The sequence below is a fragment of the Dendrobates tinctorius genome, unplaced genomic scaffold (assembly GCF_039654945.1).
Source record: "Dendrobates tinctorius isolate UK_male_01 unplaced genomic scaffold, ASM3965494v1 ptg000064l, whole genome shotgun sequence".
Classification (NCBI taxonomy): Eukaryota; Metazoa; Chordata; class Amphibia; order Anura; family Dendrobatidae; genus Dendrobates; species Dendrobates tinctorius.
In genome coordinates, this window is record NW_027361732.1 from 5,750,517 (window position 1) to 5,872,412 (window position 121,896).

Below are 121,896 nucleotides of genomic sequence, written 5' to 3' on the forward strand. Positions count from 1 at the left end.
GACAGAGCAACAGGCAAAAGGAGATTCAGCTAACCCCAGCAGGGAATGGCAGAATCCAGAAAAGCAAGGAAAACAAAACACTAATGCAAAAAGGCAAAGCAGAAATCTTAGCTTTAGATGAGCAGGAATCAGACTGGTTTCCTAGAAGTCCACAGAGAAATCACCCGCAGGCCAGAAGGGCGTCGGCAGCCTTATATCCAGTCATTAACTCCACTCAGCCAGTCATCATCATCAGCCCCAGGTGTTTGACAATCAGGCTCACTACCTTTCTTCAGCAGAAGAGGGAGTTCCTCGGGCCTCAGTAGTGAAGGGGAAAATGAACTCACAACAGTACCTCCCCCTTGAGGAGGGGTCACCGAACCCTCAACCACGCCACCAGGGCGATCAGGGTGAGCCCGATGAAAGGCACGCACCAATCTTTTGGCATGAATATCAGAGGCAGAGACCCAGGAATTATCCTCCTGACCATAACCCTTCCACTGAACCAAATACTGGAGTCTCCGTCTAGCCAGACTGGAATCCTGTACTTTCTCTACCTCATATTCCATGTTACCTTCAACCAATACAGGGTCTGGAGGTGCAACCCCCGGAACAACAGGTTTAACAAACCTCTTCAACAAAGATTTATGGATTTTAAATGTGACAGGAAGAGCCAAACGAAAAGAGACCGGATTAATAATCTCCAAAATCTTGTAAGGTCCAATAAATCTAGGCTTAAACTTAGGAGAAGCCACCTTCATAGCAATATTTTTTGATGATAACCACACCATATCACCAACCTTAAATTGGGGACCAATGGTCCTATGTCGGTTGGAAAACCGCTGGGCCTTTTCCTGGGAGAGAGAGAACTTATCCACCACTTGGTCCCAGATCTGGTGCATTCTCTCCACCACAGTGTCAACCCCTGGGCAGGCAGAGGGCTCCACCTGAACTGAAGAAAATCGAGGATGAAACCCAAAGTTACAAAAAAAGGAGACCTCAAAGTGGCAGAACTAGCTCTATTATTTAAAGCAAATTCGGCCAAGGGCAAAAATGAAACCCAATCATCCTGATCAGCAGAAATAAAACATCTCAAATATGACTCCAAGGTCTGGTTTATTCTCTCTGTCTGCCCATTGGTCTGAGGGTGAAAAGCAGAGGAGAAGGACAACTGAATTCCCAGCTGGAACAGAAAGTTCTCCAAAATCTAGACACAAACTGGACTCCTCTGTCAGATACAATGTTCTCAGGAATCCCGTGCAAGCGAACCACCTGTTGTAAAAACAGGGGCACCAATTCAGAGGAAGACGGCAACTTAGGGAGTGGTACAAGATGAACCATCTTAGAGAACCTATCACAAATCACCCAAATAACAGTCATCCTTTGAGAGACAGGCATATCAGAGATGAAATCCATTGAAATATGGGTCCATGGCCTCTTGGGGACAGGCAAAGGCATCAACAACCCACTAGAGCGAGAACACGATTTAGACCGGGAGCACGTCCCACAGGACTGCACAAAATTCCTGACATCACGAGACAAGGAGGGCCACCAAAAAGACCGACTCACCAGATCTCTAGTACCAAAAATACCTGGATGACCAGCCAAAGCAGAGCAATGAACTTCAGACATCACTCTCTTCTTCCACTGGTCAGGAACATACAACTTTCCACTGGGACAATGCTCAGGTTTGTCCTCCTGGAACTCTTCCAGAGCACGTCTCAAATCGGGCGAGATGGCAGAAAGAACTACCCCTTCGAATAAGATGGTAGCAGGCTTGGTCACCACAGGAGAATCAGCAAAGAAGCTCCTAGAGAGGGCGTCAGCCTTGACATTCTTAGTTCCAGGAAGAAAAGAAACCACAAAATCAAAACGTGTAAAAAACAAGGCCCATCTAGCCTGTCTAGGGTTCAAGCGCTTAGCCGACTCTAGGTAAATCAAATTCTTGTGGTCAGTGAGGACCACGACTTGATGCTTAGCTCCCTCCAACCAATGTCTCCACTCCTCAAATGCCCATTTCATGGCTAACAGTTCCCGATTCCCCACATCATAGTTACGTTCAGATGGAGAGAACTTTCGGGAAAAGAAAGCACAGGGATTCATTTTAGATGTTACAGGATCCTTTTGGGACAAAACAGCTCCTGCACCAATCTCAGAAGCATCCACCTCTACCTGGAACGGAAGTGAGACATCAGGTTGCCGCAAAACCGGGGCGGAGGTGAATCTTTGCTTCAGCTCCTGAAAGGAAGAAACAGCCTCCGGAGACCAATTTAACACATCAGCACCCTTCTTAGTCAAATCAGTCAATGGCTTGGCAATACTAGAAAATTTTGCTATAAATTTCCGATAAAAATTAGCAAAACCCAAAAACTTCAGGAGGGCCTTCAAAGAAGTGGGCTGAACCCAATCGTAAATGGCCTGTACCTTGGCCGGGTCCATTTCAATAGTTGACGGGTACAAAATAAATCCCAAAAAAGAAATCCTCTGTACTCCAAAAAGGCATTTCGATCCTTTGACATACAGGGAATTCTCCCTCAAGATCCAGAACACAGTCCGAATATGTTCCACATGAGAATCCCAATCCTTGGAGAAGATCAAAATATCATCCAGATAGATAATCAAAAATTTATCGACAAAATCTCGGAAAATATCGTTCATGAAGCACTGGAAGACAGATGGGGCATTAGTGAGCCCAAAAGGCATCACCAGGTACTCAAAATGTCCCTCCGGAGTATTAAACACCGTCTTCCATTCATCCCCATGCTTAATGCGAATAAGATTATACGCCCCCCTGAGGTCAAGCTTGGTAAACCAGCAAGCACCTTTAACTCTGGAGAATAGATTAGAAATCAGGGGTAACGGATACTGATATTTAACAGTAATTTTGTTGAGAGCACGATAATCAATACAAGGTCTTAATGATCCATCCTTTTTGGCTACAAAAAAAAAAACGGCACCTAAGGGTGACGAGGATGGTCTAATATGACCCTTCTCCAACGCCTCCTTAATATAGGATCGCATAGCCTCGTGCTCGGGTACAGATAAATTGAAGAGCCGACCCTTGGGAAAGTTACACCCCGGGCTCAGTTCAATAGCTCAGCCATAACTCCTATGAGGAGGCAGAGACGCAGACTCATTCTCACTAAATACATCATAAAAGTCCGCCAAATAATCAGGAACATCATGCGACTGAGGAGAGGTGGAAAACACCGGAGCCTCACTAAAGGCACACCAACAACCCCAACTCACCACAGACACAGATTTCCAATCCAAAACTGGATTATGAATTTGTAACCAGGGAAACTCCAAAACAATAGTATCATGCAGATTATGTAACACCAAAAACCTGCAATTTTCTTGATGGTCTGGGGCGACCCGCATTACCACCTGGGTCCAAAACTGAGGTTTATTTTTAGCCAAAGGAGTAGCATCAATCCCCCTCAAAGGGATAGGCGTCTGCAGAGGTGTGATCGGAAATCCACAACGTTTAGCAAAATCCAAGTCCATTAGGTTTAGAGCTGCTCCCGAATCCACAAAAGCCTTGGCGGAAAATGTGGACAGGGAGCAGATCAGAGTAATAGCCAGAAGAAACTTAGGTTGAACACCACCAACAGAAAACGTGTGTGCAAAGCATTTCTCGCGTTTAGGACAGACAGCAATAATATGCGAGGCATCTCCACAGAAAAAACACAACTTATTACGCCTTCTGAACTCCTGACGCTGCTCTCTGGAAAAAACTCTATCACATTGCATAGGTTCAGACATAGGTTCAACAGGTGGCGACACCTCTCGTGCAGCTCTGCGTTCGCGTAAACGCCGATCAACCTGAATGGCTAAAGACATAGAATCGTCAAGACCAGAGGGAACAGGAAATCCCACCATAGTATCTTTTACGGCTTCTGACAACCCCTTACGAAAGAGAGCAGCCAAGGCACTATCATTCCAGGTAGTAAGTACCGCCCACTTTCGGAACTTTTGACAGTACAACTCTGCAGAATCACGACCCTGGTTCAATGCCAGCAGGGTCTTTTCAGCCTGATCAATGGCATTAGGTTCGTCATACAACAACCCCAAGGCCTGAAAAAATGCGTTCACACTAGTCAGAATAGGATCATCTGGTTTCAAAGAAAACGCCCAATCCTGGGGATCGCCACACAGCAAAGAGATGACAATTTTAACCTGCTGCGCGGAGCTCCCTGACGAGTTAGGCTTCAAGGCAAAAAATAATTTACAATTATTTTTGAAATTCAAAAATTTAGACCGATCCCCAAAAAATACACCAGGTGTAGGAATCTTTGGTTCAGCAGCATGTGAATGAGCAAGGTAGGCGGAAATTCCCCGCACTTCCGCAGCGAGCTGCTCCACACGATCAGACAATTGCTTTATCTCCATTGAGAGAAAAAAAAGAAATTCCCCCTATGGCCTCAGAGATATAGAGGAAAAAATATACACACTTTTTTTTTTTTTATACAATTCTTTCCTGCTATTGAGTACCCTAGAATCTGCGGTATGGCGGGTGATTCTGTTATGATTGAGTCACCGTAGGAGGCAAAAATAGTAATGCTAGCTAAGTCCAGAAAACCAGAGAAGTTGGCAGCTATGGGATTGCAGACCCCTGAACCTATCAACACAACTAGCAGTAGCCGTGGGGGGCTCCTACGATGCCCTAGGCCCCTCGATCACAGCCGGAGGACTACATAGCCTAAAGACAGAAAGGGAAATCTAAACTGCCCCAGAGCAGACCCCAAAGTAAAAGGCAGCCCCCCACATATAATGACAGTGAAGCAAGAAGAAAGAACAAAACACAGACAGAAAGATAGACTGAGCAAAGATGGGGCCCACGCTAGCTTAGATAGGAAAGGACAGGAAGGCTGCTGTCTGCAATCCGTGAAAAACCCTATGAAAATAAGAGCCAACAACTGACAGTAAAAAAGGCCCTGAAGACGCTAGGCTTCAAAAAAGCTATGTCAGGACTCAGGAATATTCTGAAGACAGAGCAACAGGCAAAAGGAGATTCAGCTAACCCCAGCAGGGAATGGCAGAATCCAGAAAAGCAAGGAAAACAAAACACTAATGCAAAAAGGCAAAGCAGAAATCTTAGCTTTAGATGAGCAGGAATCAGACTGGTTTCCTAGAAGTCCACAGAGAAATCACCCGCAGGCCAGAAGGGCGTCGGCAGCCTTATATCCAGTCATTAACTCCACTCAGCCAGTCATCATCATCAGCCCCAGGTGTTTGACAATCAGGCTCACTACCTTTCTTCACCAGAAGAGGGAGTTCCTCGGGCCTCAGTAGTGAAGGGGAAAATGAACTCACAACACATACAGCTTAGTATGGGCGTTTTTAGACACACGCCCCTGGGTGGGTTTGTAGGTAGCTTGTTCCGCCCATCTCACCAGCTACCTGGAAAGCTCTCCCTGACAGAGTGTAACAACAGCTCAGCAGTGCCTCTGCTGATCAACACACATATTCAAGCTTCCATCCCAAGGCCACCTACCTTGGGATACATAATGGTCATTCAGCATCCTATACCCATTACCAAATGGATATGCCTGTAGGCCCATCCTGGGATGGCACTCACTGTACGGAAGAAGTGAATTTATTTTCAAATAAAAAGCATAGGCTTCGGAGAGATGTGTGAACTGTGGACACGGCCGTTTCACGCCAACTGCACTTCAACGGGTCCTGGAGTCAGGTAACAGGAAGGTTGAACTAAATACACTCACAGATGTGAACACACCTCCTAGTTACTGAGACCTACTCCCATTTAATAGAGTGAACAAAAATGTGAACATACATGAGTTTCAGCTCCTTAACATGTGCCACCCTGTTTTTAAAGGACCAAAAGTAATTGGACAACTGACTCCAAGGCTATTTCATGGACAGATGTGGGCAATCATTTTGTTATGTCATTCTCAATTAAGCAGATAAAAGGCTTGGAGTTGATTTGAGGTGTGGTGCTTGCATCTGGAAGGTTTTGCTGCGAAGGAAACATGCGGTCAAAGGATCTCTCCATGCAGGTGAAACAAGCCATCCTTAAGCTGCAAAAACAGAAAAAACCCATCCGAGAAATTGCTACAACATTAGGAGTGGCAAAATCTACAGTTTGGTACATCCTGAGAAAGAAAGAAAGCACTGGTGAACTCATCAATGCAAAAAGACCTGGGCGCCCACGGAAGACAACAGTGGTGGATGATCGCAGAATAATCTCCATGGTGAAAAGAAACCCCTTCACAACAGCCAACCAAGTGAACAACACTCTCCAGGAGGTAGGCGTATCAATATCCAAATCTACCATAAAGAGAAGACTGCATGAAAGTAAATACAGAGGGTTCAATGCACGGTGCAAGCCACTCATAAGCATTAAGAATAAAAAGGCTAGACTGGACTTTGCTAAAAAACATCTAAAAAAAGCCAACACAGTTCTGGAAGAACATTCTTTGGACAGATGAAACCAAGATCAACTTCTACCAGAATGATGGAAAGAGCAAAGTATGGCGAAGGCGTGGTACAGCTCATGATCCAAAGCATACCACATCATCTGTAAAACACGGCAGAGGCAGTGTGATGGCTTGGGCATGCATGGCTGCCAGTGGCACTGGGTCACTAGTGTTTATTGATGATGTGACACAGGACAGAAGCAGCTGAATGAATTCTGAGGTATTCAGAGCCATACTGTGTGTGCAGCCAAACTGATTGGTCATCATTTCATACTACAGATGGACAATGACCCAAAACATAAAACCAAAGCAACCCAGGAGTTTATTAAAGCAAAGAAGTGGAATATTCTTGAATGGCCATGTCAGTCACCTGATCTCAACCAAATTGAGCATGCATTTCACATGTTAAAGACTAAACTTCAGACTGCAAGGCCCACAAACAAACAGAAACTGAAAACCACCGCAGTGAAGGCCTGGCAGAGCATCAAAAAGGAGGAAACACAGCGTCTGGTGATGTCCATGAGTTCAAGACTTCAGGCAGTCATTGCCAACAAAGGGTTTTCAACCAAGTAGTAGAAATGAAAATTTTATTTACAATTATTTAATCTGTCCAATTACTTTTGGTCCCTTTAAAAACAGGGTGGCACATGTTAAGGAGCTGAAACTCCTAAACCTTTCATCCAATTTTAATGTGGATACTCTCAAATGAAAGCTGAAAGTCTGAACTTCAACTGCATCTGAATTGTTTTGTTTAAAATTCATTGTGGTAATGTCTAGAACCAAAATTAGAAAAATGTTGTCTCTGTCCAAATATATATGGACCTAACTGTACATATAATGCAATTAAAACACAGTAGCTAAATACAGAAAAACACCTAAACACTGTTGATATATTATAATTTTTACAAGAAAACAGACATATCAATTTTTTCATTTAGTCCTAGTGGTCCTGTGGCATTAGACCGCAGAATCCATCTGGCTTCTCTCTGTAAGAGAAGTCTGCGATGGTTCCCTCCTTGCTGCGGTAAAAAAACCTCTCTATTCCTGCAAACCGGATAGATTCTGGGTTGCCCCCATGCACTTCTTTTATGTGATCAATCAAGCGAGGAACCCCTTTTCCAGAGGATATGGAGTAAAAATGCTCCTTAAATCGAACATATAATGGACGAATAGTTTTTCCTATATAAAAAAAAGCCACATGGGCAAAAAATGACATTTACAACAAATGATGTTTTACATGAAACGAAATTCAGAATCTCATGGTGAACAGGTAACAGACAGGAGTCTGTGGTATGGTGACCGGGGTCAGGGAAAGACTATTTGAGAAGTCGCTATAGGGTGCCTCTGTGGATGAGAGGTACCCAAGAACCTGTGTGGCTGACACCAGCAGGTAATGGAAAGGAATCCGTGTTGTACTGACCAGGGTCAGAGAGAGACTGTGCATGTGTTTCTTTTTCTCTCTACAAGAGCTGAAGGTGTTGCTGTGACTCGGCGGGGTCACAAAGTTTTTCAAGGTAGCTTGCTGTGGCTCAGTGGGGTCACGAAGGTGACAAGCGGCTAGCGGTAACTCGGCGGGGTTACGAAGATTGTGGTGGATCGGCGGGTCCACGAATACGGCGCAGCAGGAGCTGCAGTGACGCCGGCAGCTGCTTGTGAGCGACAGCCGGAGGTGCCGGTGATTTGTGACAACAGGAGCTGTGGCAGCGCCAGAAGGAACTGGTGTGGTGTCGTGCTTAAAGGGCCACTACCAGCCCAAAAAGACAAACTGTACTGTGTGAACTGTGGCATAAGTTCTGCAAAACGGACATGGGGAAATCCCGAAAGGGGGCGGTGGCCCAAATCGGGGTGGTGGCCCAAAAAAGGGGTGGAGTCCCAGAGGGGGGAGGTGACCCAAATTGAAATGGTAACCCAACTGTGGCATAAGAAGTTCTGCAGAACGGACATGGGGAAATCCCGAAAGGGGGCGGTGGCCCAAATTGGGGTGGTGGCCCAAAAAGGGGTGGAGTCCCAGAGGGAGGCGGTGGCCCAAATTGGGATGGCGGTCTAGAAAGGGGACGAGTTTTCAAAAGGGGCAGCACTAGGTACCTCAGTGGACATGTCTGGGGAACCGCAGTGTGTGTGTATGTCTTTTGAGGAGTGCGGCACGTATTTTCCAGATAACAACGGGCCACAGAGGTGTACCGTGATGCTGCACCGGGAAGGAGTCTCTGGTAGGCTGGACTCAAACAGTCAGGTGACTGACAGTAATTCCTCTCGTTTTATCTCTGACCGAGAAAAACGTCAGGGTTCGCTGCGACCATGGGGTCATTGTGAACTATACGGTGGACAGAGTCATGATTGAGATGACAAAGGGGGTTGAGTGCCAAGGTGGTAGTATGCCACCAAACTTAGTGCATCCCTTTGAGAGGGGCCTGGACTTTTTCTTGTTTGATGATGTGTGGGGTGGGTCAAAGGATGAGGTAGTACCACCCAAGGTCGATCGTCCAGAGCTCGGGCTGAGCGAGAGAAAGTGTGGGTCTGACCAACTCGGGGATTTGGCTGGGGTGACCAAACTTGTGACCGTGGGAGACGGGGTACCTCCAGAAAAGGGGTCCGACACCTGTGTGAATGGGGGCTTGCTGTTCTTTGATGACAGGATGAGTAGTGACACCAGTTTGACCGCTATCACCCAACAGCTAGAGGGTCAAGTTGACAACCTGACCAAGGAGGTATACATGTGGAAAGAGCGGATTGAACGTTGTCACCAGGGAGAAGCGCACCTAAGAGACTTGGAGCAAGGGCGCGAAGAGATGCATCAACAGCTGGCGAGGGAGTGTCTGAAGGTGGCGAGTATGGAAGTCGCCAACTCCGCGCAGGTGGAGCGGCTGCGCCACCTAGAGTCCGAGCTCTCAGTAGTCAAGGCCCTGAGACAAACGGCCAAGCACAGAGTGGAGGAGCTCGAGAAAGAAGTCTTGAAGCTCAGCGGTCACCTGTCAACGTGGCACAGCGTGAATAACACCTTAAGAGGAGACGTGGAAGTGCTCAAAGAAACTGTAAGAGGTCTTCTGCGCGAGAAGAAGTTGATGGGCGAAGACTTACAGCGGCCATGCCCAACTTATAGCAAGGCAGAACTGCCAAAGCCCATCTTGGAAAAGGGTCCTAAAGACTGTAAATCTCAGGAAGATTGTGAGCCAAGAGCTGAACAAGACAGTCATGGCAGATATCTTGAGTCATGGCATGGCCGGACGTGGCAGATATCTTGAGGGAAGTGTTTGTGGTAAACCAGGAACCGTCTGTCCATGAAGAGAGTGAGGCTTCGCTCTTCAAGTATGTGAAGGAGGTACCCGAAGACATACGAGAAGCGTGTGCCAGTGAGGGTGCGCATGAGGCCTTTAAAAAGGCAATTAAAGCCTATACTGTGAACTAGGCCCCGGAGACAAACCAGTTGGTGATACTTGCAGAAAGGGAAGTCACATAGAAGCAGGTGACTGTCCTGAGGGAGATGCACCTACAATGTCTCTGCACGAAACAGATGGTCGTGTTAAGGAATAAGAAAGCCGCTCGACGGCTGGAGCTTGCGAGGGAGGCTGAAAGTCAGCTGGGCTTTGTGGAAGGCATAATTCCGGTACCCAGAAATTTGGTGGGGAAAGTCGTTGGCAGACTTGGAGAGGTGATGCAGGAGATGGTAAATCGATCCAGTGTGAAGAGAGTGAGGATCCCACCTGCTGGGGAAATCCAAGTTGCTGTTGAAGATGACATGGTTCCAGTCATTGTGGTTGGCTCGGTGGAAAGCATTGGGAACCTCCGCATGCTCCTGGAATATCGAGCAGCGTAATTGAAGGAGATAGAGCAGCTAAGACAGGACCGACTGCAGATAAATAAGCAGATACAGAACGTCAGCTGGCATCCACCTCCAACCCAAGGTGTAAGGACCCGAAGGGATCCTCCAAATAATGAAAGGACAGGTAGTCGAAGACAAGAACGTCGAGAGTCCGCAAGTGGTAGTTCTAATCTTAGTAGCATAGGCAGGAGACCCGTTGGTGAACGTAGCGACAAAGGGTCAGACTCAGACCAGCCAGTTAGCCCAACTGGACGTGGGACTCATGACCGTACAAACTGGGAGAGCCGGCCAGTGAGAGAAAGGTCGGGTGACGGAGCGCACTGCAGACAGGTGGAGACAAGACTGTCTGGTCACGCTGACGGACTTTGACGGGAAGGCCAAAGCTCAAGGCTGAGATAGTGACCGCTGGGGGAGGGGGAGGCCTAACGTAAATGTGATGCAGTGTGACTACCGAGACAGACGGTCCTCTCGACTTGTAGGGCAAGGTGACATGGGTGCCCGGTCTCGAGATTCCTGGGTGATATCATGTGTTAAACCCCACAAGTTTGAACAGAGGGGGGAGGTATGTGGTGTAGTGACCACTATGTCCACTAGGGGGCGCTGTGTGGGTGTCCCAGGATGCACCTACAGGCATATCAATTGTGGTAATGGGTATAGGATGCTGAATGACCGTTATGCATCCCAAGGTAGGTGGCCTTGGGATGGAAGCTTGAATATGTGTTGATCAGCAGAAGCACTGCTGAGCTGTTGTTACACTGTGTCAGCGAGAGCTTTCCAGGTAGCTGGTGAGACGTGCGGTACAAGCTACCTACAAACTCAACCAGGGGCTTGTGTCTAAAAACGCCCATACTAAGCTGCACACCATGCGAAAAGTAAGCAGAACATTTGCGGATGGTACCCACGGTCCGGAGGAGAGGAGACTGTCCTCCGGGCACCATATCCCTGTAAAAAATAGAATTTAAAATAAAAAATATTGTTATTCTTACCTTCCGATGAAGTCGGAGCGCGACGTCATCGCGAATGACCGCGAGACGCCGCGATCCCGCGAGAACGGACGCCATCGTGGTCATTCTCGCAAAGGATTAGTGGGACCGGGAGTGTGGAGAGAGGCGAGAAGGCTGCACGGGACACCGGAAGGTAAGAATAACAATATTTTTTATTATTTTTAACATCCTATCTTTTACTACTGATGCCGCATAGGCAGCATCAGTAGTAAAAAGTTGGTCACGCTCGTCAAACACTATGTTTGATGAGTGTGACCAATGTCATGATCTCAGTGCGGGTTTGACTCGCACATGTGGGGTTAATGTCTGGAACCAGTGCTGATAACTGGCATTTCTGGGGTTAAAGGTTGTGATCCCAGTGCAGGCTTACCTGCACACCTGGGGCTTATGATTATGGCCTCTCCCTGGTTCTGGGAAAGGCTTCTTATAGCCTCAGGAAGCTCCTATCGCCGTCAGTTATACTTTTGCCCTTGGCATAGTGTGGTGACCCCTGAGTGTGTTTGTGCTGTGTTCTTGTTTATCTGATACTCTGTGTACGACTCGGTCTGTTCTCTGGATACTGCTTGTTAGATTCTGCTTGGTACCTTCTATGTCTGTTTGGCTTTGACCACTGCCTGGCCCCGACTCTCCGTTCTGTCTCATCCCTGGTACTTTACTGTTATCTCTGTGTATGACCCGATTTGTCTGACTTTGAGAATTCCTGTATTAGTGTTCTGCCTATCTCTGACAGCAGGACGCTAAGCCACGCCCCCTTGCGGTCACATGACCGTAGGTCCTTCACTGCTCACTGACTTTAGCTTCTCCAGGTCCTGTTTGCCTGAACTATCCGGCCGTGTCTGACCCCGGGACCCTCTGCAGTGTGGGGGAGTCCTTGCTCAGCGGTGGCTGCACGCCGACCTTAACAGGACCGTGACAACCAACCTGTCAATCATTGTGATACCTATGTGATATGTATGGTGTGTGCATGAAGAAGATAGGTATCCAGATTCTAGATTAGATGATCACGAGTCTTATTGTTCACTTTTTGCATTTAATTCAGCACAAGTAGAGAAGAGCTGAACTTGACCGATACATGACCTGTTAGGAACACGGTGGTTTCAGTAAAAAACAACCACAATGCGCCTGCGTAACACGAGCTGGCCACGAGCTCAAAGATTAACCACGCAGGCGCCAAGCATGAACGTGTTATATAAGCATTACTTGCAGAAAGTACTGCGCATGGTTGAACTGATATCTGATTATAAACAATATAAAACAAAGGGGACTTTCATTGAGGGGGAGGGACTTTTCCAGGAGGCTTTATGGACGCATAACTTCTGCGATGTTGTGTTAACTGGATGTTTCCTCTTTAACCCGCCGAAGTCCCCCGAGGGAAGAGTGATGCTACAATATCCGGTAAAAAAAACGAATTGATGCTTACTTTTCTCTATTTTATAGATGATGATAATGATCAATGTAATGTTAGACTAGGGCTGCTATAATTCATGTGCCTATAACACACATATCAAAGTGTTACCTAAGTCATTAATTACTTAAATGTTTTCTCATTACTAATAAAATATAAATTGTTTTACCGAAATAAAGACCTAGTAGTCTTTTTGCCTAATTAGTATATTAGTGAGCGCTACGTAAGTAAGGGGTTTGCCCCTCTCAAAGTGAAAATTCGGTAAGACATAAATTGGCGTAGTCAGCAGGATCTTTTTCAATATGTTTAAGAAACAAAAGGAAAAGCATGGGGATGTAGTGGATGTGCCCGGTTGGACTGAGGCACCGTAAAATATATTGGCACATGAGTTGAGCAGTTCTGGACTGGCGGAACAGTGGTCTAGTAAGCTTAAAGGTAGTGAACCCACTGATGTTGTTAAAGTACTTAGGGGTGATGTAGAGTCTTTAGGACGGCGTATGTGGATTTGTTTTCCCTGCGAAGGCAGGTGATGCAGTTAACCCATGATGTTGTTGGTTTACTCATGGGGATCCCTGCAAAGGCAGGTGATGCAGATAACCCCTCAATGTTGTTTAGTTACTCGAGGTTTTCCCTGCAAAGGCAGGTGATGCAGTCAACCCGGGATGTTGTTAATGTACTCAGGGGGGTCCCCGCCAAGGCGGGTGATGTTGTGTCGCTTGGGCGACGAACTTGGATTCTGATCAGTGCATATCGCGCGATGCATGAGCGGAATCAACAAATGCAGAGGAAGTGCTCTCAATTGGAACAAAAAGTTGCAGAGCTAGGAGGGCAGAAAGTGGTGCTGGATTGCAATACCCGTCTGCTCAAAGATAAGTTGGAACATTACTAGAGTGTAGCAGAGAAAGCTGCTATCATAGTTGCTCAAAATAAATATCGCAAGAGAAGAGGAAAAATTGATAAAGAAAAAGTATTCCCACAAAATTCAAAGGTCCAAAAATTAAAATTGCCGGACTAGGAGGACAGGTAATCACCGGAGTACAAACACAAGTTGCTTTGAAAATAGGAAATCTACAGATAAGAAATTACCGTGTTTTAGTAGTACCCATTCCGGAATATATATTGGGAATTGATGTTTTAAAAGGAATGACTTTAAATTTATCGGCTGGCAAATTCTCCTTTGGAGTAAAAAGGGGTAGAAATACAAATGAGACCTGTAACGGTAGGAAAAGTAAAAATGCCCCCTGTACATATCCCTCCTGCTACTAAAATGGTGGCAATGAAACAGTATCGAATACCAGGGGGACACAAAGAGATTACTGAAACAATTAAAAATCTGGTGGACGCAGGAGTCATGCGTACCACTACTACTGCATGGAATAATCCAGTCTGGCCAGTTAAAAAGAGTGATGGCTCCTGGCGTATGACAGTGGATTACAGGGAATTGAACAAATGTACCCCTCCATTAACAGCTGCAGTGCCAGATACTATCACTATAATAGAAAATATACAGAGTCATAATGGAACTTGGTATGCAGTGATTGATTTGGCTAATGCCTTCTTTACAATTCCAATAGAGGAAAAGGCGCAGGATCAATTTGCTTTTACCTGGTTAGGTCGACAGTATACCATGACCAGATTGCCTCAAGGATGGCTTCATAGCCCTACTATTTGTCAGCGGACGGTGGCAGAACATCTAGATCAGTTCTCCTTGCCCTCAGATATGCAAATTTCACACTATATTGATGATATACATCAATACAAGGAAATGAGGAGCAGGCAGTGAAATCACAATTGGAAAAACTTTTGGTGCATATGAGGAGCAAAGGATGGGAAATAAATGAAGCAAAAGGTCCAAGGACCGGCTCAAGTTGTAAAATTTCTTGGAATACAATGGAATAAAGGACATAGGGAAATTTTACCAAAAGTAAAACAGAAGATTATTAATTTCCCTACTCCCAAGTCTAAGCAAGAGACTCAATCTTATATTGGGCTATTTGGATTTTGGAGACAGCATATACCTCATTTAGGACAAATGCTGTCTCCTTTGTATAAAGTGATGAGGAAGAAATATGAATTCCATTGGGGGGAAGAACAACAAATTGCTTTTGAGATGGTGAAAGAGGCCATACAACAAGCTGTAGATTTATGGCCAATGGCAGCGGGGAGTGTAGAATTGCATGTATCAGTACAAAATATGTATGCAAATTGGTCATTATGGCAAAAACAAGGGGGAAAAAGAGTCCCCTTAGGATTTTGGAATCGAAAACTCCCTGATGCTGGAGAAAAGTATACTCCATTAGAACAACAATTGCTAGCTTGTTATTGGGCATTGGTAGAAACAGAACAGCTAACTTTAGGACATGAAGTCTTATTAAGACCAGCAATACCTATAATGCAATGGGTATTGTCTAACCCTAAAACCAATAGGGTAGGACATGCATAGGAACAAAGTATCATAAAATGGAAATGGTACATTTCTGAAAGAGCAAAGAAAGGAGAAGGCGGGATCGCCTCCCTCCATGAGAAAATAGCTAAAATAGGGGAAGAAATCAAATCCCCTGTGAAACCAACTGTCCTGAAAGAGTCCCCTGTAAAATGGGGAAAATCTTATGAAGATTTAACAGAACAACAACAGCAACATGCTTGGTTCACTGATGGGTCAGCTCGATATGTCAATGGAAAGAGACACTGGAAGAGTGTGGCTTATAACCCGAAACTAGAAAAACATTTGGTTATGGAAGGTCACGGTAAAAGTAGCCAATATGCAGAATTATATGCTATCTTTCTGGCATTGAGTTTTGAACAAGGGAAGGAGTGTCACCTTTTCACAGACTCGTGGTCTGTGGCTAATGGTCTTGCAACTTGGATGATGGGATGGAAGAAATATGGTTGGTTAATACATGGTAAGGAAGTGTGGGGAAAAGAGGTGTGGGAATTTATAGAAGAAATGGTTCGAATCACACTTACTACTGTTTTTCATGTTGATGCACATATGCCTGCTGACTCACTTGATCGTCTGTTTAATTCTGAAGCAGATAAAGCCGCCGCCATTAGACAAACTTCTGAGGTTGATCAAGAAAAAGAAAAATGGCTGCAAGGTACAGCTGTTTGGGCGCACAACAAGAGTGGACACCTTGGAGAAAAAGCCACTTACAGGTGGGCCCAAGAAAGAGGTGTTCCACTAACCATGGACATTATAAAACAAGTCATTGCACAGTGTCCAGTATGTCGGCATTCACAAAAAAAGGAAGTTCCACACACAGTAATGGGACACATAGCTCGAGGACAATTACCAGCTCAAATTTGGCAGATGGATTTCATTGGTCCACTCACTGAGAGTAGGGGATGTAAATACGTCTGCACAGCAGTAGATAACTACTCAGGACTTATGATAGGATTCCCTTGTAAAGCAGCCACACAATGGAGCACATTACGTACATTAGAGATTATCACACAATACTATGGTGTTCCACTGTGGATACAGACTGACAATGGGTCACACTTCACTGGTCAACAGATAAAGGATTATGCTAATGAGCATAATGTCCAATGGGTATATCATATGCCCTACTATCCCCAAGCTGCAGGGTTGGTGGAAAGGATGAATGGACTCTTGAAGTCTACTCTGAAAAAGATACACAATATGGAAGGAGGATATGGCCAGTGGAGAGATACTCTAAGTGAGGCTTTACAAATTATCAACAATAGGCCAATTACTGATTCCATGACACCATTGATGAGAATGCTGACACCCAACCTTACCATACACGAAACTCATATTGTACATACAATTACTTGGTGGAAGATGAATCAAGAGGCTAAAATTCCTGAAAGAGCAACTCCCCTATCTGCAGGATTGGATCTCAGTGCAATAGAAGTGACTATTGTACCTCCAGGTAAGATCGTTCCTATACTAACAGGATTAGGATGTCAAATGCCTAAAGGACATTATGGTCAGTTGGCAACTCGGTCTAGTTTTGCTTTAAGAAGGGCCATAGTGGTGGGAGGAGTAATTGATGCTGATTATCAAGGAGAAATCAAAGTTATTATGTCCAATTTAGGACAAGAGCCGCTAGTTATCTCTAAATGACAGAAGATGGCTCAAATGTTGGTAATACCTATTAGTTTAGATCAAGCCATCGAAGGAAAAGCTCCACTAGAACTCTCCTTATGGGGGGATAAAGCATTTGGGTCATCAGATGTGACCAATGTAGGCGCTAGAATTTGGGTACAGAGTCCTCAAGGACCGCCATCGGCGGCTGAAGTCATTGCTGTGGGCAAGGATCGTACTTTGCTAATCATGAGACCAGGAGTGGAGAAATGGGAATATGTTCCCCAGGAAAAAATGTTATTTGCGTGAATAAAATCATGCTTTGTTTTTTTTCCCTAACAGATATTTCTGGGAATATGTGGAATTATTGGAATCCTTGGAAGCGAGTGTTTGGTGAAAGTTGAAGGATGAACACCGGGTACTCAAATCCAAAGTCAAAACACCAGTCGGATAAGGTGGTTGTGGAAGGAAAGCGCAAAAGAACGAAAACAAGATGACTTTATTTGCCCAGAAGGACAGAGCTGTAACATAGCTAATGTAACAGTGGAAGGATATGTATGGATAGGCCCCCGTGGGACCACCTCATTTCAAGTAGCATATATGTTACACAATATGCACGGAACTGCGAATATTACCGCTAAGGTGAATTTAACATGTTGTAGCGCCGGTGAGGGTTTTGAGTCTTTGTCTCCAACTCAACAAATACGGATCTATAAGAATTGCACCCCCACCATTGGAAGTGGAACAGAATTAGTATTCAGTATTAATGTCCTACAGACTTTACTTTGTCATAATGCTACTAGTATAACGAATAGAAGTACTTGGGCACAAAGTATAACGTTTGTTAATATGAATTCGTCAAAAACGGATCCGGGACATATGAAGAGGATCCCCTCGTCCTGTGTAAAGACTGGAACTCAATCACAAAAGAATGTAGTAACAGCTATAGTGATATTTCCGTCTAACGTTCTCTGCCCTATAAGACAAAAAAGGGCATGGTATGATACGTTGCTGGGGGGAGTGGGAACTGTTACTGGGACTTTGAATTCTTTTGATATTGAAACTCTAGCAAATCGCATGAGTAAAGCAGGTGCAGGAATACAAGATGTTTTAACTTTACAAGGTAAATGGATGCCTACAATATGGCACCCACTGACACAAGCTTGGCAAGCAGATACATTTTTACTAGATATGCAGAATATTTCAAATTCTTTTGTATTGAAGGAAGGATCAAATATTAGTGCGATTCTTAATTGGACTATGTGTACAATGCAGGCTATTTATCAGATGCAGCAGAAGGCAACAATGCAGACTCGTCTTATGACAGGAAATGAATGGGTATGGAGGACTATGTTTAATAACACAATCCCTGGAGTTTCATGGCTTAAAATTGAAGCTCCCAAAATGGTTTGCAATGACACAGTATGTCAAGGGATATTGAATATATATAATGTAACCAACCAGCAAGTAATGTGTAGATATGTAGTTTTACCACTATTATTGGGACCCCTAGGGGATCAATGGTTGTGGATGCCTAAAATGAATGGCTCATATATTGATGACAATAATCGCATGCATGATTTAAGCTTATGTGAAGACACATTAGAAGGTAAAATTTGTAGGTTGCATTCTGCTGTATATGAACCATGTTTGCTACAAGAGACTGTGAATATTTGTGAATTTACCATTCTACCAGTATCCTACAAGATGTTGGTGGAGATAGGTTCACAAGAAATTTGTGTAATAACTGATGTCCCTATTATTCCTGGGATGAAAGTTCCTTATGTGGGGTGTTTACAGACTATTTCCGCTTTACAGTGGGAGGGCCAAACCTTCCTTCTCACTCATGACCGGGAGGTGCAGAAAACAATGCGGTGGCAACCGACCAAGTTGCAGGTAAACAACTGGGAATTGAATATGACCCGGCTCAGGAATATTATGGAGACATCTGAAGAAGGGAATAGAATAATTCAAATGTTAAATAAAACAATACAATATCATGTTGTTAGTACCACCATAGTGGCAGGGAAAATTATTAAAATGGGTTCGGCAATTGCTGATGCAACTTCTCATCATTGGTATGATATTTTCATGGGTCATTCTCCTTCGGCTCAAAGGATGTTAAATTGGATCATTCACCCAGTGTTGGTGCTTGTCCTTGTAGTAATAATTCTATCCATATGGAATTGCTACATGGCATACAAAGTCTTCTGTAGGAAACCAAAAGTGCTGATGGTGACCTATAGAAGTGGAGAATAATTCCCGTGATCAAGGACCGATTGTGATACCTATGTGATATGTATGGTGTGTGCATGAAGAAGAGAGGTATCCAGATTCCAGATTAGATGATCACGAGTCTTATTGTTCACTTTTTGCATTTAATTCAGCACAAGTAGAGAAGAGCTGAACTTGACCGATACATGACCTGTTAGGAACACGGTGGTTTCAGTAAAAAACAACCACAATGCGCCTGCGTAACACGAGCTGGCCACGAGCTCAAAGATTAACCACGCAGGCGCCAAGCATGAACGTGTTATATAAGCATTACTTGCAGAAAGTACTGCGCATGGTTGAACTGATATCTGATTATAAACAATATAAAACAAAGGGGACTTTCATTGAGGGGGAGGGACGATTCCAGGAGGCTTTATGGACGCATAACTTCTGTGATGTTGTGTTAATTGGATGTTTCCTCTTTAACCCGTCGAAGTCCCCTGAGGGAAGAGTGATGCTACAATATCCGGTAAAAAAAACGAATTGATGCTTACTTTTCTCTATTTTATAGATGATGATAATGATCAATGTAATGTTAGACTAGGGCTGCTATAATTCATGTGCCTATAACACACATATCAAAGTGTTACCTAAGTCATTAATTACTTAAATGTTTTCTCATTACTAATAAAATATAAATTGTTTTACCGAAATAAAGACCTAGTAGTCTTTTTGCCTAATTAGTATATTAGTGAGCGCTACGTAAGTAAGGGGTTTGCCCCTCTCAAAGTGAAAATTCGGTAAGACACCAAGCGATGCTCCAGATAGCTTGGAAAACGCTAGCATTCTGCAAGCTAATTACGTTTGCAAAATGCTAGTTTTTCCGCGGGAAAATCGCGGGAATTTAAAATGCGATTTTCCCACGGAATGGAATCCAGAATGCTCGCAGTAATTTCCCCGAGAGTTCCGCTACGTAGACTAAAATAAAAAAATGCAATAAAAGAAATACAGAGCTGGTCAGATGTCATTGTCCGTCCAGCGGATAAAGGAGGCAACGTGGTCCTCCTCACAAGATAATTTTATTTAACTGAGGCAAAAAGACAGTTATCGGACACTCAAACCTACACTGCACTGAAATTTGATCCCACCAATAGGTTCAAAGAAAACTTACGGTCCCTTTTATGTAAATATGTTGAGAATAATATCTTGTCTAAATAAAAAGCCAAGAAATTGTTACCTGACTTCCCAAGGAAGCCCCACTTGTACCATATTCCGAAGGTACATAAATGTTTAGCTTGCCCTCCTGGTCGCCCCATCGTTTCTGGGATAGGGTCGCTCACAGACCCCTTGTCTCAGTATATCGATTGGCTATTACGTCCCCTACTTAGAGAAGTTCCTTCATATGGTAAAGATTCGAAAGATTTCATAAAAATTATAAAGGATTTTGATTGGCATGATAATTTCTATATGGCCTCAATTGACGTTGAGAGTCTGTATACTAGGATTAAACATAGTATGGGAGTTGAATCGATGAGGCAGATTGTCAGCAGCACGGGAAAGGACGCAGGCACTGTGAACTTCATTTGTGAAGGATTAATGTTTATTCTAACCCATAATGTGTTTAAATTTTGTGATTCTTGGTTTAAACAAATAGAGGGTACAGCAATGGGGACACCAGTCGCATGTACATTTGCAAATCTGTTTCTAGCAGTCTTTGAAGAGAAGTACGTATATTCCACCCAAAATCCTTTCTTGAAAACTCATAAAATTGTTCATTCGCTATGTGGATGATATTTTCATAGTCTGGGATAGGGAAGAAATGGTTTTTCAATCATTTGTTGATTTCTTAAATAGAGAAAATCTCATGAATATGAAATTTACATCAAAGTTTGGAGGTTTACAGTTAGAATTTTTGGATATTAATTTATGGATACAAGAAGGTTCGATTCACACTGAAATTTACCGTAAACCTTCATCTGCAAACAGTTTATTGCATTTTGAGAGTGCACATCCCTATTATGTAAAAAATTCCCTACCTTGTGGGCAGTTCCTTAGAATAAACAGGTTCAACAGTAAAAAAGAGGGCTTTTACAGGCAAGCGCATGATTTGCGTAAACGGTTTATTGAAAGAGGCTATCCTGGTCCAGTACTTGATACCGCAATGGCACGTGTTAAAAAGCAGAGTTCCACCCAGGTTAATTCTAATAAAAAAAAGTAGGGAAAAAAGGTTCACATTTTGCTTCACATTCAGTCCCATGGACAATTATATCAGAACTGTGATCAGGAAGAATTGGCATTTACTTGAGAAAGATAAAGACTTAACGGAAATTGTCGAGAGGTCCTTTGTCAGTCGCCGCAGTACTAATCTCAAGGACCTATTGGTCCATAACCGTTTTATTAGTGGGAGTGAGAATGGTTACACTCAAATAGCCCTGTAGGTAACTATAAATGCAAGAATTGCCCCTTTTGTCCTTTTAAATTAAAAGGCAAATCCCTTAAAATCGGAACCATTCACCATGAGATTCGGAATTTCGTTTCATGTAAAACATAATTTGTTGTAGATGTCATTTTTTTGTCCATGTGGCTTTTTTGATATAGGAAAAACTATTCGCCCATTATATGTTCGATTTAGGGAGCATTTTTACACCATATCCTCTGGAAAAGGGGTTCCTCGCTTGATTGATCACATAAAAGAAGTGCATGGGGGCAACCCAGAATCTATGCGGTTTGCAGGAATAGAGAGTTTTTTTTACCGCAGCAAGGAGGGAATCATCGCAGACTTCTCTTACAGAGAGAAGCCAGATGGATTCTGCAGTCTAATGCTACAGGACCACTAGGACTAAATGAAAAAATTGATATGTCTGTTTTCTTGTAAAAATTATAATGATATCAACAGTGTTTAGGTGTTTTTCTGTATTCAGTTATTGTGTTTTAATTGTATTATATGTATGTTCACATTTTTGTTCGCGCTATTAAGTGGGAGTAGGTGTCAGTAACTAGGAGGTGTGTTCACACCTGTGAGTGTATTTAGTTCGACCTTCCTGTTACCTGACTCCAGGACCCGTTGAAGCGCAGTTGGCGTGAAACGGCCGTTGTCCACAGGTCACACATCTCTCCGAGCCTATGCTTTCATCTGAAAATAAATTCACTTCTTCAGAACGGTGAGTGCCATCCCTTTTGTTCTTTTTCACACAACGTAACCATGCATGTTTTTCTTTGGATTGAGCACCCGTTCTGTGGGTAGCTGGCGTGCAGCCCTGGTGTGTGAGTTTGTACTGCACTATAGTGCACATCAAGGTGGCGGCAGTGATGCCGAATTTTCTTCTTTCTTCTTCAAAATCATCACTATACCTGTATATAAATTTTCAGAGGGGTGTAATTTCCAAAATGGGGTCACTTGAGGGAGAATTCTATCCTTCTGGTGCTTAGGGGCTCTTTATATGGTGTACACAATCTATTCTAAGATAATTTGTGCTCCAAGAGTCAAATAGCGCCCCGTCCCTCCTGAGTCTCACTGAGTGGCTAGGCAAAACTGTACAGTCATATATGGGGTATTGCCATGTTCAGCAAAAATTGTGTGACAAATTTTGGTGCCATTTTTACCCTTTACCCAATGTGAAAAAGTAAAATCTGGGGTTAAAACTAAATTTTGGTGGTAAAAATGTAATTATTTTTCCTTCACTGCCCAATGGTATAAAATTCTGTGTCAATATGATCACCACAACCCTTAGATGAATTCATTGAGAGGTGTAATTTGTAAAATGGGGTCACTTATGTTGGGGGTTTCTTTGGTTCTGGCACCTCTAGAGCTCTATCAGTGGGCCATGGCACCTGCAAACCATAACAGCAAAATTTGAACTACAATATGATGTTCCTTCTCTTCTGAGCTTTCCACTGTACCTGAAAAGTAGTTCACCATTACATGTAGGGTATTGGCGAACTCAGGAGAAATTGCATAAAACTATGCAGTCCATATTTTCCTATTATCCTTTACAAAAATTAAAAACTTTGAGCTAAAACAACATTTTAGTGGTAAAAATGTAATTATTCTTTTTTCACTGCCCAATGGTATAAAATTATGTGAGGTACAGGCGGGTTCAAGGTGCTCACCACACTTCTAGATAAGCTACTTGAAGGGTCTAGTTTCAAAAATGCAGTCACTTGTGGGGGGTTTCCACTTTTTAGTAACATCAGGGGCTCTCCAAACACGACATGGCGTCCGCTATCTATTTTAGCCAATTTTGCGCCTTCCCTTTCAGGCCCTGCCTTGTGCCCAAACAGTAGTTTTCCACCACATATGGGGTATCTGTGTACTAAGTAGAAATTGTACAACAAATTGTATGGACCATTTTCTCCTGTTACCCTTACGAAAATGAAAACTTTGGGGCTAAAGCAACATTTTTGTGGGAAAAATGTGATTGTTTTATTTTCACAGCTCAATGTAGTAAAATTCTGTGAAGTACCTGCAGGTTCAAGGTGCTCATTACACATCCACATAAATTCTTTGTGAGGTGTAATTTCCAAAATGTGGTCACTTGTGGAGGGTTTCCACTATTTAGGCACTTCAAGTGCGCTGCAAACACATAATGGCATCACCAATGTATTGTAGCCAATTTTGTGCTACAAAGCTTGAACAGTGCTCCTTCCCTTCTAAGCCCTGCCGTATGCCTAAACAGTAGTGTTCTACCACATATGGGGTGTATTCACAAGAAAATGTCCCCAAAAAATTGTATGGTCCATTTTCTCCTGTTACCCTTTTGAAAATGATAAATTTGGGGCTTAAGCAATATTTTTGTGGGAAAAAGTAAAGTTTTAATTTTTTCCTTCCACATTGTTTTAATTCTGGTGAAGCCGCTAAAAATTTAATAAACTTCTTGAATGTGGTTTTGAGCACTTTGAGAGGTTTAGTTTTTAAAATGGTGTTTTTTTTGGCATTTTATGTCACATAGGCCCCTCAGTGACTTCAAATGTGACATGGTCCCTAACAAAAAGGTTTTATACATTTTGATGGAAAAATGAGATGTTGCTGCTCCATTTTTAACCTTTCTTAACAACAAAAATATATATTTCAAAAATTATGCTGATGTGAAGTAGACATATGGTAAATGGTTTTTATTAACTATTTTGTCTGGTTTAACTCTCTGGCATAAGGACAAAAAAAATTCAAAGTTTGAAAATTGCTAAATTATTTTCAAACTGTTTGTCAAATTTTCAATATTTTCATAAAGAAATGCAAATCAAATCACCCAAAAGTTAGCACTAACATGAAGTACAACATGTCATGAAAAAACTTCTTAGAATCACTGGGATACATTCATTTGTTCCAGAGATATTATCTCATGAAGTGACACTGGTCAGAATTGAAAAAAATGGCCTGACCAAGAAGGTGAAGACAAGCTGGGTCAGCATCACAACTGGGAAACTGGGCAAGTGCTGGGGCCCACTCGCCATCAGGGACACTGGCACGCTATGAGTCAGCACCTTAAACTGTTTCAAATTCTCCCCATTCTCGACTGCTCTTTTCTCCGCTGCGTCTTCTGACTCTCTGACATCTCAGTTCAGAGGGCGAGCTGACGTTATTACAGCACACCGAGTCAAAAAAAAATGAGGAGACTCAGTTTATGAATAGAGTATTATATGGGGCCCATTATACTATATGGAGCCCTATGTGGGTCCATTATACTGTATGAAGCAATATATGGGGCTCATTATACTGCATGGACCAATATATGGGGCCATTATATTGTATGGAGTAATAAATAGGGGATACATTATATGGTATGTAGCAATATATGGGGCCTATTATACGGTATGTAGCACTATATGGGGCAATTATACTGTATGGAGTAATATGGGGTCATTATTCTGTACGGAGTAATATATAGGGCCCATTATACTGTACTTTATGGAGCACTATGTGGGGCCCATTATACTGTATGGTGCAATATGGAGGGCCCCATAATAATGTATGTAGCACTATGTTGGGCCCATTATACTGTTTGGAGCAATATATGGGGCCTGTTATACTGTACGGAGCACTATATGGGGATAATTTTACTGTTTGGAGCACTATATGCGGCCCATTATACTGGATGTAGCCCTATGTGGGGCCATTATACTGTATGTGGCAATATATGGGACCCATTATACTGTATGTGTTACCACGGCTGGTCAGGTGAGGAAAATCTCCAGGAGTGGACCCTCTGGATCGTCGCACCGAGGGGCCCGGGGCGAGCTGCCAGGTGGAGCCGACCCCTATACAGGGATCATTAGGAGCAGGCCCAGGGGCTCGGGTACCACGATAGCCGGTACCGAGAGGGGCGGCTCAGAATGGACTGGAGTAGGAGCACGAGATTGTAGGAGGTAGGACCAGAGAAGGATTGCAGGGCCGGACCAGGGATAGCAGGACGAAGCGGGATCACTGGAGACAGGACCGGAGTAGGACTGCGGGACTGGAGTATAGACAGCAGGACAGAGCAGGATCTCTGGAGACAGGACCGGAGTAGGACTGAGGGACTGAAGCATAGACAGGACGGAGCAGGAACATGGGAGGCAGGACTGGAGGACTGCAAGACAGGATCATAGACAGCAGTACAGAGCAGGATCACTGGAGACAGGACCAGAGTAGGACTGTGGGACTGGAGCAAAGACAGCAGAACAGAGCAGGAACACGGGAGGCAGGACTGGAGTAGGACTGCAGCATAGACAGCAGGAACACGGGAGGCAGGACTGGAGTAGGAATCACGGAAGACAGGACTGCGGAACTGCAGAGAGTACACGAGGAAGCAGGGCCCAGTGTGCTAGCAAACAACAATCAGGTGCCTCCCTCAAAGGAGGACGGCCTGATATACCCCTGCCTGGTCTGCCATTGGTCCGACGGTGCTTCCGGGTCAGGGCACCGCCGGAGCACAAGTGACAGGAGGGAGGCACGGCCTACGGCGCATGCGCATTGCATGCAGAGATGCCGTCGGCCGCGGACCTGTCAGAAGGGGCCGCCGCGGCTGCCGAACGGCGGGGGTCTGCGGCGTGGGAGCGGAGGCTGGGTGAGTATACAGCGGCGGCATGACAGTATGTTGCACTATTTGGGGCCATTACATTGTATGGAGTAATATATGAAGCCCATAATAATGTCTGTAAAGCGCTGTGGAATTAATGGCGTTATATGAGTCAAATAAATAAATTTTACTGTATGGAACAATATAGGGCCCATTGTACTGTTTTTAGCACTATGTGGGGCTACTATACTGATGGAGCAATTATGGGACACATTATACTGTATGTAGCAATATATGAGGCCATTATACTGTATGGAGCAATATATGGGGCCAATTATACTGTATCGAGCAATATATGGAATCCATTATAAAGTATGTAGCAATATGTGGCGCTATTATACTATATGGCGTAATATAAAAAACAAATCTGAACTGAGAAAAGTAAGTTAATGTGTATGCACAATGTAAGTGCATATTAACCACTTACATTGTGCATACACATTAACTTACTTTTCTCAGTTCAGATTTGTTTTTTATTCATTTCATTGTGCATTCAGTGCATATATGGGTGTGACCGCCCCCTTTCTGAGCTGGGAAAGCCATCCAGTCTGGCCTAAGCTGTTACTAGTGGTTCAGCCGCTCGACCCTTATTCACATTCACGCCACTTGGCAAGTGAAAAGGTTTTAAATACTAGAGTAGGGACTGTCCCACAAGGGTTGCCGTGACGTGGCGGGATGGCTTGTACACTATTTTGATCAAAATTATGTTTACTAAATACCCTTTTTATTATCATTACCTTTATGCATTATTTGCAGTATATTTTTTACTTTTTAGTTATATTTGTGTTTTTTGCTTTTTGTTTTATATGGCGTAATATATGGGGCCCATTTTACTTTAGAGTGGAATATATGGGGCCCATTATACTGTATGGAGCACTATGTGGTGTTCATAATACTGTGTAAAGGATTATGTGGTGCTCATAATACTGTGTGGAGGACTAAGCTGTCCATTCTAAAATACTAAGCCTGCAGTCACTATGGTATTGTAGAACTTACATTACATGAGTGATATCCATTGTAAGAAGTATGGTAAGTGAAATCTTTGCCACTCTACTATTCCTATATTATCTGTACATTATAATTATAATCATTTAACTGTTTTTTTTTTTCTATTTCAACCAACAAAATTAAAAAGATTACATTTTAACCCCTTGATGACCAGTGCCATTCTCCTCGGAGAGACAGGAGTCCTTGAAGGACTTATGCTGCACTATTACAGCGCTCTAAAAAACTGAAATACCTAAGTAAATGCTAGATCATTAAAGACCAAAATAGATATTTAAAGGGTTAAAGGTTGGAAAGGAAAAAATAGTTTTACAGTGGATGACAAAGTACACACCTAGGACTACTCCCTTCTGTGTTCCAGAATAGTTCACAGTAAGCTTTTGTATACGGTTTCTGCTCCATTAACAGCTGACTGGTGTGTAATATGTGGTTGGCCGCCCAAAACTAGCAGATTGAGTGATAGGAAAAGGCACAGCCAAGAGCAGTGAGGCTAGTAATGCAAATGTTATTGGACTGAGCACCTGGAAATCCCACATCACAATGCAATTGTGTGTTATTCTAGTATTCCAATTAATTACAGTAATTTTCCCTAATATAAGATTTCCTTAGAATTGTTGCTTTTTGGTCTAGAATGTTCTAATTCTGCCCTAAGATCTCATACACAGGACTATATTTTTGCTCTGTATTGTACAAAGCCGTATTAGGGCTGCTATACAGGTAGATGTAGCCTATGCTTTACGTCCATATCTCGTCTGCTACAAAAATCATGGGAAATTTATAAAACCGTGCATCATGGATTCCATACAAAGTGGACAATATCTTTATATGCCCAGATCCCAGCAGAGCTTCCATGGCAGAGTACGGAGGCCCGATGGTTTTGCGCTATGAAGATGTATAGGCCCGCTGCCTGTGTAAACCTTTCACTTCTTCATCTGTTTTATTGGTCAGGCAATAGAAGAATATAAAGGGCATACAGTCAATCTGGATCTGGAAACCTAACCTTTTTCCATTACACAAATCGGCAAGAGAAAGTATACAATCTAACATCAGACTTTGATCCTGAAGGTCAGGAAAGAACAGATGCCGAGAAAAATGCGCAATTGTTTAGTGTTCAAACAAAGACACAAAGTTGTAAAAAACAAATAAACCACCCAATAAAGATTAACTTCTGTTCATCTCCTTTAGTCTTCCTGTTAAGAGGCTTATGTCAGGGCTATAAAGGTGCATCTACACTGCACAATTATCTGGAAATGAATATTCCTGCCCTGGGAGCGCTCATTTCCCAATAATCCAGCAGTGCAAACAGGCTGCCGATCACCCGACGCACAAGCGAAGCGTTCTTTTGGGTTGCTTAAAAGATCATCATACAAGGACCTGTGAAATCACGACCTGAGCTGCCGAGAACAATGGCAACCTATGTACACAGAACGATCTGTTACTGATCCTTCTGTGCGCATATTAAATACGATCTGCTTTTTTAAGTAATTAGTAATCTTTTTTTTTTTCTGCAGCCAAAATCTAATCCCTTGGTAGTAAAAACGCTAAGTATAAAATTCAGCTATTTACTTTGATTTTGCTGTATTTTTTATGGAAACAGCAGAATTCCGCCAGGCTCGGCGGTTCACATAGTTCAGACAGCTCAAGCTCGGCTTACATAATGTCCGTCGTAATGTCAGGATTAAACAGGCAATTTAACATTATACATCATCTTCCACGGTTCCAAGAGATCGATTTTCTTAATGTAGACAGTATGTATTTTGAAATCTGGTGATAGATCTGCTTTAATGTGTCTGTATTTGAAAACCCATATTAAAGGGAATCTGTCACCTCATTTCCGTGATGTATGTAAATTAGTTGGGTCCGGTCCTATGGGCGGTGTTTTTGCTCCTTCCCTCCACCCCTCCTTGGCCGCTGTACGCAATATTTCAGGTAATTTCCGTAGTTCTCATCCATATTTCGAGCATGCGCACTGCAATCTCCACTTGTGTGTGCGCAGTATGCTTTGCCCAACTGCGGGAAAAGCATTAGTGCGCATGCGCTGATGAACTATGTCCCGGAACACAGAAATGGCAGTGAAATACTTCCGGGACATAGTACTTCCAGCACATGTGAACTACTTTTTTCTGGCTTTGCCCGCAGTTGGGCATAGCATACTGCGCATGCACGAGTGGCGATTGCAATGCGCATGCGCAAAATATGGACGAGAACTATGGAAATTACCTGAAATATTGCATACAGTGGCCAAGGAGGGGTGGAGGGAGGGTGCAAAAACACCGCTCATCGGATCAGACCCAACTAATTTACATACAGCGTGAAAATGAGGTGATAGAGTCCCTTTAAGGTAGAAAGTCCTAACTCTACTGCATGTCTCAGGGATCTATGGTGCGGTTAGTCCAGGTCTTGACAACAAATTCCATTTAAGTTTTTGGTATGTAATCTGAGAACAGCATGATTTAGGGGCTGAGACCCTGATTCCAGTGATATGTCACTTGCTGGTCCACATGCTGCCATTTTGATAAAATCATTGTTTTCTTTGCTGCAGCTGTAGCAATGCTCAGAATGCTGAGCTGTGAATAACCCCGCCTACACCACTGAACGTACATTGACACATCTGCTAATCAGTGAAATGGGGCGGAGTTACACAGAGCAGTTGACTAGGAAGCACAAGACACCTTGTCCTGCAATGATAATTTCTTGCTGATAAAACACTGATTTTATTGAAACTTAAACACACAAGCTAGTAAGTGACAAATACCTGTAATTAGGCCTTCAGTCCCTACATCATGATGCTCTCAGATCACATAGCAAAAACTTGCTGACAGATTCCCTTTAAGGCCCTTAGGCTAGTTTCACACTAGCGTATGGAGGAGCTGTGGAGGGATGCGGACTTCCTCCGTGAAGCTCTGCCCCAGTCACGCCTCCTCCGTTCAGCTCCGCCTACATCGGCCTGCGTACCCTATATTTAGCATTGTTTACACAGGCCATGCCGATTTATGCGGATGCCTCCACATGCATCAATTTGACGGTGCGGCGACTGCAACAAAATCCAACACGTTGCATTCGGCGCAGGTCGCCGCACCGTCAAAATGCCGCATGCGGAGGCATCTGCATACATCGGCATGGCCTGCGTACCCAACGCTAAAGATAGGGTACGCATGCCGACGTAGGTGGAGCTTCACGGAGGACGCACGGCAGGGGGCGGAGCTTCACAGAGGAAGTCCGCATCTCTCCTTAGCTCCTCCATACACTAGTGTGAAACTAGCCTTACTCAGTTGATACTGCACTAGACTGTATTCTGGAGGTAACATTTCAACCCTGGCAGTCAGACTGAACCAAAGAGATAGAACTATGGACTTCTACGGTACTGTAAGTTTGGCTCATTGATACCGTTGAGAGGCTCAGAGTGTAACATCTAGAATTACAGACAAATTTATTCAGCTAAAAGACTTGTGCTAGCTAAAAATATTAAGATCAATGTTACTCATCTCCTGCTATAGCGCCAGTTCTCCAATGCTGCTCCTGGTGATTTTTACAGGCTGCACTAGTGACGTCACAACTACAGTGCATGTGGTTGCTGCAACCAATCACTGGGTTCAGCAACTTAGGCCATTTAAAGTGGAGAACTTGTTGATAAATTCATGCCTCCCAAACCACAAGCAGCATAAATCAGTCTGGATGCATCATTAAGGCAGACTGGAGACTATGCATCTTGAATGACCAGTCCAATGCAGGTCCCCCTCTTTCCACCCCAAACCACTAGAATAGGCCTGCACAACATACAGCCCGCCGAAGGATGTTGTGTGGCCCATTGAGCTGTCCTACATCATATAGTCAAATATATTCGCATCTAAAAGACTCAAATAGATTTGAATACTGTGTTGCATGAGGACTAGAGCAGGGCAGAGTGACTTTCATCCCTAGCCCCGATGTGCAGCGGTGTGATGACATCAGCACGCTACTGAACACATCAAACTGCTGCCGGGGCTGAGGCCACTGAACTGGTGAAGATGCGGCGGGCACTGGTAAGCGCTCAAGGACAAGCAATGATGAAATATGTTTTCATTTTAGATCAGAGTGCCAGGGGAGGGAAGTTAAGGGTTGCCGTTACTTTGAGGATGTAGTGCCAATGTCCTGCATGTTGAATCTCTCCCGGTAGGGACACCAACTCACCACTGCGGTCCCTGTCTCGCACTTTCGGCTTCCTTTCCAGCTGCTGTCCGAGGTCAGCGTACTGCGCGCAGATCCCTGGGCACTGTGCTTAGTGCACACACGCTTCGTCCTCTTAAGGGGGCCGCACAGACCATTCAAAGAGTCCCCAGCCAATATCAGGGAGAAACTTATTATTTAAGGCACCTCCACCTGCATGGAGATGCCTGTGCAACGTTGTTCGTTTGCTCCCGACACGCTTACTAGTTCTGCTTCCTGTCCACTAGTACCCGAGAGTTCTGCTAGTTTCTGTCCATCCGTCCCTAACCTCCTTGCTAGTATCTGCCTTGCCAGTCTGTATTTCAATCGGAACCTGCCTGCACCTGCCGTGCCAATCTGTATATCAGCCGGACCCATCTGCACCTACTGTGCCAATCCGAGTATCAGCTGGGCCCATCTTCACCTGCCGTGCTAGGCTGTACATCAGCTGTACTCTCCGATTGAGCCACTCTAGCTACCTTTGAGGTGAGCTATCATGAGTCTGTGGTCTGTCCAAGAGTAGCACCTGGTATCCATTGGGAGCCAAGCCTAACCCCTTCATTAGGGTGATTCTAGTAAAGAGTCAGGTGCTCACCTAGTCATGCCCCTTCAGGCTCTCCTCTGATCGCAGCACAGTAGAACCACCACTCCCATTACAGAGGGTTCATTACGGAACAATGGATCACATTATGGAGCAATCGGAAGATTGTGAAAGGGGGCATAGTATAGCAAGGGGCAGTAGGGACATTATGCAGAGGCATTGTGGCTGAGATATGGAAAGGGGTAGTTTGGGGTGATATTATGGAGAGGGCATTGTAGTTGAGATATGGAAAGAGGCAGTTTGTAGTGTTGTTTTGGAGACGGGAAGTGTGTGATGGGGTGATATTTTGAGCATGAAGCACAGTGAGGGGCAATTATTTATTCACGGGCAGAGCATTTGAGATTTTGATTTTTGTGGCAGTATAATGATGTTTTTATTTTTAAGGTCATCATGTTGGGAAGTGATGCTGAAGTTGAAGAGGGAAATCTGCAGAGATGAGATTTGAGCATGGAATTTCATCACGGCGTCTGTAGTCTGTACAAAATAGAGAAGAAAAGGAGAATGACTCCAATAAGAGAAGATGTTGTCTATAAGGTATCTGGATGTAAATGTTTACTTGCAATATGGACTTTGTCTCATCAGTACTGTGGTTCCTGTGTGGTCGGCAGTCTGATGATAACTGAAAACAACAACTCTTAGTATCTCCTTACCATTGTGAAGGACACACTTGGAATTATAGGTTAATGTGATACAATTGTATATGAGGTGACCTGACATTGTAATCAATCGCTGTCCTAAGCTTGGTGCTATATACAAATACTGATGGTGGTTCTGGCACTGCAATCATGTACTGATGGTGGTTCTGGTGCCGCATTTGTGTACTGATGGTTGTTCTGGTGCCGCATTTGTGTACTGATGGTGGTTTCTGGTGCCGCATTCATGTACTGACAGTGGTTTATGAATCCGCATTCATGTACTGATGGTGGTTCTGGTGCAGCATTCTTGTACTGACAGTGGTTCTGATGCTGCATTCATGTACTGATGGTGGTTATGGAGCCGCATTCATGTGCTGATGAAGGTTCTGGCACCACAAGCAGGTGCTGGCAGTGGTTCTGATTTTGTACACATGTAGCAATCCATAAAGTGCTTCATGATTATGTAAAAAAACAATTGAAAAAAAACTTGGTCCTGGTGATGTATATGTACTGATGGTGGTTCTGGTGATGTATTCATGTCAGTACCCCTTTAAATTATTTTGTGGCCAGTGGGAATGGTTCAGTATGTCAGTGTGGCCCTTGGATCAAAAAAATGTTGTGCACCACTGCCATAGACTTAGAGGTTTGAATTTATATGTGAATACCTGTCATTCTGAGAGAGTGGCGAGGGGAAAAGCTACCAGGGACCTGCCTTGGACTAGCCATCCAGATATGTTGGAAAACAAGAAAATCAAAACAGGACATATCACATAACAGCATATAGAAAAAAGTCCTCTGCCTCAATTATAAGGACTTTGGAAATACCCATATGGACACTCCTCAATACTACTGAATAAAAAAAAAACATGGAGTACGGTCCAATAATTTATGTAAACATATTACAGTAATTTTATTAAATATAAAGGTACATTAACATGAATTTGAAAAAGTTGTGTCAAAACAAGCAGCATAGAGAGGGTTGGGAAAACAGAAAAATGGATCTCTTTGTCAATATCATGTAAATGGGTGGGGAAGAGCAATCATAAGATCTATGTATTCAAATACTCTCAAAAGTGCTAGTGCTTATAATAACATGCGGGCATTTATAGATTCAGATTAAGCCATGTAACACCTGCCAATATAAGTCAATACATTATGTGATAATAAAAATGCACCACATGCCATACATATCCATAGGTCAAAAAATGCCCTTACCCATAGTTCCCCAGAGAGACACCACGATAGCAGATGGGGGTCATTTCCTCCTATGTCATATCTGTATTTTTTAATACAGTTATTAGTGATTATCATTTATGCATCTACTGAAAATAGTGATGAGCGAACATGCTGGGATAAGGTGTTATCTGAGCATGCTCGGGTTCTCAATGAGTGACTTTGGCGTGCTCCAAAACTTTCTGTTAGACAGCCACAACACATGCAGTGATTCTCTATTTGCCAGTCAATCCCTGCATGTCTCGCGGCTGTCTAACAGCCGCGAGACATGCAGGCCCGCTGACTCAAACAGATTTTTCAAGCACGCCAAAGTCACTCGTTTAGAACACAAGCATGCTCAGATAACACCTTGTCCCAGCATGTTCACTCATCACTAACTACACACTCATGACTAGACAACCCATTACTAACTGCATAAATAAAAAAATATTCATTTTTATCTCCTCAACCTACTCAACTCCTATGACCCATGTGTCCCCTGCTGGTCATATGGCACAAAATGTCAACTGACCTCGGTTTATGTAGCAGACTGGAAAAATTAATGAGGGATTGCCAATTAGTAGACAACCTGCAGCTAATCAGCGTCCACTTGACTTTTACTTCCTTAGGCCACATGCACACATTCAGTATTTGGTCAATTTTTTACCCCAGTATTTGTAGGCCAAAACTAGGAGTGGGTGATAAATGCAGAAGTGGTGCAAATGTTTCTGTTATGCTTTTCCTATGACCGTTCCACTCCTGGTTTTGGCTTACAAATACTGGGGTGAAAAACTCCCCAAATACTGAATGTGTGCAGTGGTTTAAGGCCAGGATCACACCTGCGAGAAACTCGGACGAGTCTCACATCTTAATATCCGGCACTGCCGCCGGCACTTGGGAGCGGAGTGTGCAGCTACATGTATTTCTATGCAGCCGCACGTTCCGATCTGAGTGCCGGGTATTAAGATATGAGACTCGTCCGAGTTTCTTGCAGGTGTGATCCTGGCCTTAAAACGTAACTGACATTTGGAGGAAATGAGAGAGCAGCAGTTCTCACTTCTTCTGGGTGTCAGTTTCATCTGAAGGAAATGAGAGTGATGGGCGTCAGTGCTCACGTGGCATAATAACATTATGTGAATTCTGGGAAACCCAGCACTGACATTGATGGAATGGTGCTGTTATTGTTGGAACTGGGCCAGCACCAGCAGTAAGTATAGACTGTTTTTTTTTACATATGGGGGAATATAGCAATTGAGAAGGGGCTGTCTGAGTAGTGGACAACCCATTTAAGGTCAGATTAGTTTTTTATAATACCCTCTATTTCTTCCATGTTCCAATTCACATTACAGTTGTATAATACTTTTTTTCTAGTTTTTTTCTCATTATTTTATTCTTATTCTTCATATTGCATTACAGATACATATATTTATTAACATACTAGCTGAAGAGCCCGGCGTTGCCTGGGCATAGTAACCAACTGTGGTTAGTTATAACAAATTATAATGATTATATTGCACATAAAAACATTTCACATTATATATTCAACACTACAGATTTGCAACACAAATTAACTAAACGATTACCCAAGTATTGATAGTATTTTATTTTCAACTCATTCAAGAGCCTTTTAATAAACATGTGTATCTGTGTATCTAACCCTATCCTGTGTGATAATGTCTGCTGAGCTGTGTATCTAATCCTCTCCTGTGTGATACTTTCTGCTGAGCTGTGTATCTAATCCTATTGTGTGTTACTTACTGCTCAGCCGTGTATCTAATCCTATCCTGTGTGATACTGACTGCTGAGCCATGTATCTAATACTATCCTGTGTGATACTGACTGCTGAGCCGTGTACCTAATCCTAACCAGTTTGATACTGCCTGCTGAGCTGTGCATCTAATACTATTCTGTGTGATACTGACTGCTCAGCCGTGTATCTAATACTATTCTTTGTGATACTGACTGCTCAGCCGTGTATCTAATACTATTCTGTGTGATACTGACTGCTGAGCTGTGTATCTAATCCTATCCTGTTTGATACTGCCTGCTGAGCCGTGTATCTAATCCTATCCTGTGTGATACTGACCGCTGAGCTGTGTATCTAATACTATCTTGTGTGATTCTGCCTACTAAGCCGTGTATCTAATCCTATTCTGTGTGATAGTGACTGCTGAGCTGTGTATCTAATCCTATCCTGTGTGATACTGACTGCTGAGCTGTGTATCTAATCCTATCCTGTGTGATACTGACTGCTGAGCTGTGTATCTAATCCTATCCTGTGTAATACTGACTGTTGAGCCGTGTATCTAATCCTATCCTGTGTGATACTGACTGTTGAGCCGTGTATCTAATCCTCTCCTGTGATACTGACTGCTGAGCTATGTATCTAATCCTATTGTGTGTTACTGACTGCTGAGCCATGTATCTAATACTATTCTGTGTGATACTGACTGCTGAGCCATGTATCTAATCCTATCCTGTGTGATACTGACTGTTGAGCCGTGTATCTAATCCTATCCTGTGTGATACTGACTGCTGAGCCGTGTATCTAATCCTATCCTGTGTGATACTGACTGCTGAGCTGTGTATCTAATCCTATCCCGTGTGATGCTGACTGCTGAGCCGTGTATCTAATACTATTCTGTGTGATACTGTCTGCTGAGCTGTGTATCTAATCCTATCCTGTGAGATACTGACTGCTGAGCTGTGTATCTAATCCTCTCCTGTGATACTGACTGCTGAGCTGTGTATCTAATCCTATCCCGTGTGATGCTGACTGCTGAGCCGTGTATCTAATACTATTCTGTGTGATACTGTCTGCTGAGCTGTGTATCTAATCCTATCCTGTGAGATACTGACTGCTGAGCTGTGTACCTAATCCTCTCCTGTGATACTGACTGCTGAGCTGTGTATCTAATCCTATTGTGTGTTACTGACTGCTCAGCCGTGTATCTAATACTATTCTGTGTGATACTGACTGCTGAGCCATGTATCTAATCCTATCCTGTGTGATACTGACTGTTGAGCCGTGTATCTAATCCTATCCTGTGTGATACTGACTGCTGAGCCGTGTATCTAATCCTATCCTGTGTGATACTGACTGCTGAGCTGTGTATCTAATCCTATCCCGTGTGATGCTGACTGCTGAGCCGTGTATCTAATACTATTCTGTGTGATACTGTCTGCTGAGCTGTGTATCTAATCCTATCCTGTGAGATACTGACTGCTGAGCTGTGTATCTAATCCTATCCTGTGTGATACTGTCTGCTGAGCCGTGTATCTAAACCTATCCTGTGTGATACTGACTGCTGAGCTGTGTATCTAATCCTCTCCTGTGTGATACTGACTGCTGAGCCGTGTACCTAATCCTATTCTGTGTGATAGTGACTGCTGAGCTGTGTATCTAATCCTATCCTGTGAGATACTGACTGCTGAGCCGTGTATCTAATCCTATTGTGTGTTACTGACTGCTGAGCTGTGTATCTAATCCTATTCTGTGTGATACTGACTGCTGAGCCATGTATCTAATCCTATCCTGTGTGATGCTGACTGCTGAGCTGTGTATCTAATCCTATCCTGTGTGATACTGTCTGCTGAGCCGTGTATCTAAACCTATCCTGTGTGATACTGACTGCTGAGCTGTGTATCTAATCCTCTCCTGTGTGATACTGACTGCTGAGCCGTGTACCTAATCCTATTCTGTGTGATAGTGACTGCTGAGCTGTGTATCTAATCCTATCCTGTGAGATACTGACTGCTGAGCCGTGTATCTAATCCTATTGTGTGTTACTGACTGCTGAGCTGTGTATCTAATCCTATTCTGTGTGATACTGACTGCTGAGCCATGTATCTAATCCTATCCTGTGTGATGCTGACTGCTGAGCCGTGTATCTAATACTATTCTGTGTGATACTGTGTGCTGAGCTGTGTATCTAATCCTCTCCTGTGTGATACTGACTGCTGAGCCGTGTACCTAATCCTATCCTGTGTGATACTGACTGTTGAGCCGTGTATCTAATCCTATTGTGTGTTACTGACTGCTCAGCCATGATAGGCAAAATTGTTTGGTGATTTGGAATGCGCGGGGTTAAAATTTCGCCTCACAACATAGCCTATGACGCTCTTGGGGTCCAGACGTGTGACTGTGCCAAATTTTGTGGCTGTAGCTGCGACGGTGCAGATGCCAATCCCGGACATACACTCATACATACATACACATCCACATTGAGCTTTATATATTAGATAACAAATATATTCAGACTATGATCGTAAGAAAGTCCTTACTGAGAACTGGAAGAACCGGGAAGGCACCGTAGACAATTCTTCTTTAAGCCGAGGCTGAAGTTTATTCAGAGATAGATATGCAATAAAAAAGTTCACAAAAGTCAGTGAGACAAAGCACGCAGGCACGCACAGGTGACCAGATAAGCAAAGTAACGCTGGCATACAGTTAGGTCCATATATATTTGGATAGAGACAACATTTTTCTAATTTTGGTTCTAGACATTACCACACCTCAAACTCCAGGCCTTTTATCTGCTTAATTGAGAATGACATAACGAAGGGATTGCCCACACCTGTCCATGAAATAGCCTTGGAGTCAATTGTCCAATTACTTTTGGTCCCTTTAAAAACAGGGTGGCACATGTTAAGGAGCTGAAATCCTAAACCCTTCATCCAATTTTAATGTGGATACCCTCAAATGAAAGGTGAAAGTCTGAACTTCAACTGCATCTGAATTGTTTTGTTTAAAATTCATTGTGGTAATGTCTAGAACCAAAATTAGAAAAATGTTGTCTCTGTCCAAATATATATGGACCTAACTGTATCTGGCCATAGTCTGGCAATGGTGTGGCCTGGCGGCAGACTGGCGATGTCGTGTCCCCGAACAGTAGCAGGGGTTTTTTCAAACATGACTTAGACAAAGAAAGCACATTGCTGCAAAAGGGCATATACATGATAACCTCATACTGCAGAGAAAAACGTGTTTTAGAACAAAGCATACAATGGCACAATATAACAACAATAATGCATATTACCCCAAACTCATTAAAACCCAGACATTTCCATGCCCTCTTAGCTACTGACATTAATCAGACCACTGCTCTTAGCTTAGTCACATGACTCTTGACATATTGACAACTCTTGATTCTGGTTTCTATCTTAATTCAATTTATATACTATTCGCCACCATATCATACCACATATTAACTATCACAGTGCCCTACATCTGTTCCAGTTAGTCTCCCTGGACTCCTTCCATACTTACTGATGGCACGGAGGTCATTTTATACCTCCATTCTGGGGAGAACCTCAGTTCTTTTAGCAAAGTTAGTTGACTAGAGCTTGTCCAAGATGGCTGCTGGCCACAACATGGCTGGTCAGTATATTACTGCTGACCATTCTCTTACAGTGCTATGATAGAATTATGTGCAGTGCTGCGGCAGTGGTCAATGAAATGCAGTTTTTCTAGGATGCTTAGACCTAAGGTTCCACACACAAGGGAGAAACCAATATTGGGTGAAACAGATATCTGGTATTACATGTTATGGTAAAATGCTTTACATTTTTCTGAATATGTATATATTGTGTGCGGTGACATCACAGGGTATATTTTATATGTGATTATTTTATAACAAGAGTCAACGTGTCAGTACTGTAATTTGTAAATCTAAGCAGGGCTCTGACTTAATGTTGGGCTCCATAATTCCATTATTAGACAACCACATTTGGAGTTAATCAGTTAACACTTGGATCTATTTTTTGTGGGATGATTAATATGTATTATATGTACACTGCTCCAAAAAATAAAGGGAACACTTAAACAGAATATAACTCCAAGTAAACTTCTGTGAAATCAAACTGTCCACTTAGGAAGCAACACTGATTGACAATCAATTTCACATGCTGTTGTGCAAATGGAATAGACAACAGATGGAAATTATTGGCAATTATCAAGACACCCTCAATAAAGGAGTGGTTCTGCAGGTGGGGACCACAGACCACATCTCAGTACCAATGCTTCTGGCTGATGTTTTGGTCACTTTTGAATGTTGGTTGTGCTTTCACACTCGTGGTAGCATGAGACGGACTTCTACAACCCACACAAGTGGCTCAGGTAGTGCAGCTCATCCAGGATGGTACATCAATGTGAGCTGTGGAAAGAAGGTTTGCCGTGTCTGTCAGCGTAGTGTCCAGAGGCTGGAGGCGCTACCAGGAGACACCGTGCAGGACGCTTGGCATTTGCCACAGAACATCAGGATTGGCAAATTTGCCACTGGCGCCCTGTGCTCTTCACAGATGAAAGCAGGTTCACACTGAGCACACGTGACAGAGTCTGGAGAAGCCGTGGAGAGCGATATGCTGCCTGCAACATCCTTCAGCATGACCGGTTTGGCAGTGGGTCAGTAATGGTGTGGGGTGGCATTTCTTTGGAGGGCCGCACGGTATTGGGCTGTGAGCACAACCCCCATCTGTGGATGTCGGGCACTCAGACCATCCTCATGGAGTCGGTTTCTAACCGCTTGTGCAGACAAATGCACATTTGTGGCCTTGATGGTGCCTTGATAATTGCCAATAATTTCCATCTGTTGTCTATTCCATTTGCACAACAGCATGTGAAATTGATTGTCAATCAGTGCTGCTTCCTAAGTGGACAGTTTGATTTCAGAGAAGTTTGATTTACTTGGAGTTATATTCTCTTGTTTGAGTGTTCCCTTTATTTTTTTGAGCAGTGTATATCCTCTGAGCAGATGGATGGGGCCCTCAGAGTCATCTCTTCTGTTGGATCCAGTTATGTCCAGTTTGACAATAACCCTAACCCTAGGCTTTGACTCAGACAACCCCTGCTGAATCCCTATGCTTTCCCCCAGCAAAATAATAACACTGATACTTACCTACGCTGCCTGAGCTGTTACAGCGGTGATGGCACTGACTCCCCAGGACTCCCGTAACGTTTTATGTCACACAAGCTCTGCGGCCAATCAGCATTCGTTTCACTTTCTTCTTCTACAAACGTAATTGGAAGTGACAGCTGCGGCTTGTCTCTCACTGCCTCCAGACTTGTCCAATGAAGTGGAGAGTGAAGCCACCACTGATTGGCGGCAGGGATTGCATGACATAATGTGGCAGTGACATAGCAAAAGCTATGAGATTTCAGAAATCTAGCCCACATGCTTTTATTTCCTGACTGAATTTGAAAACTGCAGCATTTTTTTAAATCTGCAGCATGCCAACTTTTTCAGCATTTTTGTGTTTTTTTTTGGTGTGAATTAAACTAACTTTATTAAACATTACTTGTGATTTGTCTACAGTACTTCTGCACATCTGCACAAAAAAAGTAGCAAAAAATGCTGTAAAATGAGGATTTTGAAAACAGTGTTTTACTGCCAAGAGAGCAGGTTTTGGCTGCTGAAAAAAGCGCAGCAAAAACGCAAGTGTGAACATAGTCCCTTCTGCCAATCCAGTAATGAACTACTTAATCCCTAAGAACTGTATTTGAAGAAATCACTAGTGTAATTGTAGTTTGGCTTTGAACTGCTGGTTAATTTCAGATTTTTGCTGAAATGTGGCAGAAAATGTTAAAAATATATATATTTTTTTACTTTTAATTTTTTATAACATTTTTGTAGTTTTTTTTTTTTTTTTTAAGTAAGAATGTTATTAAGCTATCCTCACTAAACCCAACCCTAACACTATCCCTAGTCATAGCCCTAAAAAAAAAGTAGGTAAAAAAATAAAGTTTATTATAACATTAGCGTTTTGTTTTTGTTTTTTTAATAGGGGACACTTTTTTTTTTTTTTTTTAATATGGAGCAGCTCCCCAGCAGGTCTCTGTCTGGGCTATGGGAGAGCACGGAACAGCCTTTCTCATCTGAGTTACTGCCTATGTAGGGTGCAGCACCTGAAGAGTTTGTCACTGGCTGCTGAGCTCTGCATAGGCAGCGGCTGAGATGGCAATGCTCACTTCATTAGGCCTCATTCGCCCATCTGTATTTAAACACGTATGTGAAAGAGTGGTACCGGTGTGATCAGTTTCTTTCTGATCAGTGTGTCATTAGTCTGTGCTCCGTGTGGACATTTTTACCTGTGTCATCAGTGATTTTCAAGGATGGATAAAAAAAAAATAAATGACACAACTTCTATACTTTCCAATGTTAAACATGGACAGCATGTGGATGCCATCCGTGAGCTGTACGTCTTTTTCATGGACCCATAGATTTGTATTGCCACTTTTCTTGTGCGATACTGGAGAAAAATGAAGATATCTCCGTGAGTTTTGCCCAGACAGACGGTTCATGAAGAAACACAGACATATGAATAGCACTAGAGAATATAATGGGTACGTATTCTACAAGATACAACACATACATGCAATAGACGCCTGAATTAGGCATTAGGCCATGTTCACACATTCAGTATTTGGACAGTTTTTTTACCTCAGTATCTGTAAGCCAAAACCAGGAGTGGGTGATAAATACAGAAGTGGTGACGCGTTTCTATCATACTTCTTCCTCTGATTGTTCTTCTCCTGGTTTGGGCTTACACACACTGACCAAATAATGAACGTGGTCTTATACGGAGAGCCTGGTCATCTCAGTTGCTGCCTATGCAGAGTGCAGCAGCGAAAGACAAAGTCATCTTGACTGATTCAATCTGCATAGTATCTTAGCTGCTTCAGACGTCTCGCACACCAGGCTAATATTCTCTGGACACTTTTGCCACTCAAGGAAGATCTGTTCTTGGGGGTAATGGGTAAAATGTTGCACCCCTATAGAATCTAGCACTTGAAGCAACTGCTCCTGTGCCCTCCCCCAAAGCTAGGCCACTGGGTATGCAGGTTTTTATTGGGTCATTCTGCTGGCGATTGCGTACACAAGAGGAATATATGTCTGAGTGAGCACTTCGAGCTGGCAGCAAAGAGAGGGAAGGGTGCCCACAGCTCTAAAGGAAGGGAAAAAGTCTACAGAAAAGGAGATCACAGGAAGAGGAAGCTGCAAGGTAGAGGCTGTGATGATAGCTGAGCTACTGAAAACCTGGGCACCCTGGTTACACAGAGGATGCACACTACAAAAGCAAAATAGGAAACGTGGAGGAGGCTGCAAAATGAATGACGGAATGACAACAGGCGAACTTAGTAAATTGCACATTAAAGGGAACCTGTCAGCTGTTTTGGCCAATATAAGATACGGCCACTGCCTTTCAGAGCTTATCTACAGCATTCTATAATGCTGTAGATAAGCCCCCGATCCGACCTGAAAGACAAGAACAATAAGTTTCATTATGCTCACCCATGGGGGCGTCGGTCCGATAGGTGTCGCAGGTCCGGGTCCGGCACCCCCCACCTTCTTCCGACGTCCTCCTGTTGCTTCATTGCTCCCTGACAACACACTCTTGCGCAGGCGTACTTCTCTGTCCTGTTGAGAGCACAGCAAAGTACTGCAGTGCGCAGGCACCGGGAAAGGTCAGAGAGACCCAGCGCCTGCGCACTGCAGTACTTTGCGCTGCCCTCAACAGGACAGAGAAGTGCGCCTGCGCAGGAGCGTGATGCCGGGGAGCAATGAAGCAACAGGAGGACGTCGTCACAAGAACTTGGGGGGGGCGACAGACCTGGACCTGCGACACCCATTGGACTAGACCGCCCCTGGGTGAGTATAATAAAACTTATTTTTCTGATCTTTCAGGTCGGATCGGGGGCTTATCTACAGCATTATAGAATGCTGCAGATAAGCTCTGAAAGGCAGTGGTCGCAACTTATAGCGGCAAAACGAGGTGATAGGTTCCCTTTAAGGGATTTGTGGGCTGAGAACAAAAGTCTGCAGTCACTCTATGTGACTGTGGAATTATGGCAGTGTGCAAGAAAAGTACTGTCATGATTCCCATGTGCCCACAGGCACTTCTCACTAGAACATTGAAAGAAACCTGTGAGAATCTAGTCGGCATGTGACCGCGAGGCCGGGGTCACACTTGCGAGATACTCGCACGAGTCTCAATACCAGGCACTACTGCCGGCACTCGGGACCGGAGCCATCAGCTGCATAGAAATACATGTAGCCGCACGCTCCGTCCTGAGTGTTGGCGGCAGTGCCGGGTATTGAGACCCGACTCGTGTGAGTATCTCACAAGTGTGACCCCAGCCCAACAAAGAAAATGTGACCGCCACTAGCTATAGTGACAGTGTGGGTCTCGCACCTTGCCACGGTTCGGCAGGTTGCAGTCAGTGACTACGGACTTTCCTTCTCAGCCTGGAAAAGCGCTTTATCTAAAAGGTAATCGTTGATTTGGGGTCACATATACATAATAGGCTACCAGATCATTAAGGGTACTTCACACATAGCGAGATCGTTATCAAGATCGTTGAAACATCACAGGTTTTGTGACACAACAGCGACCTCGCCAGCGATCTCGCTACGTGTGACACTTAGCGGCGACCAGCCCCCCGCTGCGATATCGCTGATCGTGCTCGAATGTCCTAGGCCATTTTTTGATCGTTGGGGTCCCGCTGGTCAGCATGCATCACTGTGTTTGATGCCATAACAACGACGAGCGACCTCATTGCCGAATCAGAACTCAGGGACGCAGGCGTGATTTTGCTTTGTCTTTTCAACGCCCCCTCAGCTCCGATTGGCCACTACTGCGCTATCATTCTCTGATTGGGCGAACTCGTCATAAAAGAAGACAATGTAGTAGCGCTTCCATCCTTTGTTCCTGAGTGCTGTGGATCGTATTATACGGTTTTCCTTCAGCGTCCCTGTCTGAGTCGCTAGTGCATTATTATTCGTGGATCCAGTCAATGACACGGGGTTGCTAGTGCGTTATTATTCGTGGATTTCACTACGCGGTTTCCTTCAGCGACCCTGTCTGAGTCGCTAGTGCGTAATTATTAGTCGATCTTATTACACCTTCTGGTTGCTCCGTCTGCAAGGTAGGCATTGTTTGGGGTCTCAAATTAGGATCTTTGTAGCGTTTCCTTTTATAGGTCAGCTATCAATTATATGCAATCATAACTCTATTCTACATTGTGGTCATGCTTTTACACTTGCAAGCAAATGGAGGGCTGCTTGGCTTCTATCTGTGAACATACGCTTTGCCATGGGCAGTCATTTTAGTTTTGCTGCGCCGCCTAACAAACACTAGTGCATTTCAAACGTGGATTTTGAGTTTTCTAAAATGTTACATGTATTGTTCCGTTTTCACTGTTTGCTTCTTTTTTTCAGATGTCCCCCGATAGCCAGGAATTCATTCGGGAATTGATCGAATTGTATCGCTCCCTGCCCTGCCTTTGGAACATCAAATCTGCTGACTACAGCAATAAATATAAAAAAAGGAGGCTTATGATAAACTAGCTGCCCTCTTCAAGCAGCACAATCCCAGCGACACGGTGGATGAGAATGTGGTGAAGAAAAAATTCAGGGGCTACCCACAGTCTACAAAAAACGAACTTAAGGTCGAGAAGTCCACGAAGTCTGGTGCCGGTACAGAAGAAGTGTATGTGCCCAAGTTATAGTACTACGACTTGATGGCCTTCACACGTGACCAAGAGGTACCACGCCCAATGGCATTGACGATGCAAAAAGAGCCAGAGATCTGGCCTGACTCCCCTGTCGGAGATGTAAGCACCTTATTTGCTTCCCTCTAAATAGCATTTAAACTTAGTATGTACATGGTATAGTTGTATAGAAAATAGTAACTCTGGTTTTACATGATTAATTTTGCAGATTACAAATGTTATCCCTTCCAGTACAGATAAGTATACTCCTTTACTTGTTTCGGCCCACTCAGTTTTCATACCGTTGAATGCCATTTCGTCTCCTGTAGTAGTAGTCCCGCCCTCACATTTGTTTCCAGTTCACGTCAACGCTTGTGACTGCTGCTCATGATATCCAATGCAAACGCATTACTGTATTTGGGTGTTGCTGTATGATATGATGTACAATAAGTTTTGGTTTTTGCTTTATCGTGCATTTTCTGTTCACGCAGGAGCATTGTCAAGCTTTGTCAACACCAACATGTGGCAGTGATGACATCGCCAGTTGTTGTGAACTCATTTTCTGGCTTGCCTCTGGCTTCTGGTAAGGGTGGTGGAGCTGGCTGTGTTGACAGAGGAGTTGTGAGTTCTCCATCCGGGCTCCCTCTAGTGGTGACAGTAGGTAATGAAGCTGATCTAAATGGCAGAGACCTGCCACCTGAGGAGGACTGTGAGTGGACATCAGGAGTCTCTGACTGGATTTAAGACAGCCGACTCCCTAATTTTGTGCTGGTGATTTTTTCCTGCCCTGAGGTTCTGGTTTAATAATAATATAATAATAATAAATTTTATTTTTATAGCGCCGACATATTCCGCAGCACTTTACATTTCAGAGGGGATTTGTACAGACAATAGACATTACAGCATAACAATAATCACATACAGTAGATTATAACAAATACCAAGAGGAAAGAGGGCCCTGCTCGCAAGCTTACAGTCTATGAGGAAAGAGGGAGACACGAAAGGTGGGTGGTAACAGTTACCCTGATTGTATGGACCAGTCATAATGTTAAGTGTGTAACAGTACAGACACAGAGGGCTAATGGAGGCATATAGCATGTGGGAACATGATGCGGGGAAATAATAATAATATTATTAATTATAATAAGCAGAGCAATCTCTGCTCTGAATCCACTCCTGTGTCTCCATTCAATGTCAGCAAGCAGTTAATCCTGAATGCTATCTCTGTGTTTTCAACTCTGCAAGCTTCTATATGGTAACCAGCTTTTCCAATCTCTGCTCTGAATCCACTCCTGTGTCTCCATTCAATGTCAGCAAGCAGTTAATCCTGAATGCTATCTCTGTGTTTTCAACTCTGCAAGCTTCTATATGGTAACCAGCTTTTCCAATCTCTGCTCTGAATCCACTCCTGTGTCTCCATTCAATGTCAGCAAGCAGTTAATCCTGAATGCTATCTCTGTGTTTTCAACTCTGCAAGCTTCTATATGGTATATAGTTTTTTTCAACTTACTCTGCTTGTCCCCTTATGTTGTGAGGTCAAGAAACTTTTCAAAGTGCTTTATGATCCATGTAGTGCTGGACATGTGTTTATTTGACCACAACATTTTATTGGGTCCTGGTGTCTCAATTTAGTGTGATTGATTAACGAGAAGAGAGAGAGCCCCAAAAAAAAAAAAAAGTTCTAAGTCTTATCCTCCTATATATTCAGACATAGCTTGGGGATAGCATTTATGCAGGGGGCATTTATGCACACTTTATCCAAGTACAGTTTATCAAAGTACTGGCAGTTATAACATGGCAGTTAGGCAGGGCAGGAGACAGGTAAGACATTTATATACATCTACTCCCTGTACATTTGAAGTACAACAAATATATACCATATGCATTTGTGTAATTTTAATCCTGGCCGCTGCATTCACACACATCCACCGCCCTGGCATTAACTCTCTACACTCCATCCACATTGGCCCCTCGCTTCTTTCCTCTCCTATGTATAGCACTCATGCTCTTTTCACGTTGTTAAACTGCACAGATCCAGTCAGTCCCACCATTCAACATCAGAGACGCTCTCACAAATCACTTAACCATCTGCTCACTCTTTCTATCCTCCTTCTCCTAGTTGCAGGAGACATTGCTCCCAACCCTGGTCCCCCATGTTATAGAAAGTCAAACCTCCCGACTGCTACACTCAGAAACCCCTCTAATCTTATTAATATTCCCTGCATGCCATCTGTCTCTCTTAATTGTGCACTTTGGAATTCTCGCTCAGTGTGTAACAAACTCTCCTTCATTCATGACTTTTTCCTTTCTAATTCTCTTAACCTCCTGGCTCTTACTGAAACCTGGATCCAGCAGTCAGACACTACCGCTGCTGCTGCTCTTTCATACGGGGGGCTTCACTTCTCTCATACCCCAAGATCAGACAATAGAGCTGGTGGAGGCGTTGGTCTGCTCCTATCACCAAAATGTACCTTTCAGGTTATCCCTCAAGTACCCTCACTTGTCTTCCCTTCTTTTGAGGTCCATGCCGTCAGACTCTACACCCCCTTCTCCATGCGAGTGGCGGTGGTGTATCGTCCTCCCGGCCCCTCCCATCAGTTCCTGGATCATTTTGCCACTTGGCTTCCACATTTTCTCTCCTGTGACATCCCTACCCTCATCATGGGTGATTTCAACATCCCCATTGCTCTTCCCCTCTCACCATCTGCTACTCACCTTTTATCTCTAACCTCCTCATTTGGCCTTTCGCAGCTTACCAATTCTCCAACGCATGAAGACGGAAACTCCCTCGACTTGGTCTTCTCTCGGCTTTGTGCAGTGGATGATTTTGCAAACTCCCCTCTCCCGCTCTCTGACCACAATCTTCTTTCATTCTCTATCAAGAACTGCCATGCTGCTCAGGTCACCCCCACTGTCCATACTTATAGAAACATACAGGCCATTAACACCCAGAAACTTATGAAGAACTTGCAGTCTTCATTGGCCCCTATCTCCTCCCTCTCCTGTCCTGATTCTGCATTGAAGCATTACAATGAAACACTTCAAAGTGCCCTGGATGAATTTGCACCCCCTATAAATAGAACACCACAACGCAGACGGCGACAACCCTGGCACACGGTGCAAACACGTTTCCTGCAGCGGTGCTCCAGGTGCGCCGAACGTCTGTGGAGAAAATCCAATCTACCCGAAGATTTCATCCATTTTAAGTTTATGCTTAGAACATACAACACTGCCCTTCACCTCTCCAAACAAACCTATTTCAACACCCTCATCACCTCACTGTCCAATAACCCGAAACGTCTCTTTGACACTTTTCATTCTCTACTCAATCCAAGAGTACAGGCCCCAACCACGGAGCTCCGAGCTGACGATCTGGCCAATTACTTCAAAGAAAAAATTGACCAGATCCGACAGGAAATTATCTCCCAATCACCTCATACCATGCACTGTCCTCCCTCCCCCACTGCATCGAACTCACTCTCTGATTTTGAACCAGTCACAGAAGAAGAAGTAAGCAGGCTCCTTGCATCTTCTCGCCCAACTACTTGCACCAGTGACCCATTTCCGTCACAGCTCCTTCAGTCCCTTTCCCCTGCTGTCACCCCTCACCTAACTAAAATATTTAACCTCTCTCTCTCTTCTGGTATTTTTCCCTTCTCATTTAAGCATGCCATCATACATCCACTACTTAAAAAACCATCCCTCGACCAAAACTGTGCCGCTAACTATAGACCTGTCTCTAATCTTCCCTTCATCTCTAAACTCCTGGAACGCCTGGTCCACTCCCGTCTTATCCGCTATCTCTCAGAAAACTCTCTTCTCGACCCTCTCCAATCCGGTTTCCGCTCTTTACACTCCACTGAAACTGCCCTCACTAAAGTCTCTAATGATCTGCTAACAGCTAAATCAAATGGTCACTACTCCATGCTAATTCTCTTGGATCTCTCTGCAGCATTCGACACTGTGGATCATCAGCTCCTCCTCACTATGCTCCGTTCCATTGGCCTCAAGGATACCGTTCTCTCCTGGTTCTCCTCCTATCTCTCCGACCGCTCCTTTACTGTATCTTTTGCCAGTTCCTCCTCCTCTCATCTTCCCCTTACTGTTGGGGTCCCCCAAGGATCGGTTCTAGGTCCCCTCCTCTTCTCCTTGTACACTGCCCCTATTGGTCAAACAATCAGTAGATTTGATTTCCAGTACCATCTCTATGCTGACGACACCCAATTATACGCTTCTTCTCCTGACATCACGCCAGCCTTTCTAGAAAACACCGGCGATTGTCTAAACGCTGTGTCTAATATCATGTCCTCACTATATCTGAAACTGAACCTGTCAAAGACTGAACTCCTGGTGTTTCCTCCCTCTACTAATGTACCTATACCCGACATTGCCATTTCTGTGTGTGGTTCCACTATTACTCCCCAGCAACATGCCCGCTGTCTTGGGATCATACTTGATTCCGAGCTTTCCTTTGCCCCCCACATTCGATCACTGGCTCGCTCTTGTCATCTGCACCTCAAAAACATTTCTAGAATTCGACCTTTTCTTACCTTTGACTCTGCAAAAACTCTTACTGTTTCTCTTATTCATTCTCGTCTCGACTATTGTAACTCTCTTCTAATCGGTCTCCCTCTTACCAAACTCTCCCCCCTCCAATCTGTCTTGAATGCTGCAGCCAGGATCATATTCCTCACCAATCGTTACACCGATGCCTCTACCTTGTGCCAGTCATTACACTGGCTACCCATCCACTCCAGAATTCAGTATAAACTTATTACCCTCACTCACAAAGCCCTCCATGGCTCAGCACCACCCTACATCTCCTCCCTTGTTTCAGTATACCACCCTACCCGCGCCCTCCGTTCTGCTGATGACCTGAGATTAGCATCCTCAATAGTCAGAACCTCCCACTCCCGTCTCCAAGACTTTACACGTGACGCGCCAATTCTTTGGAATGCACTTCCCAGGTCAATACGATTAGTCCCCAATCCCCACAATTTTAAGCGTGTCCTGAAAACGCATTTATTCAGACTGGCCTACCACCCCAACACATTAACCTAATCTATCCCTGTGTGGCAGAGCCAAAAGTTTTACCATAACCAGGTTCCCCGCATCATGTTCCCACATGCTTTATGCCTCCATTAGTCCTCTGTGTCTGTACTGTTACACACTTACCCTGATTGTATGGACCAGTCATAATGTTAACTGTTACCACCCACCTTTCGTGTCTCCCTCTTTCCTCATAGACTGTAAGCTTGCGAGCAGGGCCCTCTTTCCTCTTGGTATTTGTTATAATCTACTGTATGTGATTATTGTTATGCTGTAATGTCTATTGTCTGTACAAATCCCCTCTGAAATGTAAAGTGCTGCGGAATATGTCGGCGCTATAAAAATAAAATTTATTATTATTATTATTAATTATAAAAAGTTTCCAGTTCTGTTCCTGCCTTCTCAAGCTAAGTGTGCTCTGCTATTTTTTCACATGAGATTTGGTCTGGTTTACTCAGTTTTTGTGGTCAGCCAGCCCCTGCTGGGGCTGTGCTGAATTTCCATTCTTATGTCTCTGTTTATGCCAGTTTGCTTTTTGTCCCTGATCAGATTGGTCTCTTTTTGCTCTGTCTTCAGAATATACCAGAGTGCTGATATAGGAAATTGAAGTCTAGCGACTTCAGGGTTTTTGTTATCAGAAAGTGTTGGACATTTTTTGGCAGGGTTTTGGGCGTGATTGCAGACAGTATCTTTCCTTTCCTGTCCTTTCTAGTTAGTGTGGGCCCCATCATTTGCTCAGCCTATTTTTCTCTCTCTGTTTGTGTTTTCATCTTGTCTCACCGACAATACATGTTTGGGGTCTGTCTATAGCTTTGGGGTCTACTCTGGGGCAGTTTAGATTTCCCCTTTTCTTGCTTTAGGCTTATTTAGTTCTCCGGCTGTGATGAGGCATCTAGGATCATCGTAGGCACGCTCCACGGCTACTGCTAGTTGTGTGGATAGGATCAGGGGTCTGCAATCCACTTAGTTACCAACCTCTCTGGTTTTCTGTGGCTTAGCTTGCTTTTGTTTTTCCTCCTTGGTGACTCAATCATAACAGCCAGTGCGGCAATCAATACCGAGGAGGCTAGTGAAGATTCTGCACCTTCTACTATACCTCGGCGACTCTCATCATCATGTCGCAAAAGAAAGGCCACCACCTCGCCTTCACCTGATTTCCTCGATTTGGCAAAGAAAATTTTAACACAGCAGAGCAAACCCGCCATTAGCGGCTACACACACTTTGTGGATGACAGACTTCGTACGCTGGATGAAACCCAAAGCATGCATGCCGAAAGGGTAATATGTGAGGCATTAAATAAAGCGGCAGCGGGGAAACTGACTGACACGTCTGCTGCGTTCGAGCGAAATCCGTGTTCACAGTACTCATGGACACATATGCAAGAGCCTCTTGACAGCACACCGAGGGGGATTGAGCCTCTGCAAAACCTGAACCTTGGGCCCCCACAGTATCCCATGTTACCTCAGACTTCCCAATTTTTTACTCCAACCAGGTAACGATTTAACGATTCAGACTCGTATTATCAACAATTGTAGTTCGAGTGATGTTTTCTTTTGTTTACTGATTACTTATGACATGTTGTGTTTATTTTATTGTTTACATATTTTTGACTGTAATAAAAATGTTATTTTGCTTCAAGCTTGTGGCCTGCTTTACTAAATTTTGCATACAGTTATTAGCTGGCCTACTAAGACGGGGTAATGGGCTGGGTGGAGGTCCGGTCAGGGCCGCAATCAGGGCAGTACTCCCGCTACAGATGCCCAGATATAAGGCTGTGTTCACACACAGCGTTTTTTTCGCGGTTTTTCCCACAGATTTGCCAAAAAATCCGCGCGAAAAGAAGCTTCCCATTCATTTCTATGCATTTAGCACTTTTTGTGCACATTGATGCGTTTTTTTACCACGAAAAAAACGCATTGCAGTAAAAAACGCAGCATGTTCATTAATTTCGCGGGTTTTTTTTCTGCGTTTCTGGCTTTTTCCATGTGTCTAGAAACCGCACGGAAAAAAACCCGCAAAAATTGCAGCAAAAACGAGCGGAAAACGTGCAGAAAAAACGCGCGGTTTCTGGGAAGGGAGTCCTGTTTTTCAGCAGAAAATTTCTGCTACGTGTGCACTTAGCCTAATGGGTGTGTTTTTATTAGTTTATTTCAATATTTTTTTTAAGTTTTATTTAAATGTATATTTGAATTTTTTTTTTAAGGTTTTGAAATAAGTTGCCACAGTAGCGGATATAAACTATAAATATATAATTAGAAAAAATGAACGATATAAACAAATAAATAACAAAACATAAATTTGTCTATTATTGGCTGCCACCCTGCTGTTGGGCCGCCACATACCTCTCCAGCATCACTCCATGTTGGTGCACAGCTGCCATCATCCGCCTGTGTGATGCCAGCAGGTCCTGTAAGGTAGGGATTTCTGTTGAGGGAATGATAAAAGTTAACCAGGCTAATTCTGTTGCAACATCTAACTAAAGGTGCGTTTGTTATTTAACACTTACGGTTTTGGGGCACCTCTGTTTCCTCTGATGAGGAGCTGACAACCCACCCGGATCCTGTGGCACCACCAGCTAGGGAAACACACAAAACTTAAAATTACACGACAGCCCTCCTTCCTTTTAACATCCAAGTATCCTTTCCAACTTGTAGGGAGCTTATATTATGTGCTTCAGTTACCGGAAGGCGATCCTGCACCAATGTCACGGAGTGACGCTGGAGAGAATCCCATTATGGGGGATGATGTCGATGACCCCACATGTGGAGGCGGGGTAGCAGCTGGAGAATGAGTTGCAGCGGACGAAGGGGTAGCAGCTGGAGATGGTGGTGCTGCTGGAGATGGTGGTCCTAGGGATAGGGAAAAAAATTCTATTGAGCGGAATACTCCAACTAACTTTGTTGATTAGGGCTTTTGGGGCGGGGCTTGGCTACTTTAAATTAAGCGTTCGCTACTGTTATGTGTTATGCTATGGAGCATGGTGGGGAGAGTAGAGGATGTCAGAGCAGGAGGCGGGACAGGCACCCTGGGGCGGTGATAAGCAACAAAACAGAACCTCTCCAGATCCGCTCAACAACACTCACCACAATGCCTTTGAGCCCGGATGCTGGCAATGTGCTCACTAGACCGGTAGCGCAGGTCCACCAGTTTTTTCCGGATCTGGGTCGTGGAGTGCTCCACACCAAATCTGCGGGCTAGGCCTCCCTGGATCCTCCTTAGCACTGCCCGTTTGTGGTGCATGGGATGCATCACATGCATAATCACGTGCATCCACCTCCCTCACTAGATATCTCACTTCAGCATCCCCCCATGGTACAGAACGCCTCCTGGCCGCCATATTTACATCTATGGGCACCACGCCACATCAACGACGCCCACCAGAGTGTCGTGATGTCACGACGTACGTTCGACGCCGTTGGGAAGCACCCCTCAATTCGACACAGACAGGGACGCTGAAGCAAACCGCCTAGTGATAGCGCAGTAGTGGCCGCCAATCGGAGCAGAGGGGCGTGGAAAAGGCAACGCTGAAGCACGCCAATCGAGGTCTGAGTCATCAGAATAGCTGCTGTGTGACAAGGTCCCAACGACCGCCAAGGTGATTATACGAATCGCCGGATTGTTGCTGCATCGTTCTGTTTGACAGCTTATTAGCGACCATGTAGCGACGTACCAGCGATCCCTACAGGTCGTATTGTTGTTGGGATCGCTGGAGCGTCGCTATGTGTAATGGGACCCTTATGTGGCGCCCCTGTGGCTCAGTCGCCACAGAGGTACTGCACCTTCTCCTAAGGTGTAGTGCCCCACCACCTAGGTAAGTTGGGAACTCCTTTCCACACTCCAACACCTGCATCCCACACAAAGGATAGTTCAGCATTGACCACGTTGTGGCTTCATGCTTAGAGGGTAGCAGAGCACCTTTCGTGGGTCCTTGCTTCGTAACACGAGATGTGCTGGGAGGTGGGTGGAGTTGAGATATATAAAAGGTTGGAAAGGTTTAGAATTACAGGTCAGTCTGACGGGAGGTCAGGCGGGAGGACAGTCAGTCAGGAGAGTCTGAGGACGGGCCGAGAGGAAAGGAGATCCCTAGAAGAGGGAAAGAAGGAGTGCTGCAGCTGCCTCAGTGATCTGAGCCAGCTGGCACGGGAAAGGAACAGAAGAAGAAAGACGTAGAACTGCAACCTTAGCTTCCATAAGAGAGAGAAGGAACAGCGCGGAACGAAGGAGTAGGAAAACAGAGAGGAGTTGTGGGTTGGAAGAGGAACCCTGCCTATAGGTTCTCAGAGCAAGGCCAGGGCCCGGTCCCCGAGGTTGTATGGACACTTATGGTTCTGTAGCAGACACCGGTGGAGTAGGTGGCTGTAAATGCACTACTCCCATCTCAGACTTGGGACACAACAGCAACTGAATAGAGAGCCAGGACTCCGGAGAAGGGAGTCCCCGAGAGAGGCTACAGCTGTCTGCCATACGAGTAGTTGTTAGGAATATCTGACAGGAGGAACTCCAGAGTACCACGGTACTGGAGCTCTTCACACCTTAAGGCGCAATAGAGGAGTCGTTCAGGAGAGGTACATGTTGGCGGAGTGTTGGAGAGGAGAATCCTGACTTGCCCAGGAGGTTGATTGAGTCTCTGCCCCGGAGGACATGGCACGGAGGCGGGCACCAGTGTGTACCACGAACTGTGAGTAAAGCTTTGGCCCTGGAGTCTTCCATTCATTTGTGCGCTAACACCGTCAGCACCGCTACATCTGGGTACCAACATTCCTCACACCGCCTGCGCCTATACACTGCCCTGGGGTTACAGCTTTACCTGTGGGGAGCTACACCATCTATGCTGCAACACACCATCAGCCGCAGAGGATCTGCATGCAGCGTTGGCTTAACATCTTGCTTGCCAAACACCACAGGTGGCGTCACGAACCAGTCCACTTTATTAACTACAAACCACCATTGATTTGGGCGCCCAGGGCCACGGACCGGGTCACAGCTGCCGTGACACATCCCACTGACACCAGCCCGGTACTGAGTACCCCACAGCCCTGGGAGGGCGACCCACTTACAGTGGGTGAAACTAAAGCAGCAAAGTATATCAGGTCATAAAATACAAGAGGGAGAGGGTGAAAACAAGGGATCTGTCCACAGGACCCCAGAGATCAGGAAGGCACCACCTATCCTGCGGACACAACCCCTAGCGATCACCGATAAGGCGCAGGAAGCTCAGGCACTGCCGATGGTTTGGGGTAAATTGGTCTTTGCCCCTTTGTAGCTTTTACTTCTGGTCTGCAGTAATCTTATCGGAGTTTTCTGCGAGTTCTCAAGGCCAGCGGTAGGATCAGCGATAGCCTCGGGGCAGATAACGGCCGCACACAGCCCGTGCACTCGGTGACCCAGGAGAACAAGTACTTGTTGCCGGGCGGAAGACGCGGGTGGGGGCGGGGCCAGAGGCTGCGGGGGGCGGAGCCGCCGGCACAGTGTGCAGCAGGGAGGGCGGAGTTAGCGCAGTGTATACATCACAGCCGCCGGGCACTGCGGGGTTACACTGCGCGGACCGCACTGAGCAGCCGCCGGTCCCGTTATGTAGAGAGCCGGAGCCGTTATCAGCTGTGTCCGGGGAGCTCGTATCTGACCGGAGCGACGTGCCCGACATTACCTGAGGTAAGAGGCGGAGCGGCGGGCCCTCCTCAGCGGCTGTGACTGCGGGAGAGCGGGGTCGTGTGCGCTGATGTGAGACCCCAGGTGTGAGGTCGCGGGGCTGATGGTTAGCCCAGTGCAATGGCTGCAACAAGTGGTGGAAAACTTTCTAGAACTGGTAACTATTAGTGAGGGGGAAACCTAAGGGGGCAGACAGGGGCTGAGTCTGCTTCAGAAGACCCCAGCATTGGGAATAGGTGGTGGGGGTCCACTTCTGATTTCATGATGGCCAATTACGGCCAAAAGTCATCCCCCACTGATGTAAAGCAGGATGGGCCATCCGCTCCAAGAAGCGGCTAACACAGTGCACAATAGCTGCACTGCTCGGCCGATGCCTCTTTGGGGGCCCCCCCCCCATGCTCGGCCGATGCCTCTTTGGGGGGCCCCCCCCCCATGCTCGGCAGATGCCTCTTTGGGGGCCCCCCCCATGCTCGGCCGATGCCTCTTTGGGGGCCCCCCCCCCCCATGCTCGGCCGATGCCTCTTTGGGGGCCCCCCCCCCCCATGCTCGGCCGATGCCTCTTTGGGGGCCCCCCCCCCCCATGCTCGGCCGATGCCTCTTTGGGGGCCCCCCCCCCCCATGCTCGGCCGATGCCTCTTTGGGGGCCCCCCCCCCCCATGCTCGGCCGATGCCTCTTTGGGGGCCCCCCCCCCCATGCTCGGCCGATGCCTCTTTGGGGGCCCCCCCCCCCATGCTCGGCCGATGCCTCTTTGGGGGCCCCCCCCCCCATGCTCGGCCGATGCCTCTTTGGGGGCCCCCCCCCCCCATGCTCGGCCGATGCCTCTTTGGGGGCCCCCCCCCCCATGCTCGGCCGATGCCTCTTTGGGGGCCCCCCCCCCCCATGCTCGGCCGATGCCTCTTTGGGGGCCCCCACCCCCATGCTCGGCCGATGCCTCTTTGGGGGCCCCCCCCCCCCATGCTCGGCCGATGCCTCTTTGGGGGCCCCCCCCCCCCATGCTCGGCCGATGCCTCTTTGGGGGCCCCCCTCTACTGGTGCTTGGTGGATACCTCTCTGGGGTTCAGATTTTGGGCAGCATGGTGGCTCTGGAGTCCTCGGTGCAAATCCCACCAAGGACAACATCTGCATCAAGAACAGGTAATATAATGTACACCTGATTATATGGAATGTGTTTCATTTCCCCAATTATCTAGATACTGTATATTCCATGTCCAAGATGCACAAGAAATCTATTATATGGCGCCATATTTTTGGCCCTGTAAGTTATGTTCATCCTTTCTTTGTATTTATTCATTTTTCTTCATTCTTTTTTTGTACTTTCCTCCGGTGCCTGAGTGGCTTTCCTCTCACGATCCAGACGTATCATAATGAATGTATATTGTGAGCCCCAATGGGGACAGTGGTGATGTCTATACAGTGCTGTGGAATTAATGATGCTACATAAGTGAGTATAACAGATATTTGGGACTAGTCCCTATTCCTGGGCTTTACTCCATCCTCTTTATTAGGCAGATTACAGCCATGTACAATTTGGGGTCTGTGTCCTGCAGCCATCTGCTGGCATTGGTACCCGGCGGATCTTCACCTGCAAGAATAAATCTCACCTTGATTTTAGTCTTCTTTCGCTTTGTTACCCCGTACACCATATACCACTCCTCTCAACTACCTGCACACTTAGCCTAACCAGACATATATAGGGTTGCATAGGGCGTCAATCTGCCTTTTGTGCTTGCCAATGTAATGGATTCGGTACCAGTGAATGCGCCGGGGGGGGGGGGGTGGTTCTGCAGCTGGATCCCTCTGATCAATGACTTATCATGACTCTCTTCTTGAAAACTTTCTGGTAATGAAGTGAGTGAACAGTGGTGATCTTGTCCAGTTTGGGCCCCCTCCCCCGCTCTGGTCTGGGGGGCTGGCAGGTCCTGGGGGCAGCTGCAGGCCCATGTGTTGCTGGTGTAGGAAGAGTTTGCATTCTTCATCTGTCCCCTGGGAGGGAGGCATTCAAATGGTAATGTACTATAGCAGGCTGCCACTGTTAGCCCTTGCAGCCCTCATTTTACCGATCACTTTTTATCAGTAAAACTAGATGTAAAATAGACTTTTTTCCCCTTTTAAATATTTCCTACATATTAAATCTAGAGAGTTTTCTGCCATTGTCCGTTTTCTATCAAGTCTTTACAGGTTTTTGCCTTAATTTGACCTTATTTAACGATTACATATTCTAGTCCGATTCTTGTCATTGCCGCTTACTGACCCATTAATATTGGGCTAAATAAAAGATTATATGTATATAATTTTTTTATTTAATATTTTTTATTTATTTTTTTTAAGTGGAAACCAGTTCAGAGAAGGTTCCTTTCTTTGAGGGATTTTTTTTTTTTTTTGGATAGTGATTACATTTAGAAGTTTTGTGCTCCCATATAGGTTCTGTCCATGGATTTTTCTTGCCCATTATACCTTATATAATCACGGATTTCTGGGACCTCCATTTAGTGTGTAGATTACTGGGAAGACAGTTGCAGGCCATGTATGTACATGATGTCTGTATTCTTTGTATATCCAGGAACCCCTGTAGAAACCTAAAGGTACATCGTATTGTTTGGGACGGGTATTTTTGTAAAATTTGTGAAGCATGTGGCGGTGTTACGTGGACTCTTAATAGGAGTATTATTTTATTCACGTTGGTTTGTAACCTTGGCCAGATCTGCGCTTTGCCACAATTCTGTCTCTGAGCTCGTTAGCTAGTTCCTTTGACCTCATGATTCTCATTTGGACTGATATGCACTGTGAGCTGTGTGGTCTTATATAGACAGGTGTGTGCCTTTACAAATCAAGTCCTATCAGTTTAACTAAACACAGCTGGACTCCAATGAAGGAGTAGAACAATCTCAAGGAGGATCACAAGGAAATGGACAGCATGTGACTCATATATGAGTGTCTGAGCAAAGGGTCTGAATACTTATGACCAGGTGATATTTCAGTTTTTCTATTTTAATTTACAAAAATGTCTACTCTCCCCCCCCCCCCCCCTCCAGTCAAGATGGGGTGCAGAGTGTACATTAATGAGAAAAATGAATTTTTTGAATTTATGAAATGGCTGCAATGAAGCAAAGAGTGAAAAATTTAAAGGGGTCTGAATACTTTCCGAACCCACTGTATATCAGATTCTGGACAATGGTCCCTATGCATCAAGATATTTTCACCAGAATTCTAGCAGAAAACGCCTTGAAAAGTTGCAATATTCTTATGCAACTCAAATATTTTGTGACTTTGCATTAGTCTCGGCTAGCTTGGCAAAATTTGGTTGAGCTGAGATATGGGGCATGGCGAAGTCTGCCCCAGGGCTGTGGAGTCGGTAAGCCACAGTTGCGACTCCGACTACGACTCCTGGATTTTATCAGGCTCCGGCTCCTTCATAAATGGCCAATTCATAACAACAAATTTACTGTTGTAAAATATTAAACATCGTGCTTATTCAGTTTCTCACCATCATATAAGTAATCAGACCACTTAGAGCAAAAACTAAATTTATTAGAATACAATTAGAATATAGCAAATAACTTTTCTAAACTGTAAGTAAATATGCAATAAACACTTTTATGCAGTTAATAAGAAGAAATCTATAAATTTGTCCTCAGAAAAAGTATTGCCTCTGTCAGATCCTCCTTCATGGATGCCCTCAAATCTGATCTAATTATTTTGAGAGCAGAGAACAACCTCTCTACACTAACTTGTGTTGGTGGCAAAGCAGTAACCACTTGGGCAACATCTCTGACAATGTCAGGATACAGAGGAATCGCTTGTTGCACTGTTATTTTTGATGAACGATCAAATTTCTCAATTTCTTTTAGTGCACATGAAAAATTCTGCTGAAATGTACTGGCTGTGTTCCTTGATGGGGATGACTCCTCTTCTATGCGGGAACGCTTTGCACGGTCCTTGTGATCCAAATATTTTTGAAATTAAATTCTTCATCAGTTGATGATGAGGGTGAAGATGTGGCAGGACGACCAAATTCTTCTTGTTCCTCCTGACTGTTCTGCAACCCTTTCATCCTTACTGCTATTTCAAACAGAGCTTCTTTTCCTTTACTTAGCTGTTGATCATCTAGAAGAATCCGGTGCATTGGGTCTGCATAAACAGCTGCCAAAAGAATGTTATTTTGTAATAGTAGCTCCTCTCTCCGTTTCATTGATGTAGCAATGCCACTTGCAATTAACCCTCCTCTTTGGGACAGGCGAAACATCAGGTTCTTCCACTCCTTTAAGAAAATACCTGGAGTTAAGTCCTCTGCTTGTAATTTTTTAGTCACTGTAAATGGGTGCTCTAGCAATTTTTCCAGCTCTGTCACCTGATTCCACTGACTTTCATTTAGCGTCGGTTGAGGGTTAGCCATGTCTACAAGAAAGGTTTTCAGTTCAACCAAGCGCTGAATCATTAAGTAAGTACTGCCCCATCGTGTGGCTTGATCAATAATTGCCCCTTTTCCAGCACATCTCTTCAAAATTGAGTCAACTTTAGGGGTTCTGGCAACAGTAGCCAATTTTCTCACCTTGCCAATCAGTGCAGCAGCATGTCCTTCTTGCAGACTGTCTCTTATAGCCAGCTGTAGCATATGCACAACACAACGCATGTGATGAATGAAAGAACATATTGACACAGTTTCAACAAGATCATCTAAACTATCATGTTGCTATTCATCTGAAGCAACTTCAGTTTGCTCCTCAGTTACAATACTGTGTTCCTCTATTTCAAACATTTCTGTGTCTGTGGACCCAGAATGTTCTTCTAGCTGCTGGTCACCATCATTACTCTCATTCATTAGCTTAATAGTACTTATCATATTTGAAGCATTGTCAGTTACGACAGAAAGAACTTGCTCTTTTTTAAGTTCATAGTCTTGCAGAACCTTTTCCACCAAGACCTGGAGAAACTCACTGGTGTGATGAGCTTTGGTGTCTTTTACTGCCAATGTCTTGGTAACTATTTCATTTTTGTCACAAACAAATCGGACATTGATGGCAAAATAGTTGACTCTGTGACGTGTGCAGGCATCCATTTTAAGAAACAGAAAGCGTCCCTTGAGAGTTTTTTTAAGTTCTTCCTTTTGTTTAAAAGTTTCTTCGATTACTAATTTTCTAATACTCTCTCTCTCCAGAGAAACACCAAGCTTGCGGGCCATTTCCCCATTCAGACACATAAAAGCTGGTCGTGAAAATAATGAAATAGGCACACTATCCTTTACAACAAGCTCTATGATCTGTTTTTTAAATGTATCTACTGTCATTGTCACAGTAACTTTGTCACTGACAAAATATCTTGCAACTGATGGCTGCAAAGTTCTCTGCTCCTTTGTTTGGCTGGAAGAGCTGGTCACTGGTCCATTGTTTTGGATGCAGTCTTTCTCATCCACTGCTTTCAGTACTTCTGGATGAAAGCGCTGTAAATGTCTCTTTAGATTAGAAGCTCTGGTAGGAGCATTTTTATCTTTGCCTGAATATGCACTCATCTTGGCTTCACAGCATTTGTTTTCGTCTGGATCATTTGTCATACACTGACAGACATAATGTTTTCTATCTTGAGTGATGGTGAAATGTTCAAATACAGCTGATTTAATGTGATGCTTCTTTGACATTCTCAGGTTTTTAATTCTGCATTCACAATCCAAATGACAATTGTTTTTCCTAAAAACAATTGTACAAAATTATTGCCAGGTCGTACAACTGATATAGTGGTCAGTAATACTGTTATTATTCCTCATGTACTCACAGTTAACTGATGCAAAATTTGTTGAAAGGATAATACTTGTTACAGTCTTCCTCTTCTGAGTAGCAGGCAGCTGTGAGATGCTTGGAAGACGCACACCTAGTATGATTTAGTTTAGAGGAGGAGCTTTACTACTAAGAATTTGCAACACATTTTCACTTTCAGTTTCATACATTGCAAGTAGGGTGGTTGGGGCAGCATGAGGTTAACCAAGTATAAGATTAGATAAGGGCAGTGGAGAACAGTGACACACAAGAAGTAAGAAATGTCTCTATCTCCAGCAGAACTGCTTATCACTGTTGTTCATAGTTTGATAGAACATATATATTTGAGTAACATTTATAAAATTCATATGAAAGTTCAATTATGAAATATTAATACATTTTTTTTTAAAGCTGGAGTCGGTACATTTCTACCGACTCCGACTCCAACCAAAACTAACTCCGACTCTGACTCCGACTCCACAGCCCTGGTCTGCCCGGCAAATTCATCAAAGCTTACACCACTTTAATATTGTAAATTATGCCATAAATCTTCATGAGTTAGTCACACATAACTTCAGTAGTCTGCTTATTAAGACTAGTGGACGCAATGATAGTCTTAACCCCCCCCATACACATTAGATGGCTGTCAGCCGAGCGCTGGTTCAGACGATCGTTTGTCAGGCCGCCATCTCTGCCATTTCTTTCCTATACAGGCGCGCATGTTCTGCTGAGCACTCCTCTGGTCTGAGTAATCCGTCACCAGCCATGTTTGTTTGGGGCTCATCTCCTGCAGAACAAAGCGATCAGATAGAGAAATGTACCCCTCACAATCAGCTGGTGCTGTATTAGCGTTGATCTTGGCAGGTTTAGCCGACAGTATTCTAATGTGTATGGTGGCTTTAATGAACCGGGCCCAAAGTGTTTAGAAAGGGATTCTCCCTTAGTGCAAAGAACAGCTCTGTACGCCTGGAGGGAGATGAGGAAAGACTGTCCATATTGCCCATAGCAACCAATCAGAGCACCGCTTTCATGTCAAGTTATGCTTTTGAAAAATAAAATCTACATTGTAATTGGTTGCTGTGGACAACAGACAGTTTCATAATTGTTCTCCATAGAGTTCAATATATCCTATATGGCTCCGTATACAGGTCCTGTGTGCATGAGCCCTCTGAGTCCATTGTAGTGGCCATGTCATTAATTTTATTGGTAGGATTTCTCCATGTCAGCCACTCCATTATCTGTCGATGGCACATCCCATGCAGCAGCTTGTCTTGCCATGGCGCTTCATGTTCTTCCTTCCAGATCTGTTGTTGTTGCTGCCTTAGGCTTTCTCTCAGCATCTCATCTTTTGGTGCCATGTTTCTGATGTATTCCGGGATACTCCTTGTTTCATCCGTGATGGTGGCTTGGATGCTTATCAAGCCTCGACCACTCTCCTTTCTGTTGGTATACAATCTTTGGGCGCTAGACAAAGGCTGGGGTCAGATTGCATTTAGGCCGTCCGTTTAACGGATTGCGTTACACCACGGCATAATGCGGTGTAACGCAATCCGTTAAAGCTGCCATTCACTTCCATTAGGCGCGCATCTCTAGCGATGTGCCGGACCCTCGGACGCGGGCTGCAGCATCCGAGGATCCGTCACTGCCAGCGCAGATGAAGCATCAGCCCTAGCAGTATAGCATAACCTGATCGCGTTATGCTATAGCGTTAACGCAGCCCGTCAATGCTATGCGCTGAATGTACTGCTTTAACGCAGTATGAACCTGGCCTAAGGGTGGAGACCTCCATGCATTATGAGGAGCTTTCGTGTCTTCCCATTTGCAGCTTCCAGCACAAAATGCCAGCAGGGTATCTGATAACTGGCAGGGCATATGTATTGATAGCATGGATTTTATTCTTCCCACTGTTCTGGCTCTTCAGGATAGTAGTGATGAAATGCGAATACATTTTTTTTCTATATTATATATATTTTTTTCCTTTTTAACGACCACTCAGTCTCTGATTACTGGGGTCTGCTGGGATAAGATATGATAAGGCCACATTACCGCTAAGATTGGATATCATCAGGGGCCAGGGATGCTAGAGTCTAAATGTAAGCCACAGATATGGGGTGATAAAGTTGTGTGACCTAGTAGTTTAGGATGACTATTCTAAATAAAGGGGACAGAGATGCTAATGTGTGCATACTGTAAAGCGTTGCAGAATATGTTAGCGCTATATAAAAATAAAGATCATTATTAAATAAAGGGCAAGAAGATTCCTCTACATTAAGGCTAAGTGCAGACGTACTTTTTTGCCCTGCGGATTTTTCCGCGCAGAATTGAAGAAATCCACAGGTCAAATTACCTGCATTTTTCCTGTGGATTTCTTCCTGTTTTCTTGCGGTTTTCCCCTGCGGATTTCCCCCTGCAGATTTGGAGAATGGAGCAGGTGGTAAAGCGCACAAAAGAAGTGACATGCTGCATATTTTGAACCACAAGAAAACCGCGCAGAAAAATCCACAGCGTCTGCACAGCAGTTTGTTTTTTTTTTTTTTTTTTTTTTTTCCCTATTGATTAACATGCTATTGTACATCACACTGCGGATATGCAGCGTTTCTGCGCGGTAAAATCCGCTGCGGATCCGCTGGAAATCTGCATCGTGTGCACGTGGCCTAACATCTCTGTACATGACTCACTGACTCAATTCCTTTAAAGGGAATCTGTCACCCTTTTTAGCCCCTATTGGCTGCCGGCATAGACATCGGGGGCTTATCTACAGCATTCTGTAATGCTGTAGATAAGCCCCCGATGTAACCTGAAAGAGAAGAAAAACACGTTATATTATACTCACCCTCAACAGGGCAGGGCAGTGTGCCTGCGCCGGAGCCATTACAGGACGGGAGAAGAGGACGTCATCGCATGAAGAAGGGAGGTGCCGGAAGGGACGGCGACACCCATCGGACCGCCCACCCCGGTGAGTATAATATAACTTGTTTTTCTTCTCTTTCAGGTTTACCTCGGGGGGGGGGGGGGGCTTATCTACAGCATTACAGAATGCTGTAGATAAGCCCCCGATGTCTATGCCAGCAGCTAATAGGGGCTAAAAAGGGTGACAGATTCCCTTTAAAAAAAACAAAACAAAAAACTTCAAACAGTGAAGCCCAATAAAAAAGTTACCTATAGGAAATGGCGTCCCAGGATACTTGAGCTTTATAGTAAGAACTGTTCTGAGGAGTGATGGCAGATGTTTTTTGCAGGTGTCCTTACACTATCGCTCACTTATTCTCCTCAGATAAGATTGCATAGTTTGTTTTTCTATTTTAGTCCTCTTCTTGCTGACATACATTTTGTGGTTTGAAATAATGCTTCAAAAAGCACCCTAAAATAGGACCTTGTGACCGTTCATGGTTCCTTGTGAGTGACTCTTCTGAGAAGTTGTAAGTGATCTGCACTAAATTTCAGCATACCAAATGTGTGAATCTTAATTTTTTTTTTTTTTTCAATACCTATTTTGAGATATTGACCATTCCGCTCATTTAAAGGACTATAGGAATGACATTTTTACACAAACTGGCCACAATTCATAATTTGCAATTTATTGAAGTCACTTTTCCTCTTTTGTCTTGTGATGTTCACTGATATTTTTGCTTTACATTGTTGCAAAATAAAAATTCTTTTTAATTTTGTCTTTAACCAGTTTTTTTTTTTTTTTTGAGATTTTTCTGCACCAAAAGTCCCCAAAACTTTGAAAAGTCACACACTTGTCTAAGAATGCGCCAGACTGAAAACTCAATAGAATCCTTAAGTTTTCACATTGCGTTTAGGCACCTGTTCGGTGGCCCTGTTGGGGCTTATGTCCCAAGCCTCCACAGAACGGGATGCATGTGTCAATGGGGACATAGACTATCATTGGCGTGTACGCCTACTAGAGGTGGGCACCCAGACATAGTAGACTGTGTCTGAGAGTCCTCCTCCAGTAGGCATACATGACCAAACTTGGTGCACGGCAGAGTGCATACATCCGAATTCCGCTTTAGGCTGGGGTCAGACTTGCAAGTGTGATGCGAGAAACTCGCACCAATACCCGACACTGCCGCCGGCACTCAGACCGGAGTGTGTGGCTACATAGAAATACATGCAGCCGCACACTCCGGTCCCGAGTACCGGGTATTGATGCGAGAGACTCGCTTGAGTTTCTCGCATCACACTCGCAAGTCTGACCCTGGCCTTATAGGGGGTGTGGAGCCCTGAGAGACAAGGACAATGAAAAGGTGCCTGAATGCAATGTGAAAGCACACTTAGGCCATGTTCACAAGTTGAATAGCAAAGCCACTGAAGAAGACTCAGGTCTTCAAAAATTCATTTATAACAACAAGCAAAAAGGCAGCAACACTTACCTGCCCAGGTCTAGAACAAATGCACTGCAGGGTGCAGCCAGCCCATAAAGCAAGATGTTAGCAACACCGGTGCAAAATACCAGACGAACAGCCACTCTCCACACACCCATTCCTGGAGGGGGTGATCGCCCAGCATACAATTGCACAATGAGGGTCCGCATAGGGTACCGTTCACACAAGGGAACTGCATGGTGTCTGGTTCACAGCCTATTAGTCACGCCCCTACTATTCGATTAGGCGGGCTGGCCAGCACCCTCTCAATGCATCCCAGTGTGAACACCCCTCATACGAGACCAAATGTGTCTGGGCTCGGCTGCACCCCGAAAAATGTAGTGCAAAAAGTTTAACAATTAGTGAGGTATTAGCTGATATTTTGGCCAAAAATCACATAATTATTGGCACAAGTATACATATTTTTATGGCCTAAATTATGGCGCATTTTTGATCGCTTTGTATTATGCATATGATTAATTTGTAATCTATCTCCATAGATATATCCATTTAACATGCATTGCTGATTCTGCTATTCACCCTATGGTGCGGTGACCTATTTGTCGTGTCCTCCATTTTATATGTTTCATGTTTTTATGAACAATTTTTGCAATAAAAATTTACAATTTTAGACTTAGCTTCTGTTCGTTTTGGATGCATTTGTCTTTTGAAGCTTTTGGTCTCCTAGGTGATCTTGTTTTTTTTTGTGCGTTTTACAATAGCATCAAAAGCTATGTTATTTCAGAAATCTCCTGCACACACATTTTTTTTTTTTTTTTTTTTTTTTTTTCTTTCCTGGCTGATTTGGGAAATCTGCTGCATTTTTCCCATATTGCAGCATGTCCCTTTCAGCGTTTTGCAGCCTTTTTTACCCATAGAAAGCAATGAGTAAGTGCAAAAAACGCAGATTAAGTTCTGTGTTTTTGGTGATAAAACCTTAAGGAAATTGCATCATCTTTCTTTTTGGGGCACTTAATTTTAACTGCATGCACAAGAGGCAAAAAAAATGCTGCAAAACCTGTTGTCGTTTTTTTGAAGCTGCGTCTTTACTGCCAAGAAAGCAGGTTTTGCCTGTTGAAGGGGGGGTAAACGCAGCACAAGAAAAACACAATGTGTGACCATAGCCTAAGGGTCCCATTTCACTTAGCGACGCACCAGCGATCCGGACAATGACACGACCTGGTAGGGATCGCTGGTGTGTCGCTAAATGATCGCTAGTGAGCTGTCAAACAGGCAGATCTCATCAGTGACGCAGCAACGATCCAGCGATCAAACACAGCAATCCGCGCTGGCCAGCGGGACGCTGACGATGAAAAAATGGCCCAGGACATTCCTGCACGATCAGCGATATCCAGCAGGGGGGGGCGGTCGCTGCTGCGTGTCACATGTAGCGAGATCGCTGTTGTGTCACAATCGGTGACGCATTAGCGATCTCTCTATGTGAGACGGGGCCTTTATTCTGGGCAAGGGTAGTGTGAGATGTGCAAACAAAAAAAGCTACTTTAGGTAAAATTCACATTTCCCAAACCTGTCTAAAACGTGATCTGGATAAGACCTAAAACAATTAGACAACTTATAAAATGTCTCAAATCTTAGACAATTTGGCATAAATTTTAAAGCCACTAAAGAACAAAACTTACTGGCTTGAGTCTTTTAGCACGGACAAGATCTTGGTCCCAGCCTAAGGGTGTGTGCACACGCTGCGGATTCTGCTGTGGATCCGTGGTGGTTTTGGTCCTGCGGATCCACAGCAGTTTCTGCTGTGGTGTACAGTACCATTACAATCAATGGAAAATGAAATCCGCAGTGCACATAGTGCAGAATTTTCCGTGCGGTTTTGCTGCGGTTTCAAACCCGCAGCATGTCAATTCTTTGTGCAGATTCTGCTGCGGTTTGGCACCTGCTCCATGACAGGTGTCAAACCGCAGAAAATCTGCAGATAAACCGCAGGCCTTTTGACCTGCGGATTTACACAAATCCGCGCGGAAAATTCCGCATCACAATCCGCAGCGTGTGCACACACCCTAAGGATTTGGAGAAGAACCACCCCAGTTACATTATCGGTTTTCTAGTACCTGCATTCATGATATTCAGGTAGAAAGAGATACGGTAAGCGATAATATTGCAGTATAACAAATTATGGTATAATAGGGAACAAAAAATATTACCACTGCCATAAAGGATTGTGGCTATCCAAAACACATAAAGATGGTAGAATAAGCAGAGACTGCCACCAGGTTCATGTGTGGGAAAGACTTCCCCATGCTCATAGCCATTCCAAGAAGGTTTCCTTGGGTAAAAAAAAAAAAAAAAAAGGAGCAACATGTCAATTCTCGAGGCATTTGCAGCACATAAAATAGCCCACACCCTAAAACATCACCTTTTTTAAGAAAAAAAAACAAAACTTAAAAGGCATTGGGGTCAATAAGCCAAGATTTGTTACTTTGTGCGTCAATCCTGATCCAGGGTGCTCTGGCCTAAGATGCGCCAAATATATTAAGAGGCGTGGGCTTTTTAATGAGTAGGTCACATCCCTCAGTGCACTTCTGCCTTTTTTTTTTTTTTTTTTTTTTTTTTTTTTTTTTTAAACCTTGCTGAAACTGGCATAAAAGTGACGGGTTGCAAAAATTTTTGGATATTTGAAATTATTTAATGTCCTTTATCTGGCTCAAACTCTTTGATAACTCATGCATTTAGCTTTTTTTTTTTTTTTTTTTTTTTTTCAGCCAGAGAAATTAACATAAAAAAAAAACTTTGAATGAACCAATAAAATGGGTATTTTCCTGGCAGTAATTTGCATCATTTTTTGTTAAAAGCAGGAGTGTAAGCCACAAAGCGGAATAGGTATAATGGCAAGAGTTGTAAGGGTGTGCGCACACGCTGCAGATTCTGCTGCGGAATTTTCTGCGCGGATTTTGCAAAATCCGCAGGTCAAAAGACCTGCGGTTTATCTGCGGACTAGCATGCGGTTTTCCCCTACGGTTTGACACCTCTACAATGGAGCAGGTGTGAAACCGCTGCGGATTCCGCACAAAGAAGTGACATGCTGCGGTTTTGAAACTGCAGCAAATCCGCGTGGAAAAATCTGCACTGCGGTTTTTGTTTTCTATAGAACCGCTGCGGATCCGCAGCGTATGCACACACCCTAAGTCTTCCTCGGTTTGGACCTACTCTGACTTACAAATGCTGATGGGAAATTCTTAATATAACTGTGTGAGTAAGACCTTACTGTTTGTTTGTGGATTTAAGTTACTAGCTCTTGAATAGGAGGAAGAGGCCAAAGGAAGATCATGATGTACATCCTGCCATTTCCGAGATAATCGAGACTGTGGTAGTAGGCAGCTCCTCTAAGTTCCCCATTTGTGGCAGCCTGCAACACTTTCTGCTTTTAGATTGGATTCTCACTAATAAACGTCTTTCAAGAAAATCTTGAGGTTCACATGAAAGCTAAAGAAAAAAAACAGCAGATGATGTCCCCAGGCAACTGACCATCTTGAAATTCCATATTACCTGAATTCCCAAATCCTGCTTATTAGGTCAAATGACAAAATTCCAGAAGATCTTCTTAAGACAAGTCACGTTACCAGTCAGTGAAGTCGTCAGTAGTTTCATGTTGTCCTAACTCAGAGTATCGTAAAGTAGTGACTGGGAAATGTGTCCGCCAGGTCTCGCCCCCTTGGGCTATGTGCACATGGCATGTTATAGATTCCGGCACAGACGCCGAGTTTTCACAGGCAAACTTTCTTTAGGAAAATGCTGGTTTTTGACTTCCTGAGGTGGCTTTGCCGTCATTCTTGTTGTGACTCTGCCACTGACCTCTCTTGCTCTATATGGTGATGTGTAGAGAGTGGGTGGATATCGCCCCAAGCATCAGCATGTCCGTTATAAGAAGTGACATAAGATGGAACGTGCCCAGCAATGCGGTATTGCTGCACTTTCTTAGGCGAATTCCAGGTATAATCGGCATAAAAAGATGCTGTGTGCACATAGTTTTAGCTTGGCTTACTTGGCAGGGCTCGACATTAAAACTATGATTTCGCTGAGCTGTCATAATGTTTCAAAGTAAAACATGGCTGCGATAGAGGAGCCTGTCCGTATTTAATGACATCTGTGGTTGGCGCACGAGGAGTTTCTGATAACTTTCCTTTAACTGTTTAATATCACCTTCTGATTCATGTAGTTCCCCAAACAGTCCTCACGGCCCCCAACTGATCGTGGTCAAGATTTCCTCAGTATTACAGGTGAAGGAATTACCGTATTATTAAGGGATCATAAATTGTCACAGATTCTCTGCAAACATAATGTGTTGGGAGCCACGAGGACTGGAGTTTGGGAATCTGATGTAATGTCTACGGCAAGTCACTTGCATTTTAGTTTTTGGCTTCTACAAATGTTCTCACAAGGTAAAACAGAAAATGAAAAGGAAGTAAGATCTTACATTGAAGGGTGGAAGCATAGCACGGGAGAGCATTTCATGAGGGATTTTTTTTTTTTTTTTTTTATTTTTCTTTTTTAAACTAACAATGCTTCAAAGCTTATGTTGATTTATTATCACTATTCAGGAATTTTACATCCTCGTTTTATGGATGTTGGAAAACCCCATTAACCTTTAAATTGGCCATAACTTTTTCATGACTGATTTCTCTATGGCTATGCTGTAGAGGTGTGATTTTTTTTTTTTTTTTTTTTTTTTTTTTTTTTTTTAAATGTCATTTCAGAATTGTCTGAATCTTGGCCAAGCCCTCCCACCCTTCTAAACTGATTGCTTGGTGCAAATTGTGGCACATATGTCACACAGTTGATTAACGAGAACCTGTCAGCAGGATTGTGCACAGTAACCTACAGTGTCAGTTTGGTGCTGTTATACTGATTAAAATGATACCATGGGTGATGAAATCCGTCTTGTGGTTGCTGTTAAATCTTTACCTGTATTGTTCCGTTAATGAGAAGCTACTGTACAGGTGCCACCTGCATCATCTTGATGAAAACAATTTTTTTCCTCTAGCAAAATGGCGCCGCCTGTACAGTTGCATCTGTCAGGTCCAGGGCTGTAGAGTCTGAGTCGGTGCTCATTTTGGTGGAGTTGGAGTCGGTATAAAATGGACCGACTCCTAAAATATATAATAAATTGGGTACAGTAGTTCAATGCAGGATGTGCTGAATATTTTTTCATAGGAATTTGGGAAAGTTATGAAATATCCTATAAATTACTGTTCTATTCCTGATCTAAGGCTACATTCACACACAGCGTTTTCACTGCGTTTTTTGAGAATACGTTTTTCAGTTGCAAAAGCAGATCAGCTTTTTAAAAAACCGCATCACCTGAAAGGTTTTTGAGCTCATAGATGTTTTCAATAGCAAGAGCAGACTTCTCTGCTCTATCTATATATCCATTTATCCATATCTGTCTATCCATATCATATCTGTACCAAAAAGAATGAAAGCCGGATAGCACACAGACTAACACTCCTTTTTAGCACCAGTCAGGTACACCTCATAGCTGCCCAAAAGGACGCCCAGGACAGGCATTGCTTGTCTTCAGTAACATCAACTGATAGTTGGAATAAATAGACTGCATTCATCACCAGGTGCAGGCTTTATTTTCAAGTGTAGGGGTGTGAAGTATGAGGTTCTCCAGAAGCTGAGGTGTGCAGTATGAAATTCTGCGGAACAGTATGAGATTCTGCCCCCCCAGGTTTGATCCTGGCTACGCCCGTAGTGTGAATGTAGCCTGAGGATCTAGGCTTTATCTTAGCCGAGATAAGTCATAGAGTATATGTGTGTGTGTGTGTGTGTGTGTGTGTGTGTGTATAAATATATATACACACACAGTACAGACCAAAAGTTTGGACACACGCTCTCAATCAAAGAGTTTTCTTTATTTTCATGACTATGAAAATTGTAGATTCACTCTGAAGGCATCAAAACTTTGAATTAACACATGTGGAATTATATAATTAACAAAAAAGTGTGAAACAACTGAAAATACTGTGTGTCTTATATTCTAGGTTCTTCAAAGTAGCCACCTTTTGCTTTGATTACTGCTTTGCACACTCTTGGCATTCTCTTGATGAGCTTCAAGAGGTAGTCACTGGAAATGGTTTTCACTTCACAGGTGTGCCCTGTCAGGTTTAATAAGTGGGATTTCTTGCCTTCTAAATGAGGTTGGGACCATCAGTTGTGTTGTGCAGAAGTCTGGTGGATACACAGGTGATAGTCCTACTGAATAGACTGTTAGAATTTGTATTATGGCAAGCTCAGCTAAGTAAAGAAAAACGAGTGGCCATCATTACTTTAAGAAATGAAGGTTAGTCAGTCCGAAAAATTGGGAAAACTTTGAAAGTGTCCCCAAGTGCATTGGCAAAAACCATCAAGCGCTACAAAGAAACTGGCTCACATGAGGACCGCCCCAGGAAAGGAAGACCAAGAGTCACCTCTGCTGCGGAGGATAAGTTCATCCTAGTCACCAGCCTCAGAAATCGCAGGTTAACAGCAGCTCAGATTAGAGATCAGGTCAATGCCACACAGAGTTCTAGCAGCAGACACATCTCTACAACATCTGTTAAGAGGAGACTTTGTGCAGCAGGCCTTCATGGTAAAATAGCTGCTAGGAAACCACTGCTAAGGACAGGCAACAAGCAGAAGAGACTTGTTTGGGCTAAAGAACACAAGGAATGGACATTAGACCAGTGTAAATCTGTGCTTTGGTCTGATGAGTCCAAATTTGAGATCTTTGGTTCCAACCACCATGTCTTTCTGCGACGCAGAAAAGGTGAATGGATGGACTCTACATGCCTGGTTCCCACCGTGAAGCATGGAGGAGGAGGTGTGATGGTGTGGGGGTGCTTTGCTGGTGACACTGTTGGGGATTTATTCAAAATTGAAGGCATACTGAACCAGCATGGCTACCACAGCATCTTGCAGCGGCATGCTATTCCATCCGTTTTGTGTTTAGTTGGACCATCATTTATTTTTTAACAGGACAATGGCCTCAAACACACCTCCAGGCTGTGTAAGGGCTATTTGACCAAGAAGGAGAGTGATGAGGTGCTACGCCAGATGACCTGGCCTCCACAGTCACCAGACCTGAACCCAATCGAGATGGTTTGGGGTGAGCTGGATCGCAGAGTGAAGGCAAAAGGGCCAACAAGTGCTAAGCATCTCTGGGAACTCCTTCAAGACTGTTGGAAGACCATTTCTGAAGCTCATCAAGAGAATGCCAAGAGTCTGCAAAGCAGTAATTAAAGCAAAAGGTGGCTACTTTGAAGAATCTAGAATATAAGACATATTTTCAGTTGTTTCACACTTTTATTATATAATTCCACATGTGTTAATTCATTGTTTTGATGCCTTCAGAATGAATCTACAATTTTCATAGTCATGAAAATAAAGAAAACTTTGAATGAGAAGGTGTGTCCAAACTTTGGTCTGTACCGTGTACATGTATACAGTGTATTACATATTTACAATTTATTACAGTTTTTTGTGTTCTAAAGTTGTATTCCAATAAATAGATATTATGTTCTGTCTAAATATCTGCTGCATTTTGGTTGCGTTGGAGCACCGTCAAAAAGGCGCATGCGCCGCCAAGCGCATACTGCGCACGGCCTGCGCCCCCTGTGATAAAGATAGGGGGCGCATGCAGCGTCATGCGCCGGTGGGCGGAGCTACCGGTGCGGCAGGGGGCGGGGCTTAGCGGCGGCCGTGCGCAGGCCGTTGCTGCGCTCCAAAACGCTAGTGTGAAACTAGCCTAAGTCAGTATGTAAAATAGGGCTGGTTAGTGAGGCATCAGTGACCTGTCAGAAGTCCATACAAATTAATATGTAAACAAAGCACCACAGGCCGCCCCCGAGAACCAGAATCCCATCAACTGAAATCTGCAAATAAAGATTAAACAACAACCACAAGACGGATTTCATCAACCACCAAGGTATCATCTTAATCAGTATAACGGTGCCGACGTGACACTGTCTGTAGGTTACTGTGCACAATCTTGCAGGTTCCCTTTAAACATTCTATGGGAATGCCATAGACTTGGCTGACTCTGAGCCTCATAAAATTGAAAGGTTATTCCTTCTCTCTCACTTCCACATCGAGAAGCGAGTTTGGAGCAGGTGAAATCTCATATAATATGTGACACGAGTGTGCGATTTACCGGTATTGTTCACATGTTTCACTTATTAGCTGAGGGGCCATCACCTGCCACTCAACTCTCAGAAGTTGCAAATCTGTTAAGGGGGCTTTACAAATAGCGATATCGCTAAAGCGTCACCGATTTTGTGATGCAGCAGCGATATCGCTACATGTGATACTTACCTCCGACCGGCTCCCCCGCTGGCTATCGCTGATCGCGCAAGATCGTCCACGTCCATTTCTCTTAATCTGCTTCCTGTTGGCGCCGACGAGCGAGCTATGGACGCGGGCGGAAGACGGCGGTCATCGCTTTGTCTGACAGGTGAGTACGACCGCCGAGCATCGCTACATCGCTGGTGAGATCTGCCTGTGTGGCAGCTCACTAGCAACCATTTAGTGATGCACCAGCGATCCTGACCGGGTCGTATCGTTGTCGGGATCACTGATGCATCGCTAAATGTAAAGGAGCCTTAAGTCCTGCTTTGCTAATTTCCACTAGCTTCTATTTCCTTGCATTTAAAGGGATTATCTGTGATATTTAAAAAAACATGGTTTAGGGCAGCAAATGTGTTAGAAACAATTAAGCATTACAGAATCCATCCCACAGCTCTCCACAACTGCTGTTCTAGTTGTCATTTCTACTCTGATGGTCACTTGACTGCTGCAGTCAGTCACTAGCCTCAGTCATAACTATTGCACTTAATGCCTGTGATTGCTGAGTTGAACGACTGGTTGTCTGCAGCGATCACGGTTATCACATATATGTGGCATCGTCCCGTTTGGTCTGGCAGGGGCCACCAGAGCAGCGGTAATGCTTTTTTTAAAATTTATCATGTCATCTCCATCCGTCTCCCACTCTCCCGAATTCCCTATAAAAGATTAAATCTATGTAAATCCACTCTTGAGTTGTCCTTCAAGCATTGAGATGCTACTCCACCATTGGTTTTAGATGCTTCTTCTTTCTAAAGGTGCCAGGCGAAAATGTAATCATTGATTGCCATACATGATGTAATAAGCTGTCACAGACCCTAAATGACCTAGATTTCTAGGGCAGCACGGTGGACAAATCCCACCAAGGACAACATCTGCAAGGAGATTGTGTGTTCTCGCGGTGTTTGCTTGGGTTTCCTCCGGGTTCTCCAGTTTCTTCCCACACTCCAAAGATATTCTGATAGGGAATTTAGATTGTGAGCTCCATCGGGGACAGTGATGATAATGTTAGTAAAGCGCTGTGGAATATGATGGCGCTACATAAATGAGTAAAATAAATAAAATCCATTTCTGCATTTTAAAAGAAAGTGAGCACATAAGCAGACTAAGACCTGTTTGTAGGTGAAGGGTGAAAACCAGTCAACGTCATAATGTCTAAGAAAACAGGTTAAACAAAAAAAAAAAACAGGACTCTATATTTGGGTCGTATAATATACGGTAAATCCTTTATTCACACAAATGTGCAATGTTTCTATCTCCAAGAGGTCTTTTTCTAGGTTGAAATATTGCATGTTTGTATGAATAAGGGATGTGCATGTATTATATGGACTGGAGCGCTGTCAAGACCATATACACGTGGAGCTACCTCATATCCGCATGAAAAAATGGCACATGAAACAGAACTAGTGCATGCTGCGTTTGTTTTCCAAGTGGAAAATTGCACATTGATTCTTATTGGTCATTGTGCAGTACGGTCTGCTTACATTTTAGACAGGCGGCACACTTCCCTTGTTCCCAAAAACGTATTTTCAGTCAAATCGATTGCATCAAGTTTCTGCAAGACTCAGTATTTAGTGATACTGTAACTCTTAAAGACTGCAATTCTCCCTGGCATAAGGATACAGAGAAATCCCTATACCAGCCCTCTGCAGTATCCTGCAGAGTTACGATATTTTCTCTGATGGAGCTCCCTTCAGACATCTGGAAGAATTGGGCCACTTCCGCACGTTCAATATGTGCGTTTTTTACCTCAGCATTTGTAAGCCAAAACCAGGAGTGGATGATAAATCCAGACGTGATGACTGGTTTCTATTATACTTTTCCTCTCATTGTCCCACACTTACAAATACTGCGGTAAAAAACTCACTAAATACTTGTATGAATATGGCTTAATGGTCTGACAGTCGGGTGATCACTACCGTGAGACCTGTGTCCTGCGATCATTGATGTGTGGGTCTTCTTTTTATCAGCAGGAGTGGGGCTCACTCACAATTTTGCTTAAGAATACTGCCTTGAATAAAGAATGGTATCTTAGCTTTTTATAGGGATGACTGGCAGTAGTAGTTGGATATGCTAAATTTATATCTTTAGTGTCTGAGCATTGTATATTGATATGATCACATGACAGCGGTTTTTTGCATGCAGAATGTTTAGTAAATGGGTAGCACTTCATGCAGTTGTAAGACAGCACTGCTTTAAACTACTGCTGTACAGTATATATTGGAGAAAGTTGTAGGACACCATATATTTTTACTTTATTTATTTTTTTACCATGTACACCATCCCACCCCCCAAAAAAAAATAGATGTAATTGCGCTTAAAGGAAATCTCTCAGCAGGTTTGTGTTATGTAATCTGAGAGCAGAATAATATAGGGTAGTAACTTAAGAAAGCTTGATTCCAGGGATATATCACTTTCTCGGCTGATTGGTGCAGTTTTGATAGAATCTCTGTTGTAGATGTAGCAGAGTGAAGACTTCTGAGCTGTGTATAACCCCGCCCACACCCCTGATTGTCAGCTTGCTAACAATGCATTGTACACAGGAAGCTGCCAATCAGTGGTAGGGGCGGGGTTATAAAGATTCGCCTGACTGTTGTGCACCTGAGACCTAGTCCTATAGTGATCTCCTGCTGATAAAATACTAATTGTATTGAAACTACAATACACAGCCTAATAAGTGACACATCCCTATAATCAGTCTTTAATGCCCTATAGTATGCTGCTTGCAGATTAAATGGCACAAACCTGCTGACAGATTCCTTTTAATTGACTAACCAGTGCTGCAGTAAAAACAAACACCGCCAGAGCAGCAGTAAATTTAACAGGCGAATATCGTTTTTTGTTATTTTATACTATTCTGCCACTGATTGCATTTTTTTTATGTTCTGTGAAGACCTCTTTTTAAAATGGTGTTTTGTTTTTTTTTGTTTTTTTTCTGGTGTCCCTTTAAAGGGAATCAGTCCAAAAATGGGGTGACAATCAGCTGCCTGTAATTCTGTATTCTGTAATGCTGTAGATAAGCCCCCGATGTAACCTGAAAGAGAAGAAAAACTAGTTAGATTATACTCACTTCGGGTCCGGAGGGTGTTGCGGTCCAGTCTTGTAGCGATGACGTCCTCTTCTTTGCTTCCCGTTGCGACTCCGGCGCAGGCGTACTTTATCTGCCCTGTTGAGTAAAGTACTGCAGTGCGCAGGCGCTGGACCTCTCTGACCTGGTCCGGCGCCTGCGCACTGCAGTACTCTGCTCTGCCCTCAACAGGTCAGAGCAGTGCGCCGGAGCCACGATAGGCAGCAAACAGGATGTCATCGCTACAAGATAGGAGGCACCGGACCGCAACACCCATCGGACCAAAACCGGACCCAGACCGCCTCTGGGTGAGTATAATATAACTTGTTTTTCTTCTCTTTCAGGTTACAACGGGGGCTTAGCTACAGCATTACAGAATGCTGTAGATAAGCCACTGATGGCGGTGGCCGCAGCTTATAGTCCAAAAATGGGGTGACAGATTCCCTTTAAGAGTGTAAATGCCCTTTCACAACTATGTAACCAATCAGTTTCTGTGGAAACTTTCAAGTTCCTTTTCCTTTGTCTGTGACACACAAATAATCCTCTCTCTGCACTGACCACACCAACTTCCCTTATGATAAATACAAAAAAGGGGCCATACGTTTTAAGATCAGCAGTTTGTTCTTCCTTTTGGAGGAGAGATGAGCGCTGGATTGTCTTGCTTGCTCGTCTCTGGTGCACGCTTTTGCTTTGCATTCTAATGTCTGTTACGATGAGGAATATTTAGCTGTTTTTTTTTTTTTTTTCAGGTGAGTTTTATATTAATGTTTGGTCTCTTTGCACCTAGTATGGGTTTGTAAATGAGTCTGGCTTAATCTTATAGAGGTGCAGCTCTCATGGTTCTGCCGACTGGATGCTTTTCATAAAAGTAGGGACCTGCTCAGTGTGGTGTTGTGATCAACCCTGTAGGAATCCACTTTTTGCTTCCTAGATATCTTATGAAACCGTAATTACTACTTCTACAGGAGCCTAAGCTACATGCAGCAGAAGTTTGACTAAGGCCACGGACACACTTGCTAGAAACTCCTCAATACCCGACACTGCCGCTGGCACTCGGGACTGGAGTGTGCGGCTGCATGTATTTCTATGCAGCTGAGCGCTCCGGTCCGAGTGCCGGCGGCAGTGCTGGGTATTGAGACTTGTGCGAGTTTCTGGCAAGTGTGACCCCGGCCATAAAGGGGTTATTTTGCTTCTTCCAGAGCTGTCAGTGTTCACCAGGGTGGTGGAGTTGGAGTCTGTCATGGAAATTGAGGAGTTGAAGTCAGAGGTTTGGCTTACTGACTCCACAGCCCTGGTATGAGGGAGTCGGAGGTTTGGCTTACCGACTCCACAGCCCTGCTGTTCACTCCCACATCGGAAGTAAGCAGTGCCGATGCCATCACAACTCCACACACCTACAAAGACACTTGTACAATCGACTGGTGTCGTGCATGTGTCCTGTTTGTTAGGATTGGACATGTTCACATTGCCTGTTGAATGTGCAGGTGTCCAGACAGGTGTGTGAATTCTTACAACTTGGGAACTGCTCACTTCTGATGCAGGAATGAGCATCTCTGCATGGCACAAGATAACCCTTTTAACGGTAAGTACACATGAAGGCTTTAAGATACTGGTGGGCACGTCGAGGCTTCCGAGACACAGCTGCTTCAGAAAAAAGCTGTTAGTCTTTTTCCTAAAGCTGATTTGCTGGTGATGCCTATGACCGAGCCACGCTATAGACTAGTCTCCCTATACGTGGGGAGAAGCCGCCTGGGGACCCGCCTGTCTGATTGGTCTACAGTGTGGCCTCTGTCCCCAGTGGAATTTAAAGTATGTTTTCTTCTGAAACACTGCAGTGTTAGAGTCTATGATACTGGGCTGAGATTATTGCTACCCGCAGATTGGGAAGCACATATCATATCACATTCTCATTAATATGACGCGCTCATCAAAGGATGTGGCCGAGGAAAGGAATGTGGCCAAAACTGCTATCCCATGAACAAAACAGGCAAAATTGGGCCACAGTTTGGTGTGATTTATTGAACCAAAGAAACCCAACCGGTGGTATAATATTGGACTAGACAGATGCGCCACATTTATCAAACAGCGTGAGCCACTGGGTTTCAAGATAGTTTAGTCTTAAGTTTACAAGATCTGAAAGAGACCATTTTAGTGAATCCATCGAATTAATTTCTTGTGAGATCCTCAGAATGTGATTACTCAGAGGAAGTGGGTCATCAGAAATCACATGTCCTCCACTAGTACGGTGGCAAGGATTTGAAACAGACTTAATTATTAACAAACTATTTATATTTTTCCAGTGTTTAATGTTGTTGATCATAATTATGTAAAATTGAAGTTTGTTAATAACCAAGAATATCTTCAAAAGATTGGGATCTGCAAATTTCTTACATCTGATTTCACTTTGGCTTACGGTATTTTCTCTCTAATCTTATGTCCAGCATAAATAATTACTAAATATTCAGGAATATCCTATATTTACAATATTTTGCCCGGTTGGACAATCACATTAAAACCACTTGGCTTATAAAATAGCCACACTCTCCTTACCGATATCCCGGTGCTTCGGTTCTGAAGCTTCCTTGTGCCTTCTACCTGCTGCAGCAGTGATGTCCCGCTGCAGCTAACTGGCTGCACAATCGCTTTTAAGGACATGCGCCTTTCATAAAGGAAGTGATAAAAACAAGTTGACAACTGAAAACCTGTCAGGAGATGTAACAGATTTCTATTTAATCCCTTCCCGACACCCAGAACAGCATACTGGTACCTCCTCTATGGAGTCCAGGTGTATGGAGCCGGCTCAGGAGTTATACAGCTGGCACCTGCCCCTGACAGCTGCGACCTATCAGTGCTAGCTCAGATTGCTGCTATTTTAAGCATTTAAATGCTGTCCGTCTCCAATAATGGCAAAAAAAGAAAAATTCCAGAATTGCAGTTTTTTTGGTCAATGCTCTTCCCCCACAAAATATTATAAAAGCAATAAAAAATGGTACTAACAAACTCCATGTATTTTATCTGCACATATCAATATATTTTTTATTCTTAATTTCATCATTTTTAAACCACTAAAGTATAAACAATGTATATATGTTTATCGCAGTAATTGTACTGACCTGAAGAATCGTGTTGCCATGTAATTTTTACTGCATAATGAACGCTGTAAACATGCAATAAAAAAATTTGCGTGATTTCTTACTATTCAATCCCCCACAGATTTGATTCTCCTCCCCCCACTGAACAAAATATGTTGCAATTAATTTTCAGTCAAAACTACAACTTGTGTCGCAAAAAAAAGCCCTCATATGCTAATGTTGACAGAAAAATAAAAAAGTTTTGTCTAATTGAAGAAAAGGAGGAGAAAATGAAAAGGGGTTGTGCACTACTGACAGCCCCTTCTGAATACCTACGTTTCCCCTCAGTAAAATAACACTTCTACTCTCCGACGCTGTTGGCACTGGCTCTCCCAGGGCTCACGTGACATGTTATACAATCCCTGCTACCAGTCAGCGGTGGCTTCAACCTCCAGTCCTACGGGTGTAATTATGGCAACATCTGAAGGAAGTCAGATAGCAGACGTTCTCATTTGCTCTGTCTTGATTTGTCCGAAGGAGGGGAGAAGTTGGGCGGGGCTGTGGAGTCAGGAGTTGGGGAAATTGAGGCATCGTAGGTTTGGCTTACCGACTCCAAAGCCCTGGCGCTTAGTTTATTCAGTCATTTCTTTTTTTCAAATTGCCTGATCATTAGATTCCGATCTGAAATTTCACTTTTAATCTACATGTTCCGTTTGGAATTAGACACTGCAGAACTGTTCCTTAATAATCAAAGGTGGGAATGCCGGAGTATGAACGTATACTCTTCAGTTCTGTAGTAAAAGCACATTTCAAGGTCTGTGAACTCACTTTGGCCCCTGAATCACATGAGCTGATGTCATCTGTTTCTGTAGGAGAGCAAAGCAGAAGGATTTATCAGATGCTGACAGCTGTGTTCTCCAGTCTGGTAACTGGGGGCCCCAATATCTTGTCTAAGCCATTCGCTTCTATAAGTCTATGACAGCGCTTGTTTGCATGTGTTCACAAATGTGCACTCACTGGATTTTACTTTTGCAAACAGCAGCCAATGGTATGAAGAAAAAAAAAAGAGTTTGATTCCATTGTTTCATACCATTGTCAGCTGTTTGTAAAACGTATGCACGCCTCTGGAAAACTCCCCTTAATTTAGCATCTTGGACAATTAGTCTTGTATATGAAGCCAATTGACTAGCTTGTATTGTTTAGGAGACTGGGAGGAGAAAGGAGAACTTTAATAAAAATACACACTTATCCAATACTAGATGGTGGCCCGATTTGTAACACCGGGTATTCTAGAATATATATGCAGTTTATTTTTGAAGATTTAATAATAATGCAATAATGCACCCCCCAATCCTGATATGTATGGTTCTCTCACCCCCAATCCTGATATGCATGCTACCCCTCAACCCCCTATCCTGGTATGCATGGTCCCCTGACCCCTCTTTCCTGGTATGCATGGTCCTCTTACCCCCCTTTTGGGGTATGTATGCTCACCGTCACCCCCCCAATCCTGGAATGCATGGTATCCTCACCCCCCCCCCCCTTTCCTGGTATGCATAGTCCCCTCACCCCCCTATCCTGGTATGCATGGTCCCCTCACACACCCCAATCCTGGTATGTATGCTCACCATCACCCCCCCCCTTTCCTGGTATGCATGGTATCCTCACCCCCCCCCCTTTCCTGGTATGCATGGTATCCTCACCCCCTTTCTTGGTATGCATGGTCCCCTCACCCCCCCCCCCCTTTCGTGGTATGCATTGGTCCCCTCACCCCCCTATCCTGGTATGCATGGTCCCCTCACACCCAAATCCTGGTATGTATGCTTACCGTCACCCCCCCTTTCCTGGTATGCATGGTATCCTCACCCCCTTTCTTGGTATGCATGGTCCCCTCACCCCCCCCCCTTTCGTGGTTTGCATTGGTCCCCTCACCCCCCAATCCTGGTATGCATGGTCCCCTCACCCCCCTTTCCGTGTAGCCGCGACCAATCAGCGTCGCGGCCCTCTGTCCGCGAGCAATCAGCAACGCGGCCCTGTAGCCGCGCCCAATCACTGCCGCGGCCCTGGACAAAAATATTAAAAAATAAAAAGGTTGTTCTAACCTTCCGACGGCCTCCTGTCTTCTTTCCACGCGCCCGGCCTCGCGTTTCCAGTAATGCCTTGCGGCTTAGACCGCTCATGATGTCGGCCTTCTTTCTCGCTCTCGCGAGAGTGACGTCAGTCTTTTTCGCTCTTGTGAGAGTGACGTCATCAGCGGTCTAAGCCGCAAAGCATTACTGGGAATGTGAGGCCGGGCGCGTGGAAAGAAGACAGGAGGCTGTTGGAAGGTGAGAACTTTTTTTTTTTTAAAATTTTAATTCTCTTTTTTTACAGATTTAGGCCTTCGCCTGCTTCTGATTGGTGGCGGCCGCGACCAATCAGCGGCAGGCGCAGCTTACCGTTACAAACAGCTGTGCCTGTCGCTGATTGGTAGCCCCCGCCAGGCCGCAATCAATCAGCGGCCCATGATTTCGGTTACAGACAGACATGATAAGGTGTGTGTGTGTGTGTGTATGTATGTATCTGATTCCTTGCTGCTTGGACTACATGAATCAGACACTGGCTGCGCTATTGCAGCCCATGTATGTCTTGTTCTGCACTGCTGCAGTATTTCAGAGAAAACCTACTTTTAAAAGCTAGCTGGGAATTTTGTATCTCAGATACAGCCTAATGAAGGGGCCTTTTGAGCTTTGGTATCTTGTAAATGTAATTTTATCTGATTAGCCAATCAAGGTATGACTCCTTGAATACTTGGCTCTCGGGCCTGTGATGTGTGGGCTTGCGGCTGTCTGCCTGCTTGGTGCAGTAGCATTAGGTGTAGCAAACACTTATCAAGAGCAGATCTCTAGATGGTGATTTTTGTGTAGCCCCGCACAGAAGAGCAGATCTGAATGGTGGTAATATTGGAAAATCTTGAGTTGGCACACTGCCTTGGTGTGATTTCAGTGGAAAAGCTTTGGCTGTCATTATACCGGTAATAGGGGGCTCTGAGTGTCAATACTGAGAGTGGGGCAGGAGCCTGATGTATCTACGGGATCAGGGTGGGTGATGCTGCTGGGCCAGCCACCTAAGACTCATAGTCCCCGGGCAACTTTTTCAAAGTGTGTTTTCTTTGAAATACCTGAAGGCTACCCAGGTTAAATATTTTTAGCCGCCAGTGTCTCATTCAAGGTTGACCACTGACGTTTATTTTTTTTTATGGATATTTAAAAAAACAAAGACACAATAGATCAATGAGTTTGAGTGGTATGTTCGTAATTCTGCACTCACTATAAAGTGATAATTACAGTCATAATAATCTGTACAAGTTTCTGCAGCTTGAAGAAAAAAATCATGGACACTTTATACCTGTCCTTTCATTTTTATTTTAAAGAGTGTCCTAGATGTCCTGACTGTCCAGTACTTTCTGGATGGTTGGCATCCCTGGTGGGATTCATGCTTCCCATGGTTCAAGCAGCCCAAATCTCTGGGCAGGTTCTCTTGTAATCTCAGAAGACACATTGAGGTGACTTTTCTTCCTGATACAAGATGCACAAACGTTATCATATGTGATTAGTTAACACTTCTTCTTTTGTTTTGTGCATATTTTTAGGTAACAAAATTGAAGAACTTCCAGCCATGTATGTACACACCATGACGTTGACCAGTTACAGCAGTACAAATAGGGTTAAAAAGTGTGCAAGAACGTCGCAGGTATGAGTGATCATATAATGGGGCAATTCTTAGTAGCTATTATTTTGTTTTCTGGTTAAGAGAAGTTGTGCTGTTAAAGGAAGTTGTACACTATTTTTTTTTTTTTTTTTTTTTATTCAGTTTGCTTAGGCACTTCTAATGAGTCCATCATTTGCATACACGTGTCGGTTTATACATTTTAATTTCTCTTTCTTAGGTGAGACGTCGTAATAAACATTCTCTTGAGTTTCCGCCGTTTTTAAGTCCACTTTCTCCTCTGCTCTCGATGCCAAGGACCCCTACCGTTCTCTTCACAGAAGGTAAACTACCGCTGTGGTATTGCATGGCCCATGTTGGACGCTGTCTGCATAAATGCTCCTTTATTGTCCACACAGTGGAGTCACTTATAACTATATGGTGGTTGGAGCCCAAAACCTTCAGAGTTAGGCTTGGATCACACTTCCGTTTTTTAAAATCCGTCGTTTTCCGTTAAACGGATCCGCCATTTTTTGGCGGATCCGTTTTTTTGTCCCATAGATTTCCATTAGCAGCTACTGCAGATCCGTCAGAAACGGATCCGTTTGCATCAGTTTGCCGCAAAACGGATCCATGCGGATGCCAAAAAACGGATGTGTGAAACAGGCCTTACAGAAACACTAAACCTGCATGTAAAAATATAATACAAAATGTAGGTTGTCACCAGATTCTGTAGACCTGGTGAAGCTGGCGTATTTACTTGGAAAATCTATTTTATTTCGCAATGGCTGTAGAATACTGATCTTTAAGGGAACCAGTCACCAAAATCATGCTGCCCGAGCATGAATCCGACACTAGCTGAGCAAACTATAGCCAGGAATGTTTTAATATGAAATGCTATGGCATTTCTGAATGAACCAATATTGAAAATTCTGCCATGGGGACTATGTGTCTCGGCTGACTAGCCCGAGACAGGTTACCTGCCTGCCCTTCTCCAATTGACTGACAGGTCTCCTCTTATATGTATACGTAGGCAGAGGCCTGTTGGTCAAAGTGATCAAGGCAGGGAGAAGCCGTCAGACCTACCTCAGATTATACAGCCATTTTGAAGATCGTGCACATAATATAAACGGTGACTGGCTTGCATGTAGCCAATTGGTGGTTGTTTACTGGCCCTTTTAGACTGACTGGTTACAGTTTTAAGAACAATCATTAATGCGCATAGAATATCATGTCATCGGTATCAACTCTCCTGTTTACACAAGATTATGTATGGTCGATGATCGTAAACAAGCTTAAAAATGTCACCAATCTGATGCCCTCAGGTAAGAGGCGGTTTTCCTGGCTCCTGTCCAGGGGCCACAGATTACCGACGTGGCTGATGGACTGCTTAATGCAAACTGATTTTCACCGACTTTACTTAACGGAACATTCCAGATAAAAATAAAGAAAAAGCAAAACCTAAAGACCTGGAATATAAACTGCGCATGTTCATAACTCTACTTGGCATTTTTCCTTTTTTTTTTATTGCAACCTCTTCTTTTTTGCAGATGTGTTGCCTCGGCCGGCCGTTATCGGAGTGGGGGTGAGCTATGGATCTTGTGCAGATAGTGCTACTGCAATTAAAGAAATCCTCTGCTCAGTTTTAAACTTGCCAAGAAGTATTAATTCCACCGCGTCTGTGAATGCTCCTCCGCAGGACAGTGATGACGAAAACTTGAAGGACACAAACACTGGTGGCAATAATATGGAATCAAAGGGTGATCCTGATGGTAGTCCTTTCTTGACAACTGCAGAAAATGACATCCGGTTTAATAGACACAAGGCAGCCTGGGATAACACCCAGTTGGACTCTTCTAATATGTCGCCATTGGACCCACCTACACCCATCACAATTGGATATGTTGTACCCGAACTGGACTTGTCACCCTACAGACAATGCGAAAAGTGTTCTGACTTTGTTTTACCCGAATCTGAATTTTTCCCGCCACAGAATTTGCCTTTAAACTCTCGAAAGGAGAAACGACGGTTTTCTTCACCCAGTGTGGCAGCCAAGCTTGTAAACCCAACTCAACATGGTTCCATTTTAGATGAATTTGCTTTGAACTTGAATGAGACTAAAACAGACACTGAAACTCCTGGTACAGAAGACGATAAGGCCAACCATCGGAGATCGTTGTCCTGTTCCAATCTTTCAAAAGGTAATATTCACTGATATGTGAGTTTATTTATGGATTGGTGTTGGCAGATGTAGCTGATTTCAGAATGTAATGATTTACCAGTATTGTGGTGATAAAACCTAGCATAGGTGCGGCCGTGCACAATGTGGTACTGTAAGGTTGTAAATATGTGATGTAAGGTTAATGGAATCTATTGTCAGTATTTCCACCTAAGAAGGTATAGGAGCACCTTATCAACCGCTAATACCCTTGTTAATGATGCTTGTATTAGTTCTTAAACACTTATATTTAGTGTTCAGGGCCAACCTTAATCGTCTCTACTTCCCTGCCTGCAGCCACCAGACTAGATTGGGACTGCTGTCAATGAATGCCACTGGCGTGGGGGGGGGAAGCATGCCCACCGTGGTGTGCTGGGAGGAGCTGAGGGATGGCTTCTTTTCCCTGCTCTTCTGGCACAAGCGGGAATGTCAGTTACACTGCGGTGGGCGTAGCATTGTTTGACAGTGGTCCTGGACTAGTCCGGTAACTGCTGGAAGGGGGAAGCTGGGTCAACGAAGCTCAATTATTAAAAACTTGTTCTGCCCTAAGCATTAAATGTAAGTGTTTTAAGAGTTAAACTTCATTGTGCACGCACGCGCGCACACACCCCTTCCAGCAGTCACCAGACTAGTCCGGGACCACTATCAATCAATGCCACTGGTGAGGAACAAGATCGCCCACAGGGATGTAACTGTCATTCCCGTGTGTGAGGGAAGAGAAGAAGCCATCCCTCATCTCTGTCTTCCTGCACACACTGGGATGTCGGATACACTGCTGTGGGCATGCTTCCCCCACACAGTGGCATTGATTGACAATAGCGCCATACTTGTTCGGTGACTGCAGTCAGGAAGAAGAGGCAACAATTTAGTTTTTAAACACTTAGATTTAGCATTTAGGGCTAGTACGAGCATAATTAAAGAAGGTATAAGATTGATTAAGCTCTCCTAATACCCTCTAGAGGTATTGTCATGACCGATTCCCTTTAACCTGTTGTAATGTTCTAGGGGTGATCAGATATTGGTTCCCCAATATCTCAATTCTTAATGGCAAGAAGTGCAACAAAATTCTTGATACTAGGTCACTTGATAGAATAATTGGGGTTGAGGAGAACATTGAATGTTGGAAATATGCAAACTACAGGAAGTGTCCTGGAAATCCTTACAAGAAGCCTGGAAAACTGGTGACTTGCTGAAACTTCCAAGCTGCTAAGGTCACTATATCCAGGAACACAGTTATTGTATTTGTGGCTGGCCGTGGTCATATGTTTATTGTAGGAAAAAAAAAACTCAAACTCAAGAAACTGCAGGCTTGTAGGAAATCCTTAAGGCCCTTTTACATTTAGCGATGCACCAGCGATCCAACCAGCGATCCGACCCGGTCAGGATCGCTGGTGCATCGCTAAATGATCGCTAGTGAGCTTTCATACAGAAAGATCTCACAGCGATGCAGCAGCGACGCAGCGCACGATACTTACCATTCACACACAGCGATCCAGACGTCCTCTCGCCCGCGTCCAGCGTCGCTCGTCTCACACAGCAGGAAGCCCAGCAGGAAGCAGACGACGAGAAATGGAGCCGGACATTCTCGCGCGATCAGCGATGGACAGCGGGGGAGGCGGTCGCTGGTAAGTATCACACATAGCGATATCGCTAGCAATATCGCTATAACGTCACAAAACCAGTGACGTTTTAGCGATATTGCTAGCGATATTGCTTAGTGTAAAACCCCCTTTACTCTAGGACTAGCTGTGATATGTGCTTTGACTCTTTTAAGGTGATTGTAGATTACACTATTTGCTACTGTCACGATTGGTATTCTTATATTCTTCACATGAGGAGTCCTGTATGTTAACGGGAGAGGCTATGATTGTTCCATTGTCAGTTATCATTCATGTACTGCACCTTTTACGTTTCTCAGATTTGCAATTCCATCATATTTTGGTTGCATTGTTTCTCTTCACTTAAAGGGCATCTGTCAGAAAGATCAACTACCCCCACCCAAACCACATATTATGGCAGGCATTTTAAATGTAAATTCATTGACACCTTTTTATCTTCTATCTGTTGCTGTATTTTTGAATAATTCTATACAGATAAGGCCATGCACTTGGCATGACAGAGCACTCAGAGCCACTTCTTCCCCAGGCTTGATCAGTAGGTCACTGTGTGATGTCAGGCACGGTAATCCAATTGTGAGTTATAAACAAGCTAAAGAGACTAGTACTGGGCAGTGAAAGAACATAGGGATGCATAGGTTCAGGAAGTGCTTTGTCACACCCAGACCTCTTAATGGGAATCTGTCACCAGTTTTTTGGCATATCAACTAAAAATATCATGTAATAGAGTGTGAGCTATACATTCCCCAACTACTTGTGAAACCCCCTGACTCCCCATGAAAACCTTTTATATTGCCCCTGCGCGGTATGGTAATATCCTTGGTCCGGTCCGATGGGTGTTGGTTCTGGTCCCTCTCTCCACCCCTCCTCTGCGTGCTGTACTCATTCCGTTCTGTGAATAGCGTTCCCTACAGGACCCACGCGTGCGCATTCAAATTGCCTCCTGCGCGTGCACAGTATGCTTTGCCCAACTACGGGCAAAGCCGAAAAGCATTAGTGCGCATGCGCCAGTGAACTATGTCCCAGAAGTATTTAGTTGTGTTCTGGGACATAGTTCACCGGCGCATGCGCAGTAATGCTTTTTGGCTTTGCCCGCAGTTGGACAAAGCATACTGCGCACGGACCCGTGGGAGGCACTTTGAATGCGCAAACTTCCTGCTGAAACAAGGTACACCTCTATTTAAATTAGTACAAATGCGTAGTAAGCTGCATTCCCGGACTTAACATGCATGTGACTAAGAAGATAATGCTTTTTTACCGCATCTGATAGTGAATGGGTAATTTATGCAGCGGAGACTGAGCGTCTCCGCTACATAAATTGACATGCTGCTGTCTGGAAAGACTCACCACATGTGCGTCTCCGCAGGTATGCCAGAGGCGCCAGTGCACGCATAGTGGGCATGGGATTTCTTGAAATCCCATCCACTATGCTGTAACATCTGGCCGCTGTGGATGTACGCATCGTCCAACCCACAGCGTTTACTGACCGTGTGAACATATCCTTAGGCTATTTTCACAGTTGGCATATATATATATATAATATATATAATTTTTTTTTTTTTTTTGCATAAATTAAGCTTATTTTACAGTACCAGCAAAATCTGAGATTTCAGAAATCTCATGCACACACTTGTTTTGTTTTTTCTGACTGTATTTGAGAACTGCAGCATTTTAGAAAATCTGCAGCATGTCAATTCTTTCAGCATATTTTTCACCTATTGAAAGCAATGTGTGCAAAAAAAAACCCAACATAACAGATGGGCTGCATTTTTGGTGAATAAAACTAACTTTATTAAAATGTACTGTAGACCTATCACACGTGTAATTTGCCTGAGAAATGCAGCCAAAAACGGAGCTATGTTACCGCCAAGAGTGAAAGATTTGGCTGTAGAAAAAGTCTGCAAAAAATGCGTGAACATAGCCTAGGTTCAGATTGCTTTAATGCAGTCCGTTCAATGCATAGTGTTGGCGATCGCGTTGGGCTATCCCACTAGCGCAGATGCTTCATCTGCGCTAGCAGTGATGGACCCTCGGACGCTGCAGACCGTGTCCGAGGGTCCTTCACAGAATGACGGCACATCGCTAGCGCATGCCGATTAGGACATGCGGTAGTGATGCGCCGCAATGTACTCTAGCAGTGTATGGGTGCGTTAACGGCTGCGTTACATCGTGTTATTGCCGCGGTGTAACGCAGTCTAACGGACTGCCAGAACGCAATCGAACCCAGCCTACGGCTATGTTCACGCTTTGTGTTTTTGCTGCTTTTTTTTTTTTTTTTCTGCTGCTTTTTATATGCAAATTTAAGGCTGTGTTTCACAGTATCAGCAAAGCCTATGAGATTTCAGAAATCTATGCACACTTTTTTCTTTTTTTTTTTCCCCTTAACTGATTGGGAAAACTGCTGCTTTTCTGCAAACTGCAGCATGTCCCTTCTTTCGGAGTTTCTGCAGTGTTTTTCACCCATAGAAAGAAATTGGTATGTGCAAAAAAAAATGCAGGTATCAGGTTTTGCTGCATTTTTGGTGTTGCAGCATGATTTCTTCTGGTGCACTAAACGTTATCGGCATGCACAAGAAACAACAAAAATGCAGCAAAAAAGCTTCTTTACTGCCAAAAAGCAGGTTTTGCCTGGGGGTAAAAACGCAGCAAAAAATGCAACATGTGAACATAGCCTAAGGCTTATAACCCCCTCCTCTCCGTACAAAAATAAGTGAGACCTGCTACAGTCTGTTGGAAACCAGAGTGCAAGTATTCAGCTTTTCTGCAGAGCGTTCAGAGCGGAAATTAAGCATTACATGGTACAGTCTGACCAATAAGATGGCCATTCAGTAGGTGGACACGCTGGCTCCCCCATGTTCCTTGTCACCACCATCTAAATTAATGTAAGAAGGGTCTCCTGATAGGGCATTTTAATAACAGTCCTTACTCCTGAGGACGCAGTCAGACGACCGTATAAATTGGAGCGAAATTGTAGCGCAATGTACAGACTGGCTGGCGGCTCTCCTGACCCGTGTATGGCAGCATCATATATTTCTAAGACTCTGTACAGAAATGGAGGATACCGTACCGTCTGTATCCTGTTTCTATGCAGCTGTTGTGCTTGGCTCGGCAGAGCCGCTGGTCAGTCCGTGCACTGTATTTTGATCTTGATCCGATTTTGTACGGCCATCTTAGAGATTATTGTCCAGAAAAGTTTTTTTTTTTTTTTTTTTTTTTGAGACCCCTTAAAGTACAACCAAAAAAGAAATTGGAACAAAATAAACAAACATCGAAAGATCTGACATTTAGCTGAGAAGTAGATGATGGTGATGGACGAGACCATGTGGTGTAAGAATGAAAACATGTGTCTGGTTACAAACAGAAAAGAACCCTGATCTAATCTAAAGTTAGAAAACCTGACAACCTGACAACAAAGTGGCTTTCGTTACCTGGAGAATAATGGTTTGCCCCCATGTCATTCTATATGGTGCTAAATTCCTGAAGAACCGGTGCTGTCGCATTAGTTTCACATGTCTGGATTCCTCTTCCGCCTTCTGTATATTAGTAAGGGGATGATGTCCTCCTTTTATACAAGCTGTCAATCAGGATTAGTGTTTCCAGTGGTTTCGGAACATGTAGGATTATGGCTCTTTGTATTTGTTTATATGGGGAATGACTGGAGCGTTACCAGTGTGAGACATGGAGTGACTGGCAGTCTGCTCTCCTGTCTCCATGTCTCACACTGATGGTGCCCCCCTCTTCATTTAAATGAAGCTCTGGAGGCAGAGTCTCGGGGAGATCTGTCTCTCATAGATCTTCACGGTCATTTACATATTAACAAAAAAAACATGAATTTCTCTGGAATAAGATATCCATTTATCATCTTATTCCGCTTCCTATGACCTACAGGCCCATATAGGCGACTTATGAGGAGTGATCCTACTGACAGATTCTTTTATTCTTCTTTTTTTTTTTTTTTTTTCCCCTGGCATTTCAGAGATCAATGAGGGTCTCGGTATCTGGTCCCGGTTTGTCTAGTATATAGCTGTCAACTTGGACAGCGGCTCATGGGGCATGACTACCAGATTTGTGGTCCCCCACCCCCTGGTTTTATTCTATTCTATACTCCCATGTTTACTGTATCTAATAGTAACAAGCCAGCCGCAGAGTTTGTAATAAAGGCTTCAGCAAAGCATTAGTGACTTTCATGGTTAGATTAACGCTATTATTAACTCTGCGATCTGCAGGTCCATACTGGCAATGCCTTGTGTGTGTTCCCAGCAGGTGGTGTCCCGATTCTTTTCCTGGTAGCATTGACCTGCTTTGTCTTTCTGTTGTAGTTACGGAGAATGCATCGGCCTCCAGCACAGACGTCCTGCAGATCTCTGGGGAAAACCTGTTCGAACCAACTGTGAACTTGGAGAGAGTAAGAAGTGTTCATAATCTGTCTTTTTGTATGTGCTCATAGTCGGGGTGGGATCTATACTCTGCACCCCTTTACAGAGGAACGTTGATCTTTTATCAGACTGGTTAGGCCTGTTTCACACATCAGTTTTTTTTGGTCAGTCAAAATCCGCTAAAATGGCGGATAACGGATCCGTTCCTGTACTGACCACAACGTTTGGCACCGGACCGTTATTTTAACGGATCCGTCAAAGGAAGAATTTTAAAGGAACCGCTGCCGAGAGAGAGAATATTTTTCAGCCGCCAGAAAAGAGTTTAGGGTTAAATTTGCAGCTGAGTGAAGTTTTTCGGGCATGCGCAGTGACAAATGCGGATCCGGCCGCCCGAAAAAACGTTGCATGGTCCGTTTGGGCATGTCGGCGGACGTCAAAATTTTGGCGGATCCGCAAAAAAAGGATCCAACGGATGGCCATCCGTCAAGATCTGCCGGTAATGCAACTCAATGGGGAAAAAGACGGATCTGCCAAGAAAAATGGCGGATCCGTTTTTTTGGCAAAATGGCGGATTTTGACTGATGGACGCAAACGGATGTGTGAAACAGGCCTTTGCCCATAACCTATCCACACGATTAGGACCCATTCAGATGACTGTGATTTTTCTCATGCGCAAGAAACTGGCCAATTTCCAGCAGTGTGCCGGATCAGATTTTCATCCGTATCTGGTTCCTGCCCAAATTTTTGGGCTGTCAAAACTTTTCACGGACCGATAGACTTGCATTGGAGAGTTTGATCTGTGACTTGGATGAAAACAGGAGAAGTCTGTCTAGTTTGCAGACCACTTGGTCCACAAAAAACACAGACATAATAGCTACATTTTCAGTGAAAAGCTGACATCTGAATGAGCCCTAAGTGATAAGTTGCTGATCTGTTGCATTCCTCACAGACTATACAGGAAGTGGTGTGGTGCATTTAGGACCATTCCAGTGGCGGCCTTCAGAGCCCAGTTCTCATCGTGCATTTATTTTTTGGCTACTGTGCACTCCTTGGTCACTTCGAATTGGAGCACAATTGGCCCTGATGACTTTCCAATACTTGCACTACTTGGTCGATGGGGGGGAGCGGTCTGTCTGGGTTGAGCTACATCCTTTTTATTTCCTTTTTTTTTTTTTTTACTTACAATAATGTGCCATAACAAGACTTTTATATCATTACTTGTATTTTTCTTTTAATTATGTGGGCACGAAAGGAGGAGATGGTTGCATGTACAGTTGTATGCGAAACAAAATTAAGACTTTGGAGTGGCCTAGTCGAAGGCTTGACCTTAATCAGATTGAGATGCTGTGGCATGACCTTAAAAAAAAAAAAAAAAAAAAAAAAGCGGTCCGTGCTTGGAGACCCTCCAATGTGGCTGAATTACAACAATTCAGCAAAGATGAGTGGGCCGAAATTCCTCCAGTGCATTGTAAAAGACTCATTGTCAGTTATCGCAAACGCTGGGTTGCAGTTGTTGCTGCTAAGGGTGACCCAATCAGTTATTAGGTTTAGGGGGCCATCACTTTTTAACACAGGGCCCTGTAGGTTTGGATTTCCTTTTCCCTAATGAGTCGTTGATTTAAAACTGCATTTTGTGTTTACTTGTGTTATCTTTGTCAAATATTTAAATTTGTTTGGTGATCTGAAACATTTAAGTGTGACAGACATGCAAAAGAATAAGAAATCAGGAAGGGGGCAAACACTTTTTTCCCTTCACCCATGACAGCACCACCTGAGAGAGAGGGATCCGCCCCGCCAGGACAGGAACCTACTGAGACATAAGGGGCGGCACCTCTCCCCCGCTTCAGTTGGGTTCCTGTCCTGGAAGGAATCCCACTGTGGCGGTGCCTGTCATGGGCGAAGAAAAAGATAAGACCCAGGCCCGTCCCGGCGCGGGAAGAACAGGTAGCTTACCTGTAGCGCCGGCCGTCGGGTCCTGGAAGCGCAGTCCCCGGGGTCCCTGGGGCTCCGGGTTCGTGCGGGCGTGGATGGGATTCCGGTGGCTCCGGGAAGCCCCCACCGCGCCGCCCTCCCCTCGCGCACGCCGCATCTCGATCCCCGTGGTAGGGGAGAGACGCTGGCGTCTTCCGGCCGCTGACGTCAGCGGCGCTTGGAATGCTGGGTGCGCCGGCTGACGTCAGCAGAAGGCGACGGTGTAATGGCGCTGGGTGCGACGCCGGCCGGCTTCTGAAGCGCTGAGCCGGCGGTCGCAGGGGGGAGGGGAGGAAGACGCTCACCAGGCGGAGGCATGCAATTTAAAAGGAGGAAGACAGCTGTAGATCGGCGGTGCAAAATGGAGTCCGAGCAGGAACGTTCAGCGTCCCTGCCTCCCTCACAGCCCTCTGGCAGGAAGCATGGAAGCCATTCAAGCAGCAGTCGCCCCAGCCGCAGGTCGGGGCACTCCTCAAGGTCCAAAGAGCGCGGGTCAGGTGCTCCGATGCAGCCTCCAAGTCCGGTACCCTTGATTACGGGTGGTGAGTGATCTTCGTGAATGTTAACAGTATATTAATAGGGGTTTTCTATTGTATGCTTCACCCTGTAGGAAAGGCCCAGAAAAGCGGGAAGCAAGAAGAAGAATAGGGATTGTGCTATATGTAAATCTCCCCTAGCAAGAGACTGGCAAAAAGATCTCTGTGCTTCGTGCATTCAGCGGACTATGGCGGAGGAAGCGCCTAGTTTCGCAGCCAATCTAATCTGCCCTCAGGTCAGAAATGGAAGGCTCAATTAAGTCCTTATTGAAAAAAGGGAAAAAAAGCAGGAAGGATTTCCCTAGTTCCCCCTCAGATTCCGCGTCAGTATCATCTCAGGCGGAAAAATCATCCTCCTCAGACTCCTCAGATAGTGACACAGGGGGTAAGCCATGTTTCCCTGTAGAAGATACAGATGCCCTCCTAAAGGCCATTAGAACCACAATGGGCCTACAGGAAGAAAGGGCGGCTAAAACCCTAGAGGACGTCATGTTTGGGGGGCTTCAGGAGAGGAAAAAACGAACCTTTCCAGTAAACGCGAAAATCCAGGCGCTTATTGAGAAGGAGTGGAAAAAGCCTGAAAAATCGGGGGCCCTTCCATCCGCCTCTAAGAGACGATACCCCTTTGAATACAAGGATACGGAGGTATGGGACAAAGTCCCAAAAATAGATGCAGCGGTGTCCAGATCTTCCAAAAGGTCGGCCCTGCCCTTGGAAGATGCAGGGGTTCTTAGAGACCCGCTGGACAAAAAAGCGGACTCATATTTGAGGCACGCATGGGAAGCGACAGCAGGAGGTCTAAAGCCGGCGGTAGCGGGCACCTGCACGGCACGCTCCCTCATGATCTGGCTGCAGCAGTTAGAAGAGAAGCTGGCGTCAAGGGTCCCAAGAGAGAAGATCTTATCAGACATGTATCTCTTGCACGGGGCAGCGGCTTTTTTGGCAGATACCTCGGCGGACTCTATGCGATTGACAGCCAGAGCAGCGTCACTATCAAATGCTGCTAGACGCGCGTTATGGCTTAAGGGCTGTCCGGGTGACCTTCAGTCCAAGGCCAAATTGTGCTCTCTCCCCTGCGATGGTCGATTCCTGTTCGGCAAGAACTTGGAGAAAGCAGGCGATAAGAAAAAAGGCTTCCCCAGATTCCCTATGGATCAGAGGAGACAGCCCTTTCGGAGGGGGAGATTCAATAGAGGGCGTCCTCCCGCTGACAGGAGAAGATGGGAGGATAAAAGAAAGAAAGAAAGAAAGAATCAGGGTTTATGTTTGGTGGAGGCACCTCCACCTCAAAAAAGTCACCACAATGACGCCGGTATTCCAGTAGGAGGGAGATTGGCACTCTTTTTCCAGGCCTGGGAAAAGATCTCCTCCAATACCTGGATTCTGAGCATCCTAAAAGAAGGCCTGAAAATCCCCTTTATTCGTCAGCCAAAACCCGTGGTCGTCATCACACCTATCAGGAAGATGACCGAAGAACAACTGGCCTTAGAAACAGAAATCCTGAGCCTGATAGACAAGCGGGTACTGTCCGAGGTGCCACGCTTACAGGAAGGAAAGGGGTTTTATTCACCCCTTTTTCTAATAAAAAAACCGGATCAGTCGTTCAGGACAATCATAAATCTCAGACGCCTCAATCTTTGGATAAGGAACCCGACCTTCAAGATGGAATCAGTGACTACGGCAGTGAAGCTGCTACATCAAGATTGCTTCATGGCCGTAGTCGATTTAAAGGATGCGTATTATCACATCCCTATCCATCCAGATTACCAGAAATACCTGAGGGTAGCGCTTTATATTCAGGGCACACTAAGGCACTTTCAGTTCAGGGCTCTTCCGTTTGGCATATCCATAGCCCCGAGGGTCTTCACCAAGGTCATAGCGGAAGTGACAGCCTTTCTCCGGATTCACGATACGGTCATAATACCATACCTGGACGATTTTCTTATAGTGGGCAGTTCAGAGGACCACTGTACAGCACAGTTGACTCAGGTGATCAACACCTTGCAAGAGTTAGGGTGGATAGTCAATTTCAAAAAATCAAAATTACAACCCCTAAAGAAACAGACCTTCCTAGGATTTATACTGGACTCAGAAAGGCAAGAGTGTCTGCTCCCAGAGTCCAAGATAGAGAAGGTACAAAATCTGGCCTTGGCGGGCCGAAACCAACCATGTATGACATTAAGAAAAGCAATGTCCCTACTAGGTACCCTAACATCCTGTATTCCGGCGGTCAGGTGGGCTCAGTTTCACACCCGGCAACTCCAGGGGGAGATACTAAGAGCACAAAGATCGCTAAGAGGGCGTTTGGAAGGGAAGCTGGAGCTTTCCTCAAAAACCAGAGACTCTCTCAACTGGTGGTTGAATGGGACAAATCTGACCTTAGGAATACCATGGGACAGACAGGCGACAGATATAATTTTAACAGATGCAAGCTCCTCGGGGTGGGGGGCACACCTAAGGGGCCTCATAGGTCAGGGTTCCTGGACACCTCAAGAAAGGAAGGCATCCTCCAACCTGAGAGAACTGTGGGCAGTGGGCAAGGCCCTAAGCCACTTCATTCCGCTACTCCAGGGTCGAGACGTACGCATCATGTCAGACAACAAGGTAGCAGTGGCATACATCAACCACCAAGGTGGGACAAAATCACACTCCTTAATGGAAGCAGCAACAGACATTCTGAGCAGTGCAGAGGAACACCTACACTCCGTGACAGCCCTACACATAAAAGGGGCAGAAAACATAGAGGCAGATTTCCTGAGTCGCAATACCCTGAGGCAAGGAGAATGGGCGCTAAACCGGTCCATTTTTCAAAAGATAATTCAGCTTTGGGGGGAACCGGTGATAGACCTCTTTGCAAACAAGCACAACAGGCAAACAGAAAGGTTCTGCTCTCTAAACCCGAGGGAAAATCCATGGGCAGTGGACTCGTTGCACATCCAGTGGAACTTCAGACTGGCTTACGCGTTCCCCCCAGTAGCTCTGATCCCAACTGTGGTAAGAAAAATCAGAAACGATCAAGCCAGGGTGATTCTAATAGCTCCATTCTGGCCAAAAAGGCCCTGGTTTGCTCTGCTACGGAAGATGTCCCTCTCCGATCCATGGGTTCTGCCAGAAATCCCGGACCTACTAGCTCAGGGTCCAATATTGCACGCTCAGGTCAAAGGATTCCATCTGACGGCGTGGAATTTGAAAGGTCGCTTTTAATGGATAGGGGGTTCTCCCCTGGGCTGGTGGCCACTCTGCTAAAAAGCAGGAAACCGGTGACTACTAACATCTACGGCAGAACATGGGATAAGTTCCTACAGTTCTTGGGTAAGCCGTTAGGAAAAGAACCCCCGATTAGGGCCATCCTAGAGTTCTTACAATCTGGGTTACAAAAGATCCGTATGAGCCATTACATCAGCTACCCCTAAAGTTCTTGACCCTAAAAACAATCCTGTTAGTAGCCCTCACATCAGCCCGCAGGATAAGCGACTTACAGGCTCTCTCGGTAAATCCTCCTTACACGCAAGTCTTTCAGGATAGGGTAGTTTTAAGAACAGACCCCAGTTATCTGCCCAAGGTAGTATCAGATTTCCATCGGGGTCAGGAAATTGTCCTTCCATCCTTTTGCGAAAATCCAAAAAATCTGGGGGAGGAAAAATTCCATAGTCTGGATGTTAAAAGGGCTCTCGTAGAATATATATCTGCCACTAGCCAGTGGAGGAGGTCACAGTCCCTATTCGTAGCTTTTCAGGGTGCCAGGAAAGGCTATGGGGTTTCAAAAGGGACTATTGCTAGATGGATTAGGGAAGCCATTAGTGTAGCCTATTCAGCTAGTGGTATCCCGATTCCTGACGGCATCAAGGCTCATTCCACCAGAGCCGTGGCGACCTCCTGGGCTGAAAAGGCAGAGGTATCAATCGAACAGATTTGTAAGGCCGCTACCTGGGCCTCACCTTCAACCTTCTTTAAGCACTATAGATTAAATCTATCCTCCTCTGCTGACTTAACCTTTGGTAGAAGGGTGCTGCAAGCGGTGGTCCCTCCCTAAGGTGTTTCGAAGTCTCCAAAAATCTCTCAGGTGGTGCTGTCATGGGTGAAGGGAAAACCACCATGGTTACTTACCGGTAGCCGGTTTTTCCGGAACCCATGACAGCACCCGTACATTCCCCCCCTTTTTCACTGTATGGGTGTGCACAATTAGTAGGGTGTTTTGAGTGTTGTGGTGTTGGATTAAACATGTAACTAACCGGGAAGTCCTCTCAATGCTCTGTAACCCAACTGAAGCGGGGGAGAGGTGCCGCCCCTTATGTCTCAGTAGGTTCCTGTCCTGGCGGGGCGGATCCCTCTCTCTCAGGTGGTGCTGTCATGGGTTCCGGAAAAACCGGCTACCGGTAAGTAACCATGGTGGTTTTCACACAACTGTAAATATAAAGGGACCACACAGGGCATCACTAAACTTGTGACTGACCCATAGTTACTAATTGGTACAATATCTAGAAGGCTGCTATGATTATTACTGTTATTTGTAGTCATTGTTCACATTGGCCTGCAGTTGTATTTTCTAACCAGTAGGAGTGCACTTCAACTTTGAAATGCCCTAATTAAAGTAGTGAACGCACCTCTTTCCTTACATGACACATTGCTTTGCTTTTTTGCAGGAAAATGAGCACTTTCTGGCAGCCGACCTTTTTATATCCGTGGTTGAGATGATGAAGAGCAGCTGGCAGTCTGATCAGTTCCAAACAGAAGGAGGAATGTATTGGCTCAGAGAAGATCTCGAGGAGCCCTGGTACCGGAGACACAAAGCCAACTCTGAATCCGCCACTTCTGTTGATAGTGGTTATGACGGTATGTACTCAGCAGTCTATATGATTGTCTATATGTACTAACTATAAAAATGACGACTGAGAGACATAGAATCATTATAGAGAAAATTATAGAGAAGGAAAAGCTCTCTCCATTGTCATATCTAATATATAAAGCTCAATGTGTGTGTGTGTGTGTCCGGGATTGGCATCCGCACCGTCGCAGCTACAGCCACAAAATTTGGCACAGTCACACGTCTGGACCCCGAGAGCGTCATAGGCTATGTTGTGAGGCGAAATTTTAACCCCACGCGTTCCAATTCACCAAACAATTTTGCCCCTATCTACATAATGGGGGAAAAAGTGAAAGGAAAAGTGTTGGAGGCAAATTGACAGCTGCCAGATGTGAATTAAGGGGGACTTAAAGAATGAGAGCGATGGCGCCAAACAGTATATACCGTACAGTTGCCAAGGTGGGGCCCTGACATGGGATACTCACCACACACGGGGATATGAACACACACACAAAATGTGCCACACACTACCACGTGCTTCAACACACATACCACCCTCAGCACACATTTCACCACACATACACCAACCTCGCCACATAAAAGTCGAAACACAAAAGTCGCCACTCAAAACTCGCCACGCTGTCCCAGAGCGGTTTAAGAGATGAAAAATGAGCTGTGATTGGTTGCTATCAGCAACAGTTTTCTTTGTAGACAGTTGTGGTAACTGAGGCCTATTCTTATCATTTCTATGGTGTTATCGTCTATTAGATACACAGCTCAGCAGTCAATATCACACAGAATTGGATTAGATACACGGCTGAGCAGTCAGTAACACACATGATAGGATTAGGTAAACGGCTCAGCAGTCAGTATCACACAGGATAAGATTAGATACACGGCTGAGCAGTCAGTATCACACAGGAGAGGATTAGATACACGGCTGAGCAGTCAGTATCACACAGGAGAGGATTAGATACACGGCTGAGCAGTCAGTAAGGGTGGATTCACATTAGCGTTTAAGGCCGCAGCGTCGGCCTGAGCACGGCCGCCGCTAAGCCCCGCCCCTGCCACGCCTCCCCTGGTAGCTCCGCCTATGGGCGCATGATGCTGCCTGCGTCCCCTATCTTTAGCACTGGGGACGCAGGCCGTGCGCAGGTATGCATTTGGCGGTGCATGCGTCCTTTTGACGGGTGCGCCGACCAGCGCCAAACGCAACCTGTTGCAATTTGGTGCGCTCGGCGCACCGTCAAAAGGACGCATGCGCCGCCAAACACATATTTGCGCACAGCTTGCGTCCCCAGTGCTAAAGAAGGGGGACGCAGGATGCGTCATGCGCCCGTAGGCGGAGCTATTGGTGGAGGTGTGGAAGGGGTGGGGCTTAGCGGCGGCCGTGTGCAGGGCGACGCTGCAGCCTTAAACGCTAATGTGAAACCACCCTAACACACGATAGGATTAGATACTTTCTGCTGAGCTGTGTATCACACAGAAGAGGATACTTGGGCAATCGTTTAGTTAATTTGTGTTGCAAATCAGTAGTGTTGAATATATGACGTGAAAAGGTTTTATGTGCAATATAATCATTATAATTTGTTATAACTAACCACAGTTGGTTACTATGCCCAGGCAACGCCGGGCTCTTCAGCTAGTCTAATATATAAAGCTCAAAGTGGGTGTGTGTGTGTCCGGGATTGGCATCCGCACCGTCGCAGATGCAGCCACAAAATTTGGCACAGTCACACGTCTGGACCCCGAGAGCGTCATAGGCTATGTTGTGAGGCGAAATTTTAACCCCGCGCGTTCCAATTCACCAAACAATTTTGCCCCTATCTACATAATGGGGGGAAAAGTGTGTATCAAGCCCCGCCCCTCATTATGATGTCATAATGGTTGCCATGGCGACACTAATGTCATAATAGGTTGCAATGGCGAAGATGCTGTCACAATGGTTGCCATGGTGACTGTCTTAATAGGTTGCAATGGTGACTGTTATGTCATAAGGGTTGCCATGGTGATGTCATAATGGGTATATGGGCATGGGACTATGGGATGGAGGATAATTATAATTTGTTATAACTAACCACAGTTAGTTACTATGCCCGGGCAGCGCCGGGCTGTTCAGCTAGTTACATATAAAAGTCTTTACAATGTTGCAGATGCAGAAGAAATAGATTAGAGAACATTTGGAATTCTAGTTGCATAGAAAAGTACATTTCGGGGATCCATTAGTTCAGCACTTAATTCTAACATATTAACTTGCATATTTGGCCTCTTGCCTGTCCAACAACAAAAAAAAGCCTTTTATGTATTTTCAAGAATTCTCTAGCATATTTCAGTTTACATCTGATTCATTTGTATTAAATTCTTAAGGTAATGGTCAGAACAAGTGGATTTAAAGCCTTAATCTATATAATGGCCAGTGTTTTGCATATTTTTTTTTTTTTTTGTTTTAAATTTTTTTTTAATCTTTAAAATGCCATTAATAGGCCGTGGTGTTTCTGAGGTTAATTGGCATAAGAAAAGAACGGTGATTTTACGAGTGTAATGACCCTTTCTGTTTGGGAATTACAGGTTTGGGTACTGTGCAGAGTTCTCCTGTGGAAACCATTCTCGAGGAGGAGGAAGAAGACGATGACTCCACAACCTGCGAAGAAGACTATGACTCTGATTATGTGATAATTGGTAAATTGATTCATATGCATGCGATATTGAGATGCATAATCATGGTTATTGTAACTGTGAAGCAAGGTTTAGTTTTTGATGATCCATCCTTTTCTATATTGAGTGAGGATGCCCTTTAAATGGTTAACATGCCACACAAATTGATGCCCAAAAATTCATATTGACAGGGAAGCGCCAACAAAGAATGTTCACGCTTTTTTTTTCCCAACAGAAATGGAGGACTATGAGAAACTGGTGGCAAATAATGCGTCCGAAGATAAAACATCAAGGTATGATCATGCTCCACGGCCGTATCCATGTAATTGTCGAGTTATCAGACGCATTTCTGATAATGCCTGCAATTGTCTGTTCTAGAACCGGTCCCACAGTCTCGAACACTGCTGAAGAAACCGCCAGGAATCTGTACAGAACTTTCCGACAGCAATGGACTCTGATTGATGTAGATGGGCAGCTCCCTGCAAAACTGACCTCTAACACAGTATGTCTTACAAGAGTCTATTTCCCAGACACTTATAGCCAGAAGCTTAGTCACCGATCGTTTAAGGCAAAGCTACTTTTGTCTGCATATGGTTCTTTCAGGGTGTCTCCACACCGAAGCCTAGCATACAGCTCTGTAGCTCTGACAGGGCAGCCTGCTATTGTTAGGCAGTAGGTGTGGCACCATGCTTCTCCATGGTGATTCAGAGTAATGTCACATACCATCACACTAAGTAAGATATCAAGATCTGTAGGTAAATTACCATATAAGAAATGCCCTCCTTATAGTCGTATGCGTTATGTTAAAAAGGACCAGTCACTTCCAAAAAAAAAAAAGGTTAAATCCCTGAGCTCCCCCGATTCTGACACTTTGGCCGGAGTCACACTGCCGCCGGCGGTTCGGAGCACTCGGCTGCATAGAAAGACATGCAGCCGCACACCGCACTCAGAGAAGACTCTGAAGAAACTCCAAAAGCCACAAATGTGAATTTCTCTGCAATGGAGTGACACACAGCAGAACCGAGAAGAGCGGCAGAATCAGGGGAGAGCAACGATTTTTATTTATTTATTTTTTTTACAAGGAATTTAACTACTTTTTTTGCAGAACTGACAAGCTCTCTTTAACCGTGTTACCCCCCCCCCTCCAATAAGAGATGACCTCTACATTATTGATGATGTATCCTAAGGATGGCACAAAAAACAAAATTGGCACGCCTTAATCAAGACTCAGCAGTGTTTTATTTATTACATTCCTAATACAATAAATCATATGAAGAACGCTCTTCTACTGCAATCCGGTTATCTGATGAGCATCTGATGCAAGACCAAAACGTCATATGACTTATGATATTTGGAATGCAATGAATAAAACACTATAGAGTACTGAATACAGTGTCAAGTTCTTCTTTAGTATTGGGGTGGAACCCTACTTTGAGCACTTCAGACGTTGGAGCGCTGTTTATACAAACCTTTTTATCCTAAGGAGAGGTCATCAGTAGTGATGAGCGAACATGCTCGGATAAGGCGTTATACAAGCATGCTCGGGTGCTTAGAGTGTCTTCGGCATGCTTGAAAAATTTGTTCAAGTCACTGCGGCTGCATGTCTCGCAGATGTTCGACAGCCTCAACACATGCAGGGATTGCCTGTTTGTTAGCACGCACACGTTCGCTCATCACTAGTCATCAGTATAGGATTAGTAGGCGTCTGACACCAGGCACCCCCACTGATCAGCAGTTGTCAGCTCAGGTGGTGTTCAGATGTGAACAGGGGACTAAGCCGGAACATGGAGCTCTGCAGACTGGTGGATGATCTCGGGCACCGTAGCTCAGATCCCATTGAAGTGCACAGGACTGTATTACCCCAGACAATGTGTGGACAGGGATGATGCCACAGGTTGTCGCTTTTCTAACCCTGTTCAACTACATGGAGTCTGTCTTTTCTTTTAGCGGTCTTATACAAACATGATTCCAGAAGAATTTGAGTCCAGTGTATGTCTGGTAGAGGAGATTAAACGCTTCAGAATGATGGACGATGAAGCCTGGTCTCCTCCACGGTTTCAGGTTATCACCACCGTGCACCAATACATCAGGTATTTACTCACAGTCCTTTTTATTACCTGTTCCTTACACTTATAATGTATAGATTGTTACAATTTATATTTAAACCACATTTATTTTTACATTTAAGTTTTTTCATGTTGATTATTATGAGGAGTCCCATAGACATTAGCTTTACGAGTCCAGCTTCCATTTTGCTTTGAGACTAGTTAAATCTTAAGCGATGGTTGGAATTGAGGAAAACCTAGATTTTTCTCTTAAGGCCCATTGTTTCTCCGAAGATAATGAGAGGCCATCAATGTCTAGTAGCTACTCAAACATCTGGCTCTACTAATAGATATTTATGGGGTGGAGGACCTTGAGCTTTGTACACGACTCGCACAATCTTGGGAGTACAACTTGTGTATGTCTGTTATACAAAGTCAAACTTTTAAGGCCCATATACACCTTAGATTATGGCGGCTGAACCCGCAGATATCTATTGGTTTAGTTGACGGTCTAACATGTATGTGGCCCCCAGCCAACTGATGGTTGAGAAAGATGTTAATTGTTCATGTCCAATTTTTGGATTGCAGAATACCTTGTTCTCCAGGAGAGAAGCCGCTAGCCCATGTGGCAGTCGATGGCTCTCATGTGTATGGGAGTCGGCCGAACCATCGTTCAACTGACAGCCATCTAATGTGTATGACCAGCCTTAGTTTCACTTGCGTGCAATTGCCGTGAGAATATGAATTTCTATAGATTGAAAGTTGTGCCAAAGTGTTTGAAAGATTGCATGTTTAGCAGGAACATTTGTTTCCAATAATGGAGTTGTATAAATGGACTGTTAAGAAACAGGTGAGAGTCTGGTGCCTCACAATGCCCCGTACAGGGGTACACGGTGCCTAATGTCTGGAGCCTGAACACGCACCAACGCCATGTGCCATTGTACTGGCTCTGCTCTCAAAGGAAATGAAAGTTCTGATTTTAAACATAAAATCCTGCACAGTCCGTTCTCTGATCCGTATATTGTACTGGGAATCGAGAACTTCATGTGAAGAATAACGTTTTCCAAACTGCCATGCACTTTGCACACAATGCATTTGTGATATTTGACGCTTTATGGCATTGTTTTGACCTGGTGTCAAACACCTCATTAGGTACACTTAGTCATTCTGCACACTTGGCACATTTTTGTCTCCTGCGGTCATGTTGAGTATTGACTTTTGGCCTTTCTAGGTGGATTATTTTCTAGGAAAGTGAACACTGAATGAGATAAGATAAGTAGCTTATACAAAGAAGTGAGTGCTGCCGTTGTGTGACCGGTCACTGTGTGAATGTAGCCCTGTATAGCGATGTGTTATTAGAACGGTCATTGAATTTATTCATGTGTATAAAATGTCCCTGCAGTGGCTAATCAGGTGGACTGGACACTGTGGTCGGCCAGTTTGTGGCTGTGGTTATACAATGGACACACGTCATTATCAGAGACTGTGAAAACCCTGTAATTGGCTGTAGTTTGCCTGCGTTGGAAAACTCCTATATTGAGCAATCTAAGCCTCTTTTCGGTGGTCATTCAGTCAAAGGGTAAAAAATCTTCCATTTGTCTGAGTGCAAAAAAAGTCAAACCATGATTAAGAGGACAGCAAAAAAGACCTTGTTCTATGCAGGTGCGCCATTTTACATTTCCTGACGTCAGCAGGAGAATTGGGGAAAGTACTTATGTTGTGATCAGCTATTGAATTTGTTCTTGTTTTGGTTTATTGCGAGCAAAAGTTAGTAAATTTCACTACTAAGCCTAATTTACCATGGAGGGGGGGGATAATTTTTGATTGCAACTGATTAAGACAAATATTTAAAATCCTATATTTGTTTTGTCTTTCAGGCGGGATGTAATTGTAGCATCACAAAACTATTTTTGCGCTGGATGTGGAACAAAAGTAGAGCATAGTAAGTAAATGGGCATGGTTTAGTTAAGGACTAGTGATAAGTGAGCACTAATGTGTTTGGGTGCTGGTTACTCAGACCGAGCAATTTCTAATACTCACATGCTTATTTCAAGTAACAAGTATAATGGGAGTCAATGGGAAAGCCAAGTATTTTTCTGGCAAACCCTACAAAGAGGTCTGAGTGGCAGTGAAAATGCTGAAATGGATGGAAAAAGTGCTGAATGGAAGGCGAACAGCATGGGGAAGACCCCTGGAAGCATCTCTGACTCACTGCTGAGAACAATGGTGTCACACTTTTACTCCACTTTAAGAACTGACAAGAAAACATCCCAAATCAATGAGAAATTGGAGTTTACAGTAAAATAACGTTAACATTCTTTCCTGTATAATGACTTGTATATTAGGCTAAATTTTTAAAATATTTTTAACTAAAATTGAATGTATTAAATTTTTTTATTTTAAAAAATTGATGTTGGTGTAATTTTACAAAGTAAGCAAGACCTGCCAAGAATAGATGGAAGAGAGACTCTTTTACACCCTGTATTAGACACAAAGCAAGGGCCTCATACACATTTATGTTTGATTTGTCATGTAGTGGTACTCCTAGACTCCTAAAAGCTCCATAGACCCCTGAAGGCACCAACTGTAGTGCCTCATTGAAATATTGTGAGCAAAGTATAGTTGTTACTCCTACACTCATAAAGGCTTTGCACACCGTGCAAAGCCAGAAAAAAAATTATAAGGAGAGTCATCCATAGACCCTTGAAGGCAACAACTGGCAGACCTCGTTCAAATATTTTGAAAGTGTAGTTGATGTTCTCCAGTCTGTGATAATGGCAATCATGTGGCAATAAAGCATTTTTTATACTTTTTTTTTTTTTTTTGTCTCTGGGATGATGGTAGTAATTAACCTGTTTAATATTCTATTTGCAGGGTACACCAGCAGACTGCGCTACTGTGATTACCTTGGGAAGTATTTCTGTGATTGCTGTCACCATTACATGGAAAGCTCCATTCCTGGCCGCATTCTCTCCAAATGGAATTTCAGTAAATACTATGTCAGCAACTTCTCTAAAAGCGTTATAGATAAAATATGGGACAGTCACATATTCAATGTGCAGAGTGAAAACCCAGCTCTGTACAAAAAAGTGAAGGACCTAAACCGAGTTAAGGTCAGTAATGTTCTTGTTTTCTAATATCTCACTTACTAAGGGAACCTGTCCTTTATAATGCTGCCCAGCCTTACTCAAATTGCAGTTATTGGGAGAAAATTAACTTCTTTCCTCCTGGGAACCGCCGTCTCTCAGGCGTTCGCTGAGCAGTTGGTTATTACAGCTGTAAGCACGCCCTGACACTGACAGCCGGCTCTGTATAACATCTGTGCTGAGCGATCTGTCAATCAAAGTGCCAGGGCATGCTTACAGCCGACTGTCACGATCCCATCGCTATGTCACGGACAGAGGGATGCGACGCACTGTCGACACACGGCTATCACAGGCATCGGGGGGGCTTATCTTGGTTATCCCACCGCTGGCACCAGATGATAACAAAAAACAGCAAGCTAGTCTTGCCCTAACAATTTATCGCAGGGGGGTTATTTTGGTAGTCCCACCACTGCCCCCAATACTTCACGAAACTTTTCAGTTCCAGTTTGGAACTCGCAGCTCTCCGGCGCCCCCCTTACCCTCAGGTCAGTCAGGGAAATACACCTGGGATAATTGGTCGCCGGCCGCTTCAATGAGGACTGGCCACCCGGCACGCTGCAGTGAGGGAATTATAAAATGCTCTGGCCGCAGCCACCCAATTAGCTTATAAACTCCCTTCCGTCACTCTCAGCAGTGCCCAGGGCCCAGATCACACTGCTGCCCCCAACTCCAGAGTTTCTCTGATTGTTATAAACTTAATAGAGGGATTCGAAGCCAACCCAAATCAGTAGCAATAATCTTAAAGGCACGTGTTCGTGTTTTTTATCCAGTTTTTTTCCGTGCCTATGCATGATTTGAGAGACCGCACCCCTCTCTTGTGTGACATGCACATAAAGAGCTGGCTTACACCACGTGCCCATACCAGGAAGCGCCTGTCTTCATCCTGTTCATTTAGACACTGTTCACATGTTCAGGTTTTAAATACATTAGATAGGGACTGCTTCAATAGGGGTTACCTTGACGCGGTGGAGCAGCTTGGTATACATTTTTTTGCAAAAAAACGTATCGACTAAATACCCTGTATTTGTTATCATCTTTTTATCAGCACTTGCTGACTACTGGTATATGTTTTACTACAGGATATTTCTGCACAATTGTCATTCTGTGCTCTCTGTTTGTGTTTGAGCATTGTAATGTTATAAACCTACAGATTAACGGTAGATCTGCAGTGTAATAGCGTTTTCCGAGGTGACAGGTTCCCTTTAATTGCATATTGACTGTTGTATCTATATATTATAATGTATAATCTACGAAGCATACAGAATGTTAGGAAGGGTAAATGCCACCTTTTTTATGGAGGGTGGAAGGTGACTTGTTTACTTATATGCGAAAATGCTTAGCTCTACTGTAGTTGTAGGTAAAAAAAAAAAAAATTACGCAAGACCAACCCTAGAAAATACAATTTTTATTGCAGTTTTTGAGGTTTGTAATCTAATAAGATGAAATATTAATTAATAATTACATCTGCTTATCTTCTGTTCAAAAAACACTGTAGAAAAATTGACCCTAAAGTAAGAATATAACTCTTTAGTGAAGAATGAAAATGCCATGTATTAGTGGAAAAGGTGCCTGCAGCTTCCAGTTTACATGTGATGACATTTTTATATTAGACTAATGTGTGGACACCTTTAAAGGGAATCTGTCACCTTGCCTCCTCTCTTCATTACAATAGCACCCCGTCCCATGCACGTCACTCTGACCTTGATGTGCAGTTACGGCAGCTTAATTCCGCGCCTGCACTTGCGCTATTATCCGTACCTTCCAGCAAAGGTCTCCATCATCTGAAATAAAGTCAGACATGTTTTTAAAATATTTCCATGAAAGCCCATGCTCCCGAAAGACGTTTGGTCTTTCAACCGGTGACCTTAAACTTAAATGGACACTATAGACTATAAATGTGTAGGATTACATCAATGTGACCGTTGTTTGTTGAACAATCAACCATCTTCTGGCCATACTTTAAGTCCACTATACGCATTAGATGAAAGTTGGGTAAACTCCATGATTTCGTCAGGACCGTTTGACTATCTGGCCTTCTCATTTACGTAGCCAGCTTTGGAGATGACAACGTGCACGTGACTTGGAATTCCTCCAAGAAAAATATGTTTTTATTATTACTATCTTTTGTACATATTATTTTGTGCAGAGCCACTAGTAATTGTGGCACACTGGTTCCCAGAGCAGTCATGAAAGCGCTGTTTACACTGGTGTCAAGACGTCTGACAAATTCACTAGCTGTTGGCAAAGCGATCATTCGCTCCGAACAAAAGGATCGGCTGTTGCTCTGTGGACAGACTGTGTAGGGGGCTTCCCGACTCCCCCCTGGCAGATGTGTAGAATAGCACAGAAGTCTGTTATTGTACTTGTCAAAATCAATAGAAACCTGATAGCGGGGAATTTAAATAATGATGACAAAAACCTTCGCTTTAGGGGGAGCAGAAATATATATACTGCTCAAAAAAATAAAGGGAACACATCCTAGTACATTGTGTTGGTTAAGTGTTCCCTTTATTTTTTGAGCAGTATATTTATTTTTTATTCCAGAAAAAATAAGTTAGGAAAAAGCTACTGTGAGCCATTTTCTCCCGCTCTTCTGCAAATGATGTTCCATAATCTTACATAACTGCGAACTACAGTATGATTGAATGTTGGCACGTTCCGCCATGCAAGCTTCGCCACGGCATGTGGCACCGTGAGACGTAGATGGGTGTAGACATAAGAACATTTTGTTTTATTCCCCATAGGAAGTACAGCAACAGCTAATCCACATCAGAAAGCTGGTGACGACCTGCCGTTTCGCCGATAGGTAATGTACAAGCTCAGGGTTATATACAGAAGATATTTAATGCGTGTGGCTGATAAATGAATTGGGAACATAATGGCAACATGTTTTCACGTTTTCGATTATCTGATGATCTATGGCGATGAGGAAGGATTATGGGTTTTCTTGTTTTTGCATTTTTGGTATGTTTGTTATTCCTACTGTGAAAGGAAAGTTCCCTTTTTCTTTCCTGCTTCCCTTTTTCAGTGTATTAACGATATCAATAGTGCTTACTGTGAGGACGGCCTTTACCCATTAGATACCAGAACACAATGTGAATAAATGTCTGTTTCTTATTTGATGATGTGTAAAGGGGCTGTCTGGGATTAAAAAAAGCAATAGTAGGAAATTAAATGGAAAATATTTATCTGCTCCCATGATCCTCACTAGGCCTGCAGCGATGACCTCCCGTCATTAGTCACATGACTGCTGCAGCCCATCACAGGTCTTAGTCACCTTGAGTGATGGACTTTACATAATCGCTACAAGTCCGGTGGGAACAACTGGAGCAATGACTGGAATAGTACAGGTGTTTATTAGTATTATTTCTTCATATTTTCATTGCTAACTTTATTTTTTTTTTTTCTACAAAATCCCTGCCAACCCCCTTTACCTAGTGATGAGAAAATTGATTCACAAGACCTCCCCAGTCCAGCAGACAGGTCATTATTTCATGACCCCTGGATGGGAGCTCTGCAAATCGCCCCTGACTGTCTGCATTCGCGGCCCCTCTTTTGACTAGTCTGGCAGGCACGTCGTGCGTGCATCTCTGCAATGATGACATCGCGACAGCCCAGCTAATGAAGTTATGCCGTCAGGTTAAAGGCGATTTTCAGAGCTCACATCCACTGGTCATGAAATGCGGAACTGGCTGCGGGAACAGGGTCTTGAGTCTATTCTCTCGTTTCTCCTTGTGACTCAGCTTATCGACAGAAATACTTGTTATTAGCCACATCATTTCAACTATGTGTTTATGGGTGGCATTGGTCTACTAATGGCCAAGAGCTATAATTTGCTACAAATATTGAGTTCAGGTTGGGGCTGGGGATCTGTTAGATAAACATGTCCTTAGTGGTCATTGCAGAACGAACTCTTGTGGCAAACCCAAAAGTTGTGTATTCTTTATTTCTTACAAGCAGTAAGTCCTCTTTCTTCATGTATTGGTTCTGATTCATAAATTTTACAAGTCGTTCATGGGATCTATGCAAATACTGAATATTTTTTTTCTCCTAAAACCAGTATTATAAAGGCCTTTGAGGATGTCCCCCCTCACCTGATTGAGGAGCTGCATCTCTTCACATTGGCCGATTTGTATAACGTGAAGCAGAAGTCCCTCCTGCCCGGTCTCCGTGAGCTCCTGGCTCTGGCTATAGCCCATGTGGAAAAATGTGAGGTATGTGGATTAAGCTTGTCTGATACTGGAGACCGGTCGATCATACACATTCAGTTCTCCCTGGAATGAACTACATTCATGGTCTGACGGGAATGTTACAAAAGTTGATATTTATTTTAATTTAGAAAATCCACAGCATGTCAATCTTATGCTGTGAATTTCAGCTTGTTCAGTGCGTAGAGGTAAATGTGTTGCAGGAAATGTATATGATTAAGTTTGTTATACTTGTATCCCACCATAATCTTTTTGTCCTTTACCATGATCAGGATTTTTTTTCCCAAGTAAACTTGATTGCCAATCAGAATCCATATACCGGTACTCCTAACTTTTAGATTTTCTTAAATAGGATTTTGTTTGTCTTTTATAAGAGGGGCAGTGACATAATTATCCAGAAATGTTAAGCAGCTCCTCGTAATATGACTTTGGGATATTTTTAAATAATAATTGATCCTGCACTTAAAGGGAATTTGAAAATAGCAGGATATAGCGCCTGAAACACAATGTGTCGGGATGTGTCTCTTGTCAGTGTGTGCTGTTTACGAACTGTGAAGGATTTATGACTAAGGGTACCGTTACACTTAGCGATGCACCAGCGATCCCGACGATATGGCTCGCTGGTGCATCGCTAAGTGGTCGCTAGTGAGCTGCCACACAGGCAGATCTCACCAGCGACATCGCAGGGGTCGGGGGTCGCTACTTACCTGTCAGACGCGGCGATGCAGACGTCCTCCGCCCGCCTCCAGGCGTCGCTCGTCGGCGCCACAGGAAGCCCAGCAGGAAGCGCCCGACGAGAAACGGTCCAGGACGTTCTCGCGCGACCAGCGATGAGCAGCGGGGGGAGCCGGTCGGAGGTAAGTATCACATGTAGCGATATCGCTAGCAATATCGCTATAACGTCACAAAATCGGTGATGTTACATAGCGATATCGCTAGCAATATCGCTGTGTAATGGGGGCTTAAGAGATTAACATTGTCAGACTAGTCAAGCAACTAAGCCCTCACTCACCTCACTGTCTATGGACTTTGTACATGGAAGCCTGGTGGGGGTGGGGTTAGCTTCCTCAGCTCTGCTTCAGTCTAATTCTAAAAGCTCTGATTTGTGTAAGAACAGCACCTAGTAATCTAAGAGATACATAATTGGATTCATCTTCTTTCCCTACATCATATTCATCTCAGATGAAGTAGCAAAAACCTGCTGACAGATTCCCTTGAAATAAACCATATACAATGAAGCATTCGCCACTGGAAGATTGCAGGAAAAGCTGCTAAATTGTAATAAATTCATAGAATACAGTGACAAGAGAATGGAAACAGCAGATCAACTTTGGTCATGGTAACTGCAATCTGAAATGGGCTTCTCTACAACATACAGCTTTTCCAAGCTGCATTACCTCCCCGCCCCCTTACTTATTGAAGATGTTTTGAGGATCCCACACACCTTTTTTATGTCTTTGTCTTTTCGTTATAAAACTGATGACTATATCTAAAAACCGGAACAAACTTAACAAGTCTGAGTAAACCTGTAATAGGGCAATGTCAGGAAGGTTACAGGAAGAAGTTTGGTCATATGGTTCTTTTTATATTTATAAATATTTTTTTTCTATCAGACAAAGCAAGCCCCTGACTGCAGAGGTACAACCTGCTATAATTGTTGCTACATTTAGTTAATGATAAACTTTTGTCCAATAATGTAACCAAGGTGCAAATAGACGCATCTTAGATACATAGGTTCTTGTTTAGTAGCACAATGCAGCCTGTATTATTCGCCAGTTTTCCTTCAGCTGGCTCTTTCTCTGGTTTTCAGTTATCTCTGAGCTAATAGGTGCACTGCTGGGCATCTGCTGTGATGTCTACCAAACACTACACAGCACCATGACACATTCCTTATAAGGCCTCATACCCATTGGCGATTAAAAAAACAGTCCGATTTCTGGACTGGAAAAAAGGGTGGAGTGTCATGCCAGTGCCATGCGATTTCTATGCGATTTTCTTATTTTATTTTTTTTTCCTCCATCCGTTTTTCATCCGTGTGTTTTTTTTTTTTTTTTTTTTTTTTTTTTTTTTTTTTTGCTCAGACCCGATTTTGGCTGAGAAAAAAATCGCAAGTGAGATGTCGCCCATTCACTAACATGGGTCAGAGTGCAATCCGATTAAAAATCGGATTGCAATCGTCCGATTTTATCGCCAGTGAGTATGAGGCCTTAGTAGCACACTAATCTTCAATTTGACGAACGTTCTACATTAGACCTGAACAGTGTAGCTGTGAATCTAACTCTGGAGCGAGATAAAACACTTACTAGAAACTTGAGCTGAAGCTCAGCCTGTGTCTGTCTGTTGCCTTCTCGCTCTATTTAAATTCATTGAGAGGGAAAACAGGAGGAGGGAAAAACAGACAGCTTTTAATCTGATCCTTAAGTGAGTTCTCAGTTTGTCTTGCGTGACCAGATTTTTAGCTGCTTTCAGTGGATGATGAGTCTGGGAGGCGAGGGGAGGGAATTGACTCATAAGTTGAGAAAAAAAGTTTAAGATATATGCTTCCAATAATGATTTACCGTAACATTTTCTGGAAATGATCATTTTCATTCACTCATAATTTAGGTTGATGTTTTGAGAGTTTTGGAACGGATTACTAGTTTTGGTTTCCAGCTCTAGACTTAACAATATATTACCGTAATCCACAAATGAAAAGCAGTCCTATCTGCAAATACCTGCTGGAATGTGTGCACGATTGGCATGTATCATGCACGTGTCCTGTTCATGCATTATCAATATTTTGCGCCTTTCCTTTAGTTTCCTATTGATTGGGTATACAGGGTGGGCCATTTATATGGATACAGCTATATAAAATGGGAATGGTTGATATCAACTTCCTGTTTGTGGCATATTAGTGTATGGGAGGGGGGAAACTTTTCAAGATGGGTGGTGGCCATTTTGAAGTCGGACATTTTGCGTCAAGAGTGTGAGAAGAGGGTTGCATTGACCATCCAACACAATGGGTAGCACTTTGAACACGTTTTAGAAGTGGTCATAAACTTGTAAATAACTCATGAAAGAATAAAGTTACGTTAAATCCAAGCACACCATTGTTTTTCTTTTGAAATTCTCCATAAGTCTGATGTGTCACATGACCCTCTTCCCATTTGAAAAAAATAAAGTTGGATCCAAAATGGCTGCCATGGTCACCACCCATCTTGAAAAGTTTCCCCCCCTCTCATATACTAACACAAACAGGAAGTTGATATCACCAACCATTCCCATTTTTTTTTAGGTGTATCCGTATAAATGGCCCACCCGGTATATCCTGGCAGGACATATACGTAGATGCAACCTCCTCCTCACCACCAAATTGGAAGGAGAGTGGTGCCAGAGAATCCTTCCATTACTGTAGTCTTTGTAATTCTGCATTTCTAAGAGCTTTTAATGCAAATCTGTATTGGTACAACAGCCTTTGTTTCAAGAGGTTTTTTTCTATATTTTCAAAGTTAATAGTAGGAAGCCAACCTGGTGAAAGGGAGAAAACGAAAGCGGATTTACCACCGGAATCTCACTGCCGCTTTAGTGGTCTCCACTAGACTGGAAATTACTTCTTTACTGCTCTGCCCACTGATGGCTTGCAGGGACAGGGTGGGTGAGGGTGTCTTCGCTTCTGGTCTAGCAGAATCTGTTAGAGCGGGAGAGGGAAGAGGGGTGGATGCTGATGCAAAGTGTTTCTTTTTTTGCTTCACCTAGGTGACTTCCTACTTTTAGCATAAAAATACAGGCAATGATACATTGAAAACACATCCATACCCATTGAGAGAATTTCTTGCACTGTTGGTCACACATGGTTTTTCTAGTATTTTGTTTGTTTTTTAGTCTCCGACTACAGGACAAGTGACCGATTTGTCTCTCATTTATACGTAGTGTGTGATTCCAGCCTTATTCCAGCGATGGCTTCTATCTCCGTTCTTGATAATCCATAATCCTTTTATTCTGGGGGAGATAAGCCACTGCTAGAAGTGTCTGGCTGCTTCACTGGCTACAGTATTCGTGCATGCTCAGGTGTCTTGTTAAGAGAAATGACTCATGAGCGGTTTAAAGAAAACTAAACACCATTAAAAATTGTGTTTTTTTTTTTTTTTTTTTTTTTTTTTGATTCATTAAAAGTACGTTTTTTTGTGTTTGTTTGTTTTTACAGTTGTGCGAAGCCAAAGGTTTTTTCTGTGAATTCTGCCGAAATTCCGACGTGATCTTTCCTTTCCAGACTGACATATGCAGAAGATGCGAAGGTATGCTTTGTAAAAGCGGTCATCTTGCATGGGTTATCATTTTGTGACGATTATGGCCACAAGCTTAACTGGTAGCACAATAAATGTTCTCCGGAGATGTATTATTTTTGAAACTTGGACCCCTGTTTTAAAATGAAGAGTCACAAGCTGAGAGGGAAATCATAAGCGTCACTTTCTTTAATGTATCTGGGGGTAAAAAAACAAAACAAAACAAAAAACTGAGCCAGAGTATAACTTGACTAACATGCATGATGTAAAGGCATGTTCACACTGGCCATGGAAACAAACAAAACCAAAGAAAAGACATTGTGTGCATATACCCTAATGAAAATAAGTAAGATACTTGGTAAACACTGTTTTTGATCAAAAAACTGTATTGATTTTTTTTTTTTCAGTATTTTTGTTTTCTGTGCAAATAGGTTGTGGCCCCCTTTTCACTGAGCTGGGTAGTTCATATATAGTCTGCCCAAAGCTGGGTGTCCGGTTGGGACCCGGCGACTCTCTGCCACTGTTCACACTTTCACACTAAGTAGGTTTTAACATTAGAGAGTGTAGTTACTGTCCCAATTGGGTACACCTTGTCGCGATGATTTTTTTTTTTTTTTTAATCAAAAACGTGTTTACTAATTACCCCATGTTTAATTTATTTAATACACCTGCTTTTTTTACTTACCGTATATACTCGTATACTCGAGTATAAGCTGACCCAAGTATAAACCGACCCCCCCCCCCCCCCCAATTTTGACACAAAAAACTGGGAAATCTTATTGACTCGAGTATAAGCCTATGGTGGAAAATGCAGCAGCTACTGGTAAATTTCAAAAATAAAAATAGATACCAATACCAAGTAAAATTAATTGAGACCTCAGTAGGGTAAATGTTTTTGAATATCTATATTGAATCAGGAGCCCCATATAATGCTCTATACAGTTCATGATGGGCTCCATACAAAATACACCCCATATAATGCTGCACAAAGGTTAATAATGGCCCCATAAGATGTTCCATAAAATATGCCCCATATGCTGCTCCATAAAGGTTATGGCCCCATATGCTGCTCCATAAAAGTTATGGCCCCATAAGATGCTCCATGGATTATGCCCCATATGCTGCTACATAAAGGTTATGGCCCCATATGATGCTCCATAGAGCATGCTGCTGCTGCGAATTAAAAAAAAAAAAAAAAGACATACTCGCTGCTGGGGGCCAGGTGCCAGTGTCCTGAGCAGGCGGGGACACCGGCACACTATGGGGGCCAGGTGCCGGTGTCGCCGCTGGCTCAGGGCCCCGGCACCTGTGATATTCACCTGTCCCACCGCTGCGCGATGCTCGTGTCTTCCGGGTCCCTCTGTCAGTGCTTGTTCAGGCAGAGGACGCGGTGCGCACTAACTGTCATCGCGCCCTCTGACTTGAACGTCACAGCCAGAGGACGCGGAGGACGGAGCAGCGCGCAGCAGTGGAACGGGGATAGGTGAATATCGCATATACTCACCCCCTCCTGGCGCGTCTCTGCAGCCCCTGCTTCTCCCATATTCTCTGGCGCCGCAGCTCTTCCATCCTTCAGCGGTCATGTTGTCATAATATTGTAGCATTACTAGAATTTGATACCAGGATTAAAACTAAATCATTGGTATTTAATACCTTAGTGAAGAACGCATCATTTAAGGGGAAAAGCTCCCAATGTATTTATTAAACTTATCAGTAAGGCCCCATCTTCTGGCTGGAGGCCAAAAGAGTGACCTTTTTTAGTCTCTTGGGGTGATGGACGTATCATTATCATTTGTATAGGAAAGTGCATCCCTGCGGGCAATGTGTGCCATACATCAGGGGCATAAGTCGGGCAATCTCCCTGACTGCTGATGAAATTCCAATGAGCAAAGAGGCAATGTGCATACGATCCTTTATTATAAGGAAACATTTTCTTGTCTCTGGCACCATACTGGCCTCAAGACGCAAATCTGCTGCTCTGTATTTTCTGTATAGGTCATATAATATATCCTGATATGTTTATTTTCCAGATTGTAAAACGTGCTATCACAAGGAATGCTTTAAGACCAACAACTGTCCGAAATGCATAAGGATCAAGGCAAGGGAAGCCCAAAACAATGACCTTTCCTTTACATCAAGTGAAGAGGTGGATCCATCCTTAACGACCTGAGCACCATTATGAAGAACTTGTATATTTTGTTTGGCTATGGTTGTTTTGCAGTGTACAAAATGTATTTATGACAATGTAGAGTTGTTTTGATAAACTTTTTTTTTTTATTAAGGAGAAGCATTTTAATGCTTTGTTTCATTAGGGTTTGTTTAACGATGTCAAGAGTATGTGCCTTTTAAAATGATGTTATTGCAGGCCACGGTGGTGCCACTAATAAGCTGCTCCTTCAAATACTGCGCTGCTTCAAAAAAAAAAAATCAAAGGATTACTTTCTAGAAGTCTATTCTTTGTTCAATGCCTTTAGTAACTGACTGACAGGAGAAATATGGAGCAATGTGCAATTAAGTGATTTTAAATGCAGTTTTTGTAGTAATGTTTTTATTTTTATAACTAGAAATTTACTGTAAATGAACAAACTTTTTATACAACTGTTTACATAAACTTCAAGTATTAATTGGATTCTGTCAGCAGGTGTTTGCAAACCTGTAATCTGTGAGCACCATGATGTAGGGGCTGAGAGCCTTGATTATTGTGATATGTCACTTATTAGGCTGTGTTACGGATATAATTTTTTTTTTTTTTTTTTTTTTTTAACAGCAAGAGATTATCACTACAGGACTAGGTGTCTTGTGTCTCCCAGTCAACTGCCCTGTGTAGTGCAACACCCACCACTGATTAGCAGATTTCCGCCTATGCAGTGTACACAGAAACCTGACAATCAGTGGTGTGGGCAGGGTTCTGTAGGGCTCAGTATTCCAATCACTGCTAGATCTGCAGCAGAAAAACTGAAAACAGCATGCAGTCCAGTATGCGACACATCGCTGGAATCAGGAACTCATCCCTTACATCATGCTATTCTGATTACATAGCCGAAGCTCTGTGACAGATTACATATAAAAGTAGTCATATTTTTGAGGAAATGTAACATTCACTGATGGTTTCCTTTATTGAGAAATAAATCTAGAATGTTTGAATATCAGCTTCATTTTTAGAACCATTTTTTGACGGTCTTACTTTTAAAAGCATTGAGGACCCCTACATGTTACACCTACAGAAGCTTTTATGACACTCTACACTAAGTCCATAGGCATTAATGTGCTCCCCTTTGCAGCTAACACAGCTTCCACTCTTCAGAGAGGACAATTCTACAAGATTTTGGGGATTTCTGTGGGAATTTTTACCCATTCATGTAGTACAGTGGTTCCCATACTACAGTCCTGGCGGACCGCAACAGGATATGTTTTAAGGATTTCAATAGTATTTCACAGGTGATGGAAGTATCATCAAGGCATCAGGAATTCTCTCACAGGTGTAACACTATGGAAATCCTGAAAACATGACCTGTTGGGGTCTGCGAGGACTGGAGTTTGGGAACCACTGATGTAGTAGCAGTGCCTGACCTCACAAATGTTCTATCAGATGATGAGGTCTGTCAATCCCCGATCCAGTTAATCACAACGTTGCTGGATGTAGTTGAGCCAGGTCTGTGCGGCCAGCTGTGTACTTCCATCCACACTAAACTCTTTTAACCATGCCATTCTGGACCTTGCTTTGTGCACTCAGTTGGGTACAGCTATATTGAAACAGAAAGTGGCCTTCCCCAAACTGCTGTCAGAAAGTTGGGAACACACAATTGTTAAAAATTTCTTCGTATGCTGAATTAAGATTTTCCCAAATTTGAAACTAAAGGGGCCAAAGTCTGAAAAGAACTCCATAGCACTATACCTCCTCCATGAAACAGAGCTTAATCCAGACTCTTCAATCACACTCTACAATATAGAGTTGTAGGCTAAACTAAAAAAATATAGTGGTGCTCCACTAAGGAAGTGGGCTCAAAGAAGTAAAAAGTCATTGTATCACTTATACCACACAAAGAACTGACTAAAAATTAAAACTACTCTTGTACTGCTATTTCTTTGTTGATTCTGCCTCTCAAAAATTGGAATAAGGCTCTGTTCACATTTATCCTGTGCTCTACACTTTTGTACTTGTGTCTGGGTTTCCATGTAAATTCCCAGAAACCATGATTCAGACAAAATCCTTGATGGAATCGATCATTAAAATGAGGCAGATGAAGTCACTTTTGACTCAGTCTCCTCTCTGTTCCGGAGGTGTCCCATCATTTTCGGGATCTTTTTAGCACACAAGTGTGGACGACCACAGTTGTGCTTACATCTAAAAAGATGGATACCACAGACATCAAACTGAGTTAAGTGTCTCCTTCTGCCTCCTAGTGTGTGGTATGTTCCACAAATGTTACCAATAAATCCCCTAATTTATCCCACACAAAACAAGCCCCCAGTCAGGTCTGTCATCTGTCACTGATTTTATATAGGTTTTTCTTTTTTACTGGACATACATGGTAGCAATATAATTGGCTCAGCTTATCGCTACATACAGGTGCTTATCACAAAATTATAATATCAAGAAATTTCAGTTCTTCAATACAAAAAAATGAAACTCTTATAGAGTCATTACAAACAGACTTATCTATTTCAAGTGTTTATTTCTGTAAGGTTATGTGCCGACGTTGCTTTTTTGAAGCAGAATATTCCTGAGCGGAAACGCACACCCTCTTCCCGGGAAAACGCATGCGTTTTTTTGAAGCGCTTTTGTAACGCGTTTTCAACGCTTTTGTTAAGCGTTTTCCTAAGCGTTTTTGCAATACAACTGTATGTATGCGGAAACGCACGCGTTTCCGCAAAATTAATGAACGTGCTGCGTTTTTTCTGCTAAGTGTTTCCACAGCGGAAAATAAAAAGGAACCATTAGCACAACATGTGCGGATTCAATTATGATTACATGGGATGCTTTTCTTAAGCGTTTCCGCTGCAGAAACGCGCGTCTATAGCGCTGCGGAAAAAAAGCAACGTGGGCACACAGCCTTAATGTTGATGATTATAGCTTACAGCCAATGAAAACCCAAAAGTCATTATCTCAGTAAATTAGAATGCTTTATAAGATCAGCTTGAAAAATGATTTCAAAATCCGAAATGTTGGCCTAACATATTTGGGGTTAAGGTCAAGTGAGTTTACTAGCCAATCAATCAGTGATACTGTTGTTTTTAAACCAGGTATTGGCACCTGTCCACACTGCCAAACGTACTAATTCCTGCTGGAGAATGAAGTTTCCATCTCCATAAAGCTTGTCGGCAGAGCGAAGCATGAAGTGCTCTAAAATTTCCTGGTAGACTGCTGTGCTGATGTTGGTCTTGATAAAACACAGTGGACCTACACCAGCAGATGACATGGCTCCACAAACCATCACTGATTGTGGAAACTTCACAGTAGACCTCAAGCAGCTTGTATTGTGTGCCTCTCCACTCTTCCTCCAAGACTCTGGGACCTTGATTTCCAAATGAAATGCAAAACACCAAGGTTACTTACCGGTAGCCGTTTTTTTCCGGAGCCCATGACTGCACACATGAGAGAGGGGATCCGCCCAGTCAGGACAGGAACCCTACTGAAGATAAAAGGGCGGTACCTCTCCCTCGCTTCAGTTGGTTTACAGAGCATGAGAGGCCCCCCGGGTTAGTACACATGGTTAAACTATCACCACATTATATTTAACTAAACAAACACCCAAACTATAGTGCATACCAAAGGAGTGATAAGGGGGGAAATATACAAGTGCCGTCATGGGCTCCGGAAAAAACGGCTACCGGTAAGTAACCTTGGTGTTTTCCCGTCTTCTGTGACGGCACACATGAGAGACTTTTGTAGAATAAGACACCTTAGGGAGGGACCACCGCTTGTAGCACCCTTCTACCAAAGGTTAGGTCAGTAGAGGAAGATAGATCAAGTCGGTAG

General features: G+C 44.0%; 1 protein-coding gene and 1 long non-coding RNA gene across 5 annotated transcripts; one reads left to right on the forward strand and one right to left on the reverse strand.

The window, feature by feature from the left end:
- Positions 1-52,428: 52,428 nt before the first annotated feature.
- Positions 52,429-55,499, reverse strand: LOC141094448 (uncharacterized). Of its 2 annotated transcripts, none has more exons than XR_012233079.1 (4): positions 55,415-55,499; positions 52,826-52,993; positions 52,651-52,719; positions 52,429-52,568 (listed from the first exon to the last, which is right to left on the reverse strand). It is a non-coding gene; the product is annotated as an uncharacterized lncRNA (long non-coding RNA). The 2 variants fall into 2 exon arrangements; XR_012233078.1 differs by having other exon boundaries at positions 55,341-55,499.
- Positions 55,500-55,652: 153 nt separating this feature from the next.
- On the forward strand, positions 55,653-119,065 carry RUBCNL (rubicon like autophagy enhancer). Of its 3 annotated transcripts, none has more exons than XM_073580259.1 (16): positions 55,653-55,796; positions 84,024-84,124; positions 84,321-84,423; positions 85,630-86,280; positions 92,233-92,318; positions 99,440-99,629; positions 102,169-102,279; positions 102,491-102,548; positions 102,634-102,757; positions 104,203-104,345; positions 106,178-106,242; positions 107,175-107,413; positions 110,191-110,252; positions 111,507-111,660; positions 115,838-115,928; positions 117,947-119,065. In XM_073580259.1, the coding sequence occupies exons 2-16, from the start codon at positions 84,050-84,052 to the stop codon at positions 118,084-118,086; spliced, it is 2,292 nt and encodes a 763-aa protein (XP_073436360.1). In that variant the 5' UTR covers positions 55,653-55,796; positions 84,024-84,049; the 3' UTR covers positions 118,087-119,065. The 3 variants fall into 3 exon arrangements, with proteins under 3 accessions (XP_073436360.1, XP_073436359.1, XP_073436361.1); XM_073580258.1 differs by lacking the exon at positions 55,653-55,796 and adding an exon at positions 55,899-55,950; XM_073580260.1 differs by lacking the exon at positions 55,653-55,796 and adding an exon at positions 83,909-83,936.
- Positions 119,066-121,896: the final 2,831 nt, after the last annotated feature.

Coding starts and splice junctions, on each gene's coding strand:
- RUBCNL (XM_073580258.1), top strand. CDS start 55,914: ATGGCTGCAACAAGTGGTGGAAAACTTTCTAGAACTG. Junction 102,758..104,202: donor CAAAACTGACCTCTAACACA/GTATGTCTTACA, acceptor CTTTTCTTTTAG/CGGTCTTATACAAACATGAT. Junction 106,243..107,174: donor TGGAACAAAAGTAGAGCATA/GTAAGTAAATGG, acceptor TTCTATTTGCAG/GGTACACCAGCAGACTGCGC.